We start from the raw sequence: 144,179 nt of genomic DNA, 5'->3' as shown, positions 1-144,179 counted from the left end.
CACCTCAGGTGTGACATTGAGCTGCACACTCACCAGACCCCAGAGTGTGAAGGCTTAATTAGTGCTGCTCCTAGGAGGAAGCAGGCCTTGGTGTAAGTGCTCACAGGGAGCAGCACTGAGCCATGGCTGGCTGTGGGAAGAAGTGGTAAAATGTGTGTGCTTGGGTACACGGGGAAAGAATCTTGACCAGAATGTCATTGTATCAAAAAGAAAGGCTGCAGTTGCAGCAGGCCATGGGATGAGACAAGGGAGGCTGAGAGTGTCTTCTGACCCAGCTGTGCAGTGCCAGGGAATGCACTTCTGCATGAGTGGAAGGAACAAGAGATTCTAAGGGAACTGGAACTAAGAGACCTGGTTCAGGGTGTTGTTTTAAGTGTCCAAAATGTCCAGAAAGAGTTAGCTTGAAAAAAACAAACCAGAATGCCTCCATGGACATTGAAGTGTCAAGCTCTCATGCTCTTCAGTTTTCAAATGCTCTTCCAAAGCTATTGGGCAGCTTTCTCCTAATGTGATGTTTTGGCCAAGGTGAGAGATAGAAAGAGCTTAAACAAAGGCATGATTATGATACAGCTGTCTTTATGATTTGCTTTGGGATCTGGTTGCAGTGTATGTCCTCCTCCCTTTTTCCATGGCCTAATAACCTTATTTCTGTGGTATAATTGAATCAATGTCAGTGTCTTTATGAAATAGTGCAGTATCTGCTATTCTGTTGGATGCCTGAAATAGTAGTTTTTTAAATACAAAGCCTTTGTCACATTACATTTGTGTTCAGGTTTGTAAATATTTCTGTATTAATGTTTATCTTACTAAACCAAAAAGTTAATGTATGACAGGATGGTTTTTGATGATTGATTTTAAAAGTCTCTCTGTAAGGGGACAGACATTATTTTTAATATGGTGTTAGTCTGTACATCCTGTTTAGTAAAGAAATTGTCATCATGAGGTGACAATGTTTGTGAAGCAGGGTTTTTATATTTGCATTAATGATCACTTAATATCAATTAATTTTACTTCATCACCAAGTACATAGTTAAAGAACTACATTTTAATTACATATAAAGTATGTATGGATAAATCACTTGGGTTGGCAAAGTACATGAATCTTATAATTAAGATTTTCTTAATCATTGTGGAGAAGACTTACCCTAAAGTGGGCTGTAACCACTTCCAAGTGGCCAGACTTTTTCTATATTGCTGAATTGGAAGAATATTTTAATAACAGTAGCTGAGACAAAATTCAGTTGAGCAGATGAACAGACTGAAGAAACTTGAAACCCCAGAGTAGAACATCTATAGTGGAGTCATCAGCTGTTTCCTGCAGGCATTGCTAATTCCCTATTGGCAAGGAGATAAGAACAGTAAAATTCCATCTGCATTTATGTAACTTTTTCCTGAGCTGGCTGAGCCTGCTTAAATTTAGCCTTGTAATACGAACTTGCACAAAAATCTGGATCTTTATGGTGTCAAGCCCTGCTGTATTGTGTTTAATGCAATTTAGAGAAAAGCAATAATAGACTCAATGAGTAGTGTTGTGGACAAGTTTTGCAAATTTGCCAGTTTTGTTCAGAAAATCAGAGGTATTTCTGATGTGAAGAGACTTGTGTCAATATCCCTGACTTGCAGTGTTGCCTTCTATGTGATGGGATCAGGTAAGTCTTCTGAAATGATTTAAAGTTTTTGTGCCTGGGTTCAGATTTGGTGGAAATGAACATGCTCTCACACCTGTGTGAGGGCAGTTTTTGAGATAAAAGGTGAAGTATTTTACTTTTCTCAGCCATGTAGGAACATCTAATTAAAAAAAAAAAAAAAAAAGCAATGTGTTTTAATTTTTGGTGGGGTTTTTTATTATTATTTGTGTGTCTGTTTTTGGTTTTTCCATAGAATAAGTCTGAATTTATAATGCTGGTTCTTCATAAACCTCAGGCTGGTGAGAGAACAAAGGGCAGCACTGACTCCAGTGTGGCAGCTTGATTCCAGCCTTGGAGCCTGGCTCTGCCTTGCCAGCCTTGGGGGTGGGTGACAGGGAGGAGATACACTATTGGAAACATGAATAGTAGATATTTTAAAGCCAGAAAGTTGAGCTGTGGTTTTGAAACATTCTTAAAATACTCTTTTCCTGTGGAACTGTAGCAGTTGACCCAGGATTAGTTGAGCTCCCTGCTCTGTTTGGGAGTGCCCTATAATGGGATTAGAGTCTCTGCTGCCACTGTGAGGCTTTTCACCATCCTCTGGGAGCTGGGAGTGCTGTTCCAGCTGTTGTCTTCCCCAGGTGATTTGACTCCATTGTCCCAACCTGTATGAATGTCTGGTTTGTGGAGTTTTCACTCTGTGTGGAGTACAAAACCACGTGTGGTTTTATTTTGCTGTCTGCCACCTAATTTGAGACTGCCCTGTTTACTTCATTTGTGCAAGCAGAGGCCTGCAGGCTTGGGATGCTTCCCTGCCATTGTTGTGAAGGGTGAAGAAAGCTTACTTGGTTGAGTCGTGTACCTCCAGTCATTTGAAACAAACCATGTTTGAATACTGTGGAGAGTTTCTGTTTCCCAAAGTCAGCAGCTCTGTAGCAGATGCTTTGGAAAACATGGATAATTAATGTACAAGAACCTAGTATCTAGTTGGTGCTGATGTCCTCCTGTGTCTGCTGGGACTGTGTCCTTTCCCTTTGAAAGTTGGTGGTGTGGGCTTTTGTTTGTGGCCACAAGACACTTCTGAAATCACTTATGAAGGCAGAAAGAGAACTGGGATGACTCAGGTGTCTTACTGGTTCTTATCAGGACAAGATTTAGAGAAAGATGGAGGAGGGAAACAGGTGTAACTTATGATGGCATAAGCAGTTTTTTGTAAAACTCAAGCTTTCAGGGTTTTTTTTTTTGGCCTGAATAACACTTACTGCTGCTCGTCTATACATTTCTTTTCCTTGCAAACACTCCTGCTGTTTCTGATAGTAATCTTTTTTTTTTTTTTTTCATTTTAATCTGGTTAAACAGACAAGCAAAAAGACTGCCTATTTCAAAGTTCATCACCTGGATAGGGAAGGGGAAGCTGTGAGCTATTTATCACATCAGGCATTTCAGAAGTTGGTTCAGATCTCCACTGTGGAAATAACAGAAGTTTACTCAAAGATTTTGACATCTAGAGGGATCAAAACTGGGAGAGACGACACTTAATTTTTTATTCTGCATTCAGACAACTTATGTAGTGTAGGGTAAATACAGTTGTAATAATATTGCAGATGATATCAATTAGTAGTTGTTCAGTTGTACTTCTGTGTTTTATAAATCTGTATACTGGGTTGATCCAGGATCATTGGGAAGGCAGAAAGTGATGTGAAGTGAGTCACTCGTGAGTTTCTGTTCTCTCTGAGTTCTGTGTTGGATGCTCAGAGTACATCAGTGTCACATATAATCCCAGAAACTGTTGAATGAACAGATGGTGACTCTCTGCATAGTTTTAATGTAAATTTTGGGGCTATAGATTAGGAATGTTAAAGTTACATTGAAGGACAGTTCAATGAAATACTGATTTGTACCACAAGCTGTTCCTGCAAAGTGTGGACATTGCTAAGGCTGAAAAATAAGAGATGATTATGTGGATATAATGCTCAGAAGTTCTGCTGCAGAAGAACTTCAACAAAATTTATACTTTCAGTCCAAAGAATGAAAGTTTTGTGGGACAAAAATGTAAAGTTCTGCACTTTGTAAAGCACTGTCAGGGGCTGGAAGTGAAGAGGTTATTATTTTTTTTCTTCTTTCAGAGGCCTTTCCCAGTAACACTCTCCTTGTTATTCAGAGGGGTGCAGGCTTTTTGGGGAATAGGTAATTTTTTTCCCCCTCCAAACCTGGAGCTGAGTCTGCTGTTTGTAGACAGTCCACTTGTCGTTATGATTCTGCTTCTTAAGGAAAGGACAGAAACAGCTTATCTTGTATGCACACCTGTAACACCTGCTTTATTTCCAAGGACGAAGTGGAGCTGCAGCAAGATGAAGAAAACCTGCCCTATGAAGAGGAGATTTACAAAGATTCCAGTACCTTTCTTAAGGTGAGCTGCTTTTGCAATTGGAAGTGTAGTCAAAGCAGGCCCTGTTTTGTTACACTGTTTCTGCAGCTGGTGGGATCTGAAATACACCTTCAAAGGATGAAGTAGTGGCTTGGAACTCACAGGCACAGAAGCTGCCTGTGACAGATCTGACTGGAAGTGGTGTTTGCATGGTTCTGAAGCAGCTCACAACGAGCTGCAGCAGTGGTGGGCCTGGTTTGGAACTGAAAGGATGGTCTTGACCAATGGAGCTTATAAAGGCATGTTGGAAAGATAATCTGCTCCTTTCTCATTTATCAGAGTAACATGTACATTGTGTCTGTGTATGTCCAGTTATCTCCTGTTGCTCTCACTGCACTTCTTCCTGTTCTCCAGGGCACTCAGAGCCTAAATCCACACAATGATTACTGCCAGCACTTTGTGGATACAGGACACAGACCCCAGAACTTCATCAGAGACGTTGGTATGTCAATGTCACAGCCAGAAACTGTTTGAAGATGACTCATTTGATTCAATAGCACTTCTTTTCCTTCCCCTTTTTAAATTCCTTACAGTTTCTGGGAAGTGCAGATACACAAACTCTTCCTAGTTTTTTGTCTCCATGTGCATACATATCAGTATAGACATCTAGATAAATTGTTTTATTTTCAGTTACTTAGGAGGTCATTACAACCAAGGCTGTTCTTACCTTGGTTTTACCTGAAAGTATTTCACCAGGAAGGTTTTGGGTTTTTTTCCAACTTAAGCTCTTTTGATTACAGAAAGTAGATGAGTTTAATGTGGAGATCTTGGAAGCTCTGGAAGTTTACAGTTCACCTGTGTACTGGGCCATCTTGCCTCTTAAGCATGTAAAGTATGGGCAATACTGACATTTAAGTCAGGAAGCAATATGGATCATGTTTCCCAGCTAAATTAGGTAACTGCTGACAGCTCGTTAGAATGCCCAGGTTTAGAGGATGTTGTTTTTGAAGTTTGCATGTATCCAGACAGAGCTTACTACTGAAATGATGCTACATGGGCCTGAATTTAAACTTGCTAAAGCTAAGCCATGACTTGATCCTCTTTCCCAGAATAGGTGCCTAGCATTTGATTTCTAAAAGGAGCAGAACATCTCCCTCTGCAGTTTTATGCAACAATTCTCTGTATTTTATCAAGTGTAAGATTGCCAGGGCAAAGAGGTTGTGTTTTTAGATGGCAGCCCAAAGATGTTTGGTTTGCCTCCAGAGGTTTTTAATTTATTTTTCTCTATATTTTGTGAATAGTTCTGTGAAACACATCTGGATGGTTTTTAAGAAAAATGAATTCAATTGGATCTTTATCTCAAAAGCACTTGGGTTTCACAGTTGTGTCCTTGAGGCAGTTTTACACTCTTCGTGGAAGTGAGTACAGAGAAGCAGCAGCCCCTGTAGTGTGCCATGACTTCTCTGCTGTGTAAGGATTTTGGGGAAGGGACAGGATGGACACTTATGCAGGGGTTGGTGTGGAGATGAACACAGCAGCAGCAGCTGGGCCAGAGCCTTTAACAGGGCTGAGCTGTGTCAGCTGCACATTGGTGAGCACACACCATTGTGTGTTTTCTGCACCACCATCACAGCTCTGCTGAGGTGCTAGGTGTTGGTGCACCTGGCCCAAACAAAAACAGGTGGTTCCAGAACACTCAGCTGTAACTTTTTGATGTTGCTATTGGAAAAGAGGGAGAGACACATGTGGGACACATTTGGTTACTTTGAGAGTTTTTGATTGGAAATTCATTTGCATCTATTGCTTAGCTACCACTGCCCAGGGGTATTGGACTCACAGTGGCTGGAAGCAGCACAGTGGTGGAAATCAGGAGTACACAGCAGTAGCTTTGAGCTGTTACATATGCAAGGAAAAGGATTAAAATAACTTCTGGGTGTTTTATGCACGAGTAGCAAGAGATGGTAAAGGTTAGGTACTGAGAACTTTGCTTTTATCATTGTGTTCCTAGGATTGGGACTTAAGAAGTTTGAATTAAAATAAGGAGAGAGATTAAATGTTTGTGGGTATGGGTAAGGTTTTTTTCTTCCCTTTATTAGTACCATTCCAAGTTGTACTTTTAAATGAACATGAAGCCTTTTAAATAGCTCCTTTGAAGTTGAAGTGGTACTGCTTGGGAAGCAGGAATGGTACCTTGTTGGTTTATGCTGAACCTGCTGCTGGCAGTAGCAAACCCATTGTCTCTAAGGGAGAATGAATGAAATATACTTCAAAGTATATTTTCCTTTTTACAACATTTGCTGCAAAAGATCTAATGAGGGTTCTGTCCTTTGCATTCTGTACACATGAAAGGTTGGAAAATTGACATCATAAAGCTACATGTAGGAACATGTGTTCAGATCCTCATGACTGCCACCACAGCACCGAATCTCAGCATAAGGGTTGCCTCAGGGACCCAGGCACGCCCCAGGTGCCACCTTGGAAACAGTCATCAAAGGTTACACAGACTGTGCTGTGAATTAATGTTAATTAGATCTTAACAGGAGTTTATGGATGGGCTCAAACCAAAATAACTTCTTTCATCATCCTGGCACTTTGAGTTTAAATGAAAGGTTGTTTCTTTCTGGTAACTGGAATTGTGAATTCCTGATCCACTGCAGTGCTCTGGAGAAGATCAGAGCATAGACACTGCATCAGTAACAGCCCTGATTAGCTGAGTGAGGGCAGGAGGCTTTTGTCAAGTACTGAACAAAAAACTGCTTTAAAGGGTTTGCTTTGTTCTAACAAAAATTAAAATAACTGACTATTAACATTTGGACCTATTCAGAATACTGGACAATGCTTAATTGATAGAGATTTACTCTGTTAAGTAGTTGTTAACTTCATGTTTTCTTCTTCTTAGGCTTAGCAGATAGGTTTGAAGAATATCCAAAACTTAGAGAGCTCATCAGATTGAAGGATGAGCTGATATCTAAATCTAACACTCCTCCCATGTAAGTGTTCTTGTGGAAAATGCCTTTCTTCTCCAGACCTGTTTGAAGTTAGCTGTCTGCTTTGCAAATCTCTATCTTCAGCACCTGCTTAGAATTTACATTTTCTCTTTCTGTTTGTGTATACAAATGAATCAATTGAAGCATAGAAGAATAAGATCACTCTGGGTTTGTTAGTTTAATGTAGATGTTTAATACAGTGTATAAACTAGATTTTCTTTCCAATGTGTGATTATTTATAGTCTCTAAAGCTTTGATTTTTTTTTTGTTTTGTTTTAAGACCAAATTGTAAACTCATTTGGCTGTGGGCTTTAATTTGGTAACTTAAAGAATATCATGTGGTGGTGAATCTCATGTGGTTATCATGTGGTTTATGATAAGAAGAGCTTTAAAAAATTGGCCTCTTAATACAACCTTAGCTTTTCTTGTAGCAGCTGGTTTTTGTATAGTGTTCAGCTGTTATCTTAGTATCCATCAATCACATTACTTTGGAGTTGAAGACAAAAACGTTTAGGCTGACTGGAAGTCGTTTGGACTTACCTTGGAGTTTTTGCTGAATGTCAGATGCAGCCTCAGTGTGCAGCATGTTGCTCCAGGGATTCAGACCTCTCTGAGCTTGTCATGTGCAGTAGTCTTAGTCTGTACCACAGAAATCCACCTTATTTAATGATAGCACATAAAACCCCATGAAATAGTTGTCTGAACTGCTGAGTGCAGAACCCAGCCTGCCCTTTTCAGCTAGGCATGTTTTGGTCACAGAGTACAATAGGGGGAAACCACGAATCAAATGCTGCCTTCTGACACCAAGTACACTTATGGATCTCTTCCACACACTTTCTGGGAAGGAGAAGGTGGTGGTCTACTGATCAGCTTGAGTAAGGTTAAAGGAATTTAGGGGAGGGCAGTGTAATTTTTGGATAGTGGTAGAGCAGTGAGTGGTGTGCAGGTGTGGAGGAGAGTCATAAGAGTGTGTGTGAGCATGTATTTAATAGAACCGGTGTGAGGGGGAATTTTGCTTAGTACAGGAATAAAGAAATATGTGTGTACTATATAAAATGTAACAATGTTTCTTTCCAGTATTTAGAATCTTTGGAATAGTTGTAGAAATACGCCACTTTCCCTGTTAGCCAGGCAGTGAGTGTTTCCTTCTTAAATGTTTGTTTCCTCCTATTGTAGCCCACGGGTGTGCAGAAAATGCACTGAGTTTGCACTAGATATTGTTGCACAGTCTGTGTGGGCATCTGTTTCCTGCTTGCTAGAATCCTAAAAACTGTTTATTAAGAATAGTTAAAAACCACAATGCAATAGCATCCAGCCTTGATTAAGTGAGGGTGTGCACTGGTTCTCCTCTGGATTTAGTGCATTTGAGATGTACAGCCCACCCAGGAGACCCTGCTCTTAGCTGGCTGCACAGAAGTGCTGTGTGGAGTGTAGTTCTCAGGCCACTGTTGCACCTTGTCCAAGCAGTCTGGCATCTTCTGTTTAAACAGGTATTTGCAAGCAGACTTGGAAGCCTTTGATATTAGGGAGCTGAAGTCCAAATTTGATGTGATTCTGCTGGAGCCACCATTGGAAGAATATTACCGAGAGACTGGCATTACTGCCAATGAAAAATGCTGGACCTGGGATGATGTAAGTACCTTTCTTGCTGTGAAAAACATTTCATACATTTGTTTCAGCAAATAGGGTTTAATTTAGTAAATACAAATTTTTGTTCTCTCTGAGCCTGGCTGAAAACTTGAACCTAGTAGTAGTGGGTTTTCTCTCTGCCCTTACCTTCACTGAGCTTTTTGTTTGATTTTTGGCTGTTGAAATACCAAATGTCCATTGAAAATATTCCGTTGTTTCTTGAAATTCTTGAGATTCCTAAGACATGTTTTTTAATATGCTAGTCCCTCCAGTAAAAAGTGCAGGTAAGTTTGCTTTACTGACATTCTTCCATTCTCCGAGTATTGATTGGGTAGGAAATTTTAATGATCAAACCAGTAATAATCCCTAGAAACTTAACAAAATAGATGAACCTCATTTGTCAAAGTCTTTCTCTTGTATTTATTCAAAAATGGTGCCAGGCAGTGCTGCCCAGGGCAAGAACATTTTATCCTAACAGAACAACTGGAGTGTTGGAGGCAGGACTCATCCTCCTAGTGTGGAGTTACGTCCTCCTAGAGTGGCTCCTTCTGCATTATTTTTCTTTGGAGTGGCACTGAATGAAGCTTGATTTGATGTGTTAGCAAGTTAGAGATGAATCCTTTCAACTTGTGATGACTAACAGATGCTTTGCATCCGAAATTATTTCATCTTGAATGTTACTCATTTGCCATTGTTCAGCCACTGTCCTCATGAATTCTGCCTGCTTTTCCCACAAGTGAAAATGGAGAGAATGCCTTTGCTATTTGGTGGTAGGAATTAAACTGGGATGTTTAGAACACCTTCACAACCTTCATTTAAGTACTTAGAGAAGAAAAGAAACAGAGTGCTGTTGCTTCTGTATTAAATAGTTTTGCTGCCAGTGGAATGATGCAACGAAGCAGAGATTTGGGGAGGAGATCATGTGGGTTGTGTTGGTCTTTTAAGTCTAGAATGCTTTATACAGGTGGAATTTCTGTTTGTGATGGTTTCATCCCAGCCAGCAGCCCAGCCCCAGGCAGCCATTTGCTCACTCCCCCACCAGTGTGATCAGGGAGAGAACTGGAAGTGTAAAAGCTGGAAAATTCATGGTCTGAGACAAAGACAATTTAACAGGGAAAGCAAAAGCCATGCACACAAAGAAAGAACAAGGAAATTAATTCTTTGCTTCCTGGTGGTTTCAGTGACAATGCTTCAAGACTCAGTATTCTTCCTGATACAACTGGTGATTTGTATTTAATTCAGGAACGCTTTTCTTGCACTTATTATTACTAGATAATGAAACTGGAAATTGAAGAAATTGCAGCCCCAAGGTCATTTGTGTTTCTATGGTGTGGCTCAGGCGAGGGTCTGGATCTCGGCCGAGTGGTAAGATGTTGTTTTAATTCAATTTATCAGGGACAGGCTTAAGAGTTTATTTTTATCTTTGACTTTTCCCTGTATAGAATTGTCAGCCCTAACTACTGAGGGATGTTTTGTTACTGTGTTAGAGGATATATGATTTTAAATGGCATTAACTGTTTAGATACTGTAAATGTCCAGATGAGTCATGGACTATGTGAGGAAGCATAATTCCTTGGGGTCTTGGTTTTGATGTGCGTGTGTTGACAGAGGAGCAGGTTGCCAAGTTACAACTTTTTTAACAGAAGTCTCAGTAGTTTTCTGCCAGAAATATTCAGGCTAGGAGAAAGGTCCTACTGTTTCATAAATTGAGATACAATTGTCATCTTTTTGCATGCCAGGGAAATGGTGCTTGTGTTGGGGAGGCTGCACTAAGAATTCCCAGTTGTCTCCTGCTGTGCTGAAACATTTTTTATTTAGTTTGAGCAGTGCTTTCCATGAAAAAAAAATCACAGACAACTTTTTTAGGGCAGCCTGTTGTTACTGATCTGTTTGTTTTGGCTGTTTTTCGGTCTGAAGTTGGCCAGATAGACTGGGTTTGGTCATGGACAGGTTTGTAGTGGCTGGACCGCCCTAGAATTAGGAAAGTCAAGGCCTAAGTGAGTGCTCAGGTCACTCGATGTTTTTGTGCAGTGTGAACTGTTCTGCTTGTTTCTGACATTTAGTGTCTGCGCAAATGGGGTTACAGAAGATGTGAGGACATTTGCTGGATTAAAACAAATAAGAACAACCCTGGCAAGACCAAGACTCTAGACCCGAAGGCTGTCTTCCAAAGAACCAAGGTAAAGAATTGACTCTATTCATCCTCTGTTAACATTGTCTGTGCTAATGACACACTCAGTGTTGGTGACAGGCTTGTGAGAAAGCCAACAGGAGGATGTCCAAGTTCTGTTCTGCAAAGCACATTTTATGGAACTAAACTTAGCACTAGAAGTTGACTAAATAAATAATAACTAGAGAAGATTGGCTATTGGTTCTAAATGCACATGAGCAGGTGTGTGCCCAGAGATTGGCTCCCCCACACCTCTCTCTGGTCCAGAGCTCAGGCAGCATCTCCTGCCTTCCTGGAGGTGATTGTGTAGTGCAAGTAATAGAATGGGTCAGCTTGGTTTAAATCAAACATATTTTTTTAAATGCTTTGTGGAGGATGTGTACTGAAGGAGGTGCAAACCAGAACACTTTTTTTCCTCTGTAACTCAAATGTCTGTTGTTCAGAAACTTGTAGAAATGTAAATGGGACCCATAAATAATTGGTTTGGGTGTATGTGAGTGTAACTGTCAGTTTGACTGCATGCAGAGAGCTGGTTGGTGATGTATTCATTTCAAATGTCAGTGAACCTCAGGACTCCTTCATTGATTCGTTAGCATTAAATATCCTCAAGTCCATCTCAAATTGGCCATTGTTAGGAGTATAAACTTCCCTTTAGGATATCTGGAATCTTTCTTTGACTTGCATTTACATTAATCTGAAGTTTGTTTGGAAGCGTGTTGTATTAATTTTAAATATTTGTAAGTATAAATATTGTGTGTTTATTGCATGTAGTACTACAAATATGTGTAGTTTGCTCATGAGGGCAAGGTTAAAACTAACACCGGAGGATTTGTGGGGACTTTATGTCTTGGTTTAACATTCTGGTGTGGGGGAATTCCTGTGTTTATGGAGCAAGAGTTGAGCTGAGGTCCTTGTTTGTGATAAGCACTGAAAATGGAGTTTGCTCTGAAACAAACACTGTTGGCAAGCTGAGTTTGCCAGTGCTTAGAGCAGCAAACATGTTCTGTTCTGTTCTGTGTGGATGAGGCAACTCTCCATGGGTGCTCAGTGCTGTGCCACCTGTCAGAGGATCCCTGGTGTTTGTGAGTGACAAGGTAAGGAAGTAAAATGTTTGGGATAGTTCTCCTAAGGACTAGACTGAGGAGACTTGGCTTGGTGGGTGATTTGCTCAGCAGTATTCTGCCTTTCACTTTGGTGAATTGCAGGTCCAAACCCGTGTTGCATGAGTGAAATACCATCTGCATAGATTTGACAGGTCTGATGTTGTGCCTTTCTTGTTTACCCACTAACTCTGCAAACCCTTTCCAAAATTTGGGAATGATTACATGCCCTTGTCTGCAACTGTTTCCTGAGCCATCTGGTAGCACTTAGTGAGTCAGAGTATCTGATCCTGGGGAACATCGTTCATCCAAGATTGATATTCCCAGAAACAGAGCTCTGAAATGAGTACGTAGGAGCCTCTTTTCATCCTGGAACAATTGTGGTGATTCCTCATTCATGGATTCTACATATCACTCCTTATATTGGTCTGCAGTGCTGGGGAAGGAAGGAAAGCAATGCATGGTGCAGCTCACGAACACTTGTAATGCTGATGAGCTGCCTGAGAGTGCAATAGTGGTTATGGTGTTTCATGCAGTAATACCTTCTAGAAAGGAATCTGAGGGGAATTCTAGGGCTGCTTTAATATGAAAATGTGTGTATTATTTCCACTGTCTGTTTTATGGCTGAAAAAATCATTATACGAATAAAGTTAGGATCAAAATGCTAAGACAGGTATTAATCATAATTAATTACCATTTCTTGCTCTTGCCATCACATTTTTCTCTTTGGCCTTGTGGAGATTTCTCAACCTTTCCAGCTAAAGCTCTGTAATTGAAGAAGTCCCAATATCTGACTTCAGCCTTGATTGGAATTTCACCACCTCATTGTGTAGTTTATTGAGCTTCAGCTTAGAAGTTGTTGTCAGATGGCTGCTGTGGTAGCTCTAGTCGATGTTGTTGTGCTGCAGTTGATGCTGAGCCTTTTCTCTGCTGTGAGGGTGGGGTGTCAGTGCCAGCCCTGCCCTTGCTGTCCCTTGCTCCCCTGGCCCAGCAGTGGCTGTGGCAGTGCCAGCTCTGTGTTTGTCTGCAGGAGCACTGCCTCATGGGCATCAAGGGCACCGTGCGCCGCAGCACCGACGGCGACTTCATCCACGCCAACGTGGACATCGACCTCATCATCACCGAGGAGCCGGAGATCGGCAACATCGAGAAACCCGTGGAGATCTTCCACATCATCGAGCATTTCTGCCTGGGCCGGCGGCGGCTGCACCTCTTCGGCAGGGACAGCACCATCCGACCAGGTAACTGCCGCCCTGCCTGGCTCACACACCAGCAGCCCTGGGGCTCCTCCAGAGCCCACGTCTATGGCACGGGGCTGACACACATCTCGGGGAGATACATTTCTGGGCTATGGGAAGATCCATCACTCACAGAACTGTTGTTCAGAAAGTTTATGACAACTATCATTTCCATAATTTTTCCAGAAGAGAGATTTTTGTTTTGCCCATCCACGTGTTTAATTCATCAGTGAGCATAACAAAATCCAGCTGAGATTGCTTTTCTCCTGTATGTTTACCCTTCTCAAAAAAGTGATTTCTTTCTCCAGCTCATTCTCAACCCCTACAAGCTTAGTGCTGTTGCCAGTGTCTGAAGATGCAGTGTGTCACAGTGGCATTGCATCTGGCATGATGCAAAATGCAAGGAATGCACGGAGCAGGACACACTGTTCACGTGCTCAGTCCTGACTGAAGTGCCAGTGCATTCAGAGTCAGGTGACTCTGGTTGAACTTCCATATCTTTGAAAAGCATTGTTTAAACACTGTGGTATAAGAGCAAGTAGGAAGAGGGGGTAGGGGTTTGTGAAAGCACAGCATGAATGCTGCCACAGCCCTGTGTAATAAAAAAAAAAATTAAAAAAGAAAATAAGCCCTTAGAAATACCAACTAAAATCTTAACTTTGCATCAATTCTAGAGGTGACTTCTGTTCAGTGCCACTGATGTGTAGCTGAGTGTTTCTCCCTGTTACTTTGAGTGTTCATTTACTGGGGGAATTTCAACATGGCCTTGAAGCCTGAAGTTTGTTGCTGCTTCTGCTGACTGTGGTTTTGTTCCCGAGGTTGGCTGACGGTGGGACCCACCCTCACAAACAGCAACTTCAACGCGGAAACTTATTCCTCGTATTTCACGGCTCCCAATTCCCACCTGACCGGCTGCACCGAGGAGATCGAGAGGCTGCGGCCCAAGTCCCCGCCCCCCAAGTCCAAGTCCGACCGGGGCGGGGGTGCCCCCAGGGGAGGAGGAAGAGGAGGGACCTCGGCGGGCCGGGGAGAAAGGGGCCGGGAGAGGAACAGAACCAACTTCCGCGGTGAGCGGGGCGGCTTCAGAGGGGGCCGCGGAGGGACCCACCGAGGGGGCTTCCCCACCCGCTGAGGAGTGACAGGTCTGCTGCCCCCGGCCTGCGCCTGACCTGGGAGTCTGCTGTAGTCTGTTCCTCCTGCAGTGAATTCCTCTGGGACTCAAGCTAGATGGCTTTTACAGTTGTTTTTGGAGCACACCATTCCAGTCAGCCGGCCTTGCAGCCTGGCACAGCCCCCTCAGCTGGCCATGTCCTGCACGGGCAGCACTGAACTCAGAGCAGAGACACCACGGGCAGGATGGAAATGACCCCCTTGCTCTTCCCTTAGGAACCTTGCAAGGTGGAGACTTAGGTTTCAACTTCATTTTCTCTAAAACATGGATTCCTCCTCTGTCGTTGGAGGTTTGGGTTTGGACTGACTTGCATTAATATGCTGGAGCAGGCATGAAATGCAGTTCTGAATTGCATGGCCATGGCAGACTTGCTGTCCTATGGAAGAAAATGTGCTGTGTCTGCATTGACACCTATTTTAATTTCTCTGAAACCAAGGAGCAGATGAAATAAATAGAATTCTATTTTTTCATATTTGGTTTAAACTTCCCAAATTATTTGTGGGAATAGTAAAAGGTTCATTTTTAATTTGTGGTGTACTGTCATGTCAGTAGTGGGGGAGTGGTAATTCTGTGCAGTGGTGTGTTGTGCTTCCTGGAAAGCACCAAGCTGTGCATTTGTCGTGCACAGGTCTGGGTTGCTCCTGGAGGGGGGATTTTCCCCCAGTGTGTCTGTAACAGCTTGTGCCGTTGGAGGGAAGAGCAGTGTCCCTCCCTGGCTGGAGGGAGGATTGCAGTGTGTGACAGGCTGGTGCCAGGGAACATGGATGGACCTGGGTGCTGCCTTTGCCTTCAGGTGTTGCACACATTTGGGAATGGCGGCTGCTGATCCAGCGCAGTGTGGAGACAGTGACCCCCTCCCTCCCCTGTGTACAGTGTCCGTTTTTAGCAAAACCACTACTCTGAGCTTCTTGTGCAGTTCTTGGTAGACTGAACCAACCTGGCTTTTGATGTCTCAAGGTCTTAGGTGTGGGTTTTGGAAAACTGGCATTTAAGTGTCAATGTTTCTCTTAAAGCCCAGCTTTTAAATAACTGTCCTGTAAAGCAGCAGATTATTAAACATGTTTATCAAAGCTGATGTTGAAATATCTTTGTTAATGTTTTGTGGGTTTGTTCTCCTTGAGGTTTGGAATTACTAAGTGGTTTCCTTGTGCTGTTGTAGACAGGAACTGTTCTGATTTTGATGGGCTGGGGAACTCCCTGGTAGTGTTTAGTGGGAGATTGCCATAGTGCAAATGGGAAATGCCTGTTGTTTAGAGCTTGTTTCTTCCTCTGTCATATCTGCACATCTGGAGAGTGACTGGATTTGGGGAAGGAGAGTTTTAGGAGTTATGCTCAGCTGGTCACTGGTGAAGTCTGCCACAGGCTATATGGAACAGCATCTGAGAGAAGGTAAATGCCCTTTTTTTTTTCGTGATTTTTGCCCTACTTGTGTTGTTAGTCAAAAAGTAAAGACACTTTACCTTAGGACTACTGCTTTTGTGCCAGGAACGAATATTTTCTTGTTTTTCAAGGAGTGGAAAATGTTAATTTCCATTTCCCCCGTGATTACAAGCCCAATGCTGGTAGTGGAGTGAATGGGCTGCTCTTAACATAGACTTAGGCTAAATGGAAGAGAAGGGTCAAGAACAGTTGGATCTGATGTGCTTCTGTATCAGTTTGCAGAAGCTGCAGTGCTGCTCAAGACTTGACTGTGGAAAGGGGCAGGGACGTGATGGAAGTTTCTTGGTTCTTCCCCTCAAAGCAGGAATAGCTCAATTAGTGTAAGGAAAAAAAAAACCAGTGCTGCAGAGAGTGAGATTAGAGCAGTCTGGACAGGCCACCTTTGCCAGCAAACTGATGTCCATGTTAATGAGCAGCTGATGGAATGTTTTAATTGAGGTTAATGGAGAAGGAACTCCACATCTGTACTTCCTCCATGAAGGACAGCGCTGCCCCTGCTCATCTGAAGGTGGCATTTCAGCAGTGACAGACTGACAAAGGCTGTACAGCAGTGCAGGGCTGTCTGCTCCCAAATCTTGGTCCATATCCTTGTGAGGGTGCAGACTTAGAAGAACTGGAATGAGACACAGATACTCTTAGCTCAGAGCAGAAAATACCTTTTCCTTATCTGTGTTGAGCAGTTTTTTGTCATCTCTGTTTCTCAGCTTCCCTGGTGCTTCCGCAGTTGGCAGAGAAGAGTGGAAGATGAACAGTTTCCCAGCACACTCTGCAGCCTGTTCCAAAGACACACATGGGCACAATTACCACTGCAGGGTTAACGAGCCCATACTCACCCTCTGGGGGGGCTCAGACAACAGTGGGCACTTGGTGCAGGCTCCTCAGAGCCAGGAATTCATTCCCAGGCTCAGCACCTGATGGAATAAGCCCCAGATAAACTCCTCTCAGGGAGCAGCAGTCCAGCACACAGGTTTGCTGGCCAAGGCACTTTGACTGCACTTTCTCCTGAGGCAAAAGGAGGAATTCATCTCTTGGAGACTTCCCAATTGGACACAGGCATTATGCAGCAGGCATCAAAATACAAATACTTAAATTGGATCAAATCAAAAGGAAATGCAGTTGAACAGAAAAATTCACTTCAGGCACACTGCTGTTCCATGTCTTCTCATAAATGGGTGACAATTGCATCCCTGTAGCAGACTCTAATCCTGGCAGTGTAGATTGCAGTGTGGACACAAATCTGAAGTCACAGTGTTCACAAAACATTCCACCTTTCAAAGGAAGTTCTGGCATTCTGGGAAAACCACAAGTCTTTCTCCTATGGCAGAAACACAACTGAAGGCAGCACCTGACATAAAAAGGCTGCGGCAGGAATTACTGAAATTGTTTTTAATAACATTTATAAAGTGTGTATATATAAACAAAATTTGTTTCAGTTCTTGGGCTTCACAAAGAGAGGCGGGTGCAGCGTTCCGAGAGCTCGCAGTAAAGCGCAGATCCCGGCCTTGCTGATAAAACCGGGCTCATTGTGCCAGCGTCAGCCGCAGCCGCTCAGCTCCAGGGCCTTCGGCACAGCCCAGAACCGGCCCCTCGGAGCTGCCCTTGGGGCGGGCGGCGGAGCCCCGGTGCCGTCGGTGTTTGGGGACTCGGAGCAGAGCCCGAACCCGCGTTCGGGGCCACGGGACCCCGGTACCGGGAGAGGCGACACCGCTCGGGACCGGCAGAACCCGGGCGCGAATCCCCGGCCCCGCCGAGAGCGCCCCCCTCGGGCCGGGGCCCGGCAGCGCAGAGCGAAGGTCCGGGACAGGAGCGTGACAAGGACGGGCCCGGCGCAGGTGCTCAGGACGAGACAAAAACCTTGGAAAACTTGGCACATATGACAGAATAAACACACACACATTATCTATAATAATTGCTTATTTCTTTACACAAATGTTGCTGGTGTCATTTTACAAATGAAATGGCAACAAATACTTTTTACAGGGCAATGTCTACAGCTAAAAAGTGCTTGTCTTGGCAGCTGAACTCAGGCTGAGGACCCTTCTGTAATATAGCCACTTATTTCAAGAGCTCTTGGTCAATGACAAGAGTAAGACTGTATAGATAAGCTATCAAACCAAAAAATTATGCATTTGGCTGCTAATTGTTATTAAACAATTGCTATTGATATTAAACAACATAAGTAGCAACACTAACATGTTTAAAGGCACTTTTTTTTCTTTACTGAGGCTTAACCTTACTTTCGAGTGTTTTCTGCTTTCTTTGAAATACTAATTTTTTAATAACAGCTTTTGAAGTTTGGCAAATTCAAACCTCGCATTCAGAGGCATTGGTCCTAAAGAGACAAAGAGACTGACAAAGTATCTGAGGTAAACAGCTGTTCCAAAGGCTCTGGCTTCCCAAATTCTACCTTCAATATTGGTAATAGTAAAGACTGATTTTTCAAAGCAGTGACCACTGATTAGATCAGTCACTGTAAGAGAACTGGTATTAAACAAGAGGCTTTATAGCACCACAAATAACCTTTGGTTAATGTGTCAACTGTCTCACAGTTGATCTGCCACAGAAATTTTGAGGGACAGGTTTTTCTGGGTTGTGTTGGTAATATTCCAGTTCGCAAATGTACTAAATACAGCCTAACCTGTGCAATTTTGAAAATGCAATTAAATAGTATGCTAAGGTAATTGCTGCCCCCAAGTGGACACAATCGTACCATAATAGTGTGACACCATCTGCCAAAGGGGGCAAAAGGATTGTTTGATTCCTGTACTTCCTGGGATCCCTGTTGCTGTTACACTTACTCAAGTCCAGTTACAAAACTGAGGCATTTCTGTCTCCTGGATAACCCTGGCTGTGGAAGGCTCCCTAGAGCTCTGCTTCTGTAGATAGTAATACTTGCCCCTTCCAGGATAAAGGGATTTTGTGTATAGAGATTTGCTTCACAGGAAGGACATTGAAATCCTTCAAACTGAACTATATGTTTGCTGCCAATCTGATTCAACTCCATGTCCTCACTTAGAAAAAGAAATGTTTTGTCTTTTTTCCTCCTCTACAGATTCTGATCATCCTTCCCAGCTCTGGTACAACTTGTGACTAGCAAAAGGAAAAACTGAGAGTTTTCTAAATTGTCTTTTAAGAAATGTATATCATATATGCTCTTAAGCATTGGCAATTCTGAAATCTGGCAATTCAGGTAGAGAAAGGTTCAGGACTCCCAGAAGATTAATACCTGAGTGCAAAACTTCCTATTCTACAGCTTAAGAAGCAAAATACTCAGGGAGAGGTGGGATCAAATGTAACTGCACAAAAGAGCACAGAAAAGGGTCAGTAAAGCACAGCAGAAGGTCTGGGTCTGATGGAGCTGTGGGCCAGCCTTCAGGCACCAAAAACTGTCCCTCCTGCAAAGGCAAAAAGGAACTGAACATTTTACTTGAGTTGCCTTAACTGAGCAGCTGGCTGATCTCTTTGTGAATGCACACGAGGAAATCCACGTATGAGGCTCCTCCATAAATACTCTTGTCTTCTACTAAGAACTGGCGGAAAAGCATCTCTGGCTGCTCCCGTTGCTTCACTACCATCAGCTGGAAAGACAAGAGATACAGTTTTAGGATGCAGTCAGACTAATGGCAGCACAATTTTCCTATGTCTCTTAGTGGATGCTCTTGAGGTGGGGGAAGACCTCAAAACTAATAAATCTTCACACTGCACAAGCTGGAGAGATGAATGTGAATTGAGGAGGGCAGAATAACATGGTTATCTTTTAAACTTGACTACCTTTGAAAATAAGTTTTGATTGTAAATTAAACACATTTGAGGTGCCTGTGCCTACAAATCATGCTGGAACTCACCCACTTGCAGGAAGACTCCTGATACCTAAAAAAGCTTTTACAGCCACTGGAAAGTTTTGGCAAAGCCTGGAGTGTTCCTTTGAACAAGTATGAGGAATTAGTTGAGACAGAAAGCAGTTACCTTCATAGTGTGGGGCTTTTGGCTCTGGATTTGCTCCAGGATATGCTTTAGCTTCTTAGAAAATGGATTGTCCAGGTCAGGCAGGGATGTCTGTCAGAAAGAAAGATTATTAACAGTCCAGTCACACCTCTAACCAAGACTAGCTGCTCATGGTTACATTATAAAGTACTGCAGGTCTCATACTAAACAGGGAAAATCCATCTCTTTCACTATAAGGTCTCATCTCAAGGACTGATTTTTCAGTTTAAAATAACCACTATACAAAAATGCATCATGAAGAAAACTTAACCACTGCAAAGTGTCTTGTTGTAATTTTAGTAATACACAGTTGAAAGGACTTTAATATCTGCAATGAAGATTAAGATTTAAAAAGTTGTGAAAGCTTCTGTCCTCTTAGTGCTCAGTGCCAAAGTGTTAAGTTTTATGTAACTTAAAGCAATTCTGGTCTAGATACCTTCTGCTGGTCACCTGTTCTTGCTTCTTAAAAGACCTCATTTGTTTGTCTGATTAGCACCTGGTCTTGCTAAACCCTCAGCTGTGAGTCTGCATGTACTCACGGTGTCGGTGCTGATGTGTGCGAAGGATGGCACGTTGAACAGCCCCTGGATGAGCTCTGGGGACACGCTGGCTCCCAGCCACAGGAACATGCTCAGCCCGTTGGCCAGCAGGAAGGCCCCTCCCTCGGAGAGGCGCTCCTCAGAGCAGCGCACGGCAGCTGGGACAGCATCACTCTTCAGATCCAGGCTGTGCTGTGGGGCAAAAGACACAAAAGCTGTGGAACTGAAAAGTAACTACTGAAAACCTTGGTGTATCTCAGTGCTTCCTTTCCAGGTGAGAGGGGTGAGAAATCCAAGTGAGAAATGCACTGCTGACTCACAATTGGCAGCAGCAGGGGGTAGAAGAAGAGCTGTGTGTCGGCCACCCCCATGGCCATGACCAGCTGGCGGTGGAAAGCTCTCTCATCAGTTGGGATTTCGGGCCTGCCCGCCAGCACGCAGCTCTTCAACAGGCAGTTCATGTACACGGGCAGCACCTTCATCGTGTCTGGCAGGATCAGCTGAGAGAACAACATATTTTGTAAGAATCCAACAGAAATTATTTGCTCTGTAAGCTGTAGTCTCTGTCTTGGCTGCTGTCATCTCCCTGTAACCCTGCTAATTTTCAGAGCACTTGCTGGAGAATTAAGGAGAGAAATAATAGTCCACAGTAAGTAGCTCTGGCTTTGTTCGACATATTTGGTCCTTTCCAACAATGAACAATTCACTGCCCAGGCCTGTGGTTAGTGGCAGCACCTCTGGGATGGAAAAGTCCGAGTCTTTCTTTGAGTTGAATCACTAAAATGTGACTGAATAAATTAAATGGAAACAAATCAGTCACTCTGCTTAGTCAAAAACTAGACTACTACAACCATCTGTAACAACCAAACAATTAAAAATGAAGGCTTTGTGAGTTAGTGCGTAATTCCAGCAGGAAGAAAAGGGCTGGCTGAGCTCCTCTGTGTGAGTACAGGTGCCAGTTTTCTCAATGGCATTGCCTTTTGCTCCCAAACAACAGTTTCTGTGTGCTCTAAGTGCCACCACTCAATCCCACCTGTCATTAATTGTATTTAAAAGAAAAGGACAAGTCTGTCCTGAAGTTTTGCTTTCTGGCTCTGCTGATGTTGCAGGGTGGTGATGCACTTGTGGCAAAGCCTGGGTGGGTAGGACTGGGTGTGGGTTTTACCTGGCTGACAGCTGCTGGGCTGGCACAGTTCTTCTTGTAGCAGGCCAGCATGTGAGCAGTCTGATTCATCAGGATGTCCCTGACTGTCTTCAGGGGCTGGCTCAGAATGGCTTTAAAAGCTACAAGCACAGAATAAGTGTGTGTTAAAAAGACACCCTCTCAAAGTACTTTTGTCTACTGCTAGTTTCTGATTTTACAGACCTGAGGGCTGAGGCTGCTTTTCAGTCTCTTCTACAGACATCCAAAAACCCCACCAAACCCCCAGCACTGCAATTGGATGTCCACTGCCACTTACTGTGCCTGCCCAGTTCTGTGCATTACCGACACACAAGTATTACTTTGATGGCAATTTGTCTAAAATAGGTAATTATATGTCCTTTCAATTTTGTAATACTTCAGGAATTGCTCAGGTGTGAAGCAGCAAGTTAGGAAAAAATTATTTCCCACTAGGTAATCACTTCAGCCCCCTTTCCTTCCCCTACATCCATGCCAAAGTAAAAAAGGAAACAAAAGTGATCTGTTGCAACTGTACCTGACTTAGCAAAAAAGTTGATAAGTGCATCAGTCTCACAAGTCCTGTAGACATCAGCTAGCTGGGAGCTGCAGTTCAAACCTATGTTGTGTATGCGGATTCGCCTCTGCCCACTCATCGATGTGTACAGGACAGCACACTGCAACAGAGGCACCGAGTGTCACCACTGGAGCCACCCTCTCTGTGCACTAAAGGCAGATGACACCTTCTGCAGCCAGTGCAGCCTGCCAGTGCTGCTGCCAGCTGCAGCACCAGCACACCTGTGGTTCTTAGGGACACCTATCAGACATTACAGAATAACTTATTCATCTTAACATCATAACAAGTCTTGCAGTCTGCAGAGGGGGCAGTGAGGTTTAACAATGGAGAACTGCCCCTGAATAGAGAGGTCACAAGGAATGCTGCAACAATAACCACTGCTATATAAGTAGCAATGAATCTCTTACTCCATATAAACTCATTTACTGTGAAATGGAAAAAAATGAACGGCTGATGAGGTCTCAGTGTTTAGAAATACCCCTGAATAGAACATGCAGCACAGATATAGGGGAGCCCACTTTTTACTAGTGGTATTATAGCACAAAAGTCTGTGCAGGTTGTGCCTTGTTCCCATCCTTCCTACACCATCACCTCTCTGCCCTGGCTGTAGAAGGTCTTGCTACCATTTTATGGTATACATGAATTAGGTTTTTCACCTGAATTAGGGCCCCAGTGTCTTCATTTAGTTTGTCATCATGTTTGAACTCCACTGTCACTGCCTTGTCACAGTCAACCGCTGCCATCTCCACATCCGTGGTGTTGTTCATGTAAATGGCTCCAAAGAAGTCTGTAGCCCTGAAGCCTGCAGCCAGATTAAAACAGAGCATTTCATTCAAAAATGGCAAATTAAATTGACATCACCTACTGAAGCAGGAGCCATTTTCCCTAAGGCTTTACATCCTTAGGAGTCCCAACAAGGAGAGGAGACCCTGTCCTTGCTGATGGCTTTTGTGAGAGCTGGAGAAAGGGAAAAGCTGTGACTTGGACCCAGAACTTCTGCACTGCTGGCTTGGCATTTTTGGGTGTGCCCCTTTCTCTAATTCTTGCATTTGAGCTAAGAATGAATGAAAGCTGGATAGACACAGGAATGTCATTAGAGTATGAAAATAAATGAAGGCACGGGCCAGTGTCCAGCAGCAACATGTTTTTATACAACTTCCTTGCAGTCCATGTGCAGAGTGAGCAGAAGCCTTTCCCAGACTTGAAAATCAGTTATTAAGGAGGTATATACAGGAAATATGTGTGTGTATATATACACATACATCTATATATAACAACACATACACACAAAGCCATGGATTTTATCAGTCTATTCAACTAATTTTCAAGAGGTACATAATGAAATTAAACCAACCTGATCCTATAAGTGATTTGCATGGCACTACATTATTTAAAATTCATTCCTGTGGGTCCTATTACCTGTACTTGTCCGAACCCTCATTGTTGCATCAAATCCCATCTTTTTTTGGATATCCTTCCTGAGGTCACTTAAGAACTGGGGGCTGTCAGTACTGGGCTGCAAACACAAAGCACAAGGTTCAGAAGTTCAACATCCAAAGGCAGCAGCACTGCAGTGACCCAACTTCCCTTCCCAGGATCCCCATTGCCCCCCAGTACATCTGCTCACATATCTTGAGTCCTTTAAAAAGGATTTCAAATAGATTGTTTTCAGGATCAGGTATATGCAAGTGTTCAACATTCATCACCAGGTCTGGACATTACCTGGACATTCCTGCACTTAACCATTCAGGTAAATTTTAAGATGCCAACCAGCTTATTACTACTTCAAGATCTAACCTTTAGTCATTGTCAAGTTTGAATTTTATCCACTAGAATTAATAACCAGGTTTTCCAGACTTGCACTGCTTTTAAGTTAAATGTCCAAGCACACATTGAAATGAGAAGTAAAATAACAGCAATCCCCCAGCTGTTACTATCTGAAAGGCAGGAAACTGGCAACACTTACCTGGAAATTGTTGTACTTGTATAGTGTTCCACCAGTGTACATTGTGACAAGGCCCATGGAGGCTACATCTATGTACTGATTTGGGAAGAGGAACAAATTCACACAGCAGCCATTGGCCACACAGTCCTTGGCTAAGGCCTCATAATTTCCCTGTGGCTGGAAGAGGGTCTGCACAGGAAAAAGTAAAACAAGTACAATCATATTAGATATTAATCACAACTCAAAGGGCCAGATAAAGAGAAGAGGATGAAGTGGAAATATGAGGTGAGGTATGGCTATCATCAAAAGCATGCTTGCCCTGCCCATGGATACAGGGAACACAGATACTCTTAGCTCAGAGCAGAAAATACCTTTTCCTTATCTGTGTTGAGCAGTTTTTTGTCATCTCTGTTTCTCAGCTTCCCTGGTGCTTCCGCAGTTGGCAGAGAAGAGTGGAAGATGAACAGTTTCCCAGCACACTCTGCAGCCTGTTCCAAAGACACACATGGGCACAATTACCACTGCAGGGTTAACGAGCCCATACTCACCCTCTGGGGGGCTCAGACAACAGTGGGCACTTGGTGCAGGCTCCTCAGAGCCAGGAATTCATTCCCAGGATCAGCACCTGATGGAATAAGCCACCAGACAAACTCTCCTCTCAGGGAGCAGCAGTCCAGCACACAGGTTTGCTGCCCAAGGCACTTTGACTGCACTTTGTCCTGAGGCTAAGAGGAGTTCCTCTCTTGGAGACTTCCCAATTGGACACAGGCATTATGCAGCAGGCATCAAGAACTGATTTCTTGAGCAAAGGTATTTGCAGATTAATAATTCAGAGTGAAAACCTTACAAATTATAACTTCAAAATAGTGAGCTAAATAAGCTTAATTAAGAGCTGCTTTCTTTTAAAGCCATCAAAGGAAATTTACAATTATGGCCCTTAAATTTGTTTTGCAGAAGTCAAGTATTAGGAAAAAGCATTCAGATGAGCTTCACACTCATAGCTGCTGGTAGTATAAATAAATAACAAGAAAGAGGGTATTAAATCAAAATATAAAAAACAGATTTGAGAAATATTCATTTTTGTTTTGAGAAATTAATGTACTCAAAGTTCATGATTTATTCACACAAAGCTCACAGATAAATCAACCATTTTAAAGCCCACTGGCTGTGCTCTGCCCCTACAGATCTGGTGGTGAACCAGGGTGGTATGCATTAAACTGGCAATGCTCCATGGGAATGCCAGCATTTCAGGGGATGTCCTGGACATACAGAAAGCAACTGGGCAGCACCTTGGCCTGTGGATTCCCTGCCAGCTGTATCCAAACCAGGAGAATTTGTCAGTTAAATGGAAACTCTCGAGCCACGGCCTGATTCGGTCACAGTTACAAATACCCTGTTTTGTATAACAAGTTTTGCAGAAGCAAGAGAATAACCAGAGCAAAGTCTGATGTTGTTATTATTATTATTATACTGACTTTTCTATCCTTCACACGAGTAAGGGCTGCCTATCTGTGAAAACACAAGAGTATTGATTTGCTTTGCTGTGGTAACTAACCATTTCTTTATTTCTCTTAAACGCTGACAAGAAACTGTCTGCTGCTCCTGGTCTTCTCCTAAACATCCCTCCTACATGGAATAGACTCTGGGGACTGGTTTCCCTCAATAAAAACATCTGGGAACAGATGTTATTCTTGTCAGTTCTTATTCTGACTGCAGCAGTTGGAAGGTACTGTTAGAATAATGGAACATGAGGGCTGGAAACAATCAACGACCTTTTTCCCCCTAATTTCCCATTGTGATGGGACTGGCTTTTAGCAAGCCCAATTTCAAGCTGTTTCTCTGACAGAGAGGAATGTTCTACCTTTAGTGCCTCCATGCCAGCCTGGATAACAGGAGCAAAGATGGTCTCACTCTCATTGGTGTCTGCAAACAACTCCGGAATCTGGTCCAACAAGCTACAACAGAGAAAGGATCAGTCTCTCACCTGGTCAGTGTAAGGTAATCCCAAACACACCTTGTAACAAACATACCAAGTCACCAACAGGGAGATGTTTATCATGAAAATTTATAGTGCAAAACATACAAATTATCCTTGCTCAATTTCTTTGGATCCCGTACCAGAATAAAAGAAAATGTGCATTTTTTTAATTCTAAGAGGTGCATTGCTTCAAAGCTTGTAACATAAAGGAACATGCAATAAATAAAAGTCAGCTAACCATTAAGTAGTTCTGGTGTGCTATAAAGGACTTCAGAGTCCTAAGCTCATATTCAGGTGCACATGATGTGCATTGCAAGAGGGAAAACACAACATGGTCAGAGCCTGACCCCCCTCCCTGTGTAAGTCAGCGCAGCTGAAAGGTGATTTACACCTGGCCTACACAAACTTCCCAGGCTGGCACTGGAAGGCTGTGGCTATTGCTTTTTCTTTGCCTCAGAGGAGGAAACACAGGGCTTGAAGCATCTGCTGGCTTCTGCAGTATTTCAACAGATACCTGTACTCCCCAAAACCCAACTGACTAAAAGGCAGAATGCACATCAGAAGCATTCACATCTTACTCTCATGAAGTATAATTGTACTTTACTTGGTAACAACTGATCTGGATTCCTGAAAGTCAACAAGGAAACCATCCAGCAAAGGAACAAAAACTTCAGCCACATCCGTGACCACCATCATCTGAGGCTGAGCTAAGCTGCTTTTTACATTGAAGAAGTGAAGGACCTTGTTATAAGTGACAAAACCAACTCGAATTGCTGAGGATTCTTCTTGCTCTTCTCTGTAAGAAAAACAAAACCCAACTGGTTATAATAAAGCTTGCAAAGAAAGCATTCCTTTGACATGCAAGGCTGCTCTCTGATCATTATCTGTGCTGGGAACAACAAAGCAAACAACAACCAAGCAGACGTAATGGCCTCAATCTTTGCCTTAGGTCAAATTCAAGCACCCCGATAGAATAAACTGCTCTATTGTTTACTCAAAAAAAAGAAATTATCAAGTTACATCAACCCTATCAATGGTGCATCCCATTCAAACAGTCAAAAATCCCAAAGACAAATAATAAGCCATGTTGACATCATAACATGGGAAAGAGAGAATAGCACAATTAGTTATGGAGCTTGATGAGGACAAAGTTCAATTAAATTTTTGTACATACAGCACTTTGTTACTTCAAAGAGAAGCATCCACAGTCCCAAAAAGATGGTACAGACCAGGTGTTTGAGACCTTTATTGCAGATATTGCTCTTACCAGTGTCAGTCTGCACTGCCCCACTTCAACCAAGTTCTATCATTGTTTTAAAGATTACCTTTAAGCAGATAATTGTCTCTGTAGTTTACACACTAAGTTATTTCTGAAGACTCACAATGAGAAGCCTGACCCATATGCACAGAAATGCATTCAAACACTTTTTTGGTTTTTATTTTTAATTATGTACCTAAAATCATAATTGCACAACTCATTACTCTGATTTTCTGAACTCTTAAGCACATTTTTACAAACAAATTTCTCAGTATTTCTCAAAATACAGACAGGGTTCTTGTTTAGAACACAGGTTTGAAAACATCTGCTCTAAAACTTCAGCAATTCTTTTTCTGCACAGGTTTCTTTGGTACCTCAAGGTCTTCCTCTCAAAGATACAAGCTCAGGGGAATTCCCTGCAGAGGGCTTTTCCCTCTTGTGGAACAGCAGAATATTTCTGCAAGTGTCTTTGTCCAGCAACAGAAAATTAATACACAGTGACTTCTGTGTCCTAAGCAAAATTTTCACCACAGGTTTTGGTGGAATGCCTTACATTTGTCTTCTTTTAAATTAGTATTGTTTAAGCCAACAGACAAATCTGAGGAAACTGAAGGGCCTGGCTTTCTTAATTTAATTTTTTTTTTCAGTGGACATGAAAAAATTGGCCCAAATTATTTCATAATAGATCTCACAGAGTGCTGGTGAGAAGGATGAATATGCCTCTTTTGTGATATAGATACACTTGCTTTCATTCCTCCTCTGCTTGCCCTAGTCAAGCTTCCAAACTACCAAATGCTTTTTCTTACTCCACTCATGCCTCTTATTTTCTTCAGAGTCATGACCAATCCTGATGGAAAACTCAGATATGTTCAGGATAATATCAAACACTTGGTGTCTCTGGTGCAATCTCCAGTGAAAAGCTACTAGAGAGATGGCCTTACATGGGCATCTGATAAACTAAACCCCCACCCCTGGACTGGAATTTCCTTCTGGCACAGGGATCCCAGAGGGCCACAAGAAAAAAGATTGTTAACGTATCCCAGATTGTCCCAAGGATGTCATCTCCCACCCTTCCTCACACTGCTCTCTCCATTTCTCAAGTTTGTTCTCCCTCTGCAAGCATAGATATTTAGAAAGCATTTTCTTTTTGGATGTTCTTTTTTTAATATATCTTTATATATGGACAAAAAGCATCTTCATTTTTCAGTCTGTCTTTCACTGCTCTCATTTCCCTATGTGCCTGTTTCATTTAAACTCTGGTGCAAACCACACTAGTACATTAAAACCTACACTAAAATACAGTAAAATAATACACTATCAATAATATTTACCACAGTAGCAGTATCACTACTGCTGTGAGTTTCATGCTGACAAAGCACACATGCTGTATTTCATAAAATGGTTGTTGCCTATAAGATCTGTTCTCTCAGATACAAACCAGGACACAGAAGTCTCACAGTGCAGCAAGAAGCTTTAAAAGTTTTGTTAATTAACGTAACAAAGATGTTATGATAAAAAGATACAAGCCACCAGCATCATGGCTTTAGAGAGACTGGCTACTCCTGAGTGTTCTGATTTGGGTACTTCCCTGTTTAATTCAATGAGAAAAGCAGGACTGCACAGAGCACAACTGCAGCAAGAGCAGTGGAAGCTACAGGCTGTGACTAAGCCAATAGCACCACTAGAGTTCACTGCAGGAAAGGAAAAGAATGCAAGCTCCATGTGTAGTAGCATGGCAGATTCTTTCTGTTCATACACCAAGCCCAGACATCCAAGTGTAAGAATTGCCAGCAGTGCTAAAAATTAACATTTGGTCACTATCACTCAAAAAACTCCTGTACTGGAAATTCTGACATTTTCCATAGCCTGGTTTTGCCTTTCAACATGCAAAGCTGCATGAGAAGTGCAGTGTAGTGAGCTAAGCCAAGCACACTAAACATCTCTTTACCTTGGAAGTTTATCTAGCAGAGTCTTCAGTTCATCACATATGAGTTTCACTAGGCCACTCTTTATGTTTCTGTATGATACATCAATCATGAAGATAAAAGCTGGTGGATTAGGAGGCTTCTTGTCCTACACAGAAAACAAAACAACCACTGACAAGGAAAATTTGACAGTGTCCTGTTATGAGAAAAGAATTTAAAGGTGGTACCATGAGGCAATGCAAATACAGTGTTTGAAAAATGCTGTGAATCATAAATAGTAACTATTGCAGAGGGCTGGCACCTATGGGGTAAAGTCCAGCCCTAGAATAGAACATTATAACTGGAGAACAGCATCCTAATGGAATAAAATATCTAAAGGGTAACAGTTCATTAGATAAGATGAAGCACAAGCTTTTTTGCTGGAATTCAAGAGTTTAAACAAATTTGCATTTTGGCATTTTTCTGTACCCCTGCTTTCCTTTGGGAGTTCCTCTTATCCACAGTGTAAGTGGCACACAAATCGTGCCTACACTGCTGACACAAGTTTCTGTAAGTAAGAAGAGGAAAGAGGAAAGTTTGTTTAAAAAAAAAAAGTCATGCCAAGAGATGTATCTAGGAAATTAATACAAAATCAACAGAGCAAGAGTGAAAATCACACTTCCTCAAATGAGTTTTCTTAATTCCCATTAAATGATTAGTAGTCATTACTTGGTGTCAAATTCAGAACAGCTTTTTCATTACAGTTTCAATTCCCTCATATTGAGTTCTGACCTCTTAAACAAATTATACTTGTTAAACTAAACCCTAGAAAAATTCCAGTTAAGAAAAATTTGTCCAGTCCTTGAATTATGACTTATCCTTAGTCCCTGGCAAACTTTTAAGCAAACTGAACATTATACCCTTGATCTCACTCATTTGACTCATGCAAATCAGGATTAATTCCAGTGAACCAAACAAAACCAGGCAGTATTTTTCAAAGCTGTTCTGTTTACTGTACTTGGATGCCTGTTTCAGAAACTGCACCAAAAACTGCTCCCAAATTCTTGTATCAGATCAGCATTTAGAAAGAATCTCTGCCTAAGTTCTGACAAATATATGGCAGAAACGAGGACTTCTGCTCTCACCACATCCGCTTAGCAGGAGTGCAGTAACGCAAACCAGCTGGGATTTGTTAACATTCTTTGTAGCTGTTCATCCTTGTCATTTGATAAGCACAAAAGGAAATGACTTCTCAGTTCTGGTCTTGAGCTGGATTTGTAAAAGAAGAGAACCTCTGCAACTTGGAGCTAATGAAAAGTGAATTACAAAATAATGCCATGTTTAATGACTAAGCATATCCAGAGCAGAGTGTTATTTTGTAAGAGAATTCTTTACTGTAACATTGCAGTAAGTCTGAGGATGCATCTTTGTAGAAAGCAGGCAGACCAGACTGGATGACTTGTCAAGGAAACTCCCCGATTTAAGTTAAATGGCAGAAGTCGAGGCTTCAGAATTTGATGGAGCTTCACTGGATGTACACTGAGTGTCCCACACTCTATTTCTGCAACATCTCACCACAGTTCTCTCCTTGCTTTGAGGTTCAACCCAGGTTTCAATCAAATCTTCTAGCTTATTTCAGAGATCTCACTGGATTTTGGAGCAGTGCTCTAGTGAGCAAATAGAACTGAACCTTTTCATTTTCTTCATACCAGCAATAATTTGATGGTCTGAAGAAGATGCTGCTAGCTACTTGAGGATTTTGTAGGACCCAGTTGCCTTTTCTAACCTTAACATGGCCTCAGCTCCACTCGCAGGGAGAAAATTCTGCCTGATTCCAGCACGAACAGAAAAATACGTCCGTGCTGAGACCAGATGAATCACACTTGCAGTTTTGTAAAATGAGCTGAAGTTTGAAAAGATTAAGTCATTTATGCTTTCAGAAGTATCAGATAGAGTTCTACAATAAAACCAATTACAAATATTTAGAGTAACATGAGTGGGCTCTAGACTGAGTTCTTCAATGAGTTGATATTAGAAGAGAGAACCAATTTCACTGTAACTTATTGGTCAGAAAACTAAGAAGACTCTTGCCAGGAATAGATTCCGAGGTCAAATTCCTTTGCTAAGGTTTTGGGTATTAAGAAGGTAATTTAGGCATGTGTCAGTCCCCAAAATCAGTAAATGCAACAAGGCACCAGAATTTCAGAGATATCCCCTGAAAAGTGCAACATGTTGGGTAGAACCAAACACATCTCATTTAAAGACCGGTGATTCCTGATTTTGCTGCACTGCTTGCTATTCTTACTCACTTGTATCACATTCTGCAGCACAAAAGAACAACACACCTATTCCCATTTCCTAGAATGGTCCTGGAAACTGATTTGCATCTTTCAAGTGCATGTACCCTGTTTACCCTGTTTGTTTAGCCATAGCACAGTACATGGGTTTGCCCACGGCAGTACTCACTCGGCAATAATCAGAAGTAGCCACGTACTCGTAGGATCCCAGGGACAGCTCAGGCCTCTCATAGTGGTCCATCCGTCGGCCCATGTGGTCCAGGTGTTGAAAGAAGAATGGGGGGACTAAAAGCCAACACAAGAACAGGAAAAAACATTTATAACTAGGCAAAGAAAGGAACAACACTACAGATCCTTTCAGCAGATGTGATACACTCCAAAGCACTGAGAAGTCAGGTAGGTTTGCACCAACAATTTACACAGAGCCAGCCTTATGGTTCCTCAATGAATGCATATTCAGAATGCTTATTTTTCACATTTTTGCCTGTAAAAGTGTATGTGTGTGAGAGTGAGTGGAATATCAACCTATCAACATAGGAATATCAACCTAGTTTCTTAGCCTCTTAAGGCCTTTTCAAAGATCTTATTTTTGTAAGTGCTTTCTGACTAAGACACTGTAGTAATACCAGCATGATTTAAAATGATACTGCAACTTAAATGTCTTTCTTAAAGTGCTCCTGGTGCATCTAAATTTCCCTTTATGAGAGTTTAAATTGTTAACAAACCATGAAATTTATTATCTGCTATGCCTGCACAAACATTAGAGCTGCAGGCAGCAAAGCAGTTGCACTGAGTCTGACAAGGTTCACGTTTCAGAGTTGAAAAGATGACTGTATTAGGGAAAGCACCATACCCTGTGATCCAGCTGAGGAAATCCAGCTTGATACAAATGTCTAGAAAGGCTAGTTCTGGCAAACATTTGGGATTTCGCCAAGAGCACAAGAACAGTTATGAGTCACATGCAGCACACTTGAACAAATATGGCATGGTATCTTCTGTGAAAACCAGCACTTGCCACAGTAAGATTAATAGCTTTTTTAACCATTGCACCCACAGTCAAAGCACAGGATGAAGCTAACATGGGTCTAAATATCTGCTCCTTTGTATATTTGCATTTCTTAAAGAAATTGATGTTTTCTTTCAGCACAAAAAATGCTTTCAATTAACAACACAAGCAGTTCTGTATCCTATGCTGTCACAAAAAATTTAAAATTAAGTTTTAATTTAAGATCACACCAGACTGGACTTCATGAGTCAGCATTACTTTTTGGATATTTTTTTAAACTGTACTGAACAAACGTTTTCCTCTACTATTCTTAGGATTTTTTTTTTTTCAATTTGTGAAATAAACCTAGTTACTGCATCTCCCTGAACTATTTTTATTGAATCGGCAAGCCAAGAAAATAACTTTTGGGATACAGTTTCTTTTTACCCTTACAGAATTGATACAAATATCACTTACCATCATTTATACAGTTACAAAATGCACACTGGTACCTCCTGCCACCTTCAATGAACTGCATGAAGGGACACATGTAAGCTTTGCAGCGGTTGCAGCGGATGGGGCCGGTCTCGCCGTGGTTTACGAGATAAAGAGGAGTCTGCAGAGGAAGGGGTACAGAGAGAGAACAATGGAAACGTAAAACAAAGAGAGCTGCAAGAGTTAATGCAGATTGAACTTGTTAGAGACCACCTGATTAAGAGATCGTTTATTGTTCAGCACTGCCACAAAAACTGTTGAGCCCCAGAGATTCCCTCAGGGGCTAAATTCACAAGTTCAGGGTTGTATTCTGATGCTTATCAGAAAAAGGATTCAGACCAAAACCCCACAACGTTTAGCAAGCATTGGAAGTTTAGGGCTCCAGGCTGATTTTCTCCAGCAAAGGGTAATTTTTACAGCTCACTAAGAAAAATCTGCTGGAGTCAGGACTTTTGGCTTCTCTGTCAGATGGAGCTTTTCCTGAAGGAATCTACTGCTGCTTGTCAGTTGCAAAAGGCTATTTGCTGAGAAAATCCTGAATATTTTGTCCTAAATGCTGCCTCCTGTGCTGCCTTGTTACATGCCACGCTCCAGTTTAAATGATGTCAGGGTCACCAGCTAGAGAGGGAGATTTAGGAGAAATACTAATATTTATTGAAGGAAAGTACATACAGCAAACAAGTACAGTACCTCAAGCACTTGTCAGTTTAATTGCACTGACCATGCTTGCTTACAGCCCCTGCCAAAACCCATGGCTAAGGGAAGACATTTTCCAGATGCCTCTTTCCATAAAAACTGCAGCTATTCAAAGATTCCTATGATTATTCTTAGAGTTAGAAAAGTCATACTTGAAACCACTATAGAAATGGAAGTTTGCTCAACTAGTTGTGACACACTAATTGTAAATAATTTTTTTCTTACTCTACCCCCTGTTAAAAATCTCAAAAGATGGGAATAAGCAATGTCCAGAGTTTGGACACAGCAGATCCCTACAAGAACAAAAATGCTGACAAAGCCTTTCAATGCTAACACATCACACTAGCATTTTTTTAATAATTATTCTGTCTCTTCTTAAGGAATGGGTGTATTTCATCTATTATACACTATTTTTTACTGCTGCATAAGGATGCATTTTGCTAAGGATTTTCTACATACAAGTAGATTTTTACTACGTGGGTTTTAAGTGCTCCCTCCTGCTCCACTGAGATTTTCTTTTACTTTGTGTTCTTTGCTCACAAATTGAGTTTAACCCAAATTAACCAATAATGCCAGCTGGCAAATCTCAAGGTCATTTTTCAGACATGAAAGCCTTGGCCATGAAACTTGCTCATCAGCCACAATGGCTTAATAAGGTTTAAAAGTTCCGGGGTTTGTTCATTACTTGGCAATTTTCTGATTATCATTCTGCTGTATTATTTTAATGAGACCTGGATCTGGTTTGCAGTTCATATTATCATAACATCTGACCTGCTAGGGGAAAAAACCAAGACTAAACCAACTCCTGATGCATTTATACATGTTGATTCAGTAACTTTCAACCCTGGCTTGATACATTTAATATTTAATACCCAAGAAAATGGTCACATTTTGATATATCAAAATTAGGATTTTTACATAAAAGGCATAAACAAGAACAATTTAAAAATAAATGCCATGATGTTCAGAGCCTAAGTATCTACATTCTTACATACATGTAATATATCAACTTCTTTAAGGCAAAAAAATTAAGAGAAAAAAAATATAAAGGAAGAAATAAGTTAACTAAAAATGTACGTGACAGAATTAAGAAGTTTGTCTAACAAAGAAAAAGTTTTAAAGCAGCCCTATTTGTCTCCTTAGCAATTTATTATTTGGAATTTTTGGAAAATACATGGAATTACAACTTAGTGTTTTCTTTAGCACTTCAGAACATTAATTCAATAATTAAAACATTTAATGAAAAAGCTATCAGAGTGATAACTGCAGAAGAACTCTGACCAAAAGCATCCAAAATCCACTTCTTGATGAGAACAACACATCTTTTTGCTTGTGGAAATTTCTTGTAAAAGAAATTTCACCTAGAAAAAGCTGCAATCTTTCAGTGCATTGCAATGTAGAACCAGATATCCCACCACCCCATCAAGAGAAAGGAATTTCTATTTCTGTATGTAAACTGCTATTGCATTTCCTAACATCAAAGTCATTTCTGTCAGGGCAAAAATAAGTAGATTTCTTTGGGAATGTACAAAGGTAAGAAATATGTGCATGCAAAAAGTCTTGAGCTTAAATAAAAGAAACACAAAAGCAAAACAGTTACCAAAAAAAAAAAGAAAAAAAAAAAAAAAAAGTCTTTGGTGTGCTCCACTCTCTGTAGATGTCACTGTACACCAGAAGAAAAAGCAGAATCTCTTCATGTTCCCATCAAAATCAGTGGCAAACTATCATAGCAGCAGGGGATGGGGTAAAATTTAAAAAAAGTTTTTAATTTTGTAGGGTTTTGCATTGTTTTTAAGTAAATGCAATACTCCTGTTTCTTTTGCCTTTCCACTGACCAAGTATAAGCATTCTCTTTCTCTCCTGTCTCAGAAAGAATCAGTTTTGCTGGAAGGCATATCATTATAATTTTAGGTGAAAACAAAGGAGGATTGGGCAGGAGATGGAAAATACTGCAAGAGACCTGCAGAAACTTTAATTTCTCTGGAACCTTGAGGCCCCACTCAAGTGCAAGCCCTGAGACTTGATCTGATAAACCACAACTTAACCCCAAATACAGCTGCAGTAAGAGGAGTTTTATTTTGGAAATATTTCAGCAAGACCATCTCTCAGGAGTCAGAAAAATATCACAAAGCAACAAACAGACATTGGTGGCACAGCTCCAAGATAAAACATATCCATAAAAATTTCCAGAGGGATTATAACCTGCACTTTCAAGTCTGAGAAAGCTGAATTTCTATTGCTTGCTATAAAAATGAAGTTCTGACATGCTCCTGAGGGTGATGCCTGCAAACTATCACCATATTCATATTGCAGGATCTGGACCACAGCTGCAAATTGCAAGTGCAGCAGTAAGGACTGTGCTAGAGCTCCAGATCACCATGGCACATCTCTGGGAAAGCACTGGAAAGAGAAGAATCCTAAGTGAGAGATCCTCTGGAGAACAAGAGAGGCACATACAGATACTGAAGAAAATGAGTCATTTCTCAGACAAAATAAACAGATCAGCATCTCTATCCCACCCTTAGAGTGTATGCAGTGCTTCTAGAGTTGTTACTGACAGCTACATTGATGCAAATCTAGTCACTAAAATATTCCTATGAAAATGTCAAGATATGCTATAAACCATAATTTTCTAATGAGCAAAGGAGAAGGCTTCGTCCAAGCTGGCACTGCTGCCCCAGGAAAATGTTGTGTTTAATTAGTACACTAAAAAGATGACAAAAAACTCCACTGGATAATCAAAGAGAATTCTGAAATACAACACTGATGTTTTTGGAAAAAACCTAGGTCATGAACCAAAGTGTCTCTGTTTCCTAGCACTGTTGAAGGGGTTTGTTTTCTTTTTTTCTAACATCATAGATTGCTTTTGAGAAAGATTAACCAGTCTACAAATAATCCCTTGGTTTTCAGTTGCTTTACTGAGTCACATTAAAACGTCAAGAAGGCATTTCCCTTTGTGATGTTCCCAGTGTCTTTTATCAGAAGCCATTCCCTCTGAAGGCAGGAGTTACTCTGCCTGTTCTTGGTTTGCAGATGTTGGACATGCTCAGCCTCCTCAGTTGGTGACTCAGGCCAATTTGGACTATCTCCTCTGCAAGGTTCACAGCAGGTTCAACTATTTTCCACACCGTGCTTCATTGCCATTGATTTCCTTGTTTGCTTGCAAGGCTGCAGCAAGGCTAAAGCATCAACCATGTGATGCAGGGCCTCCTGGCTCTAGCCTGGTTTTCACAGACCACATAAAAATGCCAAAAGCACCTTCAAACCTCCTGGTTCAAAGCCCCTCCAGGCCCAGGCTGCACATTCCCCTGCATACACAGCACTGCCAAACACACCATGGCATGGTAGCTGAATTTCAGGTGGACACTGCACGTGGGATATGATCCAGTGTGTAGGGAAAAAACCAGAAAACTATTTATCAGCTTGTGTGTATCATACCTCAGCCTATCCCTGAAATCCTTATTCAGCATTCCCTTTTTAAGGGGAATATTGCAATTAATTGAACAATGTTGGCAGCATGAAGAGTGCAAATAGAGGCTACACTCTGTTCAACATGAGAAAAAGGATTTGTAAAAGTTTGAGGATGGGGGGGAAAATACATGCAATAATGAGAAAAAATTGATATGGAAAAATACCAAAATTAGTTAGCTTACTTCTTTAGCGCTTCTGTATCATGCAGGTGAGAGAAGAACAGGGGAAAAAAGGAAAGGAGTTCATTATCCATGCTCAAGAGATGCACCCTGATTTCTGCTGGCCACGATCCCAAGCATTAGCAGGGCAGTGCTCTGCAGCACCTCTCAGCTTTGCAGTGCTGACACCTTTGGATGCAGGGACAGGCTGTGTCTGGAGGCAAGGCCAGCAGCCAGGATTAACTGATGAGAGAAGCTGGAGAGTGAAATTGGCTAATCAAGAAACGGTGCTGCACAACACACTAGCACAATGTTAGCACTTGAAACCCATCAGGTCTCAGCACAGTGCCCTTCAACCCAGCAGAGTGGGAGCTGCTGCAGAGGCACAAACCCAAGGGAAGAACAAGGGCCAGACAGGACAGCACTGTTACTGCTGTTAGCACCCCCGAGGGTGATAAGCACTGTTAAATCACAAGCCAGGGCTGAGCTTCAGGGCTGGAGCAATCCACAGCTCCACTTCCCACCTTATCAGTATCACAGGTGGTCCAGCACTGCACTCCTGGTCTGAGACTCTTAGGCAAGACTGTTACACTGTAAAAACCACTGAAAAGTAAGACAGGCAAGGTTGAAAAAGCTTCTCTACAGAAATGGGAGGTAGCAATTACAAGGCACCAGCTTTACTGGTCATAAGATTTTCACATTAAAATTAAAGCTGAATTTTCAGTGATATGATTGTTGGCTTATTTCACAAAACCAAACAGAACTCTTAAAGACACCTCAGTCAGGTATGATTTCTGTTTTTCTTGAAATCATTGATTTGAGTTCTAAAGAATCTTCAAAAGCACATACTGAATTTGGGCATGAAATACTGATTTCTGGCCCAGTCTCTTATTGTATGGTGTTGTTTGATTTATCAAGGTAGGTTTATCCTCTCATAATTTTTTTAAGATGGGTAAATAAATGAGAAACCAAACATCACAGTATAAAACACAGGCACAGTCTGTAAAATACAAAGATAATGGGTTACTTGGCACATAAATTCTGTTTTAAAAAGTCCAAGGCCATTTAATGCAAACAAAGCTGTGACCATTGCTATATCCTTGGGTCAGGCAATAAAGGAACACTCCAAACAGTGCTCATGGAACACGCAGCTCTAGGTTTAGAGAGCAATTATTTCAGTTTATACATGAATCTAAGTGTGCTATAGTGACCTCTGAAGCAACACTCCTAAATGAAATTCTGTACCAGAACATCAGTGTTATTCACATCTTCTCAGCAACAACAAAACCAAAACTCCATATTGGATTTCAGTAAAAACTGGGCATAGTTAAAGCATTATGCTGCATTCCCAAGCCAGCTAGAGCTAGCCAATTGCCACAGGAGAATTTACAAAGTTCAGGGAGAATTTTTGCTATGTGAACAAAAAGCAGCATTGAACAGCTTCACCTCTGTAGCAAGGACATTTGGGATGAGTTTAATACCCTTTGTAGAAAAGTCAAGTCCTTTCTAGGATGGTAGTTTTGAAGGTCAATAGTAAAACTAACTGTTACCTCACAAATACCACATCAGGTCAGAATGTTCCCACTGAGCCTCTCTTCCACGAACACTTTTGCTACTACAATAGCTGGGATGCTCAAGCAGACTCCAAAATCTCCAAACATTAATAATATTTGCATGTGACTTACAACCACCCTCCTCTCTTTTATCAGCACAGTTGAGTGTCACAACTGTGTGGACCTGAGATATGGCAGTGCTGCATTGGGCTGGGGTACAGCTAGTTTTCCTCACAGTGCCTGGAATGGGGCTTTGTTTTGGACATGTGCTGAACACAAGGATGATAACAGAGAGATGTTTCTGTTCTTGCTGAGCAGGGCTCACCCAGGGCCAAGGCCTTTCCTGCTTTCCACATTGTCACACTGTGAGGAGACTGAGAGGAGACACAGCCAGGAGAGCTGACCCCAGCTGACCAAAGGGATATTCCAGACCTGTGGCCTCATGGTCAGTATATCCAATGGGGGGAAGAGCAAGGAATGGGGACACCTGGAATGATGATGTTTGTCTTCCCAAGGCACCACTAGTGTGCTCTCCTGGGGATGGCTGAACACCAGGCTGTCCATGGGAGGTGTGAACTAATTCCTTGTTTTGCTTTGCTGGTGCATGTGGCTTTTGCTTTCCCTATTAATCTTCGTATCAAGCCATGAGTTTTCCAGCTTTCACCCTTCCCATTCTCCCCAGTCCCACTGGTGGGGGAGTGGGAGAGCAGCTGGCTGGGTTAAACCATGACATGAGGAAAGTGATCCTGTGCAGGACACAGACCTGCTCTACTGAGATGATCTGTGCCTCTGCTAAACAAGCACACAACCTCCATGCAGTAACACACTTTACATGGTGGCATCCAAAATACAACATTGCATACTATGCATAGATAAATAAAGTATGTGTAAACTCAAAATGCAACAAAAACTCCAGTTTAAAAAGCAAAATACAAACCCTTCTTCTGGAACTTACTCAACACCAGTGTGTTCTGACTCTGAAATTTTCAAGTGACAGATCAATAGCCCAAGTAATTTTTGAGTGTCATTTTGGTGGCAAAACAAATTATCAGAATTATTGGCCAGCTAATTAAATGGATATAACCATTACTCTTTATTTCCCTTTTATATGTACTGCTGCTTAGTTGAATTTTTCTTCTGCCATTATAATTCTGAAGGACAGTCACAGTCTATGAAACCAGAAACTAATTACAACTTCCTTATAAAGACTTCTTCAATGTCTTAATTTCAAATTTGTATAAAATCAGTCAGGAACTGTGCTTACAATATAAGATTATATACATGTCACATTTTCAAGTGACTGTCCTCATCTCTATCAGAATTACATCCTCACCATAACAACAGTGGTGCAGAGTCCAAATACAGAAGTATTTTAAAGGATACAATTTAGGACTATTTTTCAAAGTACACTAAAAACCAAAAGACAAGAAAGTAAAAGAGAAAATTTGCTTCAATTGAAAGAAGCTCTGCTGCAAAAGCCATTGCTAAACCTGCCTCTGAATGCTCATTCTAGTTAGAGTGCAGTTACAGGCTGACAAAAAACATTCTCCTTGATGATGAAGTCTTGGGAAACAATCCAATTCCAAATGATTTACTACCAAGTGCAGACTAGCACAGGGCACACTCCATCAAGAAAGCCTCATCTAAAGCAGGATTAATTCACCTCTAAATTAGGCATTGTGAAACCAAGCTTATAGGCAATGACCTCCAGAGTGGTATAATACTTTATGGGTGAAGCACCTGCAGATGCTTCAGAGTTCTGAGCTCTCCATTCCATGAATGGCAGAGTCTGGCACCTCAGAGGAGCTCAGCAATTCCCCCAGACATTAAACTGCCACTAGTTAGCTGAAAAAATTAAAATAAAACAACTTTGAGAGAGCAACAAAGATTGCCCTCAAAACTATGAGCCCAAAGTCTCAGTTCTCTCCCAAACGAGAGCATCAACAAGGATGCATTGGAAATGGTTTTATTTTAATACCTGGAAAATGTGTGTTTAGGCTCACAGCTGCCTGATACACAGCAACATGTATTAAGGTACATCACACATGCTGGGCTTCTACTCCCATCATGTTTTAGAACTAACACAGCAACCCAATGACATTGACAAAATCATTCCCTGCTGGATCTTGGACAATCCAGACATCAGAATACCAAAATAATCCATACAGACAGCAGGACAGAAATGTCAACAGCAGCTCTTTCAGAATCCTTTCTTCAAACAATTTCCCTAAAACTATTATCTTACTGTCATTATAGACAATTTCACTGTCTAACTCTGCTCTTGTGGAGGGATGTCATGACAGAGAGAGGTCCTGATTTCTGTCTAGTCAGGCACCATGCAGACAAGCATGACCTAGTTGATATAATGTAACCCTTTTGAAGAAAGAATTTTCAACAGAATCCCTCATTAAAAGCTCTTAAAGTAGCCAAGCTCCCATGCTCTATGCAGTAACAGATTCCTGTGAATAAGTAACCAAATAAAAACCAGAAATCAAAGGGTGAACTCCAAATGATGGCTTTTTACAGTGGGTAGGTGCTATCAGCAAGCACCTCTGTTCTTCAGAGCCAGCTTATTAATACATTCCTAACACAAAGGAGCCCTCAGCAGGAAGTTCAGCTGGAATAATTTCATCTTGCAGACTAAGCATTCCTTGCTCTCCTCAAACCAAAGTTCTGCACAAGCACATAACTGCTAATGAATGTGTGTGTCCATCCAAACATGTGCTTCAAACTACAGCCACAGCCTGCCCTGCTCACAAGCTGCAAAATAGGGACAACACAACCTGGGGCCCATGGAGTCCAAAGTAGACAAGAAGAGGATAAGGACTTCCCTAAAATAAAAACTTCACTGATAACACTGGATCACATTTTTAGTGATCCACCTTCCTCAATTTTTAGCTGCTGCCAGCCTTACAACTCCATCTAGGAACTCATACTGTCATCCCTGTAAAAATCATGGCTTGCCAAACAGCCCATCCTCATCAAATTTCACTATTCTGCAAAGGCAAAATAACTTTTAGCTCATGAACCAGCATTTCTGAGATGCAATCCCATTCTCTTAGCTAGTTAATTAACTGAGGAGAAAATCAAAGCAAAGTATTAGATTCCCATCAATAAATATTTCTAAGCACCAATAAATTTCAGTAAATGGGAAAGAGTATGGCAGAGAACAATGACACAAAACTAAGGAGCAAAGAAGGCAGCAATTTAGATATTTAAATATTTAAAGCTACAGATAATTATTTTGAATTGTTTATATTGGATTTTACAACATGAAATACTCTTTTAACTAACTTTTGATAGCAAGTAGTATTAATGCTAAATCAGGATCACATGGTTTATTCAGGCTCTGGAAACATTCATCCATCTCCAAAACAAATTCATGTAGGGACTGGTCTAGGATGATAACTGTGAGAGCTGGTTTATTTTTATAGACTGTTGCTAAAGCACTGGTGGACTAAAAATAAGTTCTGTCAAACAATGATACTGTACTCTCAATCTACAACAAACAAATACTTTCCATAGATCATCCAAATCAGGAGAGTGAAAATGAACTGTTATTTTTGAGAAATAATAAATATGGACTTGGAAAGATAAGATTGTGAAATTTTTAGTGCTTTTAAGACACTGACAGAGGAGGGAAGGCATGAATGTTTTAACAGTCTTTGTTCCCAATGATAAATAGTGCACAGGCAATGTTCACTAGTTTATGATTTTCTAGATTAGCTGCAGGTTTTTTGTAGCAATCTCTACAAGACTGAGTGCCCTCCACAGATTTCCCCCCACTAACTTTCAGCTTGAGGGCTTTTCTGAATAAATCCCTTTCACTTACCCTTCTGAGTCTCAGTGCCAAGTGCTGCTACCTCACCTGTTCTTGGGGTATCAAAAACAACCCTACAACCATCTTTACCCAGTGGTCTCCACTAATGCCTTAAATTCACTCTCATGTATAATTTAGCATTTCTGAAGTAAAGCCTCATTTGTGACCCTTTCCTCAGTGTGATCAATTACTACCTCAGTTTTAATTATGGCTTCTCTAAAATGCTTTCATTGTGCAGCTTTACCATGTTACATTTTTCATTTTTCTTCTTTCTTACTGCAAGAGCAAACCCTGTTTGTTTGGGGGTTCTTGAAACACATTATTCAAAGACATGCATGAGACCCTTTCATTTACCATCCTTACATCTACCAACATCATGACTTCACTTTCTGTTCTTATTTTCTCCTACAGAGAATTTGTATCTATTCTTTTCTAGAAATTGAGATATCTGGTGTACACCTCTTCAAAAGACATCCCTGTTCAATTTTTTAAAATTTTTTTGTTCCTGACTATTTTCTTCTCAGATCTGAGCTAAAATATTTTTTTTAAAAAATTCACTTTGCATGTTAATATTCCCACTTCACCTTTGGAGGCAGGACACCAATCCCTCTGTGTAGGCATTCCACTTGGCCAAAAGGAACTCACAGTGACTAATGAACTGAAATTTGCCTTCCATACTTCCTGAAATCCAAAATTACCTTTTCCCCTTTGAAAAACTTTCCAACTGGAAAGTAAGAATACTGTCAAGACACCAGACCTAAACCTTTTAGTGCAAAGCTCCCAGGATCTTTTATTTCCATCTCTTCTTGTATCCTTAGTCCAAGGAAGCAAAACCCCAAAACTCAATTTCCAGTTGAGTTAGTCTCCATGAAGGCAATTGACAGTTTATTTTCTAAAAAAAAAATTATATTACATTTACAAGTCATCCACCCAAAGGGTGACAGTGTTCAATCAAGAAAGAGACTATGGTCTGTACAACTGGGCTCTCCCTTTCATACACACCTCGAATTCTGCTACTGCCAGAAGACTTAGCTATTTCTCTTGTTTCTTAGCTAAATTTTTGCTGCAATTATTGTGTACAACATGCTGTTTATCAAGAAATAAAGCAATTAAGACAGATTTTCACCTTGTAACCCAATAGCACGTGATGAATATCACCTGTAGATACTGTTAAAAGGTAGTCTCTCCAAAATAGGGTGGATATTCTGAAACAAAGAACTTTGTGTCTTGCAGTCACCAGTTTCAGGCAGAACATACCATACTAGGAAGTTCAGAATCATGAATAAACCCCTGAATGTATTTCACCCCTATAAAAAGCCCAGTTCTTTCAAATTAAGTGGCTTTTCAAAATTAAAGTAGTTATAAATCCCATATGGAAGACCATTTTTATTAGGATATCTTAAGAGTAAGATCTTATTTTGGCAGCAGCAGTGAAGACAAAGGGCACAGGCAAGCCACGGAAAAACTGCCTCAGCAAAATTGCCCAGCTCTTCCCACTCTAACACTATCTCTTTAGTCCTCACAATTTTACCAAGCTGTAATTGTTCTGACTAAAATTTTCCACACTGGGCTTTTGCCAGCTTTGAGAGACATTTTTCAGGCTCCTCCAAAGGAGAGGTTAAGGAAAAACACACTGCTCTTTACAGATTAATGAGCCCCACTGACCTTTCCAACAGCTCAAGAGCACTAACACTTCACAACGGGTGGGTCACCAAGCACATCTCCTTGCCAACCCCAGGAAAACCCCCCTGAACTTGGCCAAGCACAAATGTTTGGACATACTGTAAATTTATGTACGCAGAAGAGATTTGGATTTTAGCAACTCATTGATCAACCTGTCCAAACATAATGCAGGAGACAAGGAAGCCATGTGTGGGAAACATAACTAGAGGCAGACTCTGGGTACAAGATGAATAAATGAAGAGCCAGCATGAAAGTGGATTTTGTAAGTGCCACCTGGGCACTGGGATCAAGGGTGGTAAAGAGCAAAGGTTGGCTGATAAATTGAAGGGGTGAAAAAGCAACAGCAGGAGTTTCATCAAGGAGAAAATGCAGGAGGGGCAACAAGCCAAGTGTGCACATTTCCCTCAAGAACTGGAATGAAACCTGAAGTTGCTGTCTAGCAGACAAATGGTGAAACCTCGGATCTGCAGAGCCATCAGTAATACATCCTATTTCCCTGTGGACCACAGAGAAGATAACTACAGCCTACCCTGCTAAAATAATACTCTCAATTCAAACTATAGAGGTCTGCTGGTTGGAAGTTATCCATCCTGATAAAGAGCAACATCTGCTTTTTTCCAACATATATTTTAAAAAAAACCTACTAAGAATTTATAAGCAATAAAACAAAGTTAAAGAAAAATCAGACTGCAAAGCCAAGCACTGAATGTCTTAGCAATTTTAATTAGGCTTTCCTGTGCAGGCAGTTTATGAGGAGTTTTTGAAGACACAATCACATAGTACAACTGTGATGGAATTCCTGTTTTTTTCCTGTGACACAGCACTCTGGAGTAAATCAATGTAGGACATGAAAAGGAAATGCATTCTGCAGATCTTGCAGGATTCAGAAGCTGAAGAATTTAGAAGCAATAGAGGACACAGCAGATGAAGACCAAGCAAGATAATCCCACAGATGATATAGCTAAATGCTGCACTTGAAAAATGGATTTATCCCTACCACTGATAGAATCCTTTGGGAGTGCCAGCAAACCTGGGTAATTGTTTTAAGATCAGAGAATACTGCAGAAAAAATCTGCAGAATAACTAGGGATGGGTTGTGAATATGGAGGGTCATTAGAGATGGTTATGTGAGAAAAGGTTTGTGCCTTAAAATGACTGCTAAAAATTGTTGGTTATGTTTGTCTTCTTTCTAGGGCTCAGCTTATACAAGTAGAAAACCCAATTATCTTCTTGTTCTGTTGTGAAATTAAATTATTAAATTATTTTGTAAAGATCTCAATTGAAAAATGTCCTTGTTCAAGTCTAACTCTCCACATCTTAAAATTAACTTCATGCAGTTTGTGGTCACACATTTGCCTAAAACTATGGAGTTCCAGCAACTGACAAAGCTGGCAGTTGGGAAAACACCAGGAATCCTGGGGAATCACTCCTGTACCCCTTCCAAACCAAAACCTTTGTCCTTTGGAGTGACACCATGACCCAAGCCCACCTCAGTCTTCTGCCACCTCTCTGCGGTGATAGCAGCAGACAGTGTGAGCCAAGCCCTCCCCAGAAGGGCCCTGCAGCAAGGGCAGGCAGGGCTGCCCCAGTGCCCTACCTCGCCGGGGGGCACAGCAGCCAAGGGCTGGATGACAGCGGCCAGCGGGATGCGCGCCTGCCGGGCCATGTCCGAGCTCAGCGGGAAGCAGTAGGTCGTGCAGCGGATGTACCGGGGGCTGGCGTGGCCTGCAGGGCACAGCAGAGCAGTGAAAGGCTGCCAGGAGCAACCTGCCCACCCAGCACAGCTCACTAGACATTACTTTAGAACATCCCATGTCTAGGATCTCAGAAAAAAATATGGTTGATATATATCCCAGTGGACATGCCAATGCTGTACAAAAAGTACCAGAGGCAGATTGATCTATTTTAAGACCCATTTAATGAGCTACCTCTGATTCTGAAAACCTATACTGAAAAACACAAGGTGGAAAGTCACCACCACACTTCCAAGAGGACACTCAGCTCAGGTCCCTCAAAGAGAAATTGTTGTGCTGCAGACAAGAGCATTGAAAGGAGTTCAGGAACCAGCTCCCATGTAACCAGCAAACTGCAGCTCTGCTCAGTTTCTTGAAAGGAATTTCTTAGATCATCAGAACAGATTTATCCCATTCTTATATAATGCCAAAAAATCTTGGTGTGTACACTTCACACAGTTTATCTCAGCATTGATAAATAACTGCTGGGCTGAATAACACCATCAGTTTAACCTGTATTAAAATACTGAGCCTGCTGTCAAGAGCAGCATGTGGAAGATTGTACTTCCAGGCTCCAGGCAGAAGCAAAGACAGATAAATTTTTCCTTTGGCCAGTGTACATCAACTAGACAGCTTGTACACTGCCCCTATCACTTGAACAGAAATTCCTATCTTGTTCCCAAGGTAACAAACAGTGCTAGCCTAGTTTTACTGTTTCTTCTAGGGTCCACCTTTTAAATTTCCAGAACAATCCAAAAAGGATTTTCAACTTGAAATATAACACCCTTAAAAAATTTAAACTAAAAAGGAAAGTTGTCTCAACTACCCATATTCTTTGAAAGGTCAGGAAGAGTAGAGAAGGTGTTAAGCCAAGGTGTAAGAGTTCTACTCTCACTTTCCTCCTCCTCGCTTTTTTTCCTAATCAAAGAAGTTTGCAATTTCATGTCCAATTTAGAGCAAATACCATCATTTTCAGATGAGAAATTTGAGCATTCAGTCTTTGTTTTATTTAATTATCTTAGATTTCCCCTAGAAAGACTCCCAAAGCAGTAACAAGGGCGATTACCTTGGTCCTGGATCACGCAGTTGGTGGTGACGAGGGGAGGAACCTGTCCTCTTGTGTTTGTGGCATAGACCTGCCCTCCCCTGGCAGCCTTATCATTTTCAATTACTTGAATCTGAGAATAAGAAACAAGAGCAGTATGAGGAAGGTAAGTCATGCATTCAGCTACACTCACAAACAGGCTAAGATCTACACTAAATAAGACTGTGGTTGAAGCCTAATTTATAACAATTTACAATACAATGTCATGAAATGTTCATGCAGCGGACTTTGCTACCCAGATTCCTTTTCCATACACTGTTCCCTGTTACTTCTGTATGATCCCTCACTCAGGTTTAAGTCTGACACTTTTCAGGATAAAACCAAAGTTATACAAAGTTGTTTTTTGTTTCACACCAGAAATTGAATCACTGATACCATCATTCCTCCTCTTTCCTCAGCAACCTGGTTTAGAGTGCAGCCACACAGCTGTGACAGGCAAGAGGAATCAGACAGGGATTTCTGAAACTGGCTTTACCACTGCTGCTGGTACCTCATGGAATTGTGTCTTTACACGCACATGAACTTCTAATAATAACTAGGGAACTTCAGCAGCCTCTGTTGGAAAGCAAACAGAGAAGAAAAACTAAATTAGCTGCATGGAGTCCACTGATCAATGTCCAAGAGGTATTTCCTAATACACTGAAAACAGTCTGGAGCCTATAACTTTTTGTACTGCAATTTAAACATACAAGACATTCCTCAGAGAGCTTGTTAGATAGATCTTCTGCTTGATGATTTTTCCCTGCCTCCTTGGCTTGTATACTTATAGCTAACTCTTGCATTAGAAGGAAAAAGGTTTTGCTCTTAAAAGGTCCACTGGCTGAAGAAAGCAAACCACTCTAAGACTTAGCTCTGCAAAGGATCAATGTGCCACAGGATCCTGCAACTGACTGACTTAAATATATCATTGTTCTTGAACATAATTGTTGACAAAGTCCAGATGTGAGTTTTCATAGATGTTGTCAACATCTAACATATGTAAGAGAAATATAAATCAGCAAAATGACTACAGATAAGTAGTAAATTTATCTGGCAACACTACTATAATTTTATAATGTAAATATAACAACAGAAATAAACATGGTCATACTTATTCCTCATTCTGAATTAGCTTTTTGTCCTTTACAGACGTTGACCCAGATCACATTTCATTTAAACACTCACTCTGATCCTCTCTGTAAGGCTTAGACAAAACTTTTAACCTATTTTAACATGGCTGTTGTAGTCAAGGCTGTTTATGCTGTGTGCATAATTGAAACAAGACATCAGCCCATGTTTCCATTCCAGACCTCCTTCTCTCCCTGTCGTTTTTTTTAAATTAGACAAGATCATTTTATCCCTCTAATGTAAAAAGCATTGCACTGAAACACTAGGAATGATTGACTTAAGGGCATTTGTTATTTATACAGACACTTGATTCGGGGGTTTTTTTACACAATGCTTTTCAGTTAAAATTTGCCTTTAACGAGGCAACTGCAGTTGGTACATTAACCCCTAAGGGATTATCAACAAGTGTTTTTCCAAAGTTATGGGGGGAGGTTGCATCAAATTAGTCACTGGGTAAAAAAACCCCAACTTTTCTAGAAGGACAAAAGAATACCCAAATTTAAAAAAGCAAGACAGTTTCATACTAGACAGTGTGTGAGGCTTTTGCAAAAATGTTTTTCATTCAGGTTTTTCAGCAAACCTGCCTCAGCAAGAAGTATAAGATTCCCTCACCCAGACTAGCCTGCTGTGTGGTGGTGAAAACATTTTTTTAAAGTAGGAAGTTCTAGGTTGAAGCTGCTTCAAGAATTCTGGCTCTCTGAGGACCTTTTGACCTGTCCAGATGATTGCCAGAACCACTCTAAGTGCAGGCACCAGAACAATTTCTCCATGAGTTTAGCACATTATTGCTTTTTATTTCCATCAGCTGTTTCCAGTAAAGAAGTTAAATGCTGCCTGTGCCTGACCAGCCCTTTCTTTGCATACTAATTAGACTACTCTATTTCAGAAAGATAGATGCAACCATACCATTTTTTTCTCTAGCACCACCCTAGGAAGAGACACTTTCCCACCAGTGTACATTCAACAGCTGAGCCTCTTCAGCCTGCATGAAGCTTAAGCTTCAGGCATATTCCAGGCTACTGAAATCTTTACAAAGCTGCAGCAACTGGAAGGATGGCTCAGGCAAATAATTCTGGTTGCTTGGGAACTCTTGAAATCAAAAGGTGAAGCAGCTTCTGAGCGTGTGACTTCTCAACATTGCCAGGACTGCATTTCAGAGTTCATGTACCTGTATTATGTACAAATCCTACTTCTGGTATCTGTTATCAAGTTCAAGCCTTCAAACTTGTCATATGAAAAGGGAAGGTGATAAGCTGCCGTGAACACAAGTAGTTCTTCTGTACTGGTCACTGTCTCATTAAGAATCCTGTTGAGAATTCCTAGTGAAGTATTTCCTATGAAGTACTTGGGACACATTCATGTATGAGTGTCCCATGTTAGGTAAAGTTATAAAGCATCTTCAGTACTCAAACTAATTTCATGCACAAATTGATCCAAAACTCACAGCACAGAGTACAAAATTGCATTAATTAGAAACTGCAAGAACTAGAAGATATGTTGAAAACCAAACCATGTAAGTGCCCACATATATTATAAAAAAGCTCACCAGCTAAAACAAACAATGTTAGCATTGTCATTCCTTTATCTCAAATGCAGCAGAAAGTTCCATTTATAAAAAATTAGAGCCACATTACTTACTGGGCTTGGAATAGAGTCAGGATCAAGCTTCTTCTGTGGTGGGCCTGAGAGCTGTGCTGGGCCGCCAGGAAAAGCACCAGGATAGGACAGTTGAGATGCTGCCATCTGAGGACCATAGTTTGCTGCAGAGTTACAAATGACAGCTCATTTAAAGTATTTAAGTTCCATTATCAATGCTTAGCATCAACTTCTGCCATGCAATTAATTCTTACTCAGCTAAGTGCAACTCCTCCTTCCCCTTTGTTTTCAGCAACTAAAAGAAATGGATATCCATGGCTCATTTTTGACTTTAGTTTGTGTTTTTAAAAAGTAAGAACAACACCAGATGAGACAACTTTGGCTCCGAAGTTTTCAGGTTTATGTCAAGTAGGACTGTTATAAGAGATTACCACAACTCCTCATGCCAGGCCATTACCTCAGTGAGAATCTCTTCACTAACATCAGACTGATACCATTAGCTGGCCTTTTGTATTCAGTTACAATCCATTATTGCTATAGCAAAGCATTTTTAAAGCTGCTTATGACAGTAGTCCAAGACAGAATGCAGCCTATACCTTCACAGAGTGTAAGAAAAACTCTTCCCCATAATATGTTGTTCCTCCATCAATTACTAACCACTAATTCTGTTTCTGATCCAAATTAATCTTCTTTTTCTTGTTACAGTCTCAACAGAGTGAGCAAAAGCAGAGCCTGTCTCAAGTGTACTGACTGACAGTGCACATCCTTCCCCCCCAACAGAAGGGGAATTCATATTTCATTTTTCCTAGCCAGCTGAAGATTCAGCCATGAACAGACACAGTTCCAGCAGTGATTGTGCCTGCACACTTTGTTTTCCATCACAAAACAAATAGCCTTCCCTACCCTGCTGAGGATGATATCCAGGCCCTGGAGGCTGTCCCGGAAGGTGCTGCAAGTTAGGATTTGGAGGGGCAGGCCCAGGCATTCCACTCTGCCTGGCCATAGGAGGCAATGCAGGCTGAGCAGCAAGGCCATTAACACTATTTGCTGGTGGAGGAGGCAGCTGTGGTGCAGGAGGCAAACCCATCTGCTGCTGGGCTGGGGGCAGCAGTCGCGGGCCCTGGAAAGCCGCCGGGTGCCCGGGAGACACGCAGGAGCTCGGAGCAGCACCAGGACCTGAGCGAGAAATGATGTCAGCTGAGTGAGAAATGATAACCTACCAAACCTGTGACAGAGGTGCTCTGCCTCTGCCCAAGACATTTCTACAGCATACAGGCAATACAGGATCCCACACTGACAGTGCTGCCTTATGGGACTCTGTCTGTTCACGTGACAAATCATAGTTTAAGTCTCAGCTGATTCAGTCACTTTATTTCTTTTGGCTCTATCTGCAGTAAAACCCTGCAGCTGGGGTAGATGAGCAAAGAGGGAGAGAAGCCAGAGTTCTTCACCAGAACACACATAGATCACTCTGCTTACAAAGTATTACTTCATTTCAGAATGTGAAACAACATGCTTTTGCTCAATAATCCATTTCTCTTATGTGGCATGTTTCTGTTGGTCTGCTGTTTGTATTCCACCATTATGGGTTTGATGGAAAATAAATCCACTTGATACTAAAAGATGAAATGTGGGAATTACTCTACACACTGGCAAGGAATTGTTTGTTGTTTATAAGATCCAGATTCCAATTACAATTAAGAGGACCCTGGAAATAGAGGTTTTTTGAGACTTAAAATCTGTAAACACTTACAACTTTACAAAACTTACATTTGTTTGTCAGATTTTCCTCCAAAGACAAAGTAATTTTTAAGAGAGCTAAAAGAATAACCAATACAAGGTTTGAAGCTAAAGAAGCAATGTCTTCATATACAAACACTGAAATACATCTTCTGTCTTGTATGTTAACTGAAAAAAGTCTTTACATGCAAAATACAAGCCTCCCAGCACATGAGAACATTGTATTTTACCTGTTTTAAAATTGTTTCTATAATATATATTGCATAGTTTGAATACATATTAGGTTTTGTGGCTAGAAGTAATTTAAATGGAAGCACCACACAATCACATTTTTATGGCCTATGTTTGAGATGGTATAATATCAAAGTAAATGCACATAAATTCAGAATAAAACCCTAAAATATTTAGACAAAAAAAAAAGAAAATAGTCTTGTAACAAGAGAAACTGTAAAAAGCTGAGAAAAATTAAATGCTGTGTCCATCTTATTGCTCATGCCTTGGCTATTACTGACATGTTCACCAAGTAATTTCAGAAATGACTGATGGTATACCCAAATTTCATGGAAGCTTTGTCAAACATCAATTCAGATTAAACTCAATACTATTGATTTAAGGAAATTTATGAGATAAAAAAAAATTTAGGGACTTAAACCAGTGATGGTGGTGAAAGGTCTCATTTTCTGTTTATACAGAAGTTCAATAAGTTTCTAATTATCATATTTCTAATGCTTTAACTGAGGAAAAAAACAATCAGTTACCATAGCTATTTATCTGCATGCTGTTGAGCTGGTCAGCAAGTTGTGCTGTAGAGGAAGCAGGTGCAGTATTTGGGAAGGCTGCTTGGGACTGAGGACTGTAGGGAGGATAGGAAGGTCCTGTGTTACTTGGAGGGCCTTGAAACCTGAAGGAAAAAATCAGTGCAGTTATGCAAAAAACTACATCAAACAATCATAACTCTCAAAGATCCCATACCTCCTCAGGGTGAAACAATTAATTAGGACAAAACCCTAATGGAGTATGCCCACATTCTGCTCAGGAAATGTACACTTGTGTTAAAACACACAAAGGACAGAGAGATTGCACACTTGTTTAGCAAAAACAGGCAGTCCATGTTTGTTTGCACACGTTAGAAACAAAGCAGAGTGAGTAAGCCATGGCAAAGTGAGAGCAGTAATAACTGTAAGCCTGAAGACTAAGAAAGAAAAGCTTCTTAACATATCACAGCACTCCATCCCCTTTCCAAGCTTATAAAGAAAGATTCCCTACCAGGGATGGGTGAAGAAGATTAGGACAAAAATCTGTGAAGAGAAGAAAATGAAGTGAGAATCTGCTGAGGAGTTCTCTGTAGTAGAGGAAAAAAGATGATGTGGGTAGAGAAAACCTTCATGATTATCTGATATGGAAAGCATGAATGCAAGAAAAATAGCTAAAGAAAAGAAAGCAGTAACACACACATGGCTTACAAAGGTATTTTCTACCAGACTATCTCACTCCAGTAAAACAAGATCTCAGGCTATGTCCCAGAGACAATCAATATGAATTTTCCTGTGACATCTTGTAAAACTGAGGATGGGCTCAGCTATTTCAGGAAAAGTAGCATTCACTTTACTTGAAATTTTCATCTGGATTCCTCCTGACCTAGAACAGCAGCTCTGAGCAATTTTGGGAAAAAAATCAAGATCAGATGAAGAATAGGAGATGTGCAGCTGTCAGGGCAATGACTGCAAGCTACAGAAGAGAATCAGTATTTTGCTAGGTCATGTCAACCTGACTCTCTTCACCTTGTTTTTTAATCTTCAGGCCACTGCTCCCTATCCATGAGTACATCACCTCAAACAACTGATGACCACTCTTTTTGAGTCTTCCTTCCCACAGTAAAGGCTTCCCTATTTTGACATGAAGTAACTACACAAAAACTAAGCATGGAAGCAGATTAAGATTTCAACCAACTGCAAGAAGAATGTTGCTAAATGGTGTCAATTTCACTAAAACTGAAGGAGCTATGGATACACAAACTAATTTTCCACTCTTGGGAGATGTGGAAAATAACTAATATTTGTCAGAATTAAATAAAAGAGTTGCATATTGACTCACTTTACCTGCAACACAAATATTGTGTAATAAAAGCTTGGCTATCCCCTCACACAATCTTTTTTCAAAGATTTCTCTCTACAGCTTTCACCTGTCCCTGTTTTCTCCCCTTCCCATTCCTGTTCATTCCCATTCTTCCCATTCCCTTCCCATTCTTCCTTCACAGAGAGGTCAAACAGCTGGGGTGTCAGGTATTGATCCTTTCCAGTCACCTGTGTGGTTGCTGTCCTGGTGTACCAGACCCATTCTGGAAACTGGTCTGGCTGAATTGCTGTGCACCAGGTGGTGGAGGCCCAACAGGAGCTGGAGATCCAAAAGGCACAGTTGATTTTGACACACCTGCAAAAGATTAAGCACTTTAATGTAAAACCCTGTAAGAAAGAAGAAGAAGGACAAAAAATGCAGTTGTGCAGCTCTGCTCTAGCATTAAGAGTAACAGCTGTGGGTCACCCTCCTTAAGCAGAAGGATTGGATCACAGGTCCCTTCCAATCTCAGTGATTCTGTTGAAAAGCACAGATTTCTGATCAGTTATAAGAGCAGATATGAAAAACTAAGAGGAAATAAAAAGGAAACAAATAGCAGCTCATAACTTTCCAGCAAAGAACACAAGAGAGACAGTAAGAAAAAGCAATGAACAAAGAGACTGCAATTGCCAGTTTGGGGCAGTGATAATTCCCTGTCACCCAGTTACATTTCAAGGTAGAAACAAGAGGACCCTTGAATTTCAGAGACCAAGGTAAGAATGAAAACTTAAACAAGCTTTTCAAAATGAAAGCAAAAAGAGCTTCCACATGTAGAACCTTCTCTCCTGTGCTGAAAATAGTTCTTAATTCAGATCTAGTATAGTGATCATGAAGAAACTGTGATTTATGTAATCAGCAGTGTTGAATGAACAGCATTTCAAACTGTATTTATTGAACTATTTTCTCTATACATTACTCTAACATAAAAAATTACCTGGTATAGAAACCAGTGTTTTCCCCAAGTGTTCTAGCAAGTCAATTACCAGAAGCATTTCTATCAGAATTCTGAGTATATTCAGCACTTGATTAGAGTACCACAACTCCTGCTGTCTTCAATAAGAAGTTTTAGAGAAACTGGGTAAAACTTTTTTTCTGTATCCTGCTGCAGCATCAGTGTAAAACTCACACAAGAGATGCAAAACACTATAATAGAAAAGTACACTCTGAAAATAAATTTTAAGACAAAATAATACCTGGTTGAGGTGATGAATATGAGGAGTTAGGACCCCCATAATGCCCATAATGAACTGAAGAAGTGGGTGACCCAAAACCTCCTATTCCTGGCTGTGACTGGGAATATGGAGGAGCTGCAACATAACCTTGTTGACTCATGATGGCAATTTTCTCATTCCAAGTATTGTGTACTCTTCAGGAATCTGCAAAGAGGAAAATGACACCTGCTACTATTCATCACTCTTTGTGCATTTTAAAAGGGTGTGAACTGTATTCACACAAAAAACATAAAAGACACATTTGAAGGCAAAAGATGACCTGAAGTCAGGGGCAAATATTGGTTATTCTTGACAGCTTAGCTTCCTCAGCATTACCACATGCTGCATTTAAATGGGATTCACCTCTCCCAAGCCCACAGACAGAGCTGTAAGCAATGGAGTGTACAGGAAAAAAATTCTCAAAGCAGTCCCAAACTATTCTTTTTACTGGGAGAGCCTTGACTTCAACTACATGTGGAAAGTATACTGTGAATCTTGCTCCCCAAACACCAGCCATCCCAAAGAACACAGAACACACTGAAAAAGCAGCAAAGGCACAGTGACCAGAGCAGAAAACTCCCCCTGACAAATCCTCCTCCTGTGCTAGCACACCTTATTTTAGAGGAGGTGTGGAATATGACACCAGTTTTCCATCAAACCTTTTACAAACCTTCTGCATCAACCCCATTCCAAGCAACTGATGGAAGATTCCTTGCTTCTGATGCTGGTGAAAGAGAGAATAAAGTACAGGATAGAGAGAGCTCCTAATTCTGATTGTCTTCAGTATTACTGGCACAGGCCCGGGCAGAGTTTTTACTCCAGAACTCCACAGTGTGCCAAAATTGAGCACAAGATGTTCCACAAGGGAGAGTTGAAGCAGTATGGCCTCAACAGCACTGTATGCTGCCCTTGCTCTTATCAGGCATCTTCTTCCCTAAGTTTCACATCTTGATCCTGTTTTGTTAAATAAATGAAACAAGAAAACCCGAGAAAATCTGATAGAAAGTAATTCTGAAAGAGTTTTCCAATGATGGGAGAATTCACAAGATATGTAATTTCTTCCTTTCAGATTTTGTTCAACAGGATAGAGCAACATTTTAGGAAACTTTCAGGAAAGAGTATCCTGATAACTGCTATCATTTTCAGAAGCAGAAAATCTGAAGAATCCTGCATTGCCAAACATATGATTGCATTTCACCAGACTAGTTTTCAGATATAGTGCCCTTTTCACCAAGGGATCTCAAAAGTGATTGAAGTTCATAAATTAGCATTTCAGGTGTTAAATGTTCCTTTGAAATAGCTTTCCCAACCACCTGTACTTCACATTCTTAAGTTCAAGCCATGGAGTCATTGTTATACATGGAAACTGGATGAAAATAAAACACAAATTGTGCTCCAGAAACACACACAAAGGCACCTTGAAATCACAGCTCCAAGAACACACAGATAAATTTATGCTGCACTGGCTCACATCAGTAGAGAAAAGTTAACTCTATCAGAAAGCCCATTCCTAGGCTTCCTAAATTAAATAGGTATTTCTGAGGAAAAAACCTAAATATGACCTTACTGATCCCCACATCAGATCACTCTGAGCTGTGTACAGGGCCTGGCCCTCCCCACCCAGCACAGCACAGGATTTCTGAGTTGCAGCAGTTAACTGCTTCCTGGAGTAAATCCTATGGAGTCTTCTCCTATTTACTAGTTAACAAGGTAAACACAGGGAGAAGAAAGAAGAATGTTTAATCAGAGGCTTGGTGCTGCCAGCTGTACCTTCTTCCCTCCCCCATCTCCACCAAAAAAGACGTGGCAGTGAGAGCTTTAGTTGTACCAAAAGACACCAAATTACTATTAAATTACCTACATACCAGCACAGACATAGATATAGAGATATTATATCTACAGAAAAGAAGAGATTTTTCACTTAAGAAGTGGCTGCAACAACAAACACCTTAAGCTGCAAGAGCATTCAGAGGAAATTACTTCCTCCACAGCTTACTCATACACAAAAAAAAAAAATCTTGCCACGTCAAACTTCCCACAGACAGTATAAACACACAGAGGTTGTACTGAAGTTGGAGAGGAGTTCTAACAACAGACAGAATAATACAAGTTTTTTGAACACAATTCCAGATTCTATTTAGCACCAAGGATATTTAATCTCTTCTCAGGATAGGTACATATATAACAACTATCACAAATTAGCTTGCCTGAACAAATATGAGCATTTCAGAAATTACACCGTGGGGGAAGGTGTGGATGCACCACCACACCATGGAAAGAGTTCATACAAAAGGTCACGAAAACTTTTTTCTCCCTGTCTCAGCACCAGTTCACCTGACACCCCCCAGCCTGGGGAACACCACCAGGGAGAGCTGGAGGATTTAATTGACCTCTATTAGGGAATAAGCTGTCACCTTCTTCAGAGGATCGCTGCACCTATGTAACGCTCCGGTGTCTCTGTGAAGATGTCAAAGTTAACTACGTGCAGGAAGAATTAGGACAACAGAAACCAAAGCAGGCTGGAGTCCTTGGCTCCCTGAAGGAGTATTAACTCTGTATTTCTCCGGAGCTCCCCAGCACGTCACCCGGGCAGGGGTGCTGTCCCTTCCCGTGGCTCGCCGCGGTGACAATCTGGCCACCAGTCTCGGGGCGACACCTTTATCTACACTCGCGGAACGGAGCATCGCTGCGCACACCCGGAACGCGATACACCACACACATGCCTCAGGCTGCTTTTTCGCTAACACACTGCGAATCTTTAAGCCACGAAAGCAAAACCCCCATTTTCCCCATTCGCTGCCAAGCCTGCAAAGCTTCCCTACTTTTCCATCCCCACCGCCTGCGAGTCTCAAGCCGCCGCAAGCCCGCAACAGGTCGGGCCCCGCGCCCGGAGCCCCCCCCGCCCCGCGGCGGTACCTGCGGCTCTCGGCCGGGCGCTGTGAGGGCGGCCGTGCCCGCGCCGCGCTCGCGCCGTGCCCTCAGCCGCGGCCGCCCGTTGGGACCGTTACCTGCGGCCGCGCGCCCGCCGCCTCACGCGCCCGAGTGCCACGTCTGAGGCGGCCCCGCGCGGCCCGCGCCTGCGCAGTGCGGGCGGCGGGGCCGCGCCCGCGGCCGGGCCGTGCCCTGCCGGGCGGGGGCGAAGGGCGGCCCGGGGCGCTCGGGCCGGGACAGCGCTGCTCGCTCCGAACACCCGGCAGTCGTGCAAGAGGGATACTTTTTACATTCCTCGTTATGTGCTTCAAAAACAGAATCACGGGATGAACTCGGGTGGAAGAGACCTGTGAGGTCATGGAGTCCAACCCATGACCGAGCAGCACCACGTCAACTAAACCATGGCCCTCATGCCACGTCCAGGCTTTCCTGAAACGCCTCCGGGGACGAGACTCCACCGCCTCCCGGACAGCCCATTCCAATGTCTAATTATCCATTCCGTGAGAAATCCTTCCTGGTGTCCCACCTCAACCTGCCCTGGAGCAGCTTAAAGCTCTGGCCTCTCATTCTGTCGCCAGCCCTGTAGAAGATGTGTATATGTATATTTACAACTAAACATATATTTATCTTACACATATATCTCTTACATATCTGTATGTAAAATTATGCCACTTCAATATCGACAGTGAAATATGATGCTGGTGCTTCACCTGTTTGTATACTCTGGTTTTAATTACTGTTCAAGTGCATTTAAAAGTGCTGCCTTGGTTACAGGATAGGTAATGTTTTTCTAATTAACAAAGTAGAAACATGGGAGTAACATGAGAGAGATTGGAAGTAACATGAGGAAGATGTATTTGTAAAGTTACTGTCCTTTGCGATCACAAATAAACATTAATTGTGTTAAAGTAAAAAGAAAGGAAACTGGCAGATGAAAAAAAGCAATCACTCAAAGAATCATGGAATCACAGAATATCCTGAGTTGGAAGGGATCATCAAGAATCATCAAAATCCATCTCCTGGCCCTGCACAGGACAGCTCCAAGAATCACACCACAAGAAGCTGTGTAACCCACGTGTATCTGGAATTCAGGCTCCATAGGCTTTCTTATTCTTGTTCTGCAACCTTAATAAGCCTTCTGAATGTACTAAACTGTATTACCTAGAGCTATACCTCAGTAATGGCTGTGACCTCAAAACAAACTGTCCAAAGCATTCATTACTGTGAAAGAATTCTGAAAAAAACCTCCAGTGCCTTTGAAACAGATGTCAAAAAGAAGATACACAGTGGCATCCTTTACATCAAAGACTCACTAGAAACCGCAACAAGCAAAGTAAGCAAGAGCAAGGCTTGACCTGTTTAATTCTTGTTGTTCTTCAGTGCTGGATTCGCCACTAAATAATATCAGCTGGTTTTCTACCGGTGTTATCAGAGCCAATACTGTTGGATATGTCAGAAAAAGTCTAAAACCTTTCAAATCTCTCCCAACTGTCTAATCAGAATGGAAAATTTCGTCCCTGAGGTGACAAGCATCAGTTAAACTGGATGTGGTTTTGGCTGCAGGGTATCAGTGACTCTTTCATAAGCAGGATGCAAACCAATGCCTTTCATCACTGCTGAGCTGCAGTTCCACCTCTCACCCCTATCTCTTTTCCTGGTTATACAGACACACTAAAGTTAGGCAAAACTCTCCTGAAATATCACTCTGCTGAGGAAAATAACAGGTTTAAGTTTGGGCATTCCCTCTTTTGCCAGGAGTCAGGCACTGTCCCACCAGCCCTGCTGTGTCTCGCTCCGAGCTATTAACAGCAAGCAGCTGTGGATAACTCAGCACTGAGGAACCATGCACTCACTCAGCCACTGAATACTCACTATCAGATTTCTGCTCCCTGAAATCAGCTCCAGTGAAACCGAAACATGAGATCAGCAGAAGTTAGCAAGGAGAAGCCATGGCATTGGCACTTCTTCCCTTAATTGTGGCCCACTCTGGAAATGGATCAAGATGCCTCTATTTTTTGAGGATGCTCATGTTGTCCTTTAGCTTGGCACCAGGACAAGAGGCATGCAACATGTCACAGTCTGGATGTTTGGAAGCTACAAGGAGGATTTATCTACTGTTTTCACCTATAACATTAAAAGTATTTTAAAGTTCTCAATTTCAGAAACGTGGAAACATCATTAAAGATTTAGGTGTGTTATTGGTCTGCAATGTAATTTCACAAAAATGAGAATGGAGGATTACTAAACTATTGTAAGCAATTTTACTAAATAATTTTAATTAAACCAAAATTAATTAAACCATAAAATCTGAGAATCTGACTGTTATCAGCAATGATGACCTTGGAGGTTAAATTACCTTTCTTAACAGAATCAATTAAGTTGGAAAAATGTATCCTGTAGTGGTACCTATGCAATGCTGCTGAAAATATATGTGATTTCATACATTTCAGACCTAATTTGGAGTAGCATACAGGCTCTATAGAAGACTAGCTCAAATCTTTCAGAGATCATTATTAAATTCATTTTTTAGTTATTAACATTTTTCAAATAATTTGAGATTGGACTGTTCCCAGAAATTACTACTGGAGGTCTATAAAAGCCCCTGCTGAATAAACCATGGAGATCTCTTGTCTCTATCTCATAGCACATCCCATTAATGTGTGATTCCAGGAAACCTAAATCCTATCCTAATCTTTTCAGTTACTGGATGTCCTTAAAATACAGCCTTGCTACAAGGTGCCAGAAAGAATCAGAACAAACCTTTGTGGGGAAGATGTGGGCAATATTTGGCATGCTTTTTAAAGAAAAGACTATTTCATCCACAGAGGGCATTCACTGCCTACCTCAGAGACTGATGGTAGAGTTTGCTGTCATATCTGCAAAGCAAAAAATTCTATTCAGGCACAAAAACAATGCAAGTGAAAGAGTACTTAATGCTATTATTTGCTTAGGAGAGACTCTGGGTCTTGAGAACAGGGCACTTGCCTTAGAGCCAAGGTCCTGATCTCCTGTTAAGTTGGTCCCTCTTAGCTAAAACTACTTTATTTCCTATAAACTCAGAAAACAGAAATTTTTATAAAACACTTTATGGTCCACATGTGGTAAGTTCTATGCAAGCCACACATTACAAAAGCAAGTGTGCTTTATAAAAATGACTGTGGCTGCTTTCTTCCAACAAATACTCCCTGGCTAGGTCAAGCCTCTGGATTTCCCAATATCTGCAAACTGTGAGACTCCTCTGCTTACTCTCACTGACTGTTGCTATTTTGGTTTTCTAATGAAATCAACATTCTGGCAACTCGATCTGGAACATTTACAGGAGATAGATGTGGTGTTCTGAGAAAACTGCTGTGATGTTTCAGTTGGGGAATTCCAATTATTTTTTAAATTCATTTACTACTGTCTAAGATGCATGAGAGTGGGAGATTGCACTACCTGTTCTTAACAAAAAAAACCCCCAAGACTTTATTATCCTGCTGTAATTGCTACATAATGAACTGTAACATAAAAACAAAGATGAGGTCTTAGTATAATCTGATTAATAATGTATCACTTATAAAGCACTGTGAATAAACATTAGGCCACCAGTCTGAAAGAACAGCAGAAAGTTAAATCATCCTTTCTGTGTTTGCTTGCTGAATGTATGGAATTTTTCAAACATTGATATATTTCACTTTTACATTCAAAAGCATCTGAAGCAGCTTTATTTACATTGGCTTTCATTTTATGTTTCCTGCTTGTGTTTAAAATGTCTTATGTGTTAGTGGAATCTTGCTATAGAGCAGTACTCAAACTTTCTAGCAATAAAAAAGAGTAGTTAAGTGAGCTCTTAATAACAAACTGGTGATTTAATTGAGTTACTTAAGATGCCAATACTTCTGTGTTCTTACTTTGACTGTGCTTCTGCTTTACTCCACCATTAATATCGAAGTAAAAAATCTACCTGAGCACAGAAAAATTTACATAACAGGTAAGAATTTCCATTTTTTTGTAAAAATATCAGTTAATTACAAAGTATTTTTCAAAATACTGTGTTCATGCTATTGGATACTTTAAGTATACAACAATTGATGCCTTCCCCATAATCAACAAAAATAAACATCAGAATTAAGTTTTTCAAAAATGTTATTTTTACACCACAGAAGCAACAGAGGGATGAGAGATGCAGCTGGCATTAAATTAAGGGCAGGAGCAAAATTCAACACAGCACATGGTGTCACAGCATGCATGGTAAATTTGTACTGTGGAGGCACAAAAAACACTTGTTCAGCATTTGCAGACATGGAAGAGAGACAGATCCATGTCAAGGCCAGCTCCAGAGTACATGAGCACCAAAAGCAGAGGCCTGTGCCAGAGGCAGAAGGAGCTGAGAAGTCTGGAAACTGGTTCCTGGCAAGAAGATGCAGCACAACAGGCAAGGCTGCAGGATCAGCAGGGGTTAAACAACAAGGTGTTTTTGGAGGGCAGATTTTTCCAATAGAATCTGCTCCACTTGGAAAGGAATTAGTTATCAAAGAGTTGGAATTCTTGTTCCTATTGGCAGGAATGAAGATAGCTGGATTGCTTTTTAATCTATTGCAGTTATTTGGATGGGGGTTAGGATTTCATGGGGGGAGGTCCTGGTGGTGTCACCTCTGCTCCTCTGGTAAAGCCTAAGCAGAACCATTCAGAGGAGAGGGAGCAGTGCTGGCTGCCTCCTGCAGGCAGCACTTGATGCCAAGGCAGATTTTTATGCCCTGTCCTTATGCCAGATGCTGAAGTTGGAACCACCAAGATCAGACCCACAGGGGCAGACACTGGGCAAAACACTTCACTGCAGTTGTGAGTGTTAGAAACTGCTTCACAAACCTTACAGCTTATTTTGTAATACAGAGGAAAGAGGGAAGGAAAGGATACACCAGGAGGACTCAAACTATCAAACTACAAGCAGAGAATTTGAGAAGTTTTCATATTTCTCAAGGATTCACTGTATATCTAGCAGCTATTTCTCCCATTTTCCAGGCCTAGACCAAAAAACGAGAATTTTCAAGTGTAAAAGCAGAACCCAAACTTCCCAAGATCCATACTGCATTATAGCTCAGTTTTTCTCTGCTTCTCTTGTTCTTGTTTTCACTATGGAAAAATTCATTCTTAGGAGCCTTCCAAGTAACAAACAATACCTGCTTTAAACTTCAATGCAAAAAATAGTTGATTTTTATGTTGGACTGCAGCCATGCATGTAATGGAGCTCTTTCAAAGCAACCAGCCAAGGGGAGTTAATCACCTCTGCACTTGCTAACAGGAAACAAAATTTAAAAGATGAAATCTGATGCAGGTGAATATTCATCAGACTAATTTTAAATCTTTGTGTTCAATCCTAAATTCCACATTAAACCATAATTTCAAAATTTAGTAAATTACTTGGGCCTAATCCATATCTCAGTTATGATTAAAATATATTTTCTAAGTGAATATTATGTGGTTACTCTTGATTAATTTCACTGTTGTACATCAGAGGAGAGTTTTGCGTGGTGCATTTCTTTAGCCCAACAAGCTGGCATGAAATGTTCTTTCAATAGGAAGAGGGGAGATCATAAAATGCAACTGTTTTAGATGAACAGATGGATAAAAGGTGCTGTATTTCTTAGCTGTCACCTTTCAAAGACAATTCAAAGAGCAGGATGAAGCATTAGGGCAGAGGTGAGCAAAGTGGAACACCTGCTTGCATTACTTACATGCGTGTTCCATTCAAGGCTCTTCCAAGCTTTGGCAAAGAAGATCCATTTTGATTCCCACAGGCTCTGTTAGGAAGAATGTGATGCAGCATCTCCCTGCCAAAACCAGAAAGAAAATGACACATAAATAGTTTTATTTTTAGTTTAGAGGCTTTTATCAGAATTTTTCCAACTACTAAAGCCAAAACTGTAGTTATCCCATCTCCTGAGAGTAAAAATGAAAAGGAAATAGACACCTTAGAGTCCTTCCAAGTCCCAAGAGTAAATTAGCTCTTGTTTGCTAAAACACAGGGATAAGTAAAACCAGCAGTGGAATGACACCTGCATCCATGAATTCTAGCCCAAAACCCTACTTCTAGATTAATATGAAACAGTAATTCCAGTGTCACAATTTTTTTTCCATTTTCACAAACCTTGCAGTGAAAGTTTTCTCACAACAAAATCTTGTAGCTATTTTGTGTATTCATTTTTGGACACAATCTGAAATCCTTGTCTTTTCAAAAAAGAAAAATTTCCTCAAATGATTTTTGTCCAAGAATTCCAGGCGGAAAGAAAAATGACTTCTCTTTAGGAAAATATTTCCTGATTATCTGAGATTGGCTGTGGTAGGAACAGGAAGGACAAACACCAAAGAAACATGAGAGATCTCTTCCCCAAATTCTTGCCTCTTTGAGTTATCCATACATTTTCATGTCTTGTATTTAATGGTGCAGGTCTTTGGCTGCAGAGGGTCTGTGATATGTACATGCTTTGAGAGCTGCTCATTAATCTGTCTTCTAACATGTTGGATTGTAGTTACATTCCATACACAAATTTCTATTTATTCTTGTATAATTCAGCAATGCTCAATGCTAAAAACATAGTTTCTATGTTTTGGAGGAAAGTGGCTTCTTTTGCCAATTTATTTGGGTTCTTTTTGCTCATAATAGATACAAGTTCCTGATCTAGGATGACACCTAGTAACCTAAATGCTGAGAAATACCCTCCTGTACATTTCTCTGCTTCTTCAAGACTTCATTTGCCAGTCTTGAAGCTGGGGAAAAAATAAGAAAGCAGGACTAGTTCTAAAATTCCAACCCATCATACAGTACCTTGCCTCATAATGCACATAAGGGATTAAAATTAAGATCTTTCACCTTTAATGGTGAGGATCTGCTCATGCTTCCTGTGAGTGTGAGCAAAGTTTTCCTGTCTAGCCTTATGGTAGCTAAGAATTATTATGACCTGTATATTTAATTTGTTTTCAATAAGAACTTGATATTACTGATTTTGGTACTTTTGCCACTCAATGCCTGTACTTTCAGTGAGCAAACCCTCTAATCTGGCAGTGCACTGCAAGGTTCCTCATGCAATCAAAACATCTGTATTTTATTAATTTGTCTTGTAGGACAAGAGAATTTTGCTGAGAAAAGATGAAGAGAATCATCTTTAATGGATGTTAGCTGGAGCCATGTATTTGAGCCTTCCATCAATATATTTAATTCACATTGTCATTTTATACCTCTTTTGAAAATTAAATCCTTTCCATGTGTCTCTGATCCTTGTTGCTTCTTAAGTCAGGAGAAAAAAAAACTTAAGGGTAGCAATTAAGCAGAAATGTATTTTTCTACTTCTGTAAGGTTTGTGGAAAATTATGTTTAGAACTGCCTTCAGAATTTGTTTTTGCCTTATGTAACTACTGAATTGGAGGACTAAGAAATAAGGAATGTTATTAGGCAAGGATTTGGGAAATAAACATGTGCTGAGGTGCTTGACATTGCCCAGTTTGCAGAAAGTACTTTTAAAAAACCATTTGAAGGGATATATTGGAGAGTTCACCTTCATTTGGAAGAGACTGTGTGCCATGATTTCTTCAGTGGCATGGCTGTGATTTTATAATTTTTTCATTAAACCAGCTATATATTTACAAGTGAGAGATTTTCTCCATGTAGCTAACAAAAGAAAACAAAAATAAACAGCCCAAACCAAAACCAAATTAACAAACAAAATCCCAAAACAAACAAACAAACCACCAAGAACCTACCAAACAAATAAGCACTAGCTTTTTTTTTTCCTTCCCCCCCCACCGCTGATTCTCCCACTTGGCTAAAATCACATTCTAAAATAAATTGAGTAGTTTATTAAATTGTTTACAGATGATACAGTTAAATCTAGAAAGCTGTTAAAATAGGTATTATTGGGGAACTAGTTTATGAGGATTTTAATGTGGAAAAAATTCAGATATGAAAAGAAAATGAAATGCAGAAAAAGGAGGAAGTCAGACCATCTGGGTACTTTCAGCAGTAAAATGCTGCCCATAAATTAGAGATCATGATATCCCCTTTCCCTCTGTCTCTTCCTCATTACTAAGGAATGGGTGGAAATGTTTGCATTTTTAAAGAATCCACAGACCTAGGACACTACTTTAGGAAACTGTAGGTGAAATGAAAACTTTGCTTTTATTGCTGGATGAAAAGACAAACATATGTCTTATTTCTTCTTACATTTGAAGAATGTCTTCTGAACTCAGCTGCAGAAATAATTCATTATTAGATTTTAGATAAATCCACTTGTAGTAAAACTGTTCAGTATCATACATTATTACAAAGAGAAAATATATGGCCAAGTGGCAGCAGATGAGGCAAAGAAAACTAAGAAGTGGTCACCAAGACCACACAGAGCTTTAAAGGAATTCAAAGCTGAAATAGCTGCCCATTACTGAGATTAGAGAGTGCCATTTTTTAACTGAAGTGTTCCAAGACAGACCCAGAAAACAAGAAGCCTGTCAGCCTGATATCTATCCAAAACAAAGAGGTGGAAGCTGTAATATGGAACAGTGGACATCTGGATAAATATGACTTATCTGGGAAGAGTTAAAAAGGTTTTCATAAAAGGAAGTCCTGTCTCACAAACATAAGGCAGTTCTTTGAGGGGATCAAAAAACACGTGGATAAGGGTGATCTGATTGATCTTGGATTTACAAAAGGCTTTCAACAAATTCCTTCACCAAAGGCTTTTAAGAAAACTAAGCAGCCATACCATAACATGGCTTAGAAGTATAAGGTGATACACATTGGGGAAAAAAACATTAATTCACATATAAAACTATGTGCTTTGAACTAAGCAGCATCAGACAAGTTTTTAAGACCTTGAAAGAAAATTCCAGGAACACATTCACTCTGAAGTGTCTGCAAAAGCAAATCAGGTGTTAGCAGTACTTGGGGTTAGCAACTAGGGAACAAAATGGATATCATCATGTTGTTGCATAAATCCCAACTTTGCTTCCTGAAGGCTGTGTGGTGTTGCAGACCCTCATTTCAAATAGGATTTAGAACTGCAGAGGATGTTGAGAGCGAAAATGAGGAGAATGAAAGGTGTGAGATGGCTTCTCTGTAAAGGATGATTAATTATTCTGTTCTCTGATTGAGAAACAGTGGATATGCAAAAGGTCTGTAAAATAAGTGCCTGGGAATTCCATAGTCAAGTTTCCCTTGATCCATGAACCAGGGGACATCAAATGAGTCTGTAGGATCCAGATTCAAGGCAGAGAAGGTGACTCTTTATGACCCTATTTATTTAGGGATAGCTTCCTGCACTAAGCTAAAGATACTAATAATTATGTGGGCTCAAGAGGAAACAACGTGCAAAAGTTCATGGAAGAGAAACTCCTGTTACAAAGTACAGAGCTGCCACATCCAGCTGAGGAAGTCTTTGAGTGGAGGTTGCCTGGGGAAAGAAATGCACCATTTTCCATGTTCCATTTTCCATCCATTATCAGAGACAACTCTTCAAGATAGATGGTCTCACTTTGGCTGTTCTGCAAGTATTCCTACCTTATCACAGCTCAGCCAGGCTATTGTGCTGGGTTTTCTGACTGGCAGTTCTTGAAGGGAGATGATCAAGAGGAGGATTGATCTGGAATTCTTTTAATACAGACCTCATCATACAAGATCAGATTGAAGCCAAAGCTTTCCTTCTATTTGGGCACAGATAGATGTTGAGTGAGTTCTGCCATTTGTCATTTTTCTAGTTTATAGGATTGTTTGTGACTTAAAGGTTTTATCATCTGTTGCCTAAAACTGAATCTTTAGGTTTTAGTGAAAAATGGAGATGGTGGCAGTGGTTAAATGGCTGTAGTTGCCATTAGCTTGAAATTCTTCGGTGTATTTTGAAAATAATCTCAGAATTGATGCAATTTATTTAAGATCTAGTAATTACAGAGACCAAAAAGTCATAAACTCGATTATGGACTCCACTTTTATCTTGATATCCAGTTTCTGACCAGCATTTAGAAATCCCAAAGGATGCAAGAGTGTGCAAAAGGATATGAGTTGCATTAAAAAGCAAAACATGCTGCAGCATAAGCATTTAAGAAATTCATATAAAGCAACTGGGAATTGTTAGGGCCTATGGAATGTTCTTTGTGAGATTAAGACATAGGAAGTTTTGGATCTCCCCATCATGGCAATAATTTAGTTACAGACTTCAAATGGTTTCCTTACTGCAGAGCAAACAAAAAATTATACCTTTGAGGAAAGCAGCAATTTGTTTGAAATTGTTGTTATAGAAGTCCCTCAACATGCTGACAAGACAAAAGTTATTTCTCCTATTTTTTTTCTCCTGTGGGGAACACAGCTCTTGTCTGTTCAAACAAAGTATCACTTTAAATGTAAATATGGTTAAAATATGCCCAAAGCTTTGTAATACACCAAAATCAAACAGATCCTGATGTTCTGACTGGTCATTTTTTCAGCTGAGCAATCACTAATCAAGGTTATTCTGTTCTAATATTCTACAATTCATAGTTGCATGGTGAGAAGTGACAGAAATATCTGTATCTTGTACAAATTCCTGTCACAAATGCAGGGGTGATACTCTTTACTTTGATTTCTCCAATAAGTATGTGAAGAAGTTCAGAAAGAGAGATCAGATTTCATTTTTACCAAAATGATAAGAGACTAATACAAGCTCAAAACACTCTAACAGTAATTAAGCATTTAATCACAAATTTGTAACATTTGAAAGACTAATAATTACGTGATACATTCTGCTGAAAGAGATATCTAATTTTGGTATTTAACAGAGTGTCATAGAGCATTTATTGCTGCTATATACTGAAGAATTGTATTGCCATAAAATCTATTAAAATTTGTACCATTAGGTAAAAAGGAGATAATTATGTCTAAAGCAAGATTCTGTCTAGGGAAAGACTAAAAATCTGTCTGCTGCAGCAACATATGAAAGCAGCAGAAGATAATAAGAAGTTAGCCACCTTGAACTATTTCAGATGAGGTGTCTGCACTCAAAGGTTGTCTAGCAAAGTCCCTTTAAAGGCAATCCACTTTCCCAGTATGGCTTCTCTGATGGTGTTTACCTTAAGAATTTAATTATGTGGCAACCTGTGCTTGTTTTGCTTCTCCAGAACTGTTGACTTGTAGTCAATAAAGCAAGCACTCTTCCTCCTCCTAAATCCTGTTATTGAGAGAGTGACATTTTCCTCTGTTTGATTAGGGATCTTCTCTCCACCCAGGCTTTGTGTTACCTTTGTGTCCCAGAGGACTAATGAAGGACTCAGGCTCCTAAAAGTCTGTCTACTTCTTTCAGCCAGAATATTTGAGTTTAACAGAAGATCTTGTCTCTACCTTGATATTTTGCCTTTGAAGCATCACTCCAGGGGTCCTATACTGACAGATGGACTGGACAGGTGTAAACCCTCAGTGGTTACCTGCTACTTAGATGCAAAGTCATGTGATTTAAATGATGAGTGTTTCCTGTACCCCAAATGTCTGACAGCTTAGAACCAGCAAAGTGGAAACTCTTCAGAGAGTGATGTCAGTGAATTTATACTGCGAGAGTCTGATGTCCCAGTACCCTGGGTCTCAAAGCAAAAGGTGTTTCTTTCAGAAACTTGTCCAGACATTTTAGATTGCTTACCTGCTGAACACTCTCCTTTAAAACCAGCTTAATTCAAAATGCAAGGTGATTTTAAACAAGGCTACCAGACTGTGGGTAGAGGTGAGGAGATAATGCTGTCAGTTAACACCCAGATAGAGTAATATTCATCCTGTGCTGAAGAACAGCCACCTCTTAAACCACCTCAATGAATTTATGATTTTTTTTTTTAATGACAAAATGCAAACCATCCATTCATAGCATCTGTAGAGGGATCTGATACTTCATTTCACTGACCCTCTTCTTCTCTCTGGTAAGAAAGGCAGCAGGCTGTGTAAGAACAGAGAACTAGAAAAAGAAGTAATTCCATGACAGGGAAATTATAAGGCTTCTCTCTCTCTCTCTTTTTTTTTTTTTTTTTTTTTTTTTCTTTTCCCTTACATGCCTGTAGTGCTGCAGAAACTGCATGCAGAGTAGAGATTAAAATTGTAAAGCCAGCTCAGTCTAAGTGAATCAGTTATTCAGAGGATACATGTGGTGTTTCACTTGAGATTCTGCTTGGAGTAAAAATGCAAGAAATTAGTAAATTAGAGTTTAAAATGTCTGGTACCATTTACTAAAGTAAACTTATTTCCCAAATTATCACAGGGAAATGTACACTTCTTTTTGCTGCTGTTTTGATTTAGCTGGCAGGAGAGTCATGTTTAAAGCCAGCTTTCTCTGCCTCACGGCTGAGCCTCTCTGTGTGCACTCCTTCAAGTTCCAAGTTCACTTCCTCGGCTTTGAAGGTGGGCTGAGCATCGCAATCTGACGAAAGAGTGGGCTGTGCCCTCGGTGCGAGGGAGCTCTTCCATTCCCCTCAATGACCACATTTGCTCGTGCAGTACACAGCAGCGGCAACAGTGTGGTGCTCTGGGGCTCCAGCTCTGCCCGGCAGACCGATCTCCAGCTCTGTGAACATCTGCAAGCCAAGTTTTTCATGTTCTGCCGTGTGTGAATGCTGCCCAACTGCACCAGGAAAATGGGCACAGGGGATTATCTCTGCATTGCTATGAGCGGAGGGGCGCCGTGGGGCTTCAGGCTGCAAGGGGGCAAGGAGCAGAAACAGCCTTTGCAAATCGCCAAGGTAGGAGCATGACAGAAAGATGCTGGAATTTTGTGCACGAGGATGACAGGACCACTTCGTTTAAATCCATCCCGCTTCCAGGGAAATGGTTGGTGTGGATCTTGTTGTGATGCTTGTTTGAATTTGCTAACGTGTTTTGCAGAGATTCTACAGGTGCTGATTCTGTCCGTTTCAATAAAAAGGGATTATTACTTTTTGGTAGCTTGCAAGTGTTGCAAAGGTTTTGTTAGATGCCGAATGTTTCACTTGTGACATGATGTGTGCCTTTCAGCTCCTGTTTGCTGTGCTCTCTGGCTTTGAGTGCACCCAGCACATCGCAAAACTCAATCTCATATTAGGAAATGCTGCTTCAGTCATCTATTTATGATAGTTTTTCTACTCTGGTCATAGAATAAATACAGCTTTATTATGAGAAAATATTCCTACTATTTTGGGAATCCTGGAAAGCATTACACTGACTTATCTCTGGTTTTGGAAAGTTATCCAGTCTTAGAAGCAGCTTTAATAGATGCCAAACGTTCCCTCTTGTATTTCATGACCAACGCTGAAAACTACTGACCACTATATAAATTATCTGCATGTATAGAAGGAGGGCAAGGCAGACAGTGGAAGTTGACAATAAATTAAAAATAGGAACTAGTACCCCCAACTTGCAGAAATTTCAAAAGTAGTTACTTTCAAAAGTAGTTTTGTTAAAAATCAGTGCTCACTCCAGTGCAACAATGAAGATTTGTCATGGTTATTAAGGCTTATGTAACTGTATGCAGCTGCATTCTGTTCCCTTAGACAAGAGGGACAAGTTTTGTCCAGAGCTCTGAGCTCAGCAAAATACCACTGGCTGAAACAGTATGGGGACTGATCATCATCCCATGAACTCTGCTTAGTTAAACTGAGGGAGAGAGTTTAAAAAGTATCTTGTCTCCTTCCAGTATCTTGGTAATGCAGTATACTGAGTATGTTGGTTTTACTTTGATGTAGGTTTTAGATCAGTAGTTTAGTATTTAAGTTGTAACTTTCTCAGGCTGTCAATACACTTTTTATCAGTTAACATTAATTTACTGCATCAGTTAACTTTTTCACAAACAGCAGGAAAAAATAAATCTCCCTCATTTTTTAGGAGAAGGTCCTTTTAGCTCCTCTGTTAAGAAAAGAACATTTTTCACTATTCTTTTCACTTATTTCCAGCCTATCATATTAACCATATCCAGTAACAGAACTGTGATTTATTGAGGGTCTGAATAATTTTTCTCATTCCTGTTAAGTTTTTTATTTGCTTTTCTATGTTTGGCAAAACTTGAACATGTTCACTTTTTTCCCTAACGATGGGCAACTGTTTCTGTGCAAATAAAGCCTGATAACAGATGGCAGTGGACTCCTGCCATCTAGTGAAAACTAGTAGCTAGAACTTAAAAAATGGTAAAAGGCAAGTAACCTTGATTACATAAAATCAAAAGTAAAAAATACAAGACTCTGAATAAACTTTAAAGGGTGAGCTGTTGTTTTTTATTTTCTTTTTTTTTTTTTCATGTTCACATACTGGACTGGGGCACTTAAGTCTGGACTCTCTTTTAGGACTAAAGATTGGGACTTGAGATAGTTGTACCTTACTTCTAATGTATTTTCAGTACTGCACAGTATTATTTTGTATTCATTCATACATAGTATTTTCTAATGGGAAAATCTCTAGGAATATATACTCACATTTAGAAAAATAATAATATGCATTTTCAGGAAAAAACTCACAGGTACAAGTTTGTTTTCTTGTAAATGAAAGGAAAGGCTCCAGAGGGGTTGCTTACCTTTGTTAGAGCAGAGGGAAGGGCACTCAGGTTCTGGTCATGAGTGGAGAAGTGACTCTGATATAGATCTAAAGGGAAGAGGGATATGAAATGGAGGGAAATAAGATAATCCTATAAAATATATCAAGACACAAACTTCCCAAATTCATATTTACCTACTCTTTGATAAAAGAAACATACTGTTTTTAAAGCTGATGGAATAAGTCACTGCAACTCACTGCCAGAAGCAGCTTTTACCAGTTTTTTTTATGCCTTTTAAAAGAGCTTTATTACATTTATAAAGAATATGTAAACCATTCCCCCTCTGCCTAGCTCCTAAAGCATATATTCAAGCAGAATTCCCACTGAAATCCATGAGAGTTTTGCCTGGAGTATAAATTATTGTCTTCCATTACCATGCAAAATGCTAATGGAGAGATAAAGACAAACTTTTTACTATCAAATATCTTGGTACTTTTTCATAAGCACTTTTGCAGATAAAACAGGCAATTTTCATCAGTAAATAATTTTACAACTATTAAATTAGATTCAAGACCATTTAGTGATTTGTTAGTGTAAGACTGCAACAAATGGATTTTTCCAAAGTCTGAGAAAGAATCATTCTTCTTGTCTATTTTAAATCCTTATTCAAATCATAAATTTAACTCATATTCTGTGGAGGCATAAGAAATATTTAACAATTCTCCTCTAAACCCTGGCTGTGTATACCATCCTATTTTGTGAAGTCCAATAATGTTGCAAATATTTATTTTCAGATAAAGAGAATTTGCATACTCTATAAAGGCTTTAAAATGAAGCATTTTAGATGCTATGTCCAAAGATATACTGTGCTAAGAAGGTTATGTAATAAATAGATGTTATTTTAAAAAAATAGTTTAATCATGAGTCCAAAGCTAAGCAAAATAGTGGTTGTGTGTACCCCTTCACTAAACCATGTCAGTGCAGTTTTCCCAAAGCAGGAGATGGGAAATCTCAGTGTAGCAGTGAGTGACCCTAGAAGGATAAGTATTCAAGATATATAAAAGTAAGCAGTGCATGATGTCCTTTCTGTTTAACCATGAGATATATGAAATAATATTTTTAAAAATTATTATCATTGTGGGCTTTTTTCTTGAAAAATGCTTTGCAGTTTTTTATTTAAAATATATACAAAATACTGACTGATTTTCTGAACTAGTGTTTGAAAGTCCTGTGAGTTTTTCTATTAATACTAAACAATATTTAACAGTAAAGTTATATCCTTTATGAAGCATCTCTTTTGCAAAAGGTAATTTAAAGGAGTTCTCCTATAGATTATTTAGATTTATATTCAACTGCAATGTGAGTCTATTAAATTACCATTGCAAGAGAGGTACGTTATTCTCAGCATATTTGTTACCTGCACCAAACAGTAATTTGATGAATTTATTGTTTGTATCTGTCAAAGTCTTGGTAATTCAAATTTGGGAACTTAACCAAATAGTCCTAACATTTAAGGCAGGCAAGTTGCATCACTCAGACCTATAAGCATTTCAAAGGAAATCCAGATCAGTATCCTAAAAGTAAAAATGAACAGATGCTTATAAGGAGACTTCTGCTGCTGCTTCCCAAATTGTAGCTTTACCTTTGGCTCAGTAATGACATGTGGCAGATGCTGCCTGGTCATTTTAGACTTGTGCCCTTGTCCATCAACATGCTCAGATTTCAAGTCTCAGTTTCATCATTTTGGATTCATTGGAACCTGAAACAGAAAGTGAAACTCAAACAACCTGAACCAACAGTGTGAAAAGTAATGTCTGAATCTGATTACTTAATACTGGATGTAAACAGAGGTGGGCTGTGTAGTGGTAGTTTGGCTTTTTCTCTGCATTTATCCAAAATACTTGACACATACAGAACAACCCCAAGAGGTGTTTATCAAGTTGACCTCTACACTTTGTCTAACAGAAAAAAAATAAGGGGTGAGACATGTTAGCACAGTCTGCAAAAAACATCACACCTGCCAGGTTGAAGGAAACATTTTATAGTTGTCATGCTCTCATTTTGTCACCCCTGACAAATGCTCAGAAATGCTCACTTACCTGCTCATTTGGGCAGGTAAATGAGGTTAGTGAAAGCAGGATCTTCCTCCCCACCAGTGTTTGGAACTGCAGCTCTCAGGGGGCTGGGTGAAGGCTCAGCACTGGGCTAACACAACCCTGCTGATGCTGCCCCGTTTGTATCACTTGGCATTTCAAGCAGGATTTGAACACAACTTTATGCAATAGCAATCAGCAGAACAAGCCATGTTTAAAACATGCTAGTTGAACTTTGGCAGCAAAGGAGGGGAGTTTAGAGTCAACCTACATGATTTTAAACACAACTTGCCTTACTTGGCCTGTATCTGAAACTGTTTGTTTAAATTTACTGGCTAATACATTTCCAAACATAGTTTGTTTTTGCAGCCTGGACAGACTCTTATTCTCAAATTCACCCTTCAGACCATCTGACACAGCTGGTATTTGCTGATATTCAGAAAACCCTGTAAGGCATATTTACATGTTCTTTCACACAGGGAGTTATATGGAAGACTGTGGGTTTATCTATCTTTTCTGGAGATGATTTTGACTGTGTTACAAGCCTTGACCCAATTTTATTACCAATACATTTTTTCATGTGTTTAGATGACAAAGTTGAGCCTTTATTTAAGAGAATTACGAAACTTCCATTGACAGACTGGAAGAAGATGGATTTTATGGAGCTTAACTCAATTTATTTTGCAAAACAGAGGAACAAAGTAAAGTTTCCCAAATCTAGCTAAAATAGACCACTGCTAAATAACTGTTCTGAAAAATCTGCCAGTGTTGTTGGAAAAATAAAGAAGAAAAAAATTCATACACCTTAGCCATCAAAGGTTTACATGTTCTTCTAAAGGTTAGGGCTCTGTGTTCCCTACTTCCAAGCTTTGGCATTCCAGCCATTGTGCCAGTGGAAATGTTTAGCACTGGAGTCCCATCTAGTTGTTTAAAAGCTTCAGGCTGAACTGGCACATGAGTGTATACCCCATTTTGGATATACAGGACTACATACCAAGCTGTTTTTGGCATGCTTCCCACAGTATTTAGGCAAACACAAGCATGTTTTGGATACATGGTATTATTCATTTGTGCTTGCTTCCAACTGATGCTTTTCCAACTCTCACACTAGGCGAGTTTTCAATGGAATAGAATGAACACCATAATTCACACTGATTTAAGCTAAACAAACTAAAAAAAACCAAACAGTGTATTCCTACTAAATTAGATTAGCTGTTTTGTATAGAACTTTGCTTCATTTTGTAGTTTCTTTGCTGGAAACATTTAAAATACACTGCAAGACATTATTACTTGTCATTGTTCTGTATTTTCTGCCATTGCATTCTTATTGTGAATGTGAATGTAATAGTAAGACTTCTGGCCAAGTTCACATTAAAATATCACAACAGGAAATGTTACTTACAGAGTCCTCTAGGATTGTGTCAGATTGTTTAAGAGGACACAGCTAACAATTTATGCATATCATGGAAGATTTTCTTTCAAATGCAGAACTTGGTGTTCTTCCTATTTGCAGCAGAAATATTTAGAGCAGAAATTACTTAAAAGAACAACATTTCATAAGTTAAGTGCTTAGCACTCTATAAATGGAGAAGGATTAGCAGAGATAGCTTCAGGTTTGAGAGAAATAATTCTGTGCATGGAATAAGCTACGGACAGAAATTATAACAGTCAGATTGCAACCAGTACTCACGAGCACTGTTCATTGGCTGGAACAAAACTGGCAGTAAAAAAACTCCTGGATATCTGCTTGAAGGTTTTAAGTTTCAAATCTAATGTACACAAGTTACACAGTGAATTTTCCCCCTCCTTTTCTGTAATTTATCCCATCTGCACCATTTCATTAGAATCTGTAGGCCATAGTCAGTGGGAATTTTAGGATCAGACTAACATACATTTAGACTGGAACACTTCAGAGTGCACCAAATCAAAGTGCTGTGTTTAGGTTACTTGCCCATACAAGTGGTGTAGAGCATGAAGGCAAAAAATCTTCAAAACACCTCAGGACCTTGCTCTCAAACGCAGAGCTAAGAACAGTGAAGAGTGGCTGCCTTATTTCTGGCTATGTAGAAGGTAAATTGTAAGAAAACCTGGTTTTAAGCTCACCAGAGAAAACAGGCTTGGACCCTGAGCCCTCTGTGATGTTCTGCAGTCCTGGACACAGCACGGACCGTCCCTCCCTTGTTTAGCAGGGAAGCTGTCTGCAAGTTGTTGTTCTACTTTACAGAAATATATTTTTGAATTTTTAAGTCTCTTTCTTTGTTGTACATCTCCTTTCTACATCTGTGACCGGGCACTGAATGCATGGGTAACCTTTTGCTTCAAAAGAGTTATGTCATCCTGGACTGAGTAGCTGTGGAGTCATTATTTTATGAACTTGCCCTTTTGTAAGTATATTTTAGAAATATGGTCCTATTTAAGAAACTGGATGCTTTGGGTTTTGAAGGCATGTTTTATATTACAATTCATTAGCAGATGAACTGGTGATGGGTCAAAACTATGAAGAAAGTAGATAATCTGTGGTGTTCTATACTGCTGGTTTCATTTGATATCTTCTCCATAGCATAAACATGCCACGTATGGCATAAATTGCTGCAATATTGAATTTCTAGAAGGTTTCTAAAATAAAAACAATGTAAGACACCATATGCCCATTGTGGCTCTTTACAGTAACAGAAAGAAAAGCAAACAGAATGAGAGGAGAGCATAATGTAATAAGACTAACTTTGCCCTTTCTAGTACTCTCTGCCTAATACAGGAATTTCAGGAGCTGCTTGTTGTGTGAAGGCAAAGATGGCAAAGCTGAAGCTCTGTTCTAAAAAACCTAAGGTCTGAAATTGCAATAAAGGAAGCCTTAACAGAGGAGCTACTATTTTTCCCTATGAACTCATTGGAAGCTTTGCCATTGACTTCAAAGGGCAAAGAATTTAGCCTTAGTATGTATTATATAGTGCAGATATTTAATTAGAAGCAGATAGGAATAAAAATCCCCATTGGGAAAGTCTATTTAGTACAGATTTCTGTGTCTAGCAAAAGTCATTCCCTTCTAAGGAATAAAAAACCACCTTAGACTTTGGAGGATTGTGATAACATGGTTATATAATAAAACTTTTATTCAAGTTATTTGGTATATTTCTTTTCCAACCTGTCTTGGAAGTCTGTGTGAGGACAAAGATGCTCACTTGAGCTGAAGGCATTTCAGTCTGCTTATTTGTAAGAGAAAGACTGACATTACCAGAAACTAGAAGCCATTTATATAATGTATCAGGGTAAGCTAAGGAAAAAAATTTGTACAGTGGACATATCCCTCAGTTGCAAATGTTTACTGGTTGAAGGCACTCCTTGTAACTGCACTCTCACTTCCTCTAGCTCTGCACAGACTGGCCTGTGTTGGCTGAATGGTATTCCCTAAACAATTTAGACTTCAGGGCTTTGCTAACTCACCTCATTTTGCCTGACAGCTCAGGCAACAGTCCTAGGAGCAGTTTGTCCGTCAGACTTGAAGTGTAGAAACCCCCAGGTTAGGAGAAGAAGGAGAAAAGGGAGAGAAGTGCCAGGCAGCTGGGGGTGACACTTTTCCAGCAGGCACAGGTGTGACTGGACAAGTCAGAAACTCCTTGACACATCCATCTTGTAGATCTGTTTCCAACAGTTTAACTGGCACTCCATTGGAAAGGCTCTAGGGGTCCTGCTAGGAATCTGTAAGAAAAGCATCTCCAAGGAGAACAGTGATTGCAATGGCTGTCTATACCTGTGTAGAAGAAGGTGAGGGGCATTGTGTCAGGAGTTCTAACAGCTTTGTTCACCTAACAGCTGTATTACCACCACTGAAACAGTCATCTCTCTATTGACCTCTCTGAATCCTCTCTTCTCTGCCAGGAATTCTTGCTCTGCTTGCTCTTATCATTCTCACTGTAGTACTTCTATTTAAATACACAAGTACAGTACTTACTCACACAGTAAGTAATTCAGTTTCAGTGAATTCACTGCAAATTGTGGGCAAAAATACCTCTGACTTCAAACCTTGTTATTTGATTAGAATAGTGCCCATCACTTCCAATGAACTTGCTTTGGACTGGAAGAAATACAGGAAACTTTCTACTTTCTTGAACTCTCCCAGGATAGAATTCTCTGAACTAATAGAGCTTAACAGATGTAGCTGGAATAGAGTGATCAGCATTTTGTTCCACAAATTACATTTTCCTATTTTGCAGAGATCACTTCAAAGGCCAGCTGCCATAAGCCACTGATTTAATTACAGAGGATGCATATGGAAGTAATCACAAAGGAATAAATAGCTTTCTGTATTATCATATATTCATAATGAGCCTTCTGCATGCTGAAATAATACTTGCAGGATGGATAGTGTAAGACTCGCTGGCAAAATTCTTCAAATTAGGAAAAGTTATCATTAGGAATGGATGTTTTCAGCAAATTCCAACATGTGATACTATTTAATGCCTAAGATCCTCATGAAGGAGCAGCTGTTAGACATCTTTCATAGACAAAGAGAACGAAGTTAAAAAAAAAAATAAAAAGGATACCTAGGAAATTGGAAGTGTCTCACCTAAATTGTCAGTCAGTGGACTAAGTATATTATGCTGATCAACATAAAGTGTGCCATGCAAAAAAGTGGAGATTTCATTACAGAATACATAGTAAGATACATAATTAGCTTTTGAAACAATATTTTAGTATTAAAGTTACCATATGGTATTCATACTATTAGTCTAAGTCAGTCTTTAGATGCATTATACATATATATTGGGGTCTCTGAGGGAAGGTACCTGACATTTGAAAACCACAACTAGGACACTGTCTCCTTTGGGGCCCTCCAGTCCCTTTGGTAAGTGAATTAGCAGTGTGCCTTTATGTCCACTTTAAATAATCACCTTTTCATGATAGTGACATTATTGATTATCACTAGATGGTGCTCTTCACAATCCCCAAAATCATAGGTAAGTGAATGTAAAGACAGTTCTACCTTGGAGAAGTTTTGGTTGAAAGGTTTAATGTGTTCTTACTGAAGCTGAAAGTATTGTTCAGCTCAGTTCCCCTCAGACCACATAATTTTGAAGTGCAATATTAATGCCCTCAGGAAAATTTGTATATAAACCAAGTCAAGAATCACAGAATATCAAATTAATCAAAATCATAACATCAAATCAGTAATTCCAAATCTTCCTTTCCTTTCTACTTACTATTCCATGCACACAAATAAAATTTAATCCCCTTAAGGAGGGCTCCATAAATTTGTACTAGGGTTTGACTTGTGGTTTCACAATACTACAGTGAGGACAAATCTTGATCTTAGAAAAAAATCCAACTAAAAAATATTTCAGTAGTATTTCAAAAGAAAGAAGCAATTGTAATCCTTTAAAGAGAAAACAAAAATATTTCTGCATCTGACACCATATTATGAACATTAAATAGCAATATTACATACAACTATTGATTATATACAGTGAAATAATAATTAAAAAGAGTATAAGAAATATTATCTCAAACCTCAGTTTCTTGCAGCCCAAAATGACGACAGCCTGAGCAAACAGGGCTGGGAGCCCTGGAGGTGTAAGAACTCTCCCACGTCTTGTATCCAATTTAAATCAAATTTTGAGCTATATTAAAATGGTGTTTTTAATAAATTCATCATTATCCTTTCTCTGCCCTGACTTTTAGTCATGACTTCAGTCTGTAACACTAGCTTTTCATTTTAATAATTTGATGAACAATGGACTAACATGAAGTACACCAAATCCAAAACTACATCATTGACCAGCCATGGTGTTGGAAATCTACCTGAGTTTTGTAGCTTAAGCCCATTTTTGCTCAACTAGTTTAAAATTAACAGATCAGTAGTACAGGTGTGATGTAACTAAATTTTTCATGGTTGAATCTTTATTTCAAGGACCCTGATGCAGCTCCTAAACATGGTACATTTTTAAGTAATTTTCCAGATCCCCAGGATAATTTTACCAAAGCATTTCTGAGTTCATGGCACAATTTGTGACTATAGAAGGGGTTTGACTTTAAAACCTCTTGTCATTCTGTTTCAGTTTTCTTCCTCTATATTTACAGGAACAGTGAGAAGCAATCTAATGAATCTTAATGTAGTGGGAGGCCCTGAATGCCTCTTTTTCTACACTGGCAACAACAGTACAAAGGCTACAATAATTAAGCCTGAGGAGGTAGTTATGGTTGTGGCCTGCCATTTTTTTAGAGTTACACTATGAACAAACAGAGCACTGAAATACATGGCCTGAGAACAATGGTGCCCAGCCCCGTACCAGCCTTCTGGGTCACTCACTGCTTGTTTGCTTCCAGGCCTGATTTGCATAAGAGGACTGGAAAAGTTGCAGAGGCTGGGAATTAGCACAAATTGATAGGGGATGCTAATTGACTCAGGCAAAAACTAAAGATGCACTGACCTGTTCAAATCAGACTTGCATCCAGGCCTCTGGATTCCTGCAGCATCCAGTGCTGGAGAATTAAACCCTGGCACGGCTCATCAGCTGCTGGGCCCTGGGATAAAAATAGGCAGGCAGAAATGGGATCATGTTCTAGCATAATCAGCTGAAACTGAAAAGGGTGGGGAGGAACCCTTCCCCTTATGGAAAATCCTTTCTTTTTGGGTGTTTCAGGTGTTGCTGTAGGCAACAGCATGGCAATTGAGCTCACCTAACATGAAAGCCAAACCAAATCTTTCCCCAAAACCTTTTACTGCTCTAGACCCAAATACTTTGCTAAAGGTTGAAAAACACTCACTGCTCCGTGTTTGTGGGCAGGTGTGTTCCATCAAGAGCAAGGAACATGATTTATTTCAGTGACTGGATCAAATGTGCTGGATGCAGACCCAGTGATTCACAGCTGGAGGAGTTACCTATTGCCTCAGCCCTATGCGGTGCCTCTCTTCTCTGATAAATAACCAAAAAGCTTCTTCCAATACCTTTCCATCAGATCATTATGAGAATAAAGGATATGTTAGGAAAGCCTCTCTGCTTTTAGAGGTCTGTAATACCACAGAAAGCAGTGTTCACCCATGGGGATTCACATATTCTCATGTTAGACCTGTATGTCCCTTAAAGCAGAAATTATACTTATGCCCAAGTGCATTTAGTTTAATTCCGAAGTTTTCATGAACTTTTGTGAATTTCTTCAGTTCTACATTTGCAAGATACTCTCGGGCCAGATGAGACTTTCATGTGATTTGGTTTCATTTTGGCCATTTAACTTGGCTCACACAGGCCTTGTGTACCTCTAGTTTCTCCATTATTTTAACACACTTAGTCACACCCTAAAGCAGTATCTCAAATACAGACCCTGACACAACTGCACTTGGCTGGTTTTGACTCCTTTCTCCCATGCTAAAAGAATGTACAATCCTCTCTGACACAGTGACATCAAGCTGCTTTCACTGTGTTTTTTTCAATTAATTGTATAAGTTAATAAGAAAAAGGCAAGTTTCAGGGCAAAATAATAAAGAGCAAAGGAAATTGGACACTGATCCTGACACTGAATTTAATTTATGGAGGTGCTGGCCTGTGACATCTGTTTAAAGACTATGTACTCCTCAAAAAGTGTGCTTCCCAGAGAAACTTGAGGAGATACTACTCAAAATTATATTAGTAAGAGGTGCCAGCAAAGCCTTCTGAGGCAATCTGAGTCAGTTGACAATCTTTTAGGTGAAAAAGAGCACTCTACATATTCACATTCCTATTCAGTTGTTTAAAAGGTCACTCCTGATCTTCAGTCAGTTTTTAAATGACTCCTTACATCACCAGCATGCTGAAAACTGTCTGACTGAAAGGGTTTCTTAAAAAGCTAAAATCAGTGCCATGAGATAAGGAGCTACACAAGCTATCAATTCTTAACTTACATGTAATTTGAATTGTTGGGAAACACTTGCTGAGGAAACAAACACAAAATTATGGAACCAAATCACCTAAATGTCTTTTCAATTTATCCCTGTGCCTTCACAAGTCCCTCCTGACTTCTACTCCTTTTGTTCATTGCTTGGCATTTGGAAAAATGCTGATATCAGGGCTGACTTTGACATCACCAGGGGCTTCCTTATACCCTTTGGAAAATCACCCATGAATACCATGCTGTCATAGTGCCAGATGTTCCTTCAGACTGCTTTTTTTCCACAAATAAGCTCAGAAAGCAGCACAGTGCATATGTGAGGAGAAGGCAGCAATGTCCATTTCCTCTTCTTTGAAGTTAGTATTTGACCTTTGTTGGGAGTTGATGCACTTTCCACAGGGAAATGTCACATGGAAGATTTTGGATCTGTAGCTGCCAGAGTCTTCATTTCAGAAGTACTTACAAAAGATGCCTCTTAATTTAATACAAAATGCAGTTATTGGTTGCTTTCCTAGGCAGCTTCTAGTCTAAAAATCAAGAGGTGAGGATCTGGCACAGTTTAGGATTTGAACACACTAAGGTTACTTGGAGGTTCCACAACAATGCAGCCAAGTCAGATGCATCATTTAATAGGTGAAAAACATGCAGGACATCTTGGAACAAAGTTGGAGCAACATAACCACACCAAATGAAAAGGGATGCTGCTATCCTACAGAAATACAACTAGGGCTATCTGAAATCTTTATATGGCCATGTTGGGGTGAAATCTGATGGCAAGCAGGTATTTTATGGCCACGTGTTAATCTTCTTGAGCAGGATGGGTTACTAAATTAAATCCTCAAAATGAGCAGCTCTTTCATGTGCATTTATATTTTCCAGATGTTTGATACAGTCAAGATTATCCTGTTCATTTGCATGTGCTTGTTTCTTTTGTTGTTATTTTTAGAAAATTCTTTTAAATTATTAACATCTGAGTAAGACTTGAAGATATTTTTTTATTTTAGTCTCATAGCATTTTCACATTATCTTTCTTAATCCTTATTTCTATTATTTAAAGTTTTGGAAGAGACCAGGATTTAATTTAAGCTAATTAAGCAAATAGGAATTTTGTCCTAGGTTTCACTCATTTGAGGGACTGAGCAATATCAGTGATCTTACAACTTATCTGTCATATTTAACAGTATGGTTTTATAAAAATTAAATCTTTGTTAAAAATAAAATCCATGGCTCAACACAAACAATACCACTTCAAATGGTGATGTTTTTCAGGGCCCTTTCTCCTTGACAAAACCAGTGCTGCAGAAAGTCAACACAGTGTGTTCAGCACGTGGCCATTCCCTGCTGAGTGATCCTGGCAAGAAATGTGCACCTGGAGGTTCTGACCCTCTGCAGGAATTTCACTTCTAAGAAACATTTTAAACTAAATTTCTAACTCATGCCTATGATCTAATGGCATCAGTTACCCTGCAGCCCTTTCCCCTGTGCAAGGTTTGTTAGGAAAACATTACTTCAGCTCCCAGAAGGAGCACATGGGGCTGCTCTTGCTGTAGGATCAATGGATTTCATGAACGTGTGGGCTGCAGCCTTCTGTCTATGGAACTGCATCCTTGCCTTAGCAAATGTCTCAAAGCTGGCACACATCTTGGACAAAGATCATCAGAGTACTTCAGGATCTATCTGGGATTTGAGACATGTCACATTATGTTTGTGCTAATACATAAAAATAATTCAAAGGAAGAAAATTAAATAAAATCATAAAAAAGGCATGCCAAAGGTCTGCTTGAAACAATACTCCAGCTTCTTAAATTAAGAATTGTCAAAAATGGCAGCATTGAAAACAACCCCAACTGGCTCCTTCCCAAGCTCCATGCCTTTTGGATTTCCTTAAAAATTCAGTCTTTACAGTTTCTGAATAATGCAACCATTGTAATTCAAGGACGCTCCCCTGCTGGTTTTGATTAATTTATTTTAACAACACAGAAAAAGTCTGCTGTAGCTCCTCTGGTAATATAAATCCCTGTTACAAAGGATTCTGTTGTCTCTACCTCTCTAATAAACGATAGTGTCAGGGGTTCAGAGCTAAATGGATGGCAATACAACTTTAACAATTCATCTCTGCTTGTGTGTCTGAATTAATATCAGGTTTTTTTCCCTTTCAACCTTTAACTAATTTATAACTCCATTCTCACCTTCCTACATAAGTGACAGATCCAGTGAAACAAAAACAACTGTGGCTATCTGCCCAACTTTTTAAAATTTACTGTGAGTCTCATGACAAATGCAACTTTCCTTGCAGTACCAGCTGCCAGAATCTGGTTCTTACCTGAGTTCCAGCTTTTATTAAAATTAGAATACATTTCTGGATGTCCTGGATTGCAAAGGGATCCCACCCCCAAGGGAGAAAAAACCCTAAGTAATCCCAAGTTTGTAATGTCCTAATCTTTTCTCATGTGGTACTAGAGAAACTGGTATTTGCTGGTTGCAGGGCTAATGGAATAAGCTTGGCAGGCCCACAGTCTGAGAACAAAATACCTGCTACAGTTTCTTTTTTGTGGACAAAAGTTGAGTAGCACAACAAAGCTGCTATTAAAATAACAGTGGCTTTCAGAGGCTGCAGAGATTGTCACAGCAAATTATGGCAGGCAGATATTTTCCCAAATCCTAAGAGCATGTGAGTTCTTCAGCATTCAAGCAGTATGATTCTTTTTTGGGAATCATACAGCTCTTAAAAAGAAATTGCTGTTAGCTTACTTATACAATTACATACTCTTGAACTGTTTTCATTTCACATAAATATAAAATACTCCTTTGTTTAAACTAATTGATTTTAAAATATTAAATAAAAGGAAATCAAACAATTTTCAAGCTGTTCTTCATAGATTTCTTGTAAACTTGCTGCTCATTTGACATGTTGCATGTGTCATTTCGACAATGCCCCTATGTGTGAGAGTATATACAGATGCTTTAAGCTAACATTAAACAATGTTCTATAGCTAGGACTGTTTTTGTAGTCCAAATAAAGTAGGTAGTGTTTTTATAACTATCAATTCTTGGGTTATGGAGAATGTCTTCAAATAGAAATAGAAAGAGGTTTATCTTTACAAACAGGTCTCATTCCCTTAAAAGGAAGTTGTTGCTTTTTTCTTCTGCTTCTTTGGAGAACTGACTACAAACTGGGAATGGTTATTGTATGACTCATTTGGGAAGAATAGCTACAGTGTAAAAAGTTCAGAAGGGATTTTAATAAAACCAAACCAAATTATCTTCTGTTTTGGGCATGATAAGGATAGTTTTAAAGAACAAAATATGAAGTTTTTTAGAATGCTGTAAGTCAACCTAATACTGTAGTGTTTTGAAGGGAAGAGGGAAAATATCAGGAAAGACTAAAGCATTTCCCCCTAGTTTCAGTTCTATAGATAAGACAGAAATTCCCTTTCTTAAGAAAATTTTAATTTACTTTATGCTGGTCTGGTCTAGTCTGGCAGTGAGCTTCTGCATGCACCAGGCAAATCAGTGTCTGCCAAAACCAGACATTGAGCTTGGGAACAACCCCTTAGTGAGATATGCATAGATAACTGGATTTTCCTACTGCAGCCCATGTACTTCAGGTACTTGGAAATTCCCCCAAACCCCAATACTACCAGTTGAACTGTTAAAAATTATAACATTATTCCAATAAAACCACATTAATGCTATCCACAGCAGAGACTGCAAATGCTACAAGGAAGTATTATTGTATCACTCCCTGCATTGACTTCCCTGCAATGCCATAAAGGATACAATAGTAAAGTTAGGATGGAAAAACTTCAATTAATGTTTACAATTCAGCAGCCTTTCCTTACAGCCCTCATCTTAGTTTTTACAGTGTTATAAATGAAATCATGTCTTCAGCATGCCACTTACAGTTGTGCTTCTCTTTGTATTGCAGCACTAGAGTATCTGCCTTTCAGGGGGACAAACTGGTGTTATGTCTCATAAAGCAAATTTTTAACAGGGTTTGTGATCTGTTCATCTTAGAAACATGCATTGAAAAAGTTCAGGCTGGCTCATGCAGTAGCTGGGTGAGGGATGCTGACTGTTTAGCAAGTGTTCCAAGCAAAACATGGAAAAACGCAAATTTTTTTTGAAGTTCAGCATTAGTTGTTGGCATATTGCTAATCTAGCGAGAGAATTTTATAAATTTTTTATTTTCTTCCTCCTTAGTGTATATACAATGTAAAGGAATTTGCTGCATTTGTCCCTTGTAGTCAAGGCAGATTCCTTTAAATATCAGACTACTATGTGATTTTCTGTTCAGAAGTTCATGTCCAATGTCGTCCATTTATAAAGTTTCCCAAAGTGCTAATAGGATTTTTTTTATTATTATTTTCTTGTGCTTGAAGCACTATGAAACTTTTCCCTGAGTGATTCTCCTAAGATTGGTCCAACTAAGGCAGAAGTTAATAGAAAGTGACCACATGATTTCAATGGGAGTTTCACATTTGGAAAGCAAAATCACGGCTTTATTTTGGCAAGAGTGTTGATATATCTGAACTCCCATTCCTAGGAATTTTACAGGAAAATGCTGAACATTTTAAATTGCCATGAGGCTAACTGCATTTGAATCTTCTGAATATATCTAGAATGTCCTGTAGTCTTCAAGCTAAGTTTTATAAGAAAATACTTCAAAACCCTCTTCACCCCATTTCCAGCTTGCTCATGTTGGACCATTTGGGAATGTCTTGGCCAAAAAGGTTCATGGATGTGTCACAAGCACTCAGCTCTTTCTGCAAACCCAGAAGTAATGACTCTATGCTTTATAGTCTAGCCCAGGTTTTACAGCAGAGCTCAGACATGTACTGCTGATGCTTTATGAGCTACCTTTGATGATGGGAGATCTACAGGCACAGCCATAATTTACCACTGCAGTAGACTGTGGATAGACAAATTATAGAATTTGGATATTTTAATAGATTCAAAATATATATACATATACTAGATCTCATATTTTAAAAAAAGGTGTGAGTGAAACTATTGCTGCTGCTGCTACTGTCCTAAAGTGCTGTTCATTGTGGGGACCTAGAAGGCTGCTGTTTGGGAAGGGTCCTGCTGCTGGGAATGGGAGGCCAGTTGAGAATGGGAGGCTCCTCCTTGACAATAGGCTGGATAGTGCCCTGCCTGGTAATGAGGGGAGTGATATTTGAGCAGACTGCCAAAGAGAGTCTGTGCCTCTTTTAAAGGCCTGCCCTGGACCTGGTTGCCAGGGAGCTGTGGGAGGGCAAAGGCTGGCAGCAGACAGGGAAATAATTCAGCTGAACTCAATTAGAGTGCATCAGTAGAACTAAGTGAACTATTAAAATAAACAGTTTCCCTAAGTCAGAAAGGGTTATGGAGCCTTTGCAGATTTCTTTATACCATATTGAGCTCCAATTACAGAAAATGGAACCTTTGCAGATTTCTTTAACCATATTGAGCTATTAATGCTTTCTAACACGAGCCTCTGCATTGCACAGTTGCCAGTGTGCTGAGGACATGATTGTGTCTAGGCTTGCACACGTGGCAGGCCCCACCTGGGGTCCTCTGACATGGGTCATTTTTCAGGATCCACAGCAGGCAGAGATTCAGCAAGGCACTGCTTTCCCCACAGAGACAGAGAAGCTGCTGCCTTGATCTGTGGGTCAAAAGAGAGCCAGAAGTAACAGCATGAGAGAATGGGACTGTGAGCAAACCCTTCCTTCCCCCTTCTGCTGAGCATTCCTGCTGAACACCTGCAGAGAGGGCAATGGTCCCTCTGCTAGAATGACTCCAGATTTTCCAAATGTCCTGATCAAACCACTGGCCAGGATATAACCCTAATCAAGCAGAAACAACCCAACACTTTACTAATGCCTTCGGATATCCTGGATCAATTTTCCTCTAAGTGCTACCTAATTGATTTAATGAGAGAGATTTTCTTGATTTAAAAGGAAGCATCCTGAGTATTTCCTGGACTGTAGATTTAATTTGTTTGGCACTGGTATAGGTATTCATCAGCAAGCAGACACCTAGTTTAATTTATAACAGCCGTTGCACTTCATATTAAAGCCAGAGATTTAGGAAGAAACTGAGTGTGAGAAAGTGCTGCTTGCAGTTGAGACTACAGACTAACAGTGGGCTCTTTGAGAAACACAGGAGTGCATTTCCTTACTGCCTGTACTTCCTTGATGGCAGCTTTTGCAGATACTTAGGTCTTAGTGAAGAGCATATACTGGAAGAGATTGCTAGGTCATATATTCAGGGGAATAATACAATGTCCAGTAGAGGCAACAGAAATACTTACAAGTGTTGAATAAAGGAGTACCTTGGCTTTTAGGTGGTATTCTCAAATTATGATTTCCTGCCTAAAAGAAAAAAAAAAGGATAATGAAGATAAACACAAGTTAACAATGAGAAATAAAGGAAACAATCTTATAAAAATTAATAGGGCAGGAAGCATCATCTATTTTGTAGATGAAAAAAAAGACTCCAAAGAAAGTGTAGTGATGGTCCATAAAAATGTTACCTCAAACTGCTGTGGAATTTGAAGTTGAGCTCCCATTTCCTTCAAAGGTTGAAAATGAAAAGTTTCTGCAAAGCAGCCTCCTCAAAGTTTGCAAAGGCCAATGGTTTAGTTTATATTTTTCCTACTGCAAAGCAAATGACTGACAGAGGTCAAGCATACAATTTGAAAGTTAAGTCCTTTCCCCAAGTCCCTTTCCTGTTGCTGCCTCCCCTTGGTTTCCAAGTTCTCCTATGCATTAGTTGGCAGCCTCAGCTCATAGCCACACAAATTTACACACAGCACCACCAGAATTCCAACCTGGTGTATTTTGAAAGCCTAAATGTAAACCAAATCTTATGGAAGAAAACTTATCAGATACTTTTGCTGAAGGAAAATCTCCATGCTCACAATATAAAATATCTTTTGCCTGCTTTTTTGCACTCAGAAGCAAAAACCAAAATTGTTTGAAAGATTTTTTTTTCCCCATGTAATACCTTTTTTGGTTATGGACTAGTGGTGCTGACAAATATCCAGCTCTTGCCAGGAGCTAAACTACTAAATGCCAATCTTGTCCATTTTCGACAGCACACATGGAAGATATGGCCACAGCTGTGAAACAAGATTTTTAGCATGCTCCTTAGAATATCTAAAATCAAAACTGCAAGAGAAACCACAGCCAGTTTCAAACCCTGTTGTATAACTGCAATAATTACTTCTGAAAGAAAACAGCCTGATGCACAGAACAAGGGTGACAACAGGTTCTATTAATCAAAGTGCACTCTAAAGGAGCCAAAGATGGAGTACAAACCAAAAAGTCAGAAATATTATTCAAACTTCCTAGCTTGACCCATTTGAAACTCCTGCAATGTGAGTGAGAAGTCTGTTATATTTTATGCTTATATATTTTAAGGCAGTTGGATGCCAGGGCCTAGTTCTTAGCCTGGGCCCAAAACTGCTCCAGCAAACTCATTTTAGAAATATAAAGTTTAGTTTTGATATTGATGTGATCAGCAGAACTGATTAATGGCAATGCAACATGCTGAAGGGCTCCATTGGAAGAGCTGGTTCCAGTAATTATTGAGGGGCAGGGATGAGTTATGAATCCACACAGAACAGTCCCACATTACAGTCCAGGCCTAAACTCATGAGCCAGATACAGCTTTTTCTGGAGATAGTTAGGACTTGGATTTCCAACTACTGCTCTTACCTGCAAACCTGCCTTTATCACATCTGAGCTGTTAAGTGGATCAGTTCTGAGCACAATTTGCAGTCAGAGCCTCATCTAATGTCTCACTGTCCCTCATCCCCCTGCAGGCTCTGACACCCATAGTGTGCTGCTCCTCTGATTTCCTTTTGCATACAACTTTTACCCTTGAATTATCCACTCCTAAATTACTTTGGTCTAAAAAACTGTCTTCAAACATCTAGCATTGCTTAATCGAACTTAACTCCTAAACTTTGTCTTTGGCCCCATTGTCTTCCACTCTCTCCTTGGTTTTCTGGTCCTTTTCCTCTATATCCTTCCACACAGATCATCTATGTCAATTCTAACATCAGCTGGGCTGTTAGGATTGTCTTTTTGGTCACTTCTACCAGCAGAAACAGCTTCACTATGCTTCCCCCTGTTTAATGGCATATACATGTCCTTCCTGACATTTCCCATTCCTTCATCTGTCAGCTGTGTTAAGGAAGGGAACTCAACAGGCATGTTTGAAAGAAATCATTCCAGGGAAAGGTACTGGGAAGCTGGTGATGAACACAACAGTTCAGTCTGGGATTGTGAGAGCTATCAAATAGGAAAGAACTGTATCTCACATGTATTAACTGCTTCACTACAAACACTGTGTGCACAAGAAGATGTAAATGATGATGACAGTAGATTAAACTTGGTTCACAAGCATTCAAACATACTCAGTATGACATTCTTTTTCATTTGCTCAGCTGAGCAAATTTACTTCAGCCAGCAGGTGGGGGGGTCTAAGAAAACTGTTTAGACTATAGAACAAGACATCTGTACAGCTGAGAGAGCTTTGAAGATAGGCCAAATTTATTAGGGGTTTTTTATCTTTCAATAAGGTTAAGACTCTTCTAGAAAAATCCTACTATTACGCCTTTTCCTCACACCAAAAATAAACCCCAAATTAAAACAGCAGCAGCCATGAAAGAACTTTTATGGCCCTCTAGATAGGGTGTTGCAAAACAGAACAGTATACAAATGAAAGACTGAATAGTTTACATGTTATGCATTCAAACAACCATCAGCCAACATCTCTGAAAGTGTTGATATGAAATACAGAAGTTGCCAATTCCCAGCAAAAATCACCTGTAGATCTTTGCAAATAGCAACATCCTATTACAGGGTGCTATTACTATTATGCTTCAGTATTTAACCAGGCTTGGCAGGCAGAAGGAAAAACAAAAATAAACTCACATTCTGGCAATCTACTGCATGCTGAATTTTAGAGCATTAGGCCATGTAACCATCTTGCCCTATTTAGGAAATTTTTTTGTCTAGATTTCTTTCTTTGGGTTCTATAATGTAACTGCAAGCTGATCCAAAATGACAAAAAGCTTCATTCCAAGTGCAGTAGGAGAATACAGACACAGATGCTGCTTCTTTGCTTGTCCATAAGGAGGATTGCAAAGGATCTCTTAGGCTCCTAAAGGAAGAAGTCTGCTGCTAGCCCCTTTCAGGCAGAATTTGCTAGTGTTGCTGATTTGCTACATTTGTACACAAAATAGTAAGGTACAAAAATTTTAAGACAGTGTACCAAATTTTCATGCAACATAAATATTCTAAGCATGAAACTTGGGAAGACTGGCTTGTATTGAAAGTTTGGGTGAAAAAAAGTAACAGTTCCTCTTGTGCAGCTAAATTTGGAAAACAAGAGACCCCAGGTGTGCTCTGCAGTGATTTATGGGCTTTTTCAGGAACATTATGCTCCTCAGTACAAGTCAGGCCCACACTGTCCCATTCCTCAACAGTGGGCATTATAGCTCCCTTGCTTAGTGAATGGAAACTGGGAAGGTGTTTGCTATTTTCCCTTTATTTTCTTTGTCCCCTGCATTACATAAATCTAAATTTTCAATTTAAAATTACTAGAGATTCAAATGGACCAAGATGTGCAACTATCATTTGGCCACATCTAGACAGTTGCTTTGCCTCCTCCTTTTATGCTAGTCCTTTGTCAATAAATCCTTTGTGTCAAGAGAGGTAACTGGAAGTTTCAGGCTTCCAGTTCTCTGTTCAAACTTGCTTCTGAATCTCTGAAGGATGCAAGGGGTAAAGCACGTTGGAATTTCTTTATGAAGCCCTACTGGTAGCTGTGCTGTTAGATCTCCTGTGGCCACTGGGGGAGATGGCTCCAGTCCCTGTGGAGACATCCAACAATCCTCTTTACTAAGTAGCTGGACACAGTATAGACTGGTGCAGCATCACACAGAGGGCTGTCATACGTTATTGCAGTCTTATCTTTGAGCTTTTTCTCCTCGGATGAGTTCATTTTTTCAATCTTAACATGAATTTGACATGATTTTTGGCAGAAAAACAAGGCTAGTTGTGTGCCAGAAAAGCCCAGGATAAATGTGTCAGGACCTATTTCCATCTGCTTATTTAAGTCTTCCAGAACAACGTTTAAGCCCTTCTCCCCACCCAGAACTATGCCTACCTTGAATGCTTTGTTTATTTGTACTCAGGATAGCTAGGCAACAAGGGAACAAGTACCCATGACCTGGTAAAACTGCATTGTATTAAGCTGTCTGTGTGCAAATCATTGTTAATGTCAAGAGATTAAATCAAATGCAAAACCTAGACCAAAACCACGGAGCTGTGGGTTTCTAATGTTATCTTCATCTCTTCTTTCAAAAAAGCAATGCTGCTACCACCCAGCATCACTGACAGAAACAGCTGTAGCTTTAACTTCTGATCCAAATCCTGCAGACTCTTGGTGCACTGAAGATGCAGTTTTGATGAATCTTTATCTCCTCCCTACTTGAGTGCATAGCAAGCAATGCAACAAGACCTCTGAGTCACCCAAAACGAGCTCTTGCCAGAGGAAGGTGTGGTACCTGATGAGCTGTGGCTCTGCAAAGGGCTCTGGCATATGACAGAGCCAGGCACAGTGTGAGGTAGGTTTGTCTGCCCCTCTATCCCAGTCTGGGAGTACTGGGGAGCACTGTGGAGGGGCACAGGAGCTGCTTGGATGCGTTCATTTAGGTGGAGCCAGATTTATGAGCCCAAGCTCAGGGCTGGGGCTGCAGCCAGCAGAGGCAAGGAGGATGCTGCAGCCAGCTGTGGGAGCAGGGTGAAGTGGATATAATAGAGAACAAATCTGGCCAATTTTTTCAAGTGTGGCTCAGAATCATTACTGTGTAATATATTAGATGTGCCTGAACAAGTTAAATTTCTCATTTTCTTGGACAATGAAACAATATTCCTTCTTTTCTGTACTATAAATTACTGTAAAATACAAATTGAGATATCCTGTTGATATGTGGGTTTTCTTTCTGGTTTTGTTTGGTTTGGTTGTTATGCCTGGTTTCTAGCAAAGCATAACTTTCAGTGCACATCCATGTCAGCAATGGCCTTATTTGAAACAGCAGTTCTTCTCAAGGTGCCTCGCAGGGTGATGACCCTTAATTCCAGGCATCCCAGCTTTGATTAAAACCACATGAAACAAGTTCATCATTGTAACCCTGCACTGCTTTCCTCAAACACACAAAAAGCCTGTATTAAAACTACCCTAACTCATCTTTATGTTGGTCACATTTTCTTAAACTTTGTCTCCCACAGTTCGAGCTCTAAAAAATTATTACAACCACAGGCATTCCTCCTGAATGAGGAGCAGAGGCATTTTCATTTTAAATCCAAGAACAAAACCATCTTTTCCTATAAGAAAAGATTTCCTGTTCTGCCCTTCTACAGAAGTAAACTGTGTATAGGATTATAAGAAGATGAAATCATGTACTTCAAGTCAGTGGCTATTCCTGTCCCTCCCAAAAGGAGGTGGATGGAATGGAGAGGAGAAGAAAAAGAAAGGAACATAGAATGCAAGAGTAAACCCACAAAGCTCTTTGGGGAATTGAAAACTTTTAAAAAGGGGAAAATAGTAGGCAACACACAACTGCCACCATCAGTAACTGCAGAGGAGCTTTGAGGAACTGCTACAGTTTTATTTCTCATTTTAAGACAAGATCAACAAATATGATACAGGGCTTTTCAACACAAGCCAAGCTATGTTCACATTCACATTTTCACAGTGACACAGGGCACCTAAATCCAACAAAGACCACCCTTTCTGAATTCTCTTTCCCTCTGAGCAATCACTACCCTCACTACTCTGTTTTCTTTTCATTTTGAGGTCAAAAATCTTGTTGTTTTGGACCCTGTCTTTCTCTCTAGGCTTTCACAGAGGGTTTGTGAAAAGCTGGTATGATCTTTCATGATCACAGTTTTGTGATTTTCATTTGAATACCCACACCCTTTTCTGCTCTTCTAAAGCAGCTGCTCAGATCATACAGGCCTTGTACCAATTCAAGTTTTTACAACTGCACTGGAGATGCCTCAATCCAACCAGACACTCGTGGAAATTGATTAATAATGACAGCTTTACTGCTCCTATCCACGTAAATGTCTTTTTATCCATCTTTCCTTTTCCTGGGGCAAAAAAAAAAAAAATGTCCCACCTGGCATTTTAACAAATAAATAAATGTAGCATTTCCAAAGTGTCAGCAGATCCCCAACTCCATCACCACTGTTCAACACTTTCAAGGGTGATCCAAAGTGATTATAAAAGATACTAAATACTGTGTGAATGATCCTCTAATAAGATAGTATCTAATTTCTAAAATCTAGTTGTTGTTTCTGGCTTTTGATTAGCAAGCCTAATGTTGATTACTTTTTTTTTTTTTGAGAGCACCATACAGTGTTATGTGCTTTTCTGACTTTCACAGTGTATCCATAGTAATAATAAGTCATTTCTAAATCAGTGTAGATTAATTACAGCAGAGCAAAATCTCATGCTCTGAATATATTAAGCACAGTCACAGAAATTATCTTAAGCACCTACTCACAAAAGTTGTAAAACTTCTCCTTAAATAAGGAAATGCAGAGAGAAGATTTAATTGATGAAACACCAAAACAGAGACTTTCTGATTTACCTTCTGTCCATAGGTATGTTGCTGTTTTTTCAAGGTTGTGAAGTACTAATTATTTCCAAGGCTAAACGCAAATTTCTCATGTAATAAATCCTAAGCATAAAGCAGCTACTACAGATAAAATACTTTGTGAAAGATCAGTTGATCCTCTAACAGCTCAAATTTTGGCTGCAGAAATACTTCTGTTCATTGAATTATGAGACAGGAACCCTTTATGAACCCCAGAAAGTAATTCAGCCTTACTAATTTTCCATCAGAGCTTGTAATCTTGCCTAAATATTAAATCTCAGATTTTAAAAAAAGTTTAAAAGAACTTTAAAAACAGAAGAGTAATTGAATACTGTTTTTTAAATTGCGGTTTCACTTTCTGTAGGAAGCAAATGTTCCTGTGGGGATCACCTGAAGAAATGCCAAATATCCATGACAGACTTTCAGCACTGCACTTCATAGAGTAGTGCAAACCTTTTCACAAATAAGCAAGCTCGGAGGAGCTTAGCTCAGTTTCAAATAAGCATGAAATTGCTTTCTTGTTTCCTCAGTTTTCATGTGGAACTAAGTGAAACAGAGCAATTTTAACAGAATTTTGCAAGGAGACTTGCATTAGCTCATTTTAATTCAATTACCAAGCATATAAGCTGTTTACATGGACATACCCAGAGAAAGCAAAATTTAAGTTTTCACAGCCGTGCTTGGGACTTTGAAACGTGAAGCTATAAAAACCAGGTACTTCAGAGTTTATAATTAAATTAAGGACAAGTGTCATCCCTACCTCCCTCTTTTAAACATCTGTAAAAAATAAAGCTAATTTATCACAGGATTTGATCTCTTAAACCTTAGGGTCAGTTGTGCTTATAGAACAAGCATCTTTGCACCAGCTATATGCAGAGCAATTGGAAAATGTACAGACAGCAATGTGTGCTTGTAATCTGGAGATACAAATAAACAACCAACAAAACATGAAGGATTATGCTGTGCTAATGTAATGAGGGGCAAGGTTTCTCCAAAAATCTTGGAAGCTGTGTTTTTCAGATCTTTTGGGACTGAACCTATAACTTATAAACACTGATTCCTATCTGTTCTCTCAGCCAGAAGTGGCACCAACAATAGTCATAACCCACCAGAGTGCTCAAGCACATAATTTGTATAAATATACATCATTAATTTATACAAGAGCTATCTGCTTGGGCTCAGAATAATGCTGATACAGCTGGCTGAACCACAGCACTCAGAACTGTTACACAGTTACAGTCCTGCAATGAAACATAAAATAGAGCCAACAGAAGTAAAAATGTCTTTATAAGGGTTCTATTGCCACAAAACTGGAGGTTTTTCTAAGCCCATATGAAACTCTACAAATTAATGCTAGATTTGTTATAGTACTTGCTATACTGGTCCAAAGAGAAAATCCTTTCAGCATCTAAAACACACAGATCTTTTCCTTTCCATTTGAGAATCATAATTTGAGTTCTATGTTTAACCTGCTAAAATGATTTCAAGTGTCAAACCTCTGTCTGTATACTAAACAATAAGCCAGAAGAAAAAAGCACACAGCAGCCTCACACAGGCCATTGGGGAAATTCTTACAACAATGCAAAAGGAAAGTTTCTGCAGCTAAAACCTGGAGCCAGACAGGTGCAAATGTTTTTGTTTTTTTTTCATGGTCGTGAGTTTAAGTATCCATTCATAGGATTTAGAAATGGATATGTGGAAAAATAATTATGACAGCAAAATTTTTGTGTAGACATAATCCAAACTGAATAAATCAACTGCCTGGAGACTCTGCTCAGAGAACACTCTTCTCCCATCTTCTAGAACACACGCAGACATGATTGTTTTCTTTTTTTTTTTTTTTTGTTTCTAGGAGACCTAAATTGAATAATTTAAAAAAAAAAAAAGGTATCACGTTGAATATGCAAAGAGATTGCAAGATATCTTGGGAAGGAATGTATCCACATGAAAAATAAACATAGAAAGAGAGGAGAACAGAGCTGAGCGAAGCCATTTTTAGAAGCAGGAGACCATAGTTGGTAAAAATATACAATGATAAAATTGTAAGAGTTAGTCTTGAACAGAGAAAAAAAAAAAGAGATAAAAAGCCTGAGTCTTGTTAAACATTAGAAGTGTAATACAGATGTAAAGCACTAAAAGTTATTGCTCTCATCTCATACACGTATCGCTTTCTGCAGAGTTGAGGCAGTTTACATCAAAGAGAGCTGGAATGAAGCCTGGTCTGGCAGCCTGGTGCCTGGCTGAGCCTGAGCTCCCTGTGGATTTGTACAAGTGCTACAGCCCAGAGCTGGGCTGGCATGCTCTGCCTGCCAATTGTCAGTTTATCTCCTGGGGTAGCAAGGATGGAAACTCAGGGGCTGGGATTGAGCAGAAGCTCAGCAGTCCCTTGCACACACGGGCTGTAAAGCACTGCTGAGGATATAAATCCAGACAATCCTTCCAGAGAACCTTTCACCACTGATATTTCCAAAGCTGAGCAGCAGAAGGGCAGAGTTACAGAGGAAAACACACACAGCAAGTAACTGCAGTTGGTTTAGCATAGAAAATTGTCAGGGTGGAAGATGAAACAAAAGTTTGGAAAGAAGAGTTAATAGTCTATAAATGGAATGTGAAACTGCTGCACAAGGGGTGGATTCTGTTCCAACTGTAGCCATTAGAAGCTCTCCCCCATACTGTATGTCTATTCATACCTGATTTGTCTAGAAAGAAAATATTCAGGAGAAAAAAATCCCCCAAAACCACTAGTGAGCTAATGAGGACTTCTGTACAACATGAATTTAAAATTTTCCAACTTGCTTCTCTCTTTAACACGATTTATGGATTCCCCTGCTATTTAGCTTCAGAACACCACAAGGAACCAGGATTCCAAACTAACTGGATCCCATTTTTTGAGTGACATATTAGGCAACAGTTTCCTAAGGATCTTGTCTCCTTGCTCAGTTTCCCTGGTACACATACTAGTGAGATGCATTCAGTACAGTTTTCTTAATGAAAGAACATATTTAACAGTTCTCACAACTACTTTCATCTTCTTGTGGAGAATATTAAGGATAGTAACCAGCACTCTCTCACACCAGAATATGAGCAGTTTTGATTGGAATTAGTATATCATTTTCTAGCCAGCTTTGGAAGAATCAGCACTGAGTCAGGTCCAACTACAAGCAGATTTGCTGGAAGCATTTTCTTTTCAGCAACAGCATTAGTCATCTGAAAATGTGTGTGGGTGTCCATGCACTTATATTTTTCTGTCCTTCATAAAGCAACTCTCCCTGATAGCTTTAAGCTGCAATAAGCAGGCAAAAATGTCAATAAATATCTTTATCAGGGTAAATAAGCTGTTTGAGAGCAGAGAGATCCCAGTGTGTTCCCTGACAATGGAATTATGTAGGATGGGCAGCACTGCTAAGACCATCCACAATAATTATAGGGCATTAAAGTATGTGTTCAATATTTATACCTGTTTACCTTAAGAACACATCACAAAAGAAGGTTGAGGGCAAGATATGATCTGGGGGAAAAAATAACTTACTTTGCCATTAAACAAAAACAACAATCTAACCTGTTTAAAACAGTTGATACAGGTACACATAAAATGTGATAGCCAGAGTCTGTGGAAAAAGGGATAACTGTAAAAATATTCTCTTAAATCTGCTTTATTTTGACAGTTCAGGATATGAAGAAATTCATATTAATAACATCCTTTGAAAAAAAAAAAGGAAAATATAGAGACCATGAGGCACATGGGATTGCCATGACTCTTAAGTTTATATTTTTGGATAATGCTCTCCAAAGACTCTTTGAAATTTCCTTGCTTGACTTTTTTACAGTAAGTATGCTGTGAGATTTCAGGCTGACCTTTAGCTTTTGGAAATCCCTGAGTCTGTGCTTGCAGAGCAAGCCTGCACATTTCAGCTAAACAGAAGAAGGAAAAACAGCAAGGAATGTTTTGTTATGGGATAGATTAATTTCTTTTAAACAAAGGAAACACTGCTGATTCAACAAAATGCAGCTTGAGATGTGTTAAGTGGAAAGTAGGAGAAATGTTTGATCAGGAAGCAAAATTTAAATATGGGGATATTTTTCTATAGCTGGTTGACAATGGTTGCCATTACACAGAGGGTAAAGGGTAAGGATATTTCTTTTGCCTTGCCTTTTCTTGGGTCTGCATTGCATAGAGCCTTGTAGAACCAATGCCTGTCAAATCCAGCCTATTATCCATTCTGAGGAAATGGAATAAGCCATCTCATTTACTTGTTGGGTGCAACCTACTGTGGAGGAGCACATAGCATGGAAGGAAACTGTAGGATCATCATCATGATCATGGTTGCCAAGCTCCCTGCTGGAACTGCCCCTGCAACTCATGTCTCTCAAGCTGTGCTGTGAGATAGAAAGGGGTAACACAAAGGCAATGCCCTTTGATCATCTCCTTATCTGCAGAGAGGTGTGTACCAATGCCCCAATCAATATTCATATCATTTAAGCTGCTTCTTAGGGAAAAAAAAAAAAAAATCAAACCATGGCTAAAAGTTATTTTATAAAGAGTGGGCAAGCTCAATCCTCTTTTGAGCTCTCACAAGCCTACTTAAAACACCACTAAAATTAGAATTTTGTCCTTTTTAATTCACTACAACCCAAGTAGCTTAGGCTGAGACAATGCCAGTGGTTGCCAGATTCACTTTTCCCAGTAGACTGCTTTAAGGGACTTTTATACTGGGAAATAAAACTAATGTCTTGTTTGTTCTCATATCTGACTGGGGACAGCAGAGTTCCAAAAGAAATACAAGAGCTACTTGTTTATGTTAAGATAAAACCCTGATGTAAGATGTCATCTCATTTATGACTTCTCCCATAAATTTTGTACACATAGAACCAGATGCTTCTTATTCAGAGTGATTAATTGTAAGAGAATTTCTTAATATCTGGGTTTAAGGTTTCTCACTTAATTTCATTTGAGTGTGAAATCAGACAAGAATGAAGTGTGGAGAACAAATATTGTTTCAGAAAAAAAATGGAAAAATTTTTCACTTCACAACCTGCAGTACTCTCAGCTCTTCTAAGTACAATACTTCAGTGTAGTCAAAACTGGTTTGAACTTCTCATATTTCCTTTTGACATTACTGAAATAATTTATAATTGAAAATTATTAGTGCTTTGAATGGAAAAGTTGAGTTACAAAAAAATGAGGAGCAGGGGTATAGAAATGAGAAATCTGAGGGCCTTAAGAGTAAGAGGAATAGTGAGCTCTAGTGCTTTGTGTGTGTCTATGCTAAAGTTGATTTCCTTACCTTCCTCAGCATGAGAATTAGAGCAGATGAACCATATGAGGGTTGTAAAATCCATGCAGCATAGCATGCTTCCAGTACTCCCTCTTTTTTTATGCACCACAAAGCAAGGAATAATTCAGAATAATCATCAAGCGGGGGATTTTCTGATAAAAACAAGTTAAATGGGATCTTCTGTAGGTGATCTCACTGAATGCAAAGCTACTGTAATGCCCAGAGGCAGAGAAGAAATTGCTGAGAAAGGAAATAAAAAAGTAAAAACCAAACCACTGTCAGAATTGGACAGGAAACAGAATTTCCATTCCAGTGCTTTTTTAAGGTGTATCTTCAAGTGTAAGAAGCTTCAGTTTTTATGAATCATATTTGGAACTGCTGCAGTCTTTGCAAATGACAACTGATATAATAAGCCTCTTACTTCCTCTAAGTAAGTTAGTCACCATAAAAAAACCAAAAAACTTGATTTCTGCTTTATTACAAGAGATTTTGAGAAAACATGTTAATAACAAATATCCAGCTGGACTACAAGCAAGCATTAAAAGAAGTGACTAGTGCCTTGTAAGAATGCATCTTGCACATTGCAAATTTTTGTTATATGTTATGCTTCTAAATACATAGACACTTTCCCTTCAGGAAAGCCTGGAGAGCAGATCTGGATGAAGCATGAATGTCTACATCAGTCATAATTAACTGTAGGGAAAGATTTTATCATTTCATGGCCCACACACACCAGTACATACTTGAGGTGCAATACATAACATTCCCATATTTACTGCTCAGAGCTGAAGCTATAGTTTATATATATCAAATGATTCTCTACAAGTGATTAGTCTCTGAGAAAATCTCCTGTCATTTTGGTACTTGACAGTCTGAACAGGAAGCCAGCATGGCTGTTGTGGCACAGTGCTCAAAGCAAGTTTAGATGCAGCAATTGATTAAGAGGATAGACAGCAGTGCTAAATCAAATAGGTGATTTCCTTACATTACTCATGCCAGGAATTGCCTGGGTTTCCTACATCTCACTGCATACATACAGTAACAAGAAGAGAATTCCCAGAAGTTTTTTTTTGTGTGTGCCTGTTCTCTCCTCAATGTTTCAGTCTTAAGCTGCTATTACAGTGTGTAGGGCCTCTTCAACACAGATGACTCATTTGGAGTATTCTCCAAATGCAAGGTGAACAAGCATCTGCAGTGGATTAGGGGGATGTCAAAGCCATTCCAGATTCTCCATATTAGATATGAACTTGGGTCAGGGAAGAAATGAAGCACTTGTTCATTGAGTCATCTGAACACTTAACTCATCTCAGCCATACTTTGGGAGGTAGTTACACTCTCAACAGCAAAAGTGACCTGAAATCTGTTTTGCCAGATGAGTCCAGATAAAAGGCCTGATAAAGCACTGGGAGCCATAGGAATCTTATATTCCATAACCAGACCCTGTTAGAGTCACCAGCAATTGGAGAAACCTTTTCAAGGTGACTGCAGAACCTCTCTAGCACAGACTGTAGCTTCCAGCACTGACCCCAGAAGAGTGGGAGAGATCATGTAACACACTCTCTTCTGTGGCTGCTGCCCTCTGGTGTGAAGTCAGCCTGGGCCTTACAGACTCTATTCTGTGCTAAGTTATTCCAGAAAGGAATGCATTTCTCTTCTCTTATGCTATTTGTTCTCAGACACAGAGGCAAAGTGGCTCTGTGTTTTCAACTGTTCATGTTGCAGGCACTCTTTCTCTCAAAAATGTGGCTGAGATGAACCAAGGTTGTTTAGGGCACCATTCAAGACCTGTTTGTGTGGGATTTTCAGTCACTGTGGCAACCACACATCCAGTCAGGTCCTGCAGAGGCTCCAGGCTGGTTTTTCCCCTTTCCCATAAGATTATTTAGGTGGTTGCTAGCATTGGGCAGAGATGTGTGGGGGTGCTTGAGCCTTGAGAGTTTGTTACTCCACTAATTGGAGCTGAAAAACCTCAAACCTACCAATCACACTGATGATCTCTTGCAATGGGGCTTTGTCAAAATCTCAGTCACTCTAAATCAGGACTTGTGGCCAGAATAAAACTTCACTCAAGAACTACTGAAACCAGCTTCTAGACAAGAGGATTAAATGAGTATAGGCAATTCCTGACCAAAAGAAATTTGCTTAAACTCTTCTAAAATCCTTCAGTGAAGGAGTTTCTGGGAAAAAACTTAGCAAAATCTTTCATTGTCCTCAAAAATACTGAAATATAAGCTCAATTTTTCTTCTCTGCAAAGTTGATTTCTTGCTGTTTAAGACAACAAATAAGAACCAAATTTTTTCGTGCCTTCTTTATAATAGTTTCCTGCTGTGAAGAGGTTAAGTCCTCCCTCCCATCTCTGTACTTGGTTTTTGGTTTGGTTTTTTTTTTTTTCCAAGAGAGAAAGACTGAATACTGTAAATTCCTCCCCAGCCTCCTCATAGGTCATGTTTGCTCTTTGAGCATAGTTACTGATCTACTTTGGACCCTTTCCAATTTGGCTTCATCTTTCTGAACTCAACAGGGCACTCACAGCACCAAGTAAAGATGAATAATTACATCCCATGTTCTGCAGATTGAGCTATCCTATTAATATGGCCCAAGATCATGTTTCCCTCTTTTCCTAAGGAAAAATCCAACAGGCAACAAAAGACCCCACCACCTTCCTCCTGCCCAGGCTTCCCTTATGGTCCTAGTGAAGACAAAAATAAAGGATAAATTATCCCTATCTCACCTAGATCAAACTTGTGATTCTTACTGTTAATCTGAAGAGATTGTAAAAATAGATTAAGAAATGTGAAAATGGTGCTGAAGAATTTGCAGTACTTGTAATGTGTAATATGAATATGCTTATGTCCATCAGAAATTAAGTCTTTTAACAAAGCTGCTCGAATATTTCACATCAAATTACTCCTCTTTGAAAAATTAAATGTTAAAGTCAATAGCTTTGGGGAGCAAAGAATTTTAATGAGGGAAGTCCCAAACTTTCTGGGTTTTTTGATTGTTTGGGTTTTGGTGGTTTGTGGTTCTTTTAACAGCCTAATTAATAGATCTTAGTGTTCATCTTTTGCTTCTGTCAAAAAAATTCAGACATGAGAAATCACAAAAAAGCCACCCACTTCTGTAGCTGCAGCTAATCCTTTCCCTGAGTCATAATTTTGACTTTATCTCCTTTTCTTTTCCACTTGTCCTTGTTTCTCTGCTTCCTTTGCAATATATCAAAGCAACAACATGTGCAGAGTAGCAAACAGTACTCTGACCCCACAAAATTATCTTAGTTTACTGAATCGTGCCTGTATTAGATCTATTAAGTTAAAAAAAAAAAAAATCATGATACCTATACATGTAATTTAATGTAATTGACTTTGGGTATGTCTGACAGTGGCCATTTCTGATAGGGAATAACTAGGAAGTGGGATTGTATGGAAAAGGAATAATAATTTTTCTAAGAGCAGACATTTTAATTTTAATTTTTCTTACATGGTGATTTGCTGCCCTCTGCTGTTTGAGACAAGCACGGAGCAGTCAGGGAACAGATTCACTTCAGCTGTAACACCAGCTGACTTGGGAAACCTCTCATCAGAAAATAGCAGTCTCACCTGACAAGCAGAATTAAACTTTGCAGTGGTAGAAAAGCTTTCCACTGAAATAACACTCAACTACAGTGAAGGTCTTTGTATTATCTCATTAGAGTAAAGCTATATTATATTGCATTGTACAAAGGGCACAGCATGTGTGCGTGCACCTAAGCAACAGGAGCAAGGAAAAAAATCAGCAATTATCAAAACAATCAAAGATCAAATTCCACCACCCTACTTTTAATACATAATCTGGACTGTTCAGAGAGATTTGGGCCTTCTGCTGGCAATCAAGATCCATATAAATCCAGAACTTCATAAAGCTAGAGACAGCAGTTAAATTCATTGAAGGATGATTTTAATAGTGTCAGTTATGTTTTTATATGCATGCTTTATGATAACTCCATAAAATTTTTTGTGTTATTTTTTTTCTGTATCACAAGAAAGTGAGGCCAAAAAAGCATGCAACATTTGCCTGGTGTTCTTTATATGTGCTGTTTAAATATTCAGTTCTATTGAGAAGTACCTATGGTCATGTACAATCAGACAATACTTTAAAATAATCAACAAAAAAATAATTAGCATTTCAATCTTATTTCTTTTACTCAGTTTGTTTACTTCTTTCTTGGTCACTCATACGAAAATTATTCAGAACAGCAACACAAAAGGACTCCAGGAGTAATAGGATGTTTGCAAATATTTTGGAAACTGGTGGCTTTTGAAATAAATCTTTATCCTTAACTAAATTCAGGCTTGCACTAACACACACACAGTGCAGCTGGTTCTTGTAACATTGTGCATTTTGTGCTGCTGAATTAACCTTCAGCTAATAAGAGGAGGCTTGAGGAAATCATTGCACAATCATGACTTACAGACTGATGGTGTTTACTCATAGCACAATGGTGTTGCTTAATCCTATTTGTCTCCTACAGCAGCATTTCAGTAAGAAGATGCTGCTTCTTTTGTTAAGGAAGTGCTTGGGCTCACTGTATCATTTAGAGACTTTTTAACTTGCAGAATATGCCACTGTCTGACATGACTGGGGACTGCTGAGCCCAGAAAACAGAATTGTGCTTATCTAGAGGGGCATGAGACAGACATTGGAACAAAGCTTACAAAAAAATTGCAAATTTAATTCATACTGGCACCAAAATTTTGAAGGTAATAAGGAAATAAGGAAAAAGATAGTTTGCAAACAAAACATAAATATAAACCAATTTAAAAGATCAAATAAGTATCCTTGTACTGACCATTTCAGATGATCAATTGATGATTATTAAAATTTCAGGTGTGATGTTGTCTTTCCCTGGTTTTCAGGACTTTCAAGCTTTTTCTTCAACATACCCAGTCAATGTAGAAGGAAAAGCTCAGGTGATGCAGGATTATATACCTTGCTGTAATCAAACAAAAAAAGAGATCTTGCCTCTTAATACTTCTTTTACTTGCCTGTTATTACTTCTTTTTCTCAGGTCCAAAAGTGCCTTGGAGCTTAATAGCCCTTTATTATCACCTTGGAATAGGCATTTCTGTATTAACATATTTGTATTAACATTCTACAAATGGAAACTCTATGTAACACATTTATGTTGTTATTAAAAAGGTAGACTTGATCAAATGGAAGATTTTAGTTATTTAGCCATTATCAGTTCTGACCTCCCTACGGACAGTAGCTAACAAAATAAAAACAAATTCAGGTGCAGAACAGTATCTTAGAAGTGGAGCACGAAAATTTCAGTGGAAATCACACTGAAGAAATTCATTGAGAATACATTAAGACAAATGACTGACCAGTTGTACATTTTAAGAAATGGCTTGTCAATATCAGAAAATTGCTGCGTTTATGATTAAAAGCGAGAAGGAAAAGGTTCACTGCCATCAAGCAGAAATCAGAATTAATTACTAAACCTTCAGCCAGTGCTTGTTGTGGGAACAGTGTGGGGATTTGTTTAATCCCAGAAGGAAACTGTCCCGGATCTGCGGCAGGACGGCCCGGGATTCCTGCCTGGACACGGCTGTGAAGGGCGAGGGACGGCCATGGAGACAATTCCTGAGGGATCCCTCAGGGAAAGGGCGGAGAGGGAACAGGGAAAAGACACTTGCCACGGCCGAGGGGCTGCTCTGTGTGGAGCCCTTCCAGGACAAAGCTCAAGGCCATCAGCAGAACGGCACAGCGGAGTTAGGGCCGCACTCCTCAGGTGTTTTTCAGGAATAGCCCCGCAATTCCCGCAGTTCCCGGGCGGCGGGTCGGCCCTCAGCACCGGCCGCCAGGGGGCGCTTCGAGACCGCGGGAAGCGGCGCCGCTCCACATTCCCAAATCCCTGTTCTTCCCTCAGCTCATTCCCTCAGGTGCAGCCCCTGAGCTCCAGCACAACAAGCGTGACAAGGGACAGCCGGGACAGCCAACTGGCCCGGCCCTGCCCCGGGCCCACGCCGCTGTCAGCAATCCGAGCTGATTGCACCAATAACCCTGCCAAGGCCCCCGTGTGCCCCACACACCTGAACTGCTGCTCGTAAAGATAAACCACGATCAGTACGTCGCGTTTCCAAGCGCCAGTAATATTATTTCTTCTGAATAACAAATATCAAAGTAAAGTTGTTGTTTGTGCCGCTATTCCGGGCTCAGTGTGCTGAGTGGATGGAAGGGTTTCCCTCGTTCCAGCTGCTCAGCCACTCCTGCCCGTGCTCAGCTTTGCCACCAGCTCCTCTGCCCTGTCTTGCCCCCTACACAACCCAAGACCATTGCCTTTCTTTACCTTACCGAAATACACATTGCTTCCAGCTGCTGTGCTTTCTCACCCCTCGCTCAGGGTAGCTGCTCCCCACTCTATTCACCCAAAGTCAAAGAGGTTCTGTCACAGCTAGCCAGGCAATATAAAAACAGAAATAGAAACCCCAGACAAGTTAAGACCAGTCCCATCCCTAATTCAGAATTCATCACAGGAGCTGTGTTGGACTACGGAAGAAGTGGACCCAGTGTCCTTAATTTAGTTCTGTTATCTGCTTTTGTCCTTACTCAAGCAAAACCAAGCACACCAAGCCTCTGTGTTAACATTGGAAACAGCTGCTAAAACCAGTTTTACCTGGGCTGCCTCTGAAAGTCCAACCAGCCCAGAAACCCAGCAGCTCCCCTCCAAACTGCGGGAGAAATCACATTGAGAACATTAATTGAGAACACAAGTTTGTCCAATTCTGTACAGATCTTTTACCTATCTATTAACACAAACCCAGAGGTGAAGGGTAATGGAGTTAGGTGTTTCCTGGATGACTCTGTGACCAAAAATCAGGCTTCAGAAGGCAGCTCCCCAGCAAAGCCAGAAGTCCAAATCCTCTCCCATTTTCCTGCCATTGACTGTGACTACTACTCTGAGCCCACCTGACCACTGTCTCTGGTGGCTTTGCTGCAGCACCCATTCAGTTTAGGTGCACTTTGTACTCAGGATAACTAATAAATCTGTACCTGTAAATTCTGAATCTGTAATATCAAGCTTAACTTAGTTTCCCCATAAAGGAAACAATGATTATTTGTGAGGTTTTCCCTTGTTTTGTCATATGTCAGCATAGCAAATTGTTTTCTGGCATCAAACTCTGCTTGGAACCCTCTCTTCCCTCTTGCATCATCAATCCAGATCAAGAGCCTTGCCTGACATTTTTAATGGCTAAAGCACTTGTTTCAAGAAGTTGAGAGAAAATAGAATATTGAAAAACAAATATTGAGTATATAAATATATATTTTATACAGAATTTTTCTTCCCAATTGAGTAACAAATGCTCTCATCTGTAATAAAGAAGTAATGGTCTCCCCAGGAGAGCCTTATATAGTTCTTTGAGTAGAATCTCTCTCTAAAAATAGAAATCTCTTTGACATTGAAGCTGCAGGCAGCAAGGAAACTGTTGCATTTCAAGCTGAAGCTTTTGGAAAGCGTGCTCTGTATTCCCTTTACGAGCTCCCACAAATGTCCAAAATGCACGACCTGTCCTGTCGTGAACTTGGAGCAAATAAGATTTTGTTTGCAGCCAGTGCTGTTGCAGCAATGCTTTCTTAGAAACAAGAATAAAAAAAGATGCAACACTGGCAAAAGGTACTGGATTTACAGTTCTGCAGAAATAACACTGTCTCTTTTCATCCCCCACCCCCAGACACAAGTGCCAGCTTTTCCCAGACTGCCTGACTGGGAATGATATCCTGAGTTAAGCCCAACACTTGCACTGAGGACAACGGAAGAGACAAAAACAAACAAACAGAAATCTCACACATCGGGGTAGCAGTTTTTTCCACTTCTCAGGCAGGCATTCCTCTTGGAAATACACAGAAAGGAAAAGGCAGGGGGAACACAAATCCTCCCCATCCAGCTTTTGAAGATGCTGACAATTTGCTCTCACTAAAGTCAGGGACTAAACAAGCCAACTCTGCCAGCATGCTGGAATTGGAGACTGTAAGAATAGGAGGTCTAATTCCTGGGAGCACTAAGTCCAGGAGCATTAAACAGAGCTCAGCACCTCTGTGTCAGACTGGCCTCAGACACAAATGTGCAAGGACAACAGCTGAACTATTGATGTGGGATCCAGAAGTCTGGCTCAGCTTCCAGTTACCATTGGAGTAAAACAGCATTTCCTCAGTGTTCTGACTACTACTGTCCATTTACCATGCCAAAATAGTTCTTCTTCCAGCACTGGAATATTCCCCTGGCAGCATATTTAACATGAATTTGAAAGTGCTGATATTTCCAAATTATGAAATGTGGGTGCTGATCTTAAAATCTGAATGAGGAGATGGGGATATGAGTCTAGCCTGCCCTGGGAGAGATTCATTTTTCATTCACCCTTCAGCTCCAGGACAAGTTTCATGCTTCTCTTGTAAGATACTTTGGTTTTTTACATCCATTCTCGGAGCCATCATTGCTCCTTTCCTGGCCAGCTTTGAGTCACCAGGGAGAGGTGAGGCTGATGGATATCCAAATTTCCTGATGAGTCACAAAACAGGAGCTGTCCAGGACAGCAGCCAGGCAACACTGGAAGGCCTTCCCATGAACCTACATGTTGGTGCTCTCAGAACATTCACCAGCTTTGGCAGAGCTTTGCCTCCTCAACACCAAGGTGGGCTGGCCTGAGCCTGCCTCAGTTTTAAAAGATTGTTTCAAAACTACACCTTAAGCATGAAGCATGCTAGGGAAATTTGAAGATTGATAATTGATTCTGCATGATTTCTATGACTGTTTTGTTTAAATTGTGTCTTGGGAGGCTTGTCTGGAGCTCTATTTCTAGCTGAAGCTGCCAGTCAATATCAATTTGTACACTACCTGTCTGAGATATGAAGAATTGAGCAATTAGAGAAATTGAAGAGGAATTTCACTCAAGGAAGAGTGAAAATTCAATGGAACAGGCAATTTTGAAATTTGTCAGTAAGAACTTTCCTGGGAAGTAGGGAAGCTTGAATCTAGCTTATTTTGAGAATTGAAAGAAATAGATAGAGTTTAAGAGTGAGCAACATGGTGGAGTTTCATGTGAAACCCTGGTAAATAAATCTAGCAGCTTTCACAGAGGACCATTTTCTTTAGATTTATCCTAAATGAGCAGCCCAGGTAAAGACGAACACAAGCACTGGGAGCTGTATGGAACTCTCAGCTGAGTTTGGGCCACTGTTTGATTCATATTTCTCAAATGACTTGGAACACTGTGCTCCCCAGTGGAGATTGTTTGGCATTGGGCACTTGGCCTGTGCATAACACAATAACTGTTTAATGCATATTATCTAGATGCTGCCTTTACCAGATGCTCATCTAATTTCTTTGCATGTCTCTTGTGTGCCAATACAGCCAGCAAAGCCCCCCTACCCCATAATCTGAGATCTGGCCCAGCTGAGCTGAGCTTTGTGCACACAGAAAGCTCCCACAATAAACACAGGGCCACTGCTTTCTCCACTGGGAGTGAGGCAAAGCTTCCCGTTACCTCTGCATGATCCTGCTGGTGTTGACTGAATTGCTGCCTCAGCAGTGAGGCAAGTAGCAAGAAATACATCACTGGGCACACATTTCAGGATAACCTTGACATCATTTGACAGTGATAGCTCCAGCCCTGGCTGAAACAGAAACCTGTAAGACGGCATTGGTTCCTTCTTGCTGCCTTTGCTATTCCTTTCGGGAGGATGATCATATGCCATGCTCATGTATTTGCAAGCTCATGACATAATGGTAAGGGATTGTAATAAACAATACCATTTCAGGGAATAGACTGCAGAGACTGAACATTTTAGCTGTCACTGGAGTAGTTTTGCTTAAGGATTAAATGTGTTGTCTCAAATCCAGATTTGTAATGAGAACCCTCCTGTCTTTCCTTGTCTGCCTGTTCCTCGTCCCCCCTGCATTAAGAGAATTTGGTCAGGTGACCAGTGGAGTGAAAATGAGACAGGGGAGCCACACAGAACAGAGTAATTGATACAGGATGTGAAGCTAGGAATGAGTGGATTTGACAAAGTGCACACCACTAAACTGAGTGTCTCATTTGCCTACCAGCAGGATGGATTTACAGGCTGTGTGTCACTAAGAAGCCAGTCATCCTCCCTACTCCTACCCCCCAAAAAACACCCACACCCCCTGTGTCCCCCCACAAACGTTGCTTAATCTGAAAGGCAAGTCACAAGTCAAAGCATCAAATTACACAAACATGCTTTGGACTGAACTGGGAGAAGTACAAAGACCTCCAGCAAACTAATTACTTATTTTTTTCTTTTTTTAAGAAACTGAAGGGTTCAGTTACTTCTCATGTACTTTTGCTGTTTTCTCCCAGCAGCCACAAGTCTAGGCTAGAAATGTTCTCTTTGTAACAGTGTGAATATATTACATACCATCATTCTCTTAGCACCACCAGCAGGTAAGTACTTTCAGGTAGCAGGTTTTGCTTTCTACTTTCCATTTACCTGTGCTTTGACTGCAATTTTGGTATAAGAAAGATGTCCCTTTTCCTACTGGAAACACCCAGTGCACAGTCCTGGGACTGTACAAATACTGCAGGCATGTTGCAGTTCCTCTACTCATCAGTGACAACAGCTCAGCCCCAGATTAGCCAGTGGATATACTTATCACGAGAACTGTCTATTGTAGCACTTGTTGACTCCAACTCTTCAGTAGCAGATAATAAAGGCATTTTAGATCTCTATTTATTCACCCTTAACCTTATCATTATAGAAATTCTAAATTCCAAGACCTACTCCAGTTAAAGACTTTGATTCTACCTTTACACCAAAGCACTCAGTAAAGGTGCATTATTTTCTCAATCTCAAAGAAGCATTGACAATTCAATTATCTCTCTGCACAGGGAGCAGTGGGAAGGAAGAAATGAAAACATAGCTACAGTGTTCATGGAGAGCCTGAAGTTGGTTAGGACTTAAAAATAAGGCAGGAAGCATACAGCCAGTCACTACTCAAGCAGTGCAAGAAGGGAAGGGGCATGGAAATAGAGCAGACAATGCACAGCTACCCAGCTGGAAAGCAAAGGTGTCATTCCTCTCCTTGTCACATGCTCCCCCTGGCAAAAATTCTCTGTAAATAGGTAAATCACCACAACAGTTTAATTTTGACACATCAGCTACAAATATGTAATAGTATACTCCAAGGAAGGCTGTGCACAGGATCTGTTGTGCAAAATGAATAGCAGACTTTAAGTTCTGTGCACCCAAGATCACTGTTGGGAAATCTGCTGCGTCGCCAGCATACCAGATCAATATTTCAGAGGTCATTATCTCATCCCTTCTTCAGCTGCTAACTTTGGCTTTCTGCCAGAAAAAGGCAACAGCCAGTAAGATGATACACCAGTACATTAGGCAAGGCTTTTGGGAATTTGAGCAGGCTTTTCTTTTCACTGAGATCAGTCTGCTCTCTGGGTCCAAATGGCACAAGTGCTCTGTCAATATATAAATGGCCAAACAGGTTCTGCAACCCTCCCACGACAGAATGTGCAAGAAGTTCTACCAAACTGCATTTGTCAAAGAGACACTGTGGAGGACTTCATGTGAATACTTTATGAACCTTTATATGAGCACTTCTGACCCTGAGGGAAGGAGACAACAGTCACCAAACAGCTCAAATCAAGAAGTGTGATTTCACTTGTACAGTGCAGCAGAAGAACTGGAGACAGAGTTAATCAAAAAGCAAACCAATCATAAAGTAATCCTGGTACCATCTCCCCTCTGCAAGAATGTCCCGTGAACTTTTACATGAGCAAACCACAACTAAAGTCTGCTTTAGCTGTGAGTGGCTAAGTAAAGCCAGAACATTTGCAATGGGATCCATGGACTTGAAAATTTAAAAGTACCTTTTCATGTGGCTTGGCATCCTAGATCTCCTGTGTTGCCATAAGCTACTATAATATTACACCACTGTTCAATTTTTCCAATTATGATGTTAGTGATAATCAATGGCAGCATTCCTGTGCATTCAAAGAGTTACCTGCCCTTCTGGAAAGATTTTTTGAACATTTAGTAATAAAATTATATCTGGACATATTAACTATTTTCTCCTTTGATGTCTTTAATGTTACTTTGTCTCATAACCTATTTAGAAAGATAATTACCTTTACAGACAACATGAAAGTGGATGTGTCTAGGAAGTTTCCCTTAAGAACAGGAGAAAAGGGTGTATTGAACTGCACAATTCCCAGTATCATTATCTTGCTACTGGGAAGAATTTGGTGAGAGAACATATTCTGTGCCTACCTTACAAGCCATAGATAGGTCATTCAAAGCTTCCTCTCAGGAAAACCATTTGGGAGACAACTTAGAAGCATCTTTTGTTAACCCAGTTAATTAATAGGCATTTGTTCTTAGACTTAATTTTGCATACAATTCCCAAAGGAGGGGACACAGAGCTTTCAAGGTAAAATACAGAAAATTATTTTGTACTATATCTATTTATATTATCTATATTTAGAGTAGCTAAAGTCACAGCACTTGAGCTTTAGCTCAGGGGCAAGGCTTCTCATTGCATTCCCATACATTCAGAGGAGCTAGGGAGGGGTTGGATCCCACAATCCCCTTGAATTTGCCCGTCTGAAGCTTTTACATTGTGACTTTTACCCTGACTGAGTCTGAAAGAAAGTAGCTTATCTGGAAAAGAAATTCAGTCCGGAGAGGATGAGGACTGGAATCAGCTTGACACAAAGTCACCTCCAGGCAGCACAGATGCAAATAGCTCAGGCCACATCACCCAGCAGACTCCTGCTCAAGTCCAGGCATGGCTAATGAAAGCAGATTAAATTTGGTATACCAGCTCTAAAGAGGCCCTTTATAAGTGTAAAATGCATGCAGCCATCATGGAGTCTGCACATTCACCCAGGTAAATCATCCCACTCCAGTCAATGACACTGTTACCTCAATAGCATTTCACCCATTTGGCTCAAAATGCAATCCATAAGCTTGAGCCCTGTCCTGCCTTCAGTTTAGAACAGAACCTGGTATTTCCAAAGAATTTATGTGGATACAAAGCCCAAACAAGAATTCTAGGCAAGAATATTTCCTAATTATATGGCTTTTTAAACCTCTCTAGGAGCCCCTCAGCTCTGCTACCATTACTCAGTTAAATCTGCAAGTGGCTTTAATTTTCTTCCTGAAGATCTCATTACTCTTTCCTCTCTGCTCATTGCTACCTGTCTACTGACAACTACTTTCTCTTTATATACACATTAAAAGAGAAAATTAAGAATACAAAGGTCTTCCAGTTTTTCCTTGTTTATGGACACTTTTTTTTACTTAAGAGTCATTATTTACTATAACTTGTGATGGCAGTGCTTGGGGATGGAGGAGAAAATGTTAAGGTAGAAATATGTTTAGATGTTCTCTGACTTACCCCCCCCCAGAAACCATGGAGAAAACAAGGAGATGTGAGTTTGTCCTTTCATCACCCCCTCTGATTTAGCAATAGCAGTGTTTACCAGCCTGGAGTCTCTGAGCTATTTAAAGGATCTACAGAGATCCCTAAAAAACCCAAGCACATCAGGAGGCAGGCTTAACTTACTGTACAGTCCTTCACATCTAACCCCCCTAAAGCTCACTGAAGGCTACTTTTCTGTCTAAAGGACTCCTGCATGCATAACCATTGCCAAACAAGGCCTTAGAGCCTTATTTATAAACTATGGCTGAATTAATTTGATTTGTAACTTCATTTTTAATTCCCTAACTTCATACAAGTCAGACTACTAATACACTAACAATTGTACTTCCAAGTACTTCTGCTTCCTGCTCAGAGCAAAGCACTGTACACTGTTCATTTTATTAGAGTGATAGATAACTTTAAAATATATTTAAATATATTTACCAGCCACTGCCTTTGCAGTAGGGTTTACAATAGAAAAGATGAAGTGCCTTTTTTGGTGGGGTTTGGGATTTTTTAAATAATACTGTCTACAGAGGTTTTTGATCCCTGATCCTGAACTTCTTGACTAACAATTAGCTAATCAATTAATGAGAAAAAATAATTTTTGTAAAGTATGAGCTAACGTCTGACAAAATTAAACTAAGTGGTGAATACATTAATTTATTAATGCTGGTCTTAAACATATTTAAGAAAAACATGTTAGCCAGATAAATTTATTGCAGCAATTGACAGGCAGGCCTTTAATTGTTGCAATACTAATTTGTACTTAGTTAAGTGGCAAAAGCTGAGTTCCTCTATATTTTGTGGATTTTCACATGTAGTACTATCTGTCACTTTGTCAGCAAGCAGGATACTAATTTCTTTAATTACTCAGTTTTTTATCACTTCTCCCGTCTTTTCAATTTATTTATTGTATTATTTTAGAGAAAATATTACTTGTGAAAGGAGTGCATCAACCACTTACTGTTTTAATATTAGTATGAACATCAAAAGAAGAAGCAGTGTCTCTCCAGCCCCACTTTCCTGCATACTGACACCTGTTTCCTCTGCCTCTTTACCATTTCATATCTCTGGCAAGACAACAGAAGAATTGAAAAAAACTCAACACAAGGCACATTTAAACAATATCACTCTATTAATTAATAGTTAATTAGTTAGTTCTACAGAGTAAGAGTACTAATCCCAAGATGTAGGTTAATGATTACTTTAAAAAGCTATTTAATAGAAATTTCTTAAACACCTTCCTGGATTACTGGTAACAACAAGACATCAAAGGGCAAGTAACACCAATCTGGGGAATCATTTTTCAGTAAGGGCAAAGCAGTAGTCAAAGGACTTGTTCTTTGTTATTGATGTTTAAAAGAAAACACAAAGTCACTGCTGGTGAAGTTTGCAGTTTTCATAACCAAAGTGGTAAACAATAATGAGGACGGACAAGAAGTCCCATGCCTGGTGAGCTTTGCTATTTTGGGCAACATATTTCATCAGAGCAGAGCACAAGGCCAAAGACCAGAGACCCAAACCTACCACTGAGGACACACATGTAAATAAGGTTCCAGGAACCAGCTTCAAACCTTGAGGGGCAGCAGCAGCAGCTCAAAGGAGACTCCAGGAATCAGACAGGGGATTCAAATGAAGAGCCTCTTCCAGAGGCAACCCCCCAATGGAAGAAACTGCTCTGTCTGTGCGAGCAAGGGGCCTGAAATGGCAGTGAAGAATATTTCCTCTACATCCAGGGGCAATATTTCTTGTTCTGCTGTTTTAAAGCTGCAGGCAAACTGAAAAAAGGATGAGTAAATAGTTCTGAAAATAGCTCATGGTTTTGGAAAGCTTGCTTTAAATTCAGAATTTTGCTGTGTGATTATATATGTATTTTAAAGCCACAAAAGTCTTATTTTATTAGAAACAATTTTAGACTAAATGGACTGTGCTTATGGTCATATTGCTCATTTCCTCAGATTGGTTGCTCAGTCAGGTTGTACCTGATGCACAGCACTTAGACACATGTCCCAGATAAAAGTTTGTATGCTAGCCGCACAATTAAACTAAACTCCAGGGCAAGATCAAGATACACATCATCCTTACCAAAAATCAGTGGTAAAACAAAAATCATGAAACAACCTAAAGACTCTTCATTGTGCCATTAGAGAACCTGGACTGCAGAGTGTCCTCAAGTCCATCTGCCTCACTTTAAACTACAACTCATTGACCTTGTTGCCAGTTTCAACATACCTCAACTCTGATCTGCTTATTATAGGGCTCAGACATGCACCCAAAATCATCAGCTGGTCAGCTGAGGCCCAGTTGTTGTCTGTGCATCCACTTGCAGCCACAACAAGTAACAGGTGCATCTGCTCCAGCTTTTTAGCTTCATCAGGATAACATTTTTGAAGTGAATTTCTCTGTTATTCCTGATTTACCATACATTGTTTCATAGCATGGGACAGTTCTGGGTTGTAACTGGAGTGCTTTCAGATTAAATCAAAGGAGATCTGGTTACATGGGAGTCTCCAGTTGGCAGAAGGAGACTTGATCTCGTTTACATTAAAAGCACTATAGTGTACACAGGATGAGGGCTGGGCCCTCCCATTTGCTTTCTCTAAAAATACTCCTTTTCCCCACACTCACATGAGCACAGCCACTGTGTATCCATCCATTTATTATTTTTTAACTGGGTAAGAAGCTGGCTGGAACTGCCCTATGCTGTGGGTCCGTGGCTACTCCAGCCCCAGCAGCATTCCACAGCCACCACCAAAGTTCCTGTCCCACACTTTCCCCACATACCTGTGTCTTTGGGAGATGATCTCTCACATCTCAGCACAGCTCCCAGACTTTGCTCACTCACACCTTCCACCTGAAGTCTTCACAGACCCTCCTGAGCAGCCTCTGAACTGGTGCCAGGGGGTCCTGGATCCCCTGGGGTGCTCAGATAACACTGAACACCCAGGCTAAATTCTTCACACAGCATGGAAGAGTTCTCGCCTAAGTTTAACATTTCTGTGGATATGAGGAATTGCTGAGCACTTGACATTTTAATCAGCAAAGGATGCTTCTGATAGGTGGAAATTCTGGATATAGGAGAAATCTGGGAATAAAAAGAAATTACACTTCAGGTATATTGAGTAATACAGAGTTATGACTGAGGGGGAGCAGGAAAGCAACAGAGGCAGCACCAGCTGAAAGTTGGGTGCAGGTCTCCAAGGTGCCCAGTAGCAGCTGATATCTTGACAGGTTCAGTACTAACAGCACCAGCCCAGTATTGCTGTGTTACACTGCTATTGTAGGTACTGGAAAACAAAGAAAATATTTCCAAACTTATTTTTTCTTGTGGTGAGATCCCATTCAAAAAAAAAAAAAAAAAACCACACTTTTCCTTCTTAAGAAAAGCTTCAAGTGCATAGGAGAAACAAGTACCTGAGAAAGCCAGAGCTGCACTAGGAGGAAAGAGCAAACATGGGTTTTGTAAGAATCTCTCGTGCTTTACAACCAAATATGCCTTGCTTTAAGTTCCCAAGAACTGGATAAAAGTTTCTTACTGTCCCCTGTCTGACCAAGTTGCATTTCTGCTAACAAAAGCAGCTTTCTTTTCCCAGTGGGCTCCTCAAAGGCTTTTTGCCAAAACTTTGAGAGAAAACTGTCCACTGAACACATATTTTACTAGGGACATCTTTCTTTCCACAAATTTTCTTGGAATTTTGTTTTTGTTGTTGTTCTGGGTGTGTATTTTTTCTTTATTATTTATTTATTTGTATTATTATTTTTCCCAGAAATCTGAAAAGCTTCAGTTTACATGAGTAAATTATTTATTCATTTTTGTGGGTTTCCAGTGAAAACAAATAAACAAAGCCAGAAACAATTACAGCTTGCCTGGAAAAGCAGGCTTCATTTTGTTGAGTAAGTGGGTGTTATGCTGAGGGTGAAATAACACAAATGATGATGGGATATTCTATTCCAGCAGCAACCTGCTATAATTTACCACACAATCTGCCCTTGCCTATTTTCTTCTGGGTGCTCTCTCTTCCCTTTTATTAGCCCAAGAGAAGCACCAAAAAAGATTAATGTTGAGGTGATTTTATATAGACATTGTTCAAATTTGAGAGGGTGTTTTTACATGAAGTTTCAAGTATCTCAGAATTGTGATCTCTCAACAATTCACAAAGCAGAAAAATGGACTGAGAGAACCTTTTAAGAACTTTCAAAGGAAAATCAATCCCCTTGTCAGATTTTGGTTTTTTTAATGCTACCAAGGAGTCCCTCAAACACTAAATAAAGAGAATACTTCTCAAATCTAGGCATCACATTATGCTGTTTCAGAGTTCACAGGTTTCTATAATGGATGTTTACAGATTTTCTGAAAAAGGATTACTCAAAATTCTTCATGGCATCTACATTAAATATTTACATTCAGGCCAAGGATGTCTTGTACAATTTTAATAGCATACCACCCTATTAAAAAAAAAAAGTAACTAAACCTCAAATGCTAGCTCTTACATGAAGCAAAACCTTCTAAACACTGTCTAAAGTGTCACTTCTTCCCAAGGCAGAAGGATGTTTATGCTCTTGTCCAAGGGGAGATAAACAGAGCAGCATACCACTCCATATTTGTAAATGTTAACTCTGCAAGGTAGAAACTGGCTTCTGTATGAAGCAGGCTTCTGTTCCTTCACTGCTCCAAGAGCCATAATGTGACATGTGGGAATGTGCAAATTGAAACAGCAGAGATAGATATGGTGGCTCTGCCACAGAAAAATGTGCAATCTTACTGTTGTGCTCCACATCATCCTGACTCTACAGAACTTCCTTTCTGAAATGCATCTTAGGTACCAGCCCAGTGGCTTAAGAAAATCTGGGACAATTCCATGGGTCTGCAGGGCAGTTCTGCCCTCAGATCCAGAATATATCAGAAGTAACTTCCCTGAAGTCAGCAGGGACTGACTCTGCTACTGTGAGTGTGGTAGAAATGCAACTTCTCTGAAACTTTTCAAGAAAGCACTATGAGAATTAACAAGGGTAACATGCAGAATCAACAGCTGGATATGGTATAAGGCCAAAGTATTCACACCAACAGGTAGAAACTGAGATCAAAGAACTCAAGGCCAACCCTTTAATGTGTATATGTAATTCTAAAATAGACTCATGCAAGAATCCTGCTTAATATAATACACTCTTTGCCAAATATGTACTTCAAAAATAGCCATCAACTGTAGGCATACCTTGAGTGGTGTTAGAGCTGTCTGGGGTTTGTTATGCAAAGACTGTGATAAGTTACACACACTGCCAGTGGAAAAAGGAATGAAACTGCAAAATCTGAGCTGCACAGGATTCTTGAATGAGAACTTAACAGTGAAGTTTAGACCATAACAGGCATGCTTTAATGAACCAGGGCACTTACTCAAATGACTAAACACGGATTTAGGATCTCCAGGGATGTGGATGTCTGTAGTTTGGAGACTAAAACTACAGCTGGGCATCTAAGGAAAAAGTGACCAGCGAGTAGATATTGACTCTCTGCCCAGAGGAGCCTGAATTTACACACTCTTCTTTTACAATCTCAGTGCAGATTTCAGCTCTTACTACCTTCATTCTCAGAGAAACTGAAGGAGGGTTTTTTTGCAGTTCTGCTAAACTGTGATCAATAGATTGTTGTCTGTCCCATACTTTCACATCTCCCAGTTTTAAAAGAATTAATCCAGCCTGTTTGATACCTAGCTCACAAGTTCAGTAAAGCAGAAGGTTTTGTATTATTACTGGCCAGAATAGTATTAACCTCAACTGAGACAAGTTATTAATTTGTGTTACAGTAAATTTGTTTATGCTCAATATTATTGATCCTTCTGCACACAAAGAGTATGCTGAGGACATGGTTGCTGCTGTTTTCAAATGAACACTAATTGTGCGATTTGGAAATTGTTTTTGACTCGTTGCAGGTTCGCAGCAAAAGCAAAGCAGCCAAGGCTGGACTGTGTGAGGGGGATGAGGTAGTGTCTATCAATGGCAAGCCTTGTGGAGACCTGACCTATGCTGAAGTCATTGTCCTGATGGAAAGCCTGACTGATGTCCTGCAGATGCTTATCAAGAGGTACAGAAATGCTCAGGATGCTTTGGTGCAATTCAGTGAATCACCTGGAAAGTGCTGGCTTTGAACACACTGGTTTTGCAGACTTATACTGAGAGGTTCTGATAGTCCTGTTGTTAATGTCTGTAACTCTGCTTGGATGGAAAAGGAAGACAGAATTTGAAGGAATTAATGTATATAATTTGAACTGCAGCAGTCAGGCACAGAATTAATAGTACAGCCTCTGAATGTAAGTATTAATACTTGCAAGGTGTCCACTACCATATATGCATACTGCAGAGCCTTGAGTTCAGTTATTCTCTGCACTCTTTTGAAGCAGTGAAGTGTTGTTATTCCCCACAGATAGGGAAGTGAGGCTTACATAGAACAAAGGCTGTAGAGATGGAGAAACTGTGTTACCCAGATATGCCTTGATGATGACATTGCAAATGGTCTTCTTGGGTGGCAAAATGTGTTAGTGGTCAGGAGGAGGAGAGGGTCTGGAAGTCATGAATTCTATTTTTGTAGCTGTTATCACCTCACTAGATGAGGTGGGGGAAGCCACAGCTCTCTGGGTCTCAGTTTCTGCCTTGGTAAAATAGTGAGAGGGAATTTCAGTTCTCTTTGAAAATGCTTTGAGTTTCTTAGAGCAGAGAAGCTTCATGCAAACTTGCAAGCAGGCCAGTATTACTGCTCACTGAACATCAGCCTGTTCCAATACCTGCTCTGTAATTGCCACCAGTGTAATAAATGCAGCCTGAGTTCAGAGCCACCTACAGTGGCACATTCTCCCCAGACTGTGAATTCAGACAGGATGAACTCTGAATTGCCTTCAGTGGGGGTAAGAAGAGGATGAAAAGTCTTGAAACTCCCACACTCCTTGTAAGGACTTAAGGCTCCCCCCAGAGCTACTGCAGCTCCCTCTCCCAGGCAGGGCCAGGAAAGGATCAGGACTCATCATGACAGCTACCAGAGCAGTGTCCCTGGAAAGGCTGAAAACAGCACTTGTCTCTGGCTACCAGGGATGCCTACATAGCATGTGAAATTCCTCATGGTTCCTGCAACCTGCACAAAAGAGCTTTCCTCTAGTGCCTAGCAATTCAAAGTGATAGTGTGCCTTCAAAACTAGATGTTTCTCAAGGAGTGCTCATTTTATTTATAACAGATATTTTGCATGGCCTGCCTGTACATGTTGTCTGGAGCTGAGTAACAGATCAGTGTGACAGGATTGGGGGGACAGTGGTAGCTGAGGATTAGAGCTTACCTCCCCCAGAGTGCACAGCTCCTGCTCCTGGTTCAGCAGGGGACCAGCTGAGTGTTCCTCATGTGATAGCTGCATTCTTCTGTTTTTAATTCATAATGTGGCTATTGGAACTGCACATGTAAGAATGATATTTGTGGCAGACCAGCTGTCTTCTCTTCAGCCATAGAAATAGCTTCACATACTTTGACTTCTGCTTGTTGCTGCTCCATAACTGATATTTCAGTTGTCTGAAGACCACAAGATGCTGCAGCTGAAAGGGACTCTCCATTGCCCCTGCTCAAATGCATGGTGAACAGCAAGGCATGTCCTGAAAATCAGATCCAAAACAGAGTGTTTATACCACATAGTTCAGTGTTTCATGGAATGAAACCATGTCAGAAATTTTAGGAAAATTGTGGCTGCTCAACACTCTGAAAGCGATTAAAATATTCTAAAGAAATTCACTGTGAGAATCTTTAAATTTCTTCTCATCAGCTCATCTCTCCCAAATTCCAGCCCCTGCTGTCTTCCCAGGTATGGGAGAATGGACTGAAACACTTCTCTTCCCCTCCCACCTTGTTTGTGGGTACTACCTCTCTCAGCACTACCCCCAGAAGGATTTTTCAGGAAGTGTCCTAGAACCCTTTGAGAGCAATGAGAAACAAATCCTTCCTTTCCTGAGCAGCCACTTGTTAGCAGCCACATCAAGAAAATGCTGGAAAGCATGAGGAAATAATGGTTTAAGTGATATTCCACTGCTGATCTTAACATCTAAGTATCTTTTGTTAGCAGGGAAGAACATTTTCCATTGGAAAGCTCCTGGCTGTCCCTGAACTTTTTACATGAAGGATATGATTTCCACAGGCATTAATTATTGACTTAATTCTGCTCTTACAAATTTTACTGGGAGGAAAATTAGGCCTTTAAAGTAGTTTTAAAAATTCTACTTGGCCTTTGATGTCTAGCAGAAGTTTTCCCAATGCCATGTAAGCCACAGTGAGTTACTGACCAGCAGCAGTGCCCAGAAAATGCTCAGTTTACAGGAGGAGAGGAAAGAGACACCCTGCAGGGCGGGCACTCCCAGATGTGGGGAGCATCTCTCTGACCTTCCCGGCAAATGTGAGCAGCTGGATCTGGGAAATGTGGAGAAGGGACAGACACTGAAACGCCAGCCTGCCCTTCTCACATCAGTGTTAGCAGCTCCTGGGCTCCTGCTGAGTCTGAGAGAACATCTCCAGGGGGAAGAAGGGAGTGCTCAGCGCATGCTGACATGAAATACACCATGTGGGGAGTAAAACATGAGCCTGTGACAGACCCTGCCATGCTGACTCCAGGAGTTCTGCTTCCTTCCTGGAATTACACCAGGGCTGCTGCTCCTGCAGTGAGCTGGAAAGGCCTGAAACACAAGCAAGAATTTGACAAAATAGAATCTGAAATGACAAAAAAGAAATCCTACCCAGTATTCTGCATTTTGACAGAGGTTACCCAATTATGTCTATATAGAGTAGAAGTATATCCATACGTAGCAAGGGCCTTTTAAGGTGGAAATCTTTCTCTCCCACACATACACACAATCATTCAACTACCAATAAAGGCTAACATTTAGCTGGCCCAGCCCCCAGTCCATATCTTACAAGGCAATGTTTACAGATTTCTGTAATCTATCTGTGCTCGAGAACAGTACAATTGATTATCCAAACAGCACCATCCGATGGGATCCAGCAGCACTCACAAGGAGCTCCCTAAATTAAAATCTGTTTGACCTTTACCAAGCCCCATATGTGGTGAAATGGATGTTACACATTTCATACTCTTTGAGGCAGACCCAGACTGCCACAAGCAGTAAGCTGCATGCCTAAAAAGCAAGCAGTATTGAAGTTTCTTCAGCACACTGACAGATTTATTCCTTCTGCTGCTTCTTCCAACCTTTATTTCTAGGGGCTTCCAAAGTTTCAGAATAGCCAAAGCTGCTTTTGATTTCAAACATCTCCATAGTACTTGATATTAGTACTTTACTGGGGACACCTATCACTTCCCTTATTTGAAAATTCTAGTGAATAGAAACTCTCAATAACATGCTGCAGCTTTGCTGTACAGAGAAGATTTCTCCTCAAATTAATTGTCAGTACAGTTCAGAGTACTGAAAGAAGGAGCTAAAGGATACACCAGGTGTCTTAACAGCAGTAAATCAGCCTAACTGGGCCAGAGGAATTAATAGTTTAGAAAAAAGAGCTACACTGACATATATTGTGGGTTTCGCAAGTGAGAATAACATTTTCTAGTTAGAAATACAATCTTTTTAAACAAGTAGGAAATACTGTGTAAGTTCACTATCCTTTTATGCTGGATCACTGGAATAGGCCCAGAATATTTCAATTAATCCATGATATATAAGGATGATGATCCTCACAGGAATTCTTTGAATGTGTATTTCAAATATTCATTTCCTTCCCTCTGATCCTTATCCAGTACTTCTCTATTCCTTAGAGAGTGAATGATTTGGAACCACATGTAAGGATGGTGTCTAAAACAGTTGCAGCAGTGGCTGCAGAGCCAAAAGTTAACCACTCCTCTGGTGTCATGCAAAGTTAATTTTCTCATGGACAGGTGAAATATGAAGCAGTATTGTCTCAAAAGTCTCAGTAGCATTTCTCTGGAAACCCTATAACAGAAATGTGTCTGTGACAGCACACTGATGTTAAGAATAATAGAATTCCACATTTCAGGTTAGTAGTGGGGTCATAGTTCTACCAGTGTAGTGTCATTTCCCCCTTACTGGACTGCTAAATTGAAGAATTTTGAAAGATACAAAGATGCTTCTTTTTAAGACTCTACATTCTGTGAAAAAACTTCTATTTGAGTGAACCTGCTAGAAGGTGCCACAATTAACTAGGGTGGTGAAATACTATGCAGAAATTGCTTTTGTAACTCTATCTACAATGGCTGTGCTTACAGAGGCTTAATTTCTTGAATTGTTTATGTGTGTGCAGATCCTCCAGTGGAATAAATGAAACCTTGAACTCTGAAAGAGAAAACGGGAAGCACGAGAACATAAAAATTGAGGACTATAGGGAGAGCACCACACTGCAAATGAATACAAAGCAAGAGATACCCCGTGGAGATTTATGCATCACAGAGATTTACAGTGGGACTCACCACGGAGCAGCAGAAAGCAACACACACTTTTCTGAAACAAAACAAGAGACCACACAAAGCCACAGAATTCCTCCTAAAGTGATAGGCACGCCCAAAGTGATCGTGACAGACGAGGAAGAAAGGCCAGGTGCTGTGGTTGAGCTGCAGCTGTCCCTCTCCAATGACGCACACAGGGCCACCAGTGCTCCTGCCGTGACTCTCCTGGGGACAGAGAAGTGCCCCCCTTCAGGCAGAGGAGCCAGTGCACACCAGGACGGGAGCAGCCCCCTCATCGCAGTCCCCCTGGCTGTGAAGGAGGGCAACATCCAGTGGTCAAACAAAGTAGTCCACTTTTCTAGCAGCAAGGAGGTCAAGAGGATCCAAGGTGCAGCTCCATCTATCCCCAGGGTGGAGGTGATCCTCGACTGCTCAGACAGGGAGAAGGAAGCGGCCAGGTCTCCCTCGGGAAGGGGGTGTGTTGATTCTCAAGTAGAAGGAGGGCAGTCAGAAGCACCTCCTTCCCTCCTCTCCTTTGCAATCCCACCAGAAGCCACAGCGCAGGGAGAAGACAGCAAGCACTCGGAAAAGGAACACAGACCTCTCAAGCACAGGGCAAGGCACGCAAGTGAGTATGTCCCATCTAATCCTTTCACTGCCCGGGGGCATCTTTTGTGGCTTTAGATATAATTTCAGGATTTAAAATGCATTAGAAAAAAAATGTTTAGAGGTTTGGTTTTTTCTGCAGTTTTCTAACTTTCCCTCTCTCTTTTTCTTTTAAACGATGTTTCTGTTCTTTCTTTATATATTTTTTCATGGTAATACAGTGCTCCTGGTGATGAGCCAAGAGTATACCCATGCCTTAACTGCACTGAATAACTTTGCTTAGTAGAATTCCAGTTTGAAATTAACTCATGACTTTGTCCAATTAAAAATTCTTACATCTCCAGAAAGGACTGAACTCTGCTGGTCTTCTAACTCATATTCAGTGGCAATCTGTAAAATATTAACAAAAAGAGCAAGTTGCTTGCACATGTCTAAGTGAATCCTGTGGGTTTCTCCTTTTATAGCAAAAGCTTTGCGTTGTCATTTGCATCATCTAAAACCAAAGCCATGCCATTGCTTTGAAAAGTTAATAAAAAAGTCCAGCAGCAAAGCTTGATGTTGTCTGCAGAAGAGATTTTGACAGACACCAGCATGTGTATAACTGTTACATGATCCTTTTGGTTTTGTCAGCCTTCTCTAGACTGTAAAGTGAACATGTTATTTCTCCTGACTCCCAGACCCTGAGGTCAGCTTCAAAATGTGTCCAAGAAGTTACATGGAAGCAAACTTGCCACTGGAACCAATATTGATTAACTGGGTGCAGACATGTATTATTTATTAATTAATCTATTTATTTCTTTGCTATTTTATTCATCTGGGACCTTTCTATTGGTTGCTTTCTCCTTCCCAACAATGTGAAGAATCCTGTCTGGGGATTTAGTAGCAGTATGTCAAAGGTGCTTGAATGTGTGCAGTGAGATACTGTAGCAACAAACTATTTCATATGCAGTGTTGGAACTCCTTTGCTAACCCACTGCTAATTCCTCTGGAAGCATATTTTTAGCATGATAACCATTTGTGTCTCATTGGCAAGTGGATTAGGCAGTTACTTATGCCTAAGTGTCTGTATGCAAGCCACATATTTTGGGCATATTAAATGAAGTATAAAAGAAAAGTGCACATGCTTCACATTTTGGCTGCCCAGTCAGAACCAACTGTGGGACTGTGCCTGCATTTCCTAGGGAATTACTTGCAGTGCCTGTCTTAAAAGGCAAAAGTACAAAGAATGAACTACTTTTTACATGATAAATTCTTCTTTCAAGAAGAGCAGAAGTTCTGCCCTTTCCCCACATCAACTATGACAATCTCAGTCTCTTCTAAACTAGTGGCAAGTCATTATCCTTAGGAGACACTGATATAATAAATTTATTTTGCATTATTATTATTATTATTATTATTATTATTATTATTATTATTATTAACATATTCACACATTAGGGAAAAAAAAACCTGCCAAACATAGTGAATGTTCTGTGTGCAGCTAATACTATGCATGTTTTCTGCAAAAATAGAAGTTATAATGCAGCATTTAAGTCTGAACTAGAGAAGAACTTTTATTGTAGGTGTTTGATCTCTTTAGCAGAAATTTTCTCAGTAAATATTATTCAGATTATATTTACCTGAATAGGTAGCACTCCAACACAAAAACTCATACTTTTGGAAAATACCTTCAGTGACTATTGTAAGCAATTGGATTGTCATTGGACTGAGCCAAGGATTTTATGATTTGGCTCTCCAACAACAAAATATTATAAATTGCTGGTTTGGGTGCCATTCTCTTTTCTCTTTTATAGATTCTTGTGAGGACCACTGATCCAGTTGTGCAACCATCTGGCATAATGGCAAAACTCCAATTGTCTTTAATAGGAGAAGTATCAGACTCCATCTACTGACATGGCTAAAAGGATCATGGCTAGAAAACACATGGCATGGCTTTCTTTAATCAGTTTATTTATGCCAGCAAAAGATACTAAATAATTTACTATTCTATTTTCTTCTATCAGAGGCATGTTTTTTCCTTGTGGCTATTGATTTAGTCAGGAATAGCTTTGGATTCCAGGTTTTTGAAGGGAGGAGCTATTGAGGCTGTCATTGATGAGATTCAGTGGTAGGGTACAAGGAAGGGAAGCAGCAGAGACACTGCCTGACTGGCAGTGCCCCACGAGGCACACGCTCCATGTCCCTTTACAAGGAAACAGTCATGCTGATGTCCAGTGCATCCATCAGATTTACAGCTGCATTTGTTCCTCTTTCACATGACCAGTAGTTTATGCTTTCAGAAAATATTGTCATTGATACTCCAGTGAATACCCTTGAGAAGTTACTTGAGTCTCCATGGTTCTGTTCTTAAATGTGTATTCACTCTTGCCACATTTCCAAAATAAATATTCTGTATATGTTATATCTTACAGAACGTATATTTCAGGCTTGTTAAAAGACTGAAACCTGCTTTCATTGAGTGCCTTGGACAAACTCTCACATCTACCAATGGGCTGAAAGTTAATACTAATATTTTCTGTGTATGCCCTTCTGGATGTGTATGTGCTTTTATAAACAGCTAACACACAGCAGCATACTGACTTTGAGCAAGTTTGCAGTTTGTAGAAAACCTACCTGTCTAAAATAAGCACCTAGATGTCAGCAGCTGCTGCCACTGTTGGACAGAATCTGCTCAGTTTCATTTGGTCTCAGACATCAAGCATTAATGGGCATGCCTGGCTGGGAATGGAACTTGTAGTCAAATACTTGGAAAATACTAGACCAGAAACAAGATAAATGAGAAAATATCACCTGCCTCTTGCTGTGGGAATAAAAATTAAGAATGCTAGAAATAAAGACACATGTATTGTTCCTGTTGAGCTAAGTGAGTCCTAAAGAAAGTGATGTAGCCTTTGAACTTGCATGGGTGTGTTTCCAAAGAATGCTGGGTATGGAATTTATAATACAGCTGATACTGTGAGAAAAACTCGAGTTTACTGAACTTCCCCTACAAAAAAAATGTTTTCATATTTAACAAATTTCAGTGCAGAAAAATGCACTCGTTAGTCTCCTTGTAATTTCATGGGCAGCATGAATTGAATGTGCACTCTGATTCTTTCCACAGGGCTCCGACGAAGTGAGAGCCTGTCGGAGAAGCAGGTCAAAGAAGCCAAATCTAAATGTAAAAGCATTGCACTGCTGCTGACAGCAGCTCCCAACCCCAATTCCAAGGGGGTGTTGATGTTCAAGAAGCGCCGCCAAAGGGCGAGGAAATACACTTTAGTCAGCTACGGGACTGGGGAGCTAGAACGTGACGAGGACGAGGAGGAGGAGGGCGAAGGTGAAGAGGGGGACAAGGAAAACACTTTTGAGGTGAGTTTGCTTGCAACGAGTGAGTCGGAAATAGATGAAGATTTTTTCTCTGACATTGACAAGGACGGTAAGATCGTGACGTTTGACTGGGACAGTGGTCTGCTCGAGGTGGAAAAGAAGACAAAAAGTGGAGAGGAGATGCAGACGCTTGCAGACAGCACGGGGAAAGGGGCCCTCATGTTTGCCAAGAGGAGGCAGAGGATGGATCAGATTACAGCAGAGCAAGAGGAGATGAAGGCAAGCACAGTGCAGACAGAGGAGCACAGGGAAACCACCGTGACAGAGAACTTCCAGAAGGTGAGCTCTTCCGTCTATCAGTCAAAAGAGGAGGAGATGTCAAGAGAGCAGACCTGTGTGAGCAAAAGCTACACAGACATGAGCCAGAATCACAGCAAAGTGGTACAACAAAATGGCTTTGGCTTAGCACCTGGCACAAATCTCCCTTTTCAGTCCTCTGGAAGTCAAAAGGCAGCATCTTTGAATAAAACAGCAAAACCCTTCCCTTCTGGAGTTCAAAACCGAGCAGCTGCACCATTTTCACCCGTAAGAAATGTCACCAGTCCCCTTTCAGATGCAGCAGCACCACCCCCTTACTGCTCTGTCAGCCCACCAGCTGAGGCCTTCTACAGACCAGTGTCAGCTCCAGTGGCCAGCAAGGCCGCCCCGCCCGCGTGGGCAGTCCCCGAGCCCACGGAGCACATCGCGTCCAGGGATGAGAGGATTGCCGTGCCAGCCAAAAGAACCGGCATCCTGCAGGAGGCAAAGAGAAGAAGCACTTCCAAACCTATGTTCAATTTCAAAGATGCACCCAAAGTAAGTCCTAATCCTGCCCTGCTGTCCCTTGTACACAACGCAGAGGGCAAAAAAGGGACTGGAGCTGGTTTTGAGTCAGGACCTGAAGAAGACTACCTCAGTTTGGGAGCAGAAGCTTGTAACTTCATGCAGACACAAGCATCTAAACAAAAGGCCCCTCCTCCTGTTGCTCCAAAGCCTTCACTCAAGCTGTCTCCTTCTGCTGGTACTCCAGTTTCACCAGTTTGGTCTCCTTCAGCTGCAGCTCCCAATAAGCCTCCTTCTTTCCCAGCACCAGCCTCACCTCAGGCAGCGTATCCCGCACCACCCAAATCCCCACAGTATCCTCATTCTCCTGTCCATCCCCCAAGCACTCTCAACCTTGCTGGTCCTTTCAAAGGGCCTCAGGCCAGCCTGGCGAGTCCAAACCTTGCCCCCAAGGCAACCCCAGTCACCCCAAGTGCTGGAGAAACAAAGCCTCCCTTCGAGATGCCACCAGCTATGAGTGGGAAAGGAGCACAGCTGTTTGCCAGGAGGCATTCCCGAATGGAGAAATATGTGGTGGATTCAGAGACTGTGCAGGCAAACATGGCACGAGCCTCATCTCCAACTCCATCTTTACCAGCTTCTTGGAAATACTCGTCTAATGTCCGAGCACCTCCACCTGTTGCTTATAATCCCATCCACTGCCCGTCTTACCCTCCTGCTGCTACCAAGGCTTCCTCCAAGGCCACTGCTGCTACCAAGAACACAAAAAGAAAACCTAAGAAAGGTCTCAATGCTTTGGATATTATGAAACACCAACCTTACCAACTCGATCCATCTTTATTTACTTTCCAGCCTCCTAAGGAAAGCCTTGCCATGAAGCAGACCTCGAAGCTGTCCCCTTTGAAGCAAACACTGCCTTTACCCACCTACCTTCCACCTGGTGCTGGCTCTCCCACAAGGGCCCGCCCTTCTTCGGTCTACTCCGTGCCAGCCTACGGCTCCCAGCCCTCCTTCCCATCCAACGCCTCTCTCCCAGGGAATGAATCCTATTCACCCACAGGCTACTCTGCCTTCTCTAAGCCAGAAACCACCACGTCCTCTTTGTTTACTGCTCCGAGGCCAAAATTTTCAGCCAAGAAAGCTGGCGTCACTGCACAGGTGTGGAAGCCATCGGTTATTCCAGAGTAAACCTGGGAGCAGAAACTTAGTGTCCATTTTGCTTGCAGTCACTGGTTTGCAGTGGTCACCTGGCACACAGACTGTGCCAGTGGTATTCCTTAGCTTACTTAAGAATGTCAGATGTATCACCTCAAATCTGGGTCCAAAATATTTGAACTTTTTAAAGGAATCAAAGCAGATCTAAAATTTTAGCACATATATGAATTTTATCAGGTGCTTTATAGACATGACACCCTGAGATGGAGAGGTGCCATTGCATGAAGCGAGCAGGACACTAGGTTTTTGCTTTAGGACTACAGCAATAGAAACAGTGAGAGATATTCCTGTTAAGTCAAACTAACAGAGAACAGCTTTCTTCCTGTCCCTTTCCCCAACTATGTTCTAATTACCTAGGGATTTGAGGACTTTGGTGGTTGGTTTTTTTTTAAACAAGTGCCTTATTAACTGATAGTAATATGTATTATTAACACAGCATAAAATAGATACAGTGTTAGACTCTGACTGATCACTAGCAGAACACAACTGGATAGACTTTTGGCCTGTGCAGAGCCTCATGGAATTCACTCAGAATCTGTCCTGGCTTGAAGGTCGTTCCACAGGAATCTGATTGATCAGTGAGGGGCTTAGCTTGTAAGCTATGTGGATCAGCTGTGATCCAAAATCAAGAATTGCCTCTGTGATTTCACAGAGAACGTGCTATGAGAGATGCTGGAGTGTTATGAAGACTAAAAAGAGGTGGAAAGACAGCTGGACAAATCGTTTAAATTTTCCTATTTTGGGGAAATTTCACATCCCACATCTAGTCATATTTTTAGCCAGAGTTTGCCTTAAACCCAGCAAGTATGAGAGAAGCCTGTAAATCAGAATTATTGAGCAGTCAGAGAGGTGAGCTGGGTTTTGCAGCTGCAATAATAATAATGCACCAGTTTCTTGTGAAAGCACAGGGACTGAGAACTGGAGGGCTACTGTAGTGCAGAGTGCTGATTCTTGCTCCCAGAGTACTCTGTGCCACAGAAATTACCAGTAAATCATTATTGTGCCCATGCCTTCCTACTGGCCTCTTGTACACATTTCATTGTTTTCTCTTGGGCCTCCACAGTGCTTCTTCCCACTTTAAATCTTTTTACTCTGGTCTTTTATCTTTTGCTTGTCATATTGGGGACTAAGGATTGAAATACTGCTACTGGGGAAAACTTTTAAGAGCCTGTGATCTTGAAATGTACTGTATAATCCTGCAGTGGATATAGAGTGAATATCTGAGCAGTTTAGCATGGCTTTCGTCAGCATCAGTGGTGCTAGGGCTAAAACAAGGTGCTGTTTCTCACAACTAAGGGAATCTAAATCCATCCCAGGTGTGAAGCTAAAGATTAAAGCATAACTCTGTGAATAAAGATGGCAGAATCTGTTGGTATATTCATTAAAACTATCATTCAGCTAGTTACAGACCAGATTATGGACCTTGTATATCATAGCAGGGTTTGTAGAACTATCTGTCTCGATGAAGAAAACATTCCTAAGTATGAATAAAATTTCCAGAGTTTGGTCCCATGATGGTAACTCAAACTGCAATCAAAGATGAGAAGAATGCATTTGGTTGCAGATGGAGAGAGCAGGCTGAATTCAAACTCTAATCAAAACAATAAAAATACACTCCTATGAATTTTGGAGCTCCAAAATTTTACTCTTCCCTTGAAATTTTAGATTGGGATACTAACTGCATTACAAGAAAATTACCAAGGGGTCTATTTCCCCCTTAAAATTCAGAAAAATAATAGGAAATTAAGAAGGGAAAAAAATTGGAAAACTCAATAAATATTTATACTGTAATTACCTAGAAATAGAAAGTAGCAATATTTTAGTCCTTTGGAGATCTCCCTTCTACCTGTTTTCCACTGTCAATATCTGTACTTTTCTTCTATCATTAAACTTGTCCCTTTCCTCTCTGCCTGTTTGTGCCTTTTTTCTTTCATTTGACTGCTGTTTTTTTGTTTCTCTTCCATGTACAGACTTTCAGTGTATTTTTGGGGGAAGTCTATTCCCTGTGCTAGACTGTTAATATGAAATCTCATTTCTCCCCTTCCTCACCCCTTTGCTCTTCCTTTTCCTCCCTCCTTTCTTCCCCTCTTTCCAAGTTCAGTCTGGAGTTGCACACATTATTTTAGGTAGACTTTAAGACACCAGTGTGTACTTGGAAAAAAGATTCCCCACCAAAGGTAAGTAGTGCTGTGAAGAGACACAAAATTCCTACCAGCCTCATATTGCCCCCCATGGATTTGCTTACTCTCCTCCTGTAAAGCATATCTGTAAATTATAATCATACTTCTGTACTTGTTCACCCCACCACCAAAAGAATATTTCCCTAATGAGATTTACAGCAGCTTTGTCCTTCCTCCACAAGTGTTGATATTGATGCCTGTGGCTACGAGACACAGGAGCTTAGAAAGTGCATCTCTGCTGAAAAGTTGAATTTTGATCACACTTGTATTCAAATACAAGTATTTTATATGGCCTAGAACAATGACAGAAGGATTTTTAAAGAACCAGTAAGAGTTAAAAACAAAAGTCTCAATGACATTTGTGGTCTCAACTCAGTTGAGATCTTTCAAAAATCTCATTCAATGCTCAACTCTGAATTCAATTTCTTACATACACCTCATTCTACACGCATGGGACTTGGATCCAACTTGGCTTCAAGGCTCTTTTTACTACTCAGGTAAGTCTTTAATTCTTATTAATATTTCAAAAGACTGGTCTACCTACAGTAACAGGTTTATCCAAGAAAAAAATCTCTTGTGAAGCAAATATTTAGAGGAAAGCTGAGCTGCTCATTGTATGGATCCAGATCAAAAGCTAAAGCTAATGTCAAATGTAGTTGAAATATCAAGGAAATGAATTGTTTGTGTAGAGGAGCCATCTGAAGTTTCACTTGGAAAGGGCAGTGAGCTTTTATAAATTATTTTCTTAAAAAGCTATTAGAATTATTTTATATAATGTGGCAAGGCCACCAAGATGCAATTGTCGTCTTTGCAATGGAAGCATATTTAGCAGTGAATTTTAAGCCACCACTAATAACAATACTTCCAGTGTGTTAAAAAAAGAGGAATTTAAGTGTTTTATGACTATTTTAACACATTTAATTACAGCACAGACTGGAGATATTATAATGCACCAGTTTTGATCTCATATTCTAGACAACCTTTTCATAAAAACAGCTACCTCAATCAAGGGTAAACATATCTTCAATTTATGATTCAGTCGCAAACATCTTGCTATAAAACTGAATTGAAAAGTTTTGTGTTGGAGATGAATGGCTTTCAGACAAAAAGTTAAAATTTCTGCTGCAAAAATAACAGACAAAATTTAGTTTTTTAGCAAAGAATTCCATAACTCCTCCTCCCTTCTCTAGAAGAACCAGTCTTACCATGTTCTTGCTTGCCAAAAATTAATACATTATGAAACAACCAGAAAGGTATTTACATGAATTTTTCTTGTAGCAAAATTTATAATGTAAACATTATCATCTCTTACAAGAGTCTCATTCTTTTGCTTTCTGCTCTCCTAAGGAAGAAACAATAAACAAGAGGTTGAGGTACCAGCAGGCTCAAAAAAGGATAGGAAGTGTGGTTCAGATAGAAAAATTAGTGCTAAGTGTCAGAGCAGCAATTTTGAGAGAAAATACTACTGGGATTAGAGGGAGGCAAGCTGGGGGGACAAAACTCGACAAAAAAAGAGTGGCTACACAGGATAAAATACTTGCCACAGGATTTTGAAATACTGAAGGTAAAAGAACAACCAGCAAGAGGGGCTCACCTATTCTGCATATAGAGACAGCTGACTATTTCCAGACTTTTGCTGATTTTTTTTTTTTGTTGTTCTTGAACTCTGATAAAAGATTGCAAGTGGTTATAAAGAGAACTTCACACCAGATGATGTGATCTGGGAGGATCATTGCTTATCAAGTATCCAGGATGAGAGAATAACAAAGAACCAGCCTGACCATCATATGCTGCTGCTCCAGATGTTCTGGAGGGGGGAATGCTCAGTACACTGGCAGGGGAATAGTAGGGAAATGACAACAACTAACACTGTGCAAAATCTTTCTCCTCTCTTTTTTCCAGGATCCTTTTCCAGATTTGCTAGCTCTAAAATTCCAAACCCTTTGGTTTTAAAAAGATTCCCTCTTCCAGTCTTGCCTTTTTACATGATGCAGCTGTCTTTATCTGAAGTCAAACACCCGGGATTCCACTGATTGCTTTGGTGCTTTGGCACAGCAAGTGCAAATCTTAATTACACAGCTTGGCATAGTGGCATTTTATAATGACTCTGCTCAGCTTGGAATGGAAACACTATACAAAGAAGAAACTTGACAAGATCTTCAAAACCCTGTGGATTCAGAAGCTCTGAATGATTCACTGCTCTTGGTAGATCTCTTGGGAAAATATATGAGCCTGGTAATTTCACAGCAGTCCTGGTGCACCCATCAAAACTTCACAGTACCCATGACAACAACTGGTCTTATTTCACAGTAGACATTACTTTACATGCCAATACATAAAGGAGGAGTCAGAATCACTCAAGACTTATGTTTGATAAGTGGTTTTCAGGCTGGCTGCTTACTAAAGGAGCACTTCAGGTTTTTATCAAATGATTTAAAAAGTAGGAAAAATCCTGAAGCTCTATGTTGAAATTATATCTATAGATGCAGACTTGAACTCTTCCTACAAGTTAAGATATACCTTATGACAGTAATCTCATGGGTTTAATATTTGCTTTTGTTTCCTTAAGTAAGGCAGGCAAGGACTTTTTCTTTATGTGCTCATCAAGTCTCCAGTTATCCTCTACAGTATTTAAAAGAAAAATCTATTCCTGATTGTACTGATCTTGACAAACTTTTTAACTGCAGTGCATGTGAAACATCTGTGCAGGTTTCTCCCTTAGGCTGAGAAAACTCAGCTATGAGAAAATAACTTCCTGAAGTTACAGATTGACTATCTGGATGAAGGCTTCCTGTATGGGGAATTAATGTAAAACCAGCATTTTAAACAAGAATCCTGATTCTTTTGTATGTTTTAAAGACAGAAATTTTAAACCAAAGACTATCCTCAAAATTACAGGCAATTAAAAGATAAGATGCTATAAAATAACCTGAAAATAACCAGGTCATTTCTAAATAGGTGTCAAGACTGAACTGTAGAACAGATGGAGTGTTTCTCTTGATGTTTCCATCTAGATCTGAAACAGCAGATTGTAATGGTTTTAAGAAACAAACAACAAACAGAAGAAAAGGAAGAATATTACAGAACAAATCACAGGAACATGTTGGATTACAAAGGGACACATGGAGCACAACTGATTGAGAAGCAAAGAATTCAGCACATTTATATTAGGAGCAAAAGTTTCCATACAGTAAAAAACGATGAACAAATATTTTCAGATTTTTAAAAGAAAGATTCTTTTTTCCTCAAGCCCATAAATAACTGTTAGTGATTTTTGTCTTAGAGTTGTGAGAATTCTACTTCTCAGAGCCTCACTATGCAGGTTGTTGTTGGTACATGGCTCTGTACTGTGAACAAAAGCAAAATATCTGGCATCTGGATACACTTGGTTTTCTTCCTAGATTACTGAAGTAGTACTGATGCAAGCACCTGACACTGTGTATGGAGAATTATGAGAAAAACATTATTAAACACTACTGTTTGGATTGCAAAGTGAGACACTTGGAATTCTTGTTGCCTGGCAAGCTCAATCCAGCCTTCTTGGTTTGTGTGGCCAGAAATCTGCAATTATGTTATATCTGGGTTTTTCTGCTGTAGGACTCCAACCAGGGATGCCCATCTGACAAAAAGCTCTTTGCTCCTTTGTTTTGACATCATTGTGTGTCAGCACCATTCCTTACTCAATGCACACTCTTCAAGAGGTGCCCTTCATACAGAATCATTTTCTTACAGATTTTTGCTGTTAGGACCCAAATCATTCAGAAACCAGAGTTCATCTTTGCACTGCTGTGTTCCACAAATGAGTGAACAGTGCTTGGATTGAGCAGCACTGACACCAGGACACTCTGTGGCCCTGGGTGTCCAGTTCAAGTCACTCTAGGTGTTTCCAGAGCCCAGCAGCACATGCACCAGTTACTCTATCAGTGTGATCCTTAACACCCTCTGTGAGTGTTAACAGCACACAGACTACAGATGGAATTCCAGAAAGGGAATCCTCAATCACCAGCTATGAATTTCAAATCAAAAAACCACCATTTTTTACAATATACTTCTGTGTTAGAGAACCCTCATATTTCATAAATGAATCCCTATAATGGCACTGGTGGGGCAGAAATCCTGAAATTTAATCAATGGTGTTTTCATTGCAAAGCTTTGGACAAGCTGACCTTCCAACTTCGAGGCAGCTTTTTAAGACCCAAAACAAACCCTGGAAGACTATCATGGATCCCACTGTAACAGGGGGTTTGAACCACCAGATACTTGTAGGAATTAATAAACCCCCCCCTACCTCACAGCATATGGGGCTGGAACAGGCTGTAAAATCACAATGCTGCTATTGAACCTGCATAAATCCCTCAGTGCCAATGTTCACACACAGGGACATTTACACTGACATATGGGACACTTCAGACACAAAGATTTGTGTCAAACTAGTTCCAAAGCAGGCAGTGGTGCCACATCTCTAGGTAGAAAGGTCAGGAAATAGGGCCAGCTTTGCACTGGTAGCTGTGCAATATAAAATCCAGAAGGTGGCAGCAAATATTCTTCCTTACAAAAAGTAAACAGTTTATTCCAAGGAACTCTAAGATACGTGTGGCCAAAAGTTTCAGACATTTGCTTTCTATAAGCATAAATGTATTTTGAGAACTGCATATGGATAAAGATTCAATGATAATGAAAATCTGATTTTTTTTTCATTTGCACAGGTGCAAAGTGAGCTAACTAAATAATTTATGACAAGTTAGCAATAGTCTTATGCTTTTTAACCACACAGGCATTTTACAGTAGTGAAGGCCTAATTCTAATAATTTACTATCCTCTTCTACTATTACTTGACAACAAAAAAGGACTATTTTCAAGAGCAAAATTTGTCACAAATTTTGTCACAAACCTTATGTGAGCTGGCTGACAGTAACTGCTTCATTGGTTTGGATACAAATCATGGAAACAAGATTGTTCTCACCTGAAATAACACCACATTTAGAAACAACGTGAATTTAGAATAAATTAGATTCCAATCCTAAAATTCCCTATAAATTTTCATAATCAAGCCCTGACAAGACAGCTTTGAGGAAGTCAGGATCAGGCCTGAGTTATGTGATTCTATTCTCTTCCTGGTCCCAGTAGAAGCACTGACAAGGTTTTAGTTGTTAGACAGGTGAGATTCCCTCCCTGCCCAGCCATTAGCCAAATTTCTTCTTTCCCATTTTAGTCTACTGTAAAATATTTCAAGATATTTTCAAATAAAAATTATTTTCCCCTCTTAATTCAAAACTTCTGGTAGTTGTATTGTAAAATAGCTGTATTCTTTATTGCAGAGCTGGCAGCATTTCAGAGAGAAATTATTTTTTTCATTACATAAAGTTTAAATAATAAATGGTTTGGGACAAAAAAAAAAAGCTGTAATAATACTAACAATATGTCTCTCTTCCACACTCTGCTCAGTTAAAAAAGCTGAAGTGCTTCTTTCATGCTAAAAAAAAAAAATCAGTATTATTTATTTTGTTCTACCATTTTCTCAGTGGCTTGGTCTCTAACTGCAGTGGCCATTATAAGCCCATAGAAAGCCAAAGGGGAAATGCATCACTCTGGGCTTTTTATAAAGACAGAGTCACTTTTTGAGATAAAACAATTGTTTTATCTACTTCCTCCTCCTTTGTCCCCTTTCTGGGTAAATAGCATCTGGGTGCTATTGTCAACTCAGAATTTAATGTCCTTTGATATGGCATTAGGGACCAGGACCATAATGAACAGATAAAAATAAAACTGCTTTAATGACTTAGACACCAAGGTCCAATTTTTTCAAGTGACTTCCTTAGGGAGGAGTTTGCTTCAGTGAGCAGTTTATAACTTGCTTGTATTTTCAAAATCAGTGTTAATCTAAACCTAACCTAAACAGTTTAATGTGTTTGCACAAATACCCAAGGCACTCAGCAGCTGTCAGGATTCTGTAATTGCAAAGGACAGCTCTAAATGGCCTTTCCTCTTCTTTACATTTACAATAACTATTGTAGAAAAGGTTTTTGTCTCTGAAAACATCCAGAAACTGGAAAAGGACAAATGAATCAGTGTTGAGGGTTCTAGTTTGTCTTGCTGCATAATACTTCAATATTCTAATAACTGTTTTTACAGGAATACAGAATGTGATAAAGTAATAATTCTGGTGACATTTCACTTTTCTTTCCTCCCTTGATTTCTGAGGTGAAGAATGGAAAATCCCTACTCCTCTTTTTTTCATTTTCTTATAGCTTAAGGGAGAACAGAAGGGAGAGTAATTACTCTCTACTTACACTCTGTATTTTCCACTGTGTGTGCAGTTTGTGCATTGTTTTTAGTACATGCTTGTCAACAGATGTATCTCCAAGACTTAAATATAAAGGGAAATATTAGAAAGTATTAGTGTGTCTGGCTGCTGCTGTCCAGCAGAAGAATGATGAATTCTAGTGACTGGAAGTTGCCTTAATTCCAGAGTCTGTGTTTGTTAGCTTGAAGGGGCTGAACACCAAAGCAGTGTATTAGTTAGTAAGTGGGGATCTCTTTTAACTTCTTCCTCAAATTCCTTCAGACCCTTATAGAATGGACAAAGTTCTTCCCATATACTTCAGCCTTCTTCCAGGCAAATCATCTGGAATGCTTTTACCCTTACAGGTTTTGTCCTCTCAAAATCCAAGAAGATAAATATTAATTAAACTCACACACTATTCAGTCCTTACTTCATGGAAGCATAGATTATCCTTACTTTACCAAAGCTAGAGGAAACAGATGTGCATTTTCACATTTTGCAATTTCAAACTTAAAACCCAGACTATTTATTATAGATAGTAATAATAGTCTTTAGAACTTTTTCTAAAGACAAGCTATCAAGATGGAAATGGAAGTCCAGACCAGGATATCTACCTAAATAATACAATAGAATGATTCATTTTGATAAGAAAAGTAGTAACAACACATTTAATAACTCATCATTCTCTGATTAAACCCTGTCAAAGGAAATTAGTGCCTGCTTTATAACTTATGGTTACATAAAAAAGATATTTCCATAACTTGATGAACTCTGGAGTTTTTCTCTGAACAGGACAGACTAAACAGCATCTTCATCTAAATATCTTGAAAAGCCAGATGTTTTATCCCACATTTCAATAGTATCATTTCCCTCTGCATCTCTGAAATCCTACAAAGTACTCACAGGGCTTTGAACTGGAATTTCCATTGAAAACAGGGAACTTTTCTGTTCTAGAACCCTCCTGAGAGGAGCTAACACAAGTAGACTAACGGGGTGGAGCTGTTTGATCAACTTCTTCATCCCTCTCTGCAATCTTATCTTCTCAATTGCTTTATATTCTTACTTACTACTTAATTTCTTGTGGTTTAGGTTATCTGACTAATTGCTAATAGAAAAGGTGTGTATGGGATTAATAATGTTAAGGAATTCCCTCTCTGGAAAAGGAAACTGGAAATAGCTGATCATAGCTAGGAGGTGAAAGGATAGTCCTGCCATAAAGCATCAGTTGTGAAACATGTCAAAACTCTCATAACAAAACCTCTGCTTGTCAATACACTTTTTAAAAGAGATTCAGGCTAAGTACAACCAAACTGACTGAAAATGATGAAATCTGAAGTCTCTTCCTAAGTTTCCATCTCTCATACAGAAGGCTGGTATTACCGCATGACCTAAAACCTGAAGCAGTGGTTTCAAGTGGTTTAAATGCTGCAAGATCCTGTGGCAGAAAAATTTAAGATGTGACATTTCTATGTGAATCTTTGCTAGATCAGCTATACCTTGAATGATCACACACCTGGTTGGCTGCTCTCTAGTTCATGCTCACAGGAAGCTCATTAGGAAAAGTAACATTAGGGCAATGTTGTTCAGATTAAATTCTAGCAAAGCCTCTGGCCAAAAGAGCCAGGAATTTCACAGCAGATTTCAGAATTAAAGGCATTTAAGCCTGAGGACATGAACCAGTGAGTGTAAATTGGTGAGTTTAGGAACCACATTTATAGAGACTCCTAAGAACAAGGTAATTTGTGTGGCACAGAGAGCAGGTCTGGCTGGGGACAGGCTGTACCTGCTTCGTGTGCTGCCAAATGGCTGCTGCAGCAGAACCTCCTCACCAGCACAGTTTCTGTTTCAAAGTGCTGCATTACTAAGAAGATTAGGATTTGTCAAAAATGAATGGATTGCTCCTATAAGTGGGTCGGAATGTACTGAAATTCCGAGGGCATTGCCTTTTAAAGAAGCCAAAAGTAGCGTCATATTAAGGGTTTTAAGTGAACGATTGCATTAACACCTTTAATTGCTTGTGTTCACTTTTGTGCCCAAAAAAAGTGAAAACTAGGATAAGTCTAATAATTTTCGAGTAAGAAAAGCCTTTCTTAAAAGGAAATTGCCAAAGATATGTTCCTGGACAGATGTCCTAAACAGAGTCTGTTATCAAATAAATTAGGCTGTGCCCAATGCTAGAAAGAATCTTGTAAACACACACAAAACTGTCACAGCATGACTCCCTTCTGCATTTAAAATGGTCTTTTCAGAGCAAGGGACACCAGCTAAGTAGTGAGAAAGCTGCACAGTTGCTAATGCCACTGTACTTTTTCAGTAAAAGCCTGTCTTTGGTCTGTTTACTTTCCTCAAAAATTCAATTTGCTGTGTCTTTGTTCCTGTTTTCTTTCTCTGCCTCCTGCTTTTCCAGTAAATTAAAGTTCTAAAAGATACCCTTAGACATAAAAAGGGGCTGCCAGGATATCATGTGCCTTCAGGGTCTTTTGTTCTAGTTTAGAAGTGAAGAGAAGGCGTTTCCTTTTTTGCTGTTTAATAACTGTATTTGGTATTTTGTCTTCCTAGGGAAGAATCAGTGGCCGCTCATTATCTCTTCCTGGGAGACCTTCCTCATTCATTCCTCGAGCCATGTCTCCTACTTCTCCTCTTGTATTTCAGCCTGCCCCTGACTACTTCAGCAAGCCAGACACAGCAGCTGACAAGCCTGGCAAGAGACTGACTCCCTGGGAAGCAGCAGCCAAATCTCCCCTTGGCCTGGTGGATGAAGCTTTTGCCCCCCAAAGCATGCAGGAATCCATTGCAGCTAACGTGGTGTCGGCTGCTCGCAGGAAAACGCTTCCTGAGCCACCAGATGAATGGAAACACAAAGTTTCTTACGAGCCTCCAGCCCCAAGTGGTAGCTTAGCCTTACTGGGAGGGAAGCAATCAGGGCTTCTACCACCCCAAAAAAGCTCCCTGTCTGCCCCAGGGGGCCCCAGCCAGGCTGGCCCTAAGCTGCAGTATCCCTACTGCACTCAGCGCTCCACAACAGATCCTGATATAATGTCCGTGGATTCCAGGTCTGACTATTGCCTGTCAACAGCTGATTCAAACTACAACCCACAGCCAAGGGGATGGAGGCGTCCAACATGAGCAGCTGAAGGGCCTGGGGCATTTTCCCTTCCTCCAGCTCAGCAAGCCCTAAGATTTGAGTTGGAGAAGGAAAGTTTCTTGCTGGCCTGGTGATCTCTGAAGTAAAAAATTGAGGAGACAAAATTGAATGGAGCACAGTTTTCACATGACTGCAGTGCTAGCAGCCTCTAGAATAGACTCAGTTTTACACCTAAGATTGCTCTGTTTGTCAAAAGGCAAAAATATACATTTCTTGGGGTGAGGGGGGAGATGAAAGTGGGGCAATTCATGTACTCGATGCAAAAATCTAGCAAGGACGTAGAAAGTGACAGCAAAAATGCTTGCAGTTAAACTAATGTGAAAAAAAAAAAAAAAAAAAAAAAAGAAAGTAAAATAAGGGCATTTTAAAACCAAGAAGTATTTTACAGGATCTTGTAGGTTTTCTGAGTATGCTTGACATGAGTTCTAAATTACTAAATATAGTCAGATTTGTAAAGGTTCTAATGGAAGTGGAAGACTTTGAAGCACTGGCTTATTTGCCATATGGTTCTTTACTGCATTTCTATAACGAGCTAAATCCATGAATACTTTTCCTGTGGCAACAGTTAAAGTACATCTGTGGCAATGGTACCTGAATCACCACAATATATAGATACAGGAAATCATACACAGTCACTCATTTCAGATGGATTTCAAGATGGTTTTGATAGAGTTTTACATCTTGTAATTAATCTGAAAACACCAGGAAGAAAGGCATTGTTAATAGAGATCAATACCATGATACTTGAACAAAAAGGAGATGAGGAGTGTATTTGAACTGGATTGTGAGTTATTTTTGTAATAAACTGTCAAACAAGTCAGGGGCTGAACAGCCTTTATTTCTCTGTGAAATGCACTATTTGCTGAGCATTTACTGCTCCAGTGCCTGGTAATCCAACTGGCTGGGCAGTTATTCATGTTTCTAAGGTAGCTCAATGTTTAGAAAGCTTTTGAGTCAGCTTTTGAGTTGTATCCTCAGTTGGGAAGACATAGATAGTTGTTTAGCAAGGACAGTTCCTGCTCTACATAGAAATTGGCATGTGACAGAGGGTTTCTGATACGTGGTGCAGGGTGAGAGTCTAGGAGCAATATTTGGGTGCTTGGTTATACCAAAGTGGTGTTGATGGATCTGAATAATTTTTGCTGGTGAGGCATATCTTGCATTTGCAGCTTATTTAAACAATAGAAATATGTGGCTAAAAATGTATGTATTCCAAGCTTCCTGGGTAGTTTAGTTGTTGTTAAAGCATTAAATGAAAACCCCTACTTTTACCAAGTGCTGTCAATCCTCCTTATTTTGTGGGGAATTCTTGAAGGATCTGTCAAGCACAGTCAGCTGAAATTGCTGCAAAGCACTATTAACTATCCTTAGTTTCAGTAAGGCTGTCACTGTGAAGGGATTTTATTAGAAAAAAATAAAACATATATGTGGCAAGAAAAAATATAGTACAAAACAATCCCATCTGTAAAGAATTTTCATAGCAATTATAAAATGTAATTGGTATGAAAGAGAAAGGAAAATTAAATCAAGTTCAGTTGAGCTGGAACTTCCCCTAAAAGCAAATAATTACAGGAAAAATATAGCCCTAATGAGTTTAAGTTGGCAGAAATTCTGTAGCCAAGCAGAAATCTCCCTAAAATTCAACTGATCCTTCTGACCAGTCAGGAAATGAAGATGTGAGAGTGGTAAACCTTTAGAATAGGACCATATTGCTATAGCACTTTACAGATTTATTTCACAGTATGAATTTGGAAAAAAAAAAAAAAAAAAGCCATTTAGAAAAATTACATGAACAAGGCTGCCATGATATGCCTGAAAATGAGCTTTGCACCTCAGAGTTTTATATACACATAATGAGAGTAAATTTTCTTGCCACAGAGGCAAAAATAGGTGTTTCTCCTCAGAGTGCTTTCATGCCCCCTTTTATCACAATTGGGAATATTCCACTGGTGGGACTGTGGAAGTGCCCTTAGCCTTGAGGGCTTATCCTCAGATCTAACCCTATTGCCTGGAAGTACATGTCAAATCTTCACTTAATTTCAGTTAAATTATAAATCAAATTGAAATTATTTAAAATGTATAGTTCAAGGTCATCAAGGCCTTAACTATTCAATAAATACCAGTGCATATGCATTTCACAGAGGGCCTTCTTACATATTTTGCTGACCTGTGGTGCATATTACAACTACAAAACAAGTTTGTGTTTTCAAGTCAATTTCAAGTTTCTGTTTTGAACTGTTTTCTTTACATCATTAAGTAGAAAACCAGATTAATGAGTTTGCATTAAGGCATACTTTTACCCAACATCATTATTTTAATTTTAAGAATTGGACACCTCAATTTACATTCCCATTGAAACTAGGGTTGTGAATTCTCTGGTCATGCATCTACCAGAAGCAAATGTGTGCTTAATTTTAAGGTATATGTAATTAAAAATTGCCAAAAGGGGTTTAAAATTTTGGTAATGCAAAAAAAGGTTATGGTAAAAAGTGATCTTGGAAAGGCTTTAATGCTGTGATCACGTGGCATTACAGGAAAATATTCTGTTGGATGAAGCCCTAATTCCCCACCCCAAATATACAAAAACATGGAAGTGAAGAGTTTTAGGACTTTCT

The 144,179-nt window shown here is 40.2% G+C and overlaps 3 protein-coding genes across 5 annotated transcripts in view; 2 read left to right on the top strand and 1 right to left on the bottom strand.

The window, feature by feature from the left end:
• The window catches only part of METTL14 (methyltransferase 14, N6-adenosine-methyltransferase non-catalytic subunit), a 16,858-nt gene extending 1,492 nt beyond the window's left edge, over window positions 1-15,366 (top strand). The window contains exons 4-11 of the mRNA XM_079306703.1: window positions 3,958-4,038; window positions 4,411-4,498; window positions 6,896-6,986; window positions 8,474-8,615; window positions 9,885-9,977; window positions 10,676-10,792; window positions 12,913-13,123; window positions 13,939-15,366. Coding sequence (XP_079162829.1) covers window positions 3,958-4,038; window positions 4,411-4,498; window positions 6,896-6,986; window positions 8,474-8,615; window positions 9,885-9,977; window positions 10,676-10,792; window positions 12,913-13,123; window positions 13,939-14,252 — 1,137 coding nt within the window. The 3' untranslated portion in view covers window positions 14,253-15,366. The remainder of the gene's footprint in view (window positions 1-3,957; window positions 4,039-4,410; window positions 4,499-6,895; window positions 6,987-8,473; window positions 8,616-9,884; window positions 9,978-10,675; window positions 10,793-12,912; window positions 13,124-13,938) is intronic.
• A 2,261-nt stretch (window positions 15,367-17,627) lies between these two features.
• SEC24D (SEC24 homolog D, COPII coat complex component) lies at window positions 17,628-57,993 on the bottom strand. The gene is made up of 23 exons (XM_079306701.1): window positions 57,849-57,993; window positions 54,823-55,005; window positions 53,818-53,944; window positions 52,273-52,415; window positions 50,678-50,950; window positions 49,817-49,938; window positions 47,033-47,144; window positions 45,831-45,958; window positions 32,835-32,973; window positions 31,542-31,657; window positions 29,120-29,244; window positions 26,518-26,709; window positions 25,797-25,890; window positions 24,307-24,423; window positions 23,957-24,124; window positions 23,410-23,506; window positions 22,647-22,792; window positions 21,952-22,090; window positions 21,420-21,538; window positions 20,575-20,754; window positions 20,255-20,446; window positions 19,698-19,787; window positions 17,628-19,309 (listed from the first exon to the last, which is right to left on the bottom strand). Exons 2-23 carry the CDS (start codon window positions 54,959-54,961, stop codon window positions 19,169-19,171), a joined length of 3,099 nt encoding a protein of 1,032 aa, XP_079162827.1. The 5' UTR covers window positions 54,962-55,005; window positions 57,849-57,993; the 3' UTR covers window positions 17,628-19,168.
• A 12,237-nt stretch (window positions 57,994-70,230) lies between these two features.
• Window positions 70,231-142,109, top strand: SYNPO2 (synaptopodin 2). 3 transcript variants are annotated; one of them, XM_079306699.1, is made up of 5 exons: window positions 70,231-70,482; window positions 119,502-119,653; window positions 123,863-124,632; window positions 127,714-129,899; window positions 141,072-142,109. In XM_079306699.1, the coding sequence occupies exons 1-5, from the start codon at window positions 70,354-70,356 to the stop codon at window positions 141,543-141,545; spliced, it is 3,711 nt and encodes a 1,236-aa protein (XP_079162825.1). In that variant the 5' UTR covers window positions 70,231-70,353; the 3' UTR covers window positions 141,546-142,109. The 3 variants fall into 3 exon arrangements, with proteins under 3 accessions (XP_079162825.1, XP_079162824.1, XP_079162826.1); XM_079306698.1 differs by having other exon boundaries at window positions 140,979-142,109; XM_079306700.1 differs by lacking the exon at window positions 141,072-142,109 and adding an exon at window positions 134,039-137,352.
• The last annotated feature ends 2,070 nt before the right edge of the window (window positions 142,110-144,179 follow it).

Source organism: Erithacus rubecula, assembly GCF_903797595.1.
Source record: "Erithacus rubecula genome assembly, chromosome: 5".
NCBI classification, from domain to species: Eukaryota; Metazoa; Chordata; class Aves; order Passeriformes; family Muscicapidae; genus Erithacus; species Erithacus rubecula.
Note: the sequence above shows the minus strand (reverse complement) of the source record. Positions and strands in the feature narration are given on the sequence as shown.

What these genes read in the sequence shown, in the direction of transcription:
- SEC24D (XM_079306701.1), bottom strand. Translation starts at nt 54,961, where the DNA reads ATGAGTCAACAAGGTTATGTTGCAGCTCCTCCATATTCCCAGTCACAG. An exon ending in CTGCTGTGCCCCCCGGCGAG is followed by an intron (nt 32,974 to 45,830) that starts GTAGGGCACTGG and finishes CTTCCTCTGCAG; the next exon opens with ACTCCTCTTTATCTCGTAAA. An exon ending in AAAAGCCCCACACTATGAAG is followed by an intron (nt 19,310 to 19,697) that starts GTAACTGCTTTC and finishes TTGTCTTTCCAG; the next exon opens with CTGATGGTAGTGAAGCAACG.
- SYNPO2 (XM_079306698.1), top strand. Translation starts at nt 70,354, where the DNA reads ATGCTGCCCAACTGCACCAGGAAAATGGGCACAGGGGATTATCTCTGC. An exon ending in GCACAGGGCAAGGCACGCAA is followed by an intron (nt 124,633 to 127,713) that starts GTGAGTATGTCC and finishes TTCTTTCCACAG; the next exon opens with GGCTCCGACGAAGTGAGAGC. An exon ending in AAGCTGGCGTCACTGCACAG is followed by an intron (nt 129,900 to 140,978) that starts GTGTGGAAGCCA and finishes TTGTCTTCCTAG; the next exon opens with GGAAGAATCAGTGGCCGCTC.